The 144,179-nt window shown below is 39.7% G+C and overlaps 1 protein-coding gene across 4 annotated transcripts; it reads right to left on the bottom strand.

The window, feature by feature from the left end:
- Positions 1–27,463: 27,463 nt before the first annotated feature.
- LOC104143907 (transducin-like enhancer protein 4) lies at positions 27,464–130,472 on the bottom strand. 4 transcript variants are annotated; one of them, XM_068928013.1, is made up of 21 exons: positions 130,334–130,472; positions 129,946–130,043; positions 128,914–128,977; positions 127,515–127,559; positions 95,998–96,060; positions 85,591–85,665; positions 71,467–71,671; positions 71,015–71,031; positions 41,888–42,007; positions 41,277–41,330; positions 40,490–40,642; positions 39,104–39,236; positions 38,665–38,858; positions 38,399–38,475; positions 34,457–34,706; positions 33,125–33,372; positions 32,070–32,217; positions 31,356–31,506; positions 30,962–31,038; positions 28,727–29,168; positions 27,464–28,275 (listed from the first exon to the last, which is right to left on the bottom strand). In XM_068928013.1, exons 1-20 carry the CDS (start codon positions 130,376–130,378, stop codon positions 29,061–29,063), a joined length of 2,325 nt encoding a protein of 774 aa, XP_068784114.1. In that variant the 5' UTR covers positions 130,379–130,472; the 3' UTR covers positions 27,464–28,275; positions 28,727–29,060. The 4 variants fall into 4 exon arrangements, with proteins under 4 accessions (XP_068784114.1, XP_068784115.1, XP_068784116.1 ...); XM_068928014.1 differs by having other exon boundaries at positions 71,467–71,668; XM_068928015.1 differs by lacking the exon at positions 85,591–85,665.
- Positions 130,473–144,179: the final 13,707 nt, after the last annotated feature.

The raw sequence follows: 144,179 nt of genomic DNA, 5'->3' as shown, positions 1-144,179 counted from the left end.
GGTTGGACCCATGAAAAATAACAGAAAATACTTTCACTTATACTAACTATAATGAAAAGGAATTTTAAAAGATTGTCACTTAGTTCTTTTCCTTACCGCTCTGCTCTGTTCTTGATTTCTGAAAACTGACATATCTTCAGTTTTCATTTTGCTTTTCCATCATATTCTTAAAATGCATTTTGGAGAAAAAAGCTTTAAAACTAACATCACCAGAATATCTGGAACAATGTATTTTCTGCAGCTTGGCTCCTATTTATTCATAAGTAGAAAGCTGAATACTTCTGTTTAATTTATCTATTTTCATAAAGGTGGATCCTCAACACTGTAGTTTAAATGATATAACAGATAGCAATTCTGTGTCTCTTTCCTCAATTATTTAAAATCTTTTAGTGATTTCATTGAGGACTTAACATTTCCCTGAGAGAACGCCAATCTAGTTTCAACTATTTTATCGTAAATCACTTAATTTGCTAGCTTAACAAAATCACATGTATAAATTAATCTACAAAACAAGCTTATACACCTGTCACTCCATTCTTTAAGGCTTCACAATTTTTGACAGAAATTGTAACATTCTGCCAAAACATTTATCAAAGAATTTTTTTTTTTTTTGGATAGGTCAAAGAATTCATCAAGTTCAAAAATTGCTTGGTCCATAGACCCAGATTCCATTATGACAGGTGAGCTATAAATATCTTTTGTCTTTCAGATCCTAAACTATGAAGAATCACTCTCTTGTCATCATGCAGAAAAGCCAACACTGTCAGTTGTCCACAAGCGATTCAAAAAATTCAACTTCCAAAGTTGGAGAGGTAAAGGGAACACTCCAGGATACAGCCAGAAAGGCGACTGCAGTGATAGTCATGCTTCAGGTATGTTATGTTTCAGTACAAAAGCTTCCAAGATAGTTTACAAAAGCAGAAAATCCTGTTGTATTTAGATGCAAATAAGAACTTGGGCAAGCAATTATGGGTTTTATTTACATTGCATATCCACGCAGTGGGATTTTGGTATATACATGAGTGGTGTTTTACTTGAAATCACACAATGGAGTTTATTCAATCTGCTAATTTTATTTGGGATTACATGAAACTCCATATCCTAATTTTGCAACGGTCTTATACCCAAAGGTATACTACATTTTTATCTGTTTTAACTAAAGATATAGAAAATGATCTTTACATGTAGACATACATCACACAGAGCCACACTGATACTTCAAGATTCTTTTTTCACTTTTCATTAATAGATATTTGCCTCCCAGAAAGAAATAGTACTTCTATAGTTTTTATAGTATTGCTGTCAGGAAAGCAGGACTTCATATTTGTTTGCTGGAAATTCAGGGTTTTTTTAATTATTTTATGAGAAGCAATTGTACCTCTATATATTTTTTTAAAATTTAACAGCTGAATATGATGCTTTCCCTTAGTAGCATTAATATTTACAGTAAAACCACACAAGCCAATATTTTGCTTCGTGTTTTCATTTATTTACAGTCTGGAAGAGGCCACCTGAAAGCTTACAAATACAAGAACTTTCTCATAAACATGTAGGAACTTTAATGGAAGGACCTACAGGGCATATAAAAGTAGTTTATACAAGCGAGCATTCAAACAGAGATTATTGTTCTGAGCTGGTGTGAAATAATAAGCCAATTGAAAACTAGGACCCAGGTGGGCCACTATGGAGGCCTGCAATCCCACGTCCTGCTTATCATCCTGTATCGCGCATCTCTCCTGATCCTGTAACACAAATAGCAGCAGTGCCCTGCACTAACCTCGTCTAATATCCATACCAGGTCCATCATCCAGAGGATGATGAGCCGCTAAGAATTTGCTTATAAGGGGAATTTCTGTACAAATATTGTCATATTGGTGAAATATATTCACATGGCTATTGTAGCATTGATAGCCTGTTATGAGACAGTCTACACTGATGTAATTTATCCCTATTCAAAAATTGGATTATTAATTCCAAACCAAAACACTCTCTTACTGTGGGGCACCTCGCCTACTATGTGATGCGGACAATCATCATATTTAGAATTATTACTTATCTTCTACTTCAGCATCGTCTTTATTTTATTTTAAGTGGACTTACCAATAAAGTCAGCTTTTACTGAAGAAAAGTTGAAATGGTAAGACTGAAAATATGGCAACCGACACTGGAAATTCTCAAAGATTTTACTATATTGGAAGCTGAGTTCTCACAATCAAAGTCACAGGATGAAAAGAAGCACTATCCTTCCTGAAACAAAGCTGTTGTGAAAAGGGCAAATGTTTAATAGCGGGAACTAAAATAAACAAGGCTTGGTTAACTGTGGAAAGGAAAATATGCATTAAGCAAGAATATTCATTAAACAAACACACTGATACATGTGTACCATGAACCCAACTCATCAAACACTAGAGTACATGTTTAAATTTAAGCATTGACTGCAAAGCACCCTAGGTGCATGCTTAAGTGCTAGGCCGAACAGAGATTTTGTAAGTTGAAGTCATGTTTGCCCACTTCCCTGACTGACAGCTGTGACATTTGCTGCAAAAAATAAGAATATCTTACTAATGTTTTACATGCAGATACAGTTCTCTTTGCCATCTCTTACCTTTATAACAGTGGAAATGAATTATTATAAAGAAAACATTGTTGAAATTAGACAAAATATTGAGCGCATGCAATTTTTAAAAGTGGCATGTCACGCTGTTTGGAAAATCACAGAATCACAGAATGGTTTAGGTTGGAAGGGACCTCGGGAGATCAGCTAGTCCAACCTCCCTGCTCAAGCAGGGACCTCTAGAGCACGTTGCGCAGGGTCCTCTAAACCCCGTCCACGCGGGTTTTGAATATCTCCAGAGAAGGAGACTCCACTACCTCTCCGGGCAACCTGTCCCAGGGCTCTGTCACCCTCACAGGAAAGAAGCTTTTCCTCAGGTTCAGACGAAACTTCCTGTGGTTCAGTTTCTGCCTGCTGCCTCTTGTCCTGTCACTGGGCACCACGGAGAAGAGTCTGGCCCCATCCTCTCCACACCCCCCCTTCAGATACTTGTACACGTTGATCAAGTCACCTCTCAGTCTTCTCTTCTCCAGGCTCAACAGGCCCAGCTCTCGCAGCCTTTCCTCCTAGCAGAGATGCTCCAGGCCCCTCATCAGCTTCGTAGCCCTCCGCTGGACTCTCTCCAGTAGCGCCACGTCTCTCTTGCACTGGGGAGCCCAGAACTGGACACCCTACTCCAGGTGAGGCCTCACCAGGGCTCAGTAGAGGGGCAGGATCACCTCCCTCCACCTGCTGGCAACACCCTGCCTAATGCAGCCCAGCATACCACTGGCCTTCTTGGCCACAAGGGCACATTGCTGCCTCATGGTCAACTTGTTGCCCACCAGCACTCCCAGGTCCTTCTCTGCAGAGCTGCTTTCCAGCAGGTCAACCCCCAGCCTGTACTGCTGCATGGGGTTATTCCCCCCTAGGTGCAGGACCCTGCACTTGCCTGTCTTGAACCTCAGGAGGTTCCTCTCCGCCCAGCTCTCCAGCCTGGCCAGGTCCCTCTGAATGGCAGCACAGCCTTCTGGCGTGTCAGCCACTCCCCCCGGTTTAGTATCATCAGCAAACTTGCTGAGGGTGCACCCTGTGCCTTCCTCCAGGTCATTGATGAATACATTGAAAAAGATTGGACCCAGGACTGACCCCTGGGGGACACCACTAGCTATAGGACTGAATGAGGACTGTAACACTAGCACTTTACAACTCTGCAACGATTAACAAGGCTAAAAGAACTCGCATTCATTATTTATTTTATGAAGGGGACAGTGGAATTGTGACAGCTCGCATAGAGTCTTTATTATGCACATTTGCATAAAAATTTGAATATTTCAAAGAACGAAGGTTTCTGTTAGCAATATTTCTAATTTCAGAACATATGGCTGCTGGCAACCACTGAAAAATGACATCATCCTTGACCTCAGCAATATGGGTGATAAATGTAAGAGGATTATAAACCATTTTCCATAGTACTTTAATGCTACTTCCTAGCTTGTCAGAAATGATTGCCTTAGAAGCAAAGTAGTAAATATTTAAAAGTCTTTGTTGTTGGCAGGTTTAGCTTGTTAACTATGAAGGCAACATTAGAATAAATATCTTCTACATAGTACCGTTATAACTCTCTGTGTGTCCATATGACCAGGCTGGAGCTGAGCTGAGCTGAGCTGAGCAACTCATGCTCGTCATCAGCCACCATCTGGAAGAAAAATGCTGGATGTCTCTGAAAAATCTGCCTTACTGCACTCCTCTACATGCTTTGCACCACACTGGCTTGCCATTGCAAAGTGCCCTAGCTCTGCAGGTGACAAGCATTAAGGGAGAGCTAAAAGTCCATTATCCATCCCTAAGCATTGCAAGGGGGTGAGTGGTGCTTTTTATCCCACCGTCCAGAAACCCTCGTCCTTTCTGCATCTCCTTAGGGCTGCCAAAGGCAAATGACAGAAGCGTTAGAAGGTGGCAGTTGTCTACTGTAATTAGATTTACCAACTTGCAGCATTAGTGTCGTCCCATAAGCTGTTATGCTGAACTATCAGGTGCATAAGAAATACATGAATAAAAAACAGTGCACTTTTTATATTTTTAAAAACTTTCACTTATTTTCTGCTTTACAGGCTGTCAAAAAAACAGCAAAGATATTTTAAAAATTTAGAAGCAAGATATTTACATTAAGGCATATTTTCTCGTGCAGAAGAGAGGACTAGAAAGACTAGTACATTATTTCATTCTTATGTAACCCCATTCTATTTATTTTATTTCACACGTCTGATCAAGCAAACTAGTATCTGGCTATTACAGTGTTGAGGATGAAAAATATTAAATATATAATACGTTTTGATGTAGTCCTATAAGCAGGGGAAGGGCTGCAGAATCCAATCTTATGGCTTATTTACTGTACTTCGCTATAGTACATCACATCAGCTATATGGCCACCGTGCACCATGAATATGATTGAAACCAGGATACTTGTTACGCACTCCAAGTGCGGAGTCCTGGAAGCACTCATTTTTACAAGCAGTGCTCACTGATTTGAAGTTTAAAGAGACTCTTATAACATCAGCAGCTCTCATGAAAGCAGCAGATTGTGGGATTAAGCCTCATATTGGGGCAAATATGTAAGCAAAGTATGCTAGCATGCACTCAGGTATGCAAAAGGTGCCACTAAATTTAAAAAGTAATATAGATGCATATAGATCTTTGCAGAACTGGAGCTGAGTGGGGTGGATTCTCAAAGAGCTAAAAAAGTCTGCCCTATGTTTGATGGAACCACTCCTTTTTCGAGCATAACTTGCATAAATAAGGTTGCACGAGACTCTGAATGGTTATAAAACCAAGCCAGGAAGATACCTACCAAAACTCTCCAGAAGATGCAGCGGAGAGATGGATAACCTTCATATTTCCACAGAATCAGTACAAAATAAAGGAAAGACTTTCGAATGTATTGAACAAAAAGAGCTTCCACAAAGATTAATTTTAAATAGGAAACATACTACTCAAAATTCAATTTCAGGTGATGGTGATTTGAAAATAATTATTTTTCTCACATTTCCTGTTTGAAACTGATAAAGTATTGCAGGTTTTCATAGAAGTATGTTAAATAATTGATGACTGTTTACCAGTGTCAGTTTTCCCTTTGATGTCTGTCATATTTTCTCTTTTAGAAAGCACTTACAGGTGCATAGTAGGATTGTTTTATCATCAGTAAACTGACATACCATATAATATTATTGCTTATATACACAGAGCTCCAATTTTGATTTTACCAGATCAACAGGAAACCTCACATTAAATTTAATTACACCATGATGAACAATTTCTTTTCCTTTCAACTTTCCGGCCAGAAACCATACAGGATCCACATATACACACGTACACATCCGTGCGAAAGTCTAACACCAAATTCTGTCTGATGCGATAAAAGATGTGTGTCCCCTACCAACTTAGAAGAAGACTCTTGCCCTGATGTAACCACTATTCCTACATGCTATTAATTATGCCTGTACCCAAAGAACTGGAGACTCAGATGTCAAGATATGGAAGAAATCATTCTATGTTTTCACCTTTTCTACCAGAGAAGTACAGGACACAAACTGCTTTTATTATAACTCCTCTGATATTTTTTTTTTTAACTCAACTTGTCTAAACATCAGTCACTGGATAAAAACTCAGCTCCCACTTAAGAGAAATATAAATTTCTAACCATAATTCTACACGGCCCAGGAGTATCCTAAAGAAAAAATGAAATTAAAAAAAATCCCCAAGCCCCACTACCAAAACCCAGAAATCAGAGAACAAATAAAAACAAGTCAGCATCAATTACTCACTACCTATCACATGATACTTTGAGGCTTCACTTTTCCATTTCTTTAATTTTTGAGAATCTCAGTGCACTATTTTTCACCTAAAACATTCTTCAAGTCTTTCGACAATATAAGGGAATTTGTAGAAATGACAAAAACAATAATATTGTTTGAATAAACCCGTCTTTTCCTAGATAAGAGATGAATAAGTTACTGTGAAAGCCCTAGACCCACCCATGTTGGAGAAAGAAGTTATTACGCTCAGCTTCCTGGCTGATCCTCACCTCCTTGTCCTGAAAGTTATAATTCTTTCAAATTTTCCAACATCTCATTTTCCAAATGAATCAAATTAGCTCCTCTTGAGCTACTCTTTATATTGTTTCAGCTAACTTGACTCATTTGAACTGAAGCAGTTTACAGAACACTCATATAAACAGCTTTGCTAACAATACAAAGGAGACACTAAGCTCTAAAAGGTTGTCAAGGATGCAAGGTTGAGTAATGGCAGGGAGACAACAATACTTTCCTCTGCTAGAACTGCTTATGGACCCCTCATATTTGTCCTCCTCTGTCCTTTATTCATATCCAGCTCTATACACAGCCTCTCAGAAAGATAAAGTAGTGATTTTATTTGGAATAACCAGTTTTGTAGATAGGAAGAATAACTAAAAAATAAAGAAAAATGAGAAATGTTTTGTTTGAAGGGCCTGAAATAATATTTGAAATGAAAATAACTTCCATTAATAGCTGTCATATTAGTTTCTGATCTGAAAAAGAAATATATAGTCCTTTTGATCATTGAAGACGTCCCATTAGAGACTGTGGACTGGAGTGGATCTGTCTTCAGGTCAGTGTGCGTAATGTACACACGCAAGCTCACACACTTGAATGTATGTTTGAGTCTCCATGATCAGCCACTGCGATAGGGAGAAATTGCAGAGTAGTATGCACACCAATCAACCAGATGAAGAGGAATAGTTAAAGGATCTGTAATTTGCATAAGCTATATCTTGTAATGGTTTGGAAACTTTACAAAGAATGACAGATGATGCAAAATATAGTACACATTTGAAGGAATTAAAATAAAAAGTTATTCTCTCAGAGCTAAGAAAAGGAGTGTCGGTACATGTCTGTACATAAGTGGATAATTGTAAAAAAAAGAAAAAAAAAGCCAAAAATTGTGAAAGGGAATAAGCTAAGAATAAGACCAACTGTCAGAAAAATCTAAACAAAACTCAACACCAACAGCAAAGAATTCATTGAGACAAGTGCGAAAGATCTAATGCGGCTGCCTCATCGAAACTAAAAACTAAATTGAAAACGTGCAACAGCAATGCCTTGTCAACACTAAAACAGAATACGGAGCAAAATGCACAGAGATAATTAGAGGTTTTCAACACCTCTTGCTTGAAGATGATTTTTAGTTGGCAATATCAGAAAGGCTCCAGTGATAGCCAACCAAGCCTATGTATAGAACGCCATCTGGAATGCTGCGGCTGGTGGAAAACTCAAGAGCAGACAACGACTTTCAGATCATCTTGCTTTTATGGCATCTTTATAAGCAACAAGCAAGAACGTTACAGATCTTACCTACCAAGAAGTCAAAAAATATCAGCAGTCTTCAAACCCAGGCTTCTAAATAACTTCAGCTAGCAAATGAGGTGAGGGGCCTGGCTGCAGACAGATGGAATGAATGAAAGACCAAAGAAGCAGGAGTGACCTCTCTTTTCTCCATTCTTCCTAGAAATCCATCATTTAGTTTAATTTCCCATTTCAAAGGCTGATGCTGCAAAAAAGAATGCAAACGAGATTCACACACAGAGCAGATCCTAAATTATTACATTTAGGGCATAAATACAGCAAGGGAAGTTTATGGGGTCATGTCTCTAGCATGTTGCATTTGGTTCTCCTGGCTTTTCAAAACATAATCATACAATCTTACACTGCTCTTAAATATATGTATGAAATTACACTTTTTAAATGGTAAAATAGAAAGCTAGTAAAACTGAAATGTAATATTACTGTCTTGGAAGAGGGATTGGCAGTTTCAATCATGAAAATAAAATTCTAGCATTTCTGACATTTTTATTTTGATTGACTGACAAATAACTTCTTATGGCTTTAAGGAAGAAAATTATGTGTATATTTTTGGGATATAAAATACTCTGGCTAAACATTTAGAAATAACAAACACACAGCTCTTCCAAAATCTTGTGTGTCCAAGTTTAAAACACACCATAAAGAAAAACAAAAAACATGCAAATGTAAAAAAAAAATTTAAGATATCATAAATGGAACAAGTAAAATTAAGCTCACTAGCCTAATGGCAGAGCAACTGTTAGAAAAGCAAGACAAATAGTTCTAGAGCAGTACAATTTGAGTCTGGCTTTACAAATAGCTGCACTGCATTTAGCAGGAGAGCCCTGGAGCCGTGAATTCTTCTGACTGTGGCTGTACCAGTAGAAGAGTGAACCCTGCTTCTCAGTACTACCTACTGTCAGATAACATTGCTGCTTCCAGATGAGCATTTTATCTGAGCCTAAATTACCCAAATTAGCTGCAAAAAGCAGTTTCAATAGTATGTATTTCAGTCATTTGACTGAAACTGGTTACAAAAGATTCATGTAAACAGCTGTGCCAGGAAATCTCAGGGAGAAGTACCCTCTTTGATAGGGAGCTGGTAATGACAGCTGATAGCATGAACCAAATCACCTGGTAAGAGATGCCTCATGAAGAGGATGCGTTTCTACAGCAAAGAGAAAACCTTGTTTTGGAAAGCTGACAACGTAAGTGAGCCAGATAGAAAAAAGGTAGATGGAAAAGTGTTTGGTATTGTTCTTCATTTTTCAAGTGAGAAACAAAGCATCGGTGGAATTATTGTGTCTGTTACTCAAGAAACATGCTTTGTGATCACCAGGACATAAATCTGTGCTCAAGTCTTCTGCTCACCTGTGACCTGAGTGATTTGCTTAGGGTCACTCACAATGTAAGTAAGAATCTAGTTCAGCTTCATGAGTTTTAGTCCAGTGTTTTATTGGAAATACAAACATCCTCTCACCAAAAAAAAAAAAAAAAAACAAGAAGAAGAAGAAGAAGAACAGGGCTTTGGACTGCAAATTAACTTGGCTATCCATACTCACGCTCCTGTTAGCTGCTAACAAAGGCAGTGTTGGGCTTTATCACTCTTTAGATAATTTCCACTTTCACAAAATACATTAATTACTCTGGGATATAGAGTCCTCACAGGGAGCTATTTTACAAAAGCTACTCTGGTAGCTTGCGGTACTTTGAGGGTGCACTAAACAAATAGACTGCATAACAAAAAGGAACATGGACTATTCAAAGAACATGCCCATTTAAACCTATATGAAGAATTGCAAAGCCCAATTACACATCTGAATATTTAAGACTCTTTTCTTTTTCAAGATCCAATCCACACCCTTTTCATTTAGAAATACTGCATTATCTGAGGGAACTAGACAGAGTTATACTCAGTGTTAGCCAATTCTTGGTCTGGCAGGCAAAAGTAACATCTGTTTCATGCCCATATTTTTCATTCTTGTTTTAACAGTCATAAACACTTTCTCAAGCCGAAAAAGAACAGAGCTGCAATTCAGATAAGTTAAGATTTCTGAAATCTGAAAGCTACACTTATTCACCAGATCAAAAGAGAACTGATTTTATTCCCAGAATGTCACATTCTATATAGCACTAGACATGGTTTCAACAGTTTTGCTCGTCACTTTGCTTTTGAATTTTGAAGCCCCAAGAACACCAGTGAAAATAAGCTTCATGATCATACAGTTTAAACACCTCCGCCACAAATATGCAAATAAGTACTCCGAAGTGTGGTTAGAAACCAAGAATTCTTCAGCAGAAGAAAGTTAGTAATAGTAAGCTGATCCTCGATGTCTTGAAATTAGATGATCTTTGGGAAACTAACCAAATTCTGAACATATCTTCTGTTAATGCTCACATTGATGAATATTATCAATTAAGGTATTCATCTAAAGATAAAGGAGCAAGGTAAAATCTCTCTTTTGAATTTCAGGAGATCTGTATATCTCACATTCTTCCACTCTGATGAAAAAATCACATGAAGACATACATGCTGAATACAGGCACTGCAATACCTCTTATGAGGAACAAATACACTTGTCAGCAAAATATTATATTGCATAAAAGGACAAGCTCTATAGAATATACAGACACCTCCCTTCATAGATGAATATGCATTTTGCCCCAGGCAGAAAAGGATCAAAATATATGCTTGAGTGATTTCATGAAACTAGGTCTTAGATGATTCTAATTCAAAAAAAAATAAAGTATGTGTCCTCTTCTATGGTAAAACTTTGAATTTTACAGGCTGCGGAGCTTTCACCATTACGAGAGATAAAACACCAAAAATACTTTTTTTTCCAAGAGGAAGAACACTTCCCCTCTCCTTTTCCTACAATAACGCAAAAGTCCTGCGACCTAACTATTCTTTCTCATTAAGACTAGACTTTTGTTTTGAGAATTGGAATCACTTCAGTCTTACCTGCATTTCAAATGCCACCGTGGTGTTACAGAATTCAGATAAGATACTGTTCTCTGAAGTATTTGACTTACCATTTCATTTTGCAACAGAAAGAGCACAAGGATTGTACCAGCCTAAATCTAAACAGATTTAGAAGTCTAAACTTAAAAGAAAGAACCAAAAAAAAAACCATATATATGTGTGTGTATATATATATATATACACACACACACACACACACACACACACACATATAAAATATGTATTTAGTCAACAGTACTATAAATACATGCTTTCACATGAATTATAGCAATACAAACAAGAGTGAGTTAAAAGGGAAGGGTAACATCTGCTGACTAAAACTGCTTTAAATTGGATCCCAACCAGTCTAGACATACAATCTGTAATGGACCCTTTAATCAGTTGCAGGATTCTGGTTTGAACCAGGTTGAAAATGCCAATTTAGCAGAGTGACAAAAAAATCTGCCATTGGCCCTCTTTCCTTCTTCACGTGGCTATATCTTTGCTACTATAAAGAGGACTAACATGAGTTGCAACCTTGGAGTCTGATCTATCACTTCAGAACTGCAACTACCACCAGCATTCCCTCTTCTATTTACTTAAAGAGTTTCATTAACAGGTTTTCTAAAGCTTTAAAACAACCCTATTCATCAGGGAGCTGGGACCATCTGCTTTTCTCATATTGCTAAATGAGAAAAGGGTTTTCAAAGTTTCCAAAGATTAAGAGGGAGAAGTGGGATGGAAGGAGTCAAAAATAACTAGTTTCATAAACTTGGTATATGATAATTTGCATGATATACAGCTCTCAGAAGATGACAAAACTACATCATTGCCTACGTGAGCTGGATGAACCAAGGCTAGGTAGTAGTGATGAATCATATCAGCAAGTTAATATCTACAAAGCTTTCGCCAATAGCCGAAAGAAAAAGACAGCCATGAGAGAGGTTGAAAAAGATGTTGATCTTTCTCAGTTAAAACTGACACTTAAAAAAATCAAAATCCTACAAGGCAATCACAGCAGACTGGTGAGGTGGCTGGCAGCAGTTGCCCCCAGAGCACATACATCCTGTTATGATGTGAGACATTCACGCCATCTAACCTATTCCATCCCTTCGAGATCACAACTAAAAGGTGTATCACTGCCATCAAGATTTGCACGCTGCTCTGTTTTCTTATGCAAAGCCCATATTTGTAATGCATCCTGTTTGACAGCCCCTGTTAAACATCTCAAGGCATTTACTAACTTCCAACGAAAACAGATTTGAACTACATAGCTGGGCTGATGCAGTTCAGCTCTCCAAAGGAAGCGAGCATGGGAAGTCAGCAGCTACTCACGTGAGGCAAATGTCTAGTAATTCTCTTCTAGACTGCAAGAAAAGTTCAACAATGCAATGTTGCATACAGCCTTGAAAATATAGTAAAATAAATACATTCAGTAAAGAAACCTATCTATTGCCCTGGGTAAAATCAGCATCCATCTCTTTACTAGCAAGGGTAGCCTCCAAGGCATCCTGGAAGTCTTTGCAACTAAGCATGTTTCGGATCTCTAAGGAAGCAAGCTCCAAAACGCTCACATGAAACCGCTCACCCCTTCACTTTTATCCTAATATTAGAAAGGGAGTAAGGGAGAGATTGTCAAAGCACAATTGAGTTAGGTACTCCAGTTGCCAAATTTCCCATCTTAAGCTGATGGGAATTTGCTGGCCAGGGCCTTTGAAAGCCTCCTGTCTAACTGTTTTCCTCTAACTGAAATCTTGTTGTAACTAATACTTGTTATAAAACTAATAAGCATCAAAGGTCAGCTAAAGGACTGTTTTCTTGATTTTATTTCCAGGGTATATTGTACATATTTTTATACAGTGTGAACAGCATAAAATAAAAGACCTTAAAATACAGACCATATAATACAGACCATATATATAGACTAAAACATAGACCATAAAATAGACTGTAGAATCTCATTAATTCACACAGGTGAAAATACTATTTTTACACTTTGAAATGTTGTTAATGTACTCCATGCAAATGAAGGCAGGACGGAGAAATAAAAGGGATTAGTGATTGCATTTAATTGGTTATCCACAAACCAGGATATGTTTCCAGAAGCAAGTGTTAGTCTTTCTTGTGGTAACAGACTTTCTTTTGCGGATCCTTTTCCTGAGCTGCCAAAAACATTTGCCCCTTGGCAGGCAGCCAGCACTGATATTAGGCCCATAGCAGTAGTTGTTCTCTAATGTGGCTGTTTTCTGCTGAGAGGAGATTTCTCAGCGTTGTATTGGTGGCTATTGCAACAGGCAGAGTTTCTAGCATTCCTGGAAACATGCTATAGTTAGCTCTAAATTAGGGATGAGATACTGAAATATAGAGCTCTAAATTTTACATACCTTTCTTCGATAGCTTTTGAAGCTTTGAAAATGTTGCAAAATGATCCTCCTTCTCTGTTGCCTTCCTGCAATTAAAGATCTCCTTGAAAGCAGCAGCGAATGGCACCAGGACCAAGTAGTCCTGCTCACTGAACCCATTGCCCTGGTCTTCCTCGGTGTGACATCTCTTCCTTTTGGTCTCATTAGATTTCCCCTCAGTCTCCGCCAGGCAGCAGTACTGGCTGAAAATGAAAACACAGGCTGAGATGTCAGCACAAAACACACACAATTAGTAAGGAACAGCCCTTAGAATATATTTTTCTTAATGCAGAAAAAGGTGTGAGATGGTAGGAGTTAGAGCAGGGAAAAGAGATTCTTTTCCCACCGATTAAGAGCAAATTTAGATAGAAAATACCTTCCACACTTGCCTATTGCTCTGTCAGCAGGCAAATTGCTGCTGCAACACATGGCATGGTGCTTGGTAGGAAGAGTCTTATATGCTCAGAACTTTTGTGGTTTTGAGAGAATAGGTTACCGGGACCCCAGAGCTTGAGTGACTTCCAAAGCATGAGTCCATATTTTGGGAGGATTGCTCAGCATTTCTTCACCACCCATGCAAGCTCATCCCACACACACAGTAGGGTCCCTATCATCCTCACACAAGAAAAGGACAAGAAATTTTATAAACCCCTCATTTGTTAATAAGCATAGTTGTAGCCAAATCCCATTCTCTTTAGCTACACCTACTTGTACCACAAGTGTGGTTTTGAATGGCTTAGCTCTTGATCTTCTGCTATTTCAGTGAATTACTTTATTTGACCTGAAAGCATTTCAGGCTGAGTTCACTGGTGAGTGTACACAACAAAACACCATATCATAATCGATAAGTAGATGTCTGAATGTTGAAAAAACCTCAAATCGCCCTCTTTAAGACCTTTGGCAAGAATTCTCAGGGAACAAGATCAGATAAGTGGCATTTATCCTCTCTCTTTTTGTCGAAGAAAAAATACTTCTGCTAAATCAGTTAGGGAAGTTATTCGCATTCCTCTGCTCCCATCACCACAAAAAATAAAAATAAAAAACCTATTAAAAAATGACTGTTTACAATACTGCAAGAAGAACTATCTGTCGCCCGAATGAGGTCTTCATCCGTTTAGGATTGTCTGCAGTATTTCTTTAAAGAAATGAACATTGAGGAGAGAAAGTCAGCTTCATAACCATATTCAGTTGGAAGTTTTCTCTGGACATTAGAAAAAAAAGATCAGATAGCCGGAATAATCTTATTCCAGTTTTGTCTGTCTTAAATAAGGACCATCTTGTTTAATTGTGAGCTTTATCTGTCTTAAGTGTTTCCTGACAATTAGTTTTAGATATTGAACTATCTTGAAGATTGCTGATGTCCTTACCAACTGGTGCAATTACCATAATAACTATTTTTAACATCATGAATCTATCCTTGCTCATGATTGCAATTAAATATTCACCTATATTCTGGAGAGTGCAGACTAAGCTATCTGTATGTAGGTATAGTCCATATAAACAAAAACTTTCTCTGCATTTGTATCTTTGCATTTGCAGATACATATTTACATAACACATATTATATTTTTGAACATTCTTTTCAGCAACATATTGTTTTTATGAGAAAAAGCTTTTTCAGCATCATTTTTTCCCACTTGCATAGCATTTCACATTTGATTTGTTTCTAAAGCAAATAAACCAAAGTTTGGTGTCAGTTTTCTACCCTTTTTTTCTGCTGTGAAGATGAAAACAGTTTTTTTTTCTTCGACGATTCTTTTTAGAATTCCAAGAGAGCACCTCTTAAAAGCCATTTTCATAACCTCAGTATTAGTTGCAGAACCATATGAGCAAAGTTGTTTAAAAGTACAACTACAAAGCCTAACTATATACCTTACTCTCAGCTCTAAACCTGAGGCTTCTTGTCCTAGGCAAAAATATATGGAGATAAAAAGTAATTTGCCCAAGTGAAACTAGGTGGAAATTAAAGGACTGTCCCTTTAAGAAAAATATAACATTCTATATCATGCTTAATGGTTGCATTACAGCTCTGCTACTTTTGTGCTTCAATTGAGCAAGTTATAGATATTAAACAGAACGGCACATCACAATAGGACATGAAATGAATTATAGCATAATGAGTGAACACATCTACTGTATTATTATACACAGTCACCTTTCACGTATTATGTAAAAGAACCCAACTTGAGAGATCTAGTTCATTTTTAATTTCAAAATAATTTAGTAGAGAACAGTTATAGTGTCATTTACTTCAGCAATAAATAGCAGATTTTTTCTGGAAAAAGGAGAGGCAGAGGAGGGGCAAGGAAAGGCAAGTACATCACCAGTCACTTGGGCAGCACTGATCCAAACATGCAGCTGCTAAAAGCAGTAGCAACAAATTTCAACCCTGTTTTTGCTATCCAGCAGCATAACCACACTGCGTGGGATAAATTCACTCTGCAGGGTAAGGACTCTGACAGGCTACACAGAGGTCTCCCTGGTGTCAGGGCAGGAGCTTCATAGTTACACCCACTATCCTATTTTACAGGTAGCTCCCCACACTGAGGGGGATTTTTACGCAGTAAAACCAATGCCCTGTGGAAAATAAGGCAGAACAAAGCAAAGTGGAACAAAATATTCCTTTCCAGAAGGAAATACCATTCCTAGAAGTAGTTTGCAAGAAATAAGGTTGCCTGCTGTAAAGAGTGAGGCAGATTACAACTGACTGAATCTTTAAAAACAGACTAACAGCATTCTGAGGATTTCATAACTTCTGCTCAGAACAAAACGGAGCATCGATTTCTTCGACTATTAGTTATACATCCGTGCTAACACCTAAGCCACCCAGAGACAATACTGCACAAGCTAAAACTCATGCCCATCAACATTTACATTTACTTATATAGAAAATTATGTTTTACTTTGACTTCTTAGATTATAAAGGCCCACATGACCTTGTGCTGAGTGAGATGCTAATAAAGTGATGCTTCACTTATTTAAAAAAAAAAAAAAACAAGAATTCAGACATAAATAAACCATCAGAAGAATGTAACAGACAACTGAAACTATAAGCTACACATGATGCCTCGAAACAAAATTAATAGCTTTTTGTGCAAGATAAAATGCTTGGTTTGTACGTGTCATTCATTTTTAGTTTATCTGCATACAACTGAAAGGACTATTGGATAGGTGAAACACTTAAATAATAGGCTAACAATCTTTATACAGCTATTAGCAGCTTAACCGCTGCAAGAAATATGGCTCTCTTTAGAGAAATAACTTGTCATCAACTTTTATCTATTGAAAACCAAATACATTCTAAGAAAATTATAATATTCCTTTTATCTTACCATGATAAAGAATTTTACTGTAAACATTAACACAGCTACTCACCACACAAAATTTGTAACAGAAAAAGAGTTTGAATTCTTTTATGTAAACAATCACAGTTTCCTATAGTTACTAAAAGGCTGTTTAAAACTCTTTGCAAGTGGTAGAGGATCTCAGAGAACACCATTTCTGGCAAATCTCAGCATGTCCTTTACCTTTTTGCACAATATTTACCTAATGACACTATTTTTGCCTCCTATCCTCACATAAACATTGTCAGTAATAAAAACAAATATATTTTACCAGTTTCTTATAAAGCAGGACTTGGGATAGAAATGCAGCCAAGTATGCCAACAGCTTACATAAATGGAAGCATCTTCCAACTCCCATCATCTCCACCCACAGAAAATGGCACTTTTACACTAACTCATTAAATAGAAAATATGCTGGACTCCTAATACTATATAATCACCAAATGACCATAACTAAACCACTTGTTATTTTAACTGATGAGCAAAGATGCACTCAAAAAAATTAAAAAAAAAGAGAGAGAAACAGTAAAACACTCGTTATTAAACCTTTTATTTACATAGTAATGACTAGTGAAGGTTTTCAACTACAGTACAAAAATCTAGCAAAAATCCTGCATCTGGAATCTGGGTTCAGAAAAGGAGAAATGAACTCCAGTTGTGATCATTATTAGAGACCTAATAGTCTAGAGACCTAAACAGAGACTCTGGGTCTCTGCTTAGAAACCCGGAGTAGGTTTCATCTTCTAAGTTTCTGGTCTGCCTGGGAAACTCCTCCAAGCCTCCACGTTACATTAAGTCCTCCTAAGAGACTAGTACATCTGAGAATAACATCACAGTGCAAGGCAAATGCCAACTGACAGACATTATGACATCCCTCAGGGAAATACCTTATTTTACACATGATACTGCATAATGAGACACAATGTGCAAGCTTTCTGGGTTCTAGAATCTCTACAGATGTGTCAGATTTTCACATTAGCCTGTCTTTTGGTCTCAAATTTCCTGAAGCAGAGACGTTAAAAACATGTTTCTGTTCTTTATGTAATCATCCACTGAAACGCTATGTTATGTAGCATACGGATGAACCCCTCAGTAAAAGATAATAGTCAAACTCCCCACTTTTAATGCATAGATATTGAAGTATCTCATAAAGAAACATATTTAACAATTAAACTTCAATAATGGATAAAAGCTAAGTTAAAATAAAGTAGCTTCATAGAAAAATTTTTATAAATTTTAATGGAGGGCATTATCAGAATATGTGACCACTGTGGAATAATTGATGTGCTATGACCATTACAGAAGAAAGGAACATGATTAACAACAGTCTAATATTCCCTGCTCTGACTGAAATCACAGCTGTGGGCACACATAAGGTAACAGAAAGCAGAGTCAAACATGCTTTTAAGATCATCTAGACTGGTCATAATAGGATTAACAGGGATTGATATCAGGTCTACTAACCCCCAAGACAGCAAAAGGAGTCCTAAACCCAAAATATTCAATTGATAAGAAAGTTTATTATCACAAATCAGCACAATAACAGATTAAAAATTGGCTGATGATTTAGAGAGCTAGATTGAACCGTGGGCCTCCTAAAGGTCCCCCTGGATACCTGCAACACAGTATGACTTTTATTTAGCTCTAGTAAAGTGTGAAGATCTCCAAGAGGCCCAGGCACTGCACAAACACATCAGAAGTCCCCAGGTCCAATGGGGCTACAATCTAGGAAGTGAGACAGCAAGAAGGTGGACCTGCAGATGTATAGTCTAATGGCTAGGGTCAATAGCCTGCCATGTTGGCAATAGCAGAAGTTCAAACTCCTGCTCTGTATTCAGAAGAGCAGGGAACTGAACCTGGGCTTCCTATATCACTTTGGGGCTTGCCCAACCATATGGGTACTCATGCGGGATTGGAGCTCTTCATTTCAGCAGAAATTCAATTTGGAGTCATGAGAAAGGTTCCAGATGAAAATTTGTTTAAAATATAAATTTTGATTTAAAAAACAAATTAGTTTCAGTTACCTGAGGCTGTCTGAGAGGGGAGAAACATAACATTCTTCTAGTTTTTTCTTTTTTTGTTGTTCTGTTTTCTTTTTAACATTGTAACGGTCTGTAATTTGATGCACCAAGTCCTAGAGATAACTGAACATAAGGATGACCACCAACTTTATCAAGGACATGTTTCAAAACCAAGGAGAAGACTCTGATAATAGAAAGATAAATGTTCATCCAGATGGGATGGACAGCAGAAGTATGCAGTGTACACCCTGTGACTGAGGCATACCACTGAGAGGCTTAAACAGTTAACCTGGAACAAGAACTCTTCTTTTTTTTTTTCCTAAGGAATATGTTCCCATAATCCTATAGTGGGCTAGAGCACCACATAGATATGGGGTAAAAGGTGAAAAATAAAATATTTCTCTTCACTTCCAATTGTAGAAAGATTGCTACAGGTTTTGAATAAATTCAGTGAAATTCTTGAAGACATTAACTTTCTTACCCTCTCTTGTTCAATGATGACAGTCCTTACAGAAGGAAAAAACAATAATGAAAGCATTTGTACTTTTTGTTGAACTGCAAGTACTGCAAAACTAGAAGCTGACAAACTACTGATATGTTTCAGAGGGACGCAATAGAAATCTGTACCAAGAAGCTGAAATGTCTTCATCACATTTATTCATTAATAGAAGAAGATTATCAGAACAGGCTAGAAAAGAAGAGATAAAGATCCTTCCATGAAAGACCTGCCATGATTGTAACCCAGAGGAAGGGCATATTGCAGACAAGGTGGAGATGACTGAGAAAAGACCTTATAAGGATTCAAAATACTACCATTTTACAAGAAATACAGTCTACAACAGTTTCAGGTCCTTTAGGGAAGGTAAAGATCTTGACTCTCATACCATTACCATATGCATGGTAACACCAATCAAAATGGAAGTCATAGAGCTGCCAGTGAATGCAGTGGGTGTAGATTACACTTTAGTAATGAAGATTACAGCAGGGTGAAAGCCCCCCAGTATTTATGCCTCAGAAGTAGAAGTACCTCTGTACCCAGTCATGTAACAGCAAGTAAGGACAAAAGAATGATGGCATGGTCTTTAAGTTTCAGATATTTTAGTACCATCAAAATGGATCAATACTTCAGTAAGAGATCAGCAAGAGAAACCTAAATGCTCCGCTATCACTTCCTGTCCTTTCTTCTCATGAAATCTTACTCACACAGTGGAAAAGAGTGGGTTCAGAAATAGAGATGACAGTCATGAAGGATTATCTAAACCTGCTCACACGAGCAAGTGTATTATGGATCACATCCCTACTAATGACAAAACATAGCTCTCCCGCATTTTCAAAAGAATATGGAGTTATTTAGTCTTTAATGTGCATGCTTCCTCTCTTAAATAGCTGCTTCCTGCCAATTCAGCAAAGGCTAGAGCTCAGCAATGAATAACTTTTTCCCTAGACTGTGCCTGTGGTTTATGAAGTGCACTGAACAAAGGTGCTATATAAATGTCACTAGTTATTTCAGGTGATTCCCTAAAGAGAAGCTGCTATAAAGTATGTTAGGAAAAAGTGTTACCACATATCTAGCAGCATTTACATTATCCTTTTAGACACCCCAGAACAGTCTTCAGCAAGTCTCCCTCATAAGCCATGGCAACAGAGTGATAAAAAGTTACACAGGAGGTAGCAAATGCAGGTGCATGTTGTCTCTCATATTCAAGGTGCAGGAGAGCAGAGAGGTTTTGTTTTGGAGTATGCTAACTGCTTTCAGTCCCTTGGCTATTTTCTGCATAAGCAAATTCATCCATCTGCTTGTGTGTGTCCTTCTGGGTGCCCCCCTACGCAGCTGTTATATTTCAGTTTCAAAGCAGTCATGTACCTGAATTCAATGGCATCAAACTTTTTTTCATTTATACCTAAAATTGGTGTGAGGCCACCCAAAACTCAGCTCACAATGTTCTTGTGTCGATATTGTTGCACATTTATACATTAAGCAAGTTCTTTGGAAAGCTATGCAGGATGATGGGATAATGATTTCTCCAGTGGACTGATGATCAGCTTAAGAAAATACTAATGTCTGAAAAAAAGAAAAAAAAAGAAGTTTGAAGATATAAAACAACTCTCAAGGTGATCCATCAAGCCTTTATATCCATGTTCCCATTTGTCTAGCTGCAGCCTGGCCTAGCCCAGAGTGTATGAAGACTTCTAGGAGGGTATCAGAAATTTTTCTTTTGCTGACGTTAAGAAAATTCCCTAGAATCTAGAGGACAAGGCTCGTGAGATTTAGGCTGATGTGGGAAGACTACTTGTGTCTCCCTTAGAACAATTTGGCTGGTAATACCGTTTTCCCCTACTCTTCCTGATGTGGTAAGTGACGGGATCCTTAGCAATACTTGTCCTCAAGCCACCTCTCTCACAGCAGTGCACACCAGGAGCCAGGACAACTGACTACCCGGAGCTGTAACCATCCTGCCTCCCCACCGTGTGGCAAAAAAAAAATCTTCCCTCTCTTCGCTTGCTCTTGTTCTGAGCAGCTTCCAGGTATCAGCCTGCGTAGCGGCAGCTGAGCGTACTTGCTGAGCCCGAGTGCTACGGACGCGGCTGGCGACAGCGCGGAGGGGCAGCATCTGCAGCCTCTCCAAGCACAAAAACATCCAAATGCTTTGGCTCATAAAAGAAACTTGTCTGAGCTGATGAAGTTCAAATCTAGCAAGTTTAAGTAGGTTAAAACAGGTACATTAGAGCTTGAATAATGTGCAGCTTTCTTTATAACTATTGTTTTTAGATGAGCAGTGTCACAATAAATAGAGCTAGGTAGAAGCACTCATTCTTCAGCTGCAGAGAAATACTATGAATGAATGTTTTCTGTCTGACAGCCCTTCTCTCCCACCCAGTTCTCCCACCTTCCTCCATTCCCTCCCTCACACCACACTCTTTTGCAAAATAAACGCTGCTTCATTCCATTACCATTATACACCCTTTATTTATGCAATTCAAACACATAGCAAGGACTGGAGAGAGCTACAAAGCCTATACTGGGGACTCCAGTGCCCTACTACCACACACGCTCCTTCGTAAATGTATCGTGCTCCATCCTAAAAGCGGTTGACTTTTTTTCTCCCCCATATTTGGATTGGAAAGCTGCTGTAACCTCCCCCTGCTCCAATAGGATCTTCTAATTCCAGGCCACACCTTTTGCCCCTACTTGTTTTTTGTGCTGGCATTATTGTTAAGTACCTTTTCATCCTCAATGATTAGACACACAAAGCATTTTTATACAGCATCCGTATCTACTCTCAGACTTCCTTTGTTAGATTAAAATAAAGTAAGTTCTTCTTATACGAAGTGCTCTCCATTCCCTCGATTTTCCAGTCTTCCTAGCAGGCCCTTTTACCAGTCTCATTTTCGATTAAGTATTTTGAACATGGGTGACTAGATTTGTACTCACTATTCCAGATGAGGTCTCACCAGTGTCTTGTATAATAGCAGTAATATTTCCCTATCTCTGGTGCAAATGCCTCTCCTGACACCTCCGAGATCACATTTGTCTTTTTCATGGCTGCATCATGCTGGCATGCTGCAGTCAGCTAGGCCTCCCAGGTCCTTCTCCTCCTCTGTCATTTCCAACTGATGAGCACCTGTGAAACTTGGTAAAGCAGAAGGGTCAGTAAGTCAGAGGATGGCTTGGATCACATCTCTTTATTTAAGACTGCTCAAAGGAAGAAAGAGGCATAAATGAGCCTGTAACAGCTGTCACAGCAGTAACGGTCTTCCAGATCCTGCAAACGCTTTCCAATCTCCTTCCTCAAGCGACCCAGGACATCAGGACCCAGCTACAAGCAGCAGCACCTCTTGAGTGCTGAGCATCAACTTCAGCAAATTTCTCAATGGGGGAGAAAGGAGTGGAAAAATCGCAGCCTCGTCATGGAAGAAAGTCATTAAAAATGCTGTGATATAGAGAAGCTATGCTGATTATTTGTGAAAGGTCTGAGAGAAAATGATGCAAATGAAACAAGCTAGTCTGTAAGGGAGGTGTGAACTTTTTAAATCAAACAAAGAAGCATACCTAGCGAAACAGGAGGATGAGAGTAATGTTGCTTTGGACAACTATTTTCACTGAAAATGTTAACATTGCAGTCCATACCCGGGAGGTCATACTACAAAATGAGCGCAATTTTTTTGTACAATATTACTTCATGTATTGTAGGGGAGAAAGCCTGGTAAATTCCTTTGTTCTTTCAACTTCACTATACTTTGTCAGATGAAAACATTTTGAATAGCCAGCCATGCCATAGTTAAAATCACATAAGCATTCATGTTTGCTTATTTTAGAAGGAATGTGGATTCGACTTTGCACCCGATGCCTTAAAGCCATGCTGGAACACAAGAAAGTCTATTATCTTTATATCATGTATTTTAGGACTTTTCCCCACCCCATTAGCAGCTTCCAGCTATTGGGCAGAAGACTGACGGTTTATAAAACAGCTGTGCAACTGCCTCATTTGCACACTTATCTTGTTTGACAAGGGGTTGAAATGCTCAATTTCCCAGAGGTCTTCCTTTTTCTTTCCCCAGCAGAAAATGTCTCTCTAGATTTCAATTCAGCTGTGACAAATTTTTATAAATAAAGAATATCTAGCATTCAGATTTCATCCAGAAGAACGCAGAAACACTTTACACAGGACACACACAAATCATTTCACTACATGCAGAGCAGCAGAAAGCACAGCCTGGAAATGAAAATGGGGCAGCCACACTGTACCCTGCATCTCCTTCCTCCAACCTTGGGCCCCCCATTAATCACTAAAGCACCATTCTCTGGCTCAAACAAATCTTAAATTACAGTAAAACTTTGAGATATAATTGTTGAAATCCATGAAAACTTGAATTCCTTCACTTTGCAGCATAATCATTCTGTCCCATAGGATACTAACAAACAACAGAGCAAATTTTCAAAACCCATACTGGACAGACAACAAAATACATTCAAAATATATCACCAAAAAAATCCAGATTGTTTTTGCTCATGAAATAAGGTGACACCTATGATCACCAAATGACATCAACTTTTTAATGTCAATAGCACTGTTAGAAGTTTAATTTTGTTACCAACTAGATCATCCATCCCCATTTATGGCATTACTGTGCCATAGCACATTTGTTCTAAAATTCTTAAGGAATGATGATAATACAGCCAAGGCAATTACTCCTCCAAGAACTAACGTTGGGGTATTTTTTTAAAGATCAGATTTGATTGAAAGATAAAGATTAGCTTTAAATTCCTCCACCCCTTCTTTTATTTGCATATGAAAAGAAGGTGTAATACTGATGCTTACCTTGATATGACATTAAAAGACAGTTTGGGTCAATATAATTACAACAGAACAGAGGATTTTTTTTTTTAAATCCTTAAATATTTGTACTTACTGATTTTACCCTTCAGATGCATTCTAGGATACTGAGGTAATTAGCTAAGTCCAAACCACAGATACAGAAGCAGATACCACAGCTACTAGATACTTCCTTTAATTTGTATATTATGCATGCAATACCATAGGTTAATCCCCTCAAAACAGGAAAAAACATATATTTATGCAACAATACTTTAGAATAGATTCATGTGAGTCTACGTGGCCCCCAGAAGAGCTTTCTTGCACTTGATGGCAGGTTTATGGACATGTCGTAAATGTCAGACTATGTCTTTTAATAATAAAGAAAGACACTATAATACTGTTTCCTTGTAACCTGGACAGAAAATCATTTGGTAAGAGTAAGAACATTTATTGGTTTTGACATAAAAATTTCTAGCTGTGAGGTGGAAACGCTGTACTCCAAATACCGGAAGAAACATGAAATCTCAAGGGTTATGTTCACTAATTCTTGGTTCAAAAGCAGACGCTTCAGGTGCATTATTTAAGAGCTTGTCAAAGAAGATCTTCTGTAGCACACTACTTCAGGACTTATCTCCTGCTCTTCCCGGAAAGAGGATTCTCATATAAATATATGGCAGAACTAGCTAGTTGCAGATCAAGCCCACACTGCCCACGCTACTCCAATACCATTGTGGTCACTATAAAATGTTCAGAGTAGAAAAGCTCTTCAACACTGAATGTAACCACTCCTCCCACACATCCCATGTAAGTGCAGTTCTATGGCCAAGCTTTTCAACATGTACTTGCTTTGAAAAATTCAACGCGACAGTTCTCACAGTAGCCATACTCAATGTTCTTATGCATATTTTGTATTGCTGTATTCAGGGTTAATTTGGTGCCATAGAGATGTAGCATATTCAATGCAAATGAGAAACAGTTGAAGTCCAAGCTAATGCTTTGACTTTCCTAACTCCTGTACACACAAAAACTTTAGTGTGTTTTATTTAACAATTATTTTGCTTTTCATTTTTTCATTCTTTCAGAGCATAAATCCTCGACCAGAAGCTAGCCAAATCAGAATTTTCAGTTAGGATGATCACATATAAACATGCTAGAAGAAAATCAGAAAAGGCTCAAAGGACCAAACTGTCAGAAAAATCAAATGGATTGATTGGGTCCCATATGCAGTAAGACAGTGAGCTAGATTTTCAGCTGCCTAAGTCATGGGAGCATCGTTGCCTTCAATACAGGTATGTGCATTTGCATCAACTATCTGACCTGTGCTTCTGTAGAAGATACTCCAGATATACACAGATCTGCTGCCATAGATAGCTACCTTCATGTTTCTCTCATAGATCAAAATCTATCAACATTTCAGGGAGCAGAAAGAATTTTATATGTTTCAGATGCCAGAGTAAAAACAAATACACAATCTGGCTTGAACTACTCATATACAGGCCAAAAAATCCCTCATACAGAAAAATCACAGCTGGTAAAATCATCCTTTTCATACTTAACTAAGTAGCTTAAAAAGAAACAGGAGAGAGAAATCATCTTGGGCTGAGAGCAAGCAAGAGAAATATAATTTAAAATTGCATATTTTTAGAAAACATCATTTTGATGGAAAGTGCTTCTCCTAAACATGTCTATACTGGACAGTCAGAAAGGTTGGAAAGATTAGAAAGATAGGGCCTTCTTAATGCATCATTGCATTAAAACAACATCACGTGGGGAAAAAGAATACAGAGAGCAATGGTTACCTCTTAAAGATGGAGAATGCCAGTCACAGATGTGTGGTGCAGAAAACATTTATAAAAACACATTTTTGCACAACAGAAAAAAAAAAAGAGTGCTCTACAGTGGCTAGAGAAATTAAAGAACAAAAAAGGGAAGGTGACCTGATGGGTGCTTAAATGGAAAAAAAGAAAGTAACTCTGTACCACTTCTCATCTGCACTGAACCCTGAAGGGAGAAAATTAGGATGATTACACTCTCAACCACAGTAATCCTGGATTAAGGCATTTAATTTCCTAGGCTGTTTACAAACCATCAATACAAACAATAGGAAGCAGATATAGGGCATGCTGCTTAAAAAATATATCACTTTGCTGTCAAAACTGGCGTTAGTACAAATTCAGGGGTATGCAATGTTTTGTTCTTTTTAAAGGAGAGTTTGATTTTAGGAGTTTGAAGTAACCTCTTAAGCCTGAACTACCCTACAAAAATACAGTATCTTCTGCAAACATTAAGGAGGTGGTCGCTCTTTTGTTAGCAAATGGAGTACACCTTAGCCTTTTAAATTTGTGAATGGCTTTGAAAATAGAAGGTATCTCCAATATAATCTGTTTATAACAGGTAAACCATATCTGTTCATGCAAGAGTAGCAATTAACAGAAAACATCTGTACCATGTTTACCTTTATGAAGTATTATTGTCCTAAATAGCAGAGAATCTCCATATAAGGGAAAATTTATTATTTATTTTGGTAGACACCTGGAAAATTCCTCTTCACCATAATTCTAAGAAATCTGACAGCTCTGAGGGAAAAAAAATTCAATATTTTCCTCTATGCTCTTCTGTGTCAACAAGTGTTACCCAAACATTCACACTACAGGTAAATAAATGACCTAATTAGCCAAACACAGTCTGCTTTTGGTATTTTAGAAATACAAAATTTCTCAGTGTGAGGTTCACGTACCAGGTGTCACCATGGGCTGGCACTTCACAGGACAGGATGATATGCCTGAGAACTTCCAACATGGACAATCTCGCTTTTCAGATATGCGTTATATGAAAAAGATTTAATTCCAATTCCACCCTGTTTTTTTTGATTTCCATTTCTCCCATTACATAGAACACAACTTTCTCCCCTTTGAATAGGGAACTAAATTCACTTTCCCTAGATCATTTTAACCTGTGCCTTAACAAAATGGAAGCTGGGTTAAGTTCTTAATCTAAAACCTACTGTAGTCAAGAGAAATCTTTCTACTGACATTAAAAGTTTTTATACCAAGTTGATGAAGAAATGTGTGTGTTATATTCCAGTGCAACATCTCTCCCTATATCCCATACGGCTCCATGTACTTCAGCAGGCTGTGGAGCAGGAATTATCTCAATTTTTACTCTCAGTGAGGTATGAGATAACACAAGCATTGTATCAGATGAGAAATATACAACCAGGAGGTGGCAACTCTTAGGTAGTATGGCTGAAGTCTTATGGCTGATGCCTCTAAGAGCTGAGAATCACTGTAGTCAAGTAAATTGAGAAATTCTAAATTCATTGATTTTGCTGGGAAAATTTTTGTAAAAACACACATTGCCTCTCAATGATAAAATCTCAAAACATCCACAGTGATATGCTGTATGACTGAATGGCAGTTCACCTTATAATGAACTGGACTGCACACATTAGCACAAGCAAAAGGGATGGGTAGTGGCGGTGGGGAAAAAAACTTAGAAAAATACATCTTAGAAGTTACTTATGTTTAATGCTTAAAAGTCTGAATGCACAAACAATAATCTACCATTATAGAAGTACTGGTGGTCAATACACTGCATTAGAACTATGTACAATGACACAGTTTAGTATCAAAATCTTTCTACACTGTAGAGTATTACGAAACTGTTAATGACATCAAACACTAAGCACTTAAGACACCATTTTTTGCTACCACATTTGGAACTTCAATGAACAGTCCATTTTAACTTGCAGCATCAATCCATTTCTAGTATGAAATTTAGTAATTTTCTACTTATACAATAAGATTTATCTACACGGGTCTTTTGATTTTGATCCATAGCAGCAAAGGCACTGTACATCAGCAGATCCACAGACTTAAAGATTTTTTTAAAGCATTCAAAAAAAAAAGTCACAGATCATAGTTTAACAGCAACAACAACAACATAAAAAGATAACACAATGTCTCTGGCACAATGGCTCAGCCTGCGTCCATTTTGAGGACATCCAATCACAACTTGGATTGAACTGATGGCAAAAAAGAAAGTCCTTTCCGAAGTAAGAATCCATTCCTTTTCTGTACTTCGGAATGAGTGCTCTTGTAAATCCTACCTCAGAGGTCCTTGCTTTTGTAGTTTGTACACTGGTAGGAATTCATCCTTATTTCAGTGCTGTTTCCAATGAATATATCAAATATTTTTCGTAATCTCTTGTAATTGAAAAACTGCCTAAAGACATGTATCTCCCATTTCAAAGAAACGTGGCAAAAATGTCCAGAAGCAATAAAGGTGATTCTTTGAGGCAACTTATTGTACTTCTCTCTACAATATAACAGAGAGAGGTGTTATATTAAAGAAAGCTATGTTGACACCAAAATGCTTTATGTTCATCAACAGAAAAGCACTGAAAACAAATCTGTTCACAAGATGCTAGACTGACACTGGAAATAGATTGGCACATTCTCATAAAAGGTATTTAATTTAGATGTGAATTGAACTTGCCATTCATCACAGTCATGTAAATCACTGGCTATAGGTTGCAAATACCTAAACTTCTGAGGCTCTCTAAATTGTTAAACTACATCACCTCCCCAACAAATAATTATACTGTAATAATACTTTGAGGCCTCATCCAAGAATAGGACTACAAAATCCCAGTTTTTAAAATGAGAAGCTATGAGTCTATTAGGTGTAGCTTTTACTATCTCCACAACATCCTTCTCCTCCCCAGTCCCTGTGATCCACCAGCAAAACCACAAAACATGTAACGCACCTTTCAAATCAAAGCCGGGCCAGACAGCTTTATTTAGTCAGTTCATTGTTAGAAAGCCTTCTTTAAACAAAATAAATACATTAGAGCTATAATACATAACTAAAGAGTCAAGTTCACTGTTAAGTATGCTTATTCCACCTTCTTCCAAGTGGGTATCTGATGATTTGGTATCACAAGTTCTTAATCAGCATTCACAATTCAACAGCAAGTTAAAAGGGGGACAGTAAATTCCACAACTGTGATGAGCATTTAAAGTTCTCAGTGTGGGAAAGAAAAAAAAGGAATATACAGCAAAGTGCTACGAGAAGAGTCCTGTTCGCATTCAGATTTGTCTCTAATAAATAACTTCGTAGACTGTAGCCTTCTTGTCCCCAGAGCCAGTGACAATGTATTTGTCATCCACAGAGATATCACAGCTAAGCACAGATGAGGATTCTTTGGACTACAAGAAAAAAAAAAGAAATATAAATGAATTCTTTTCAATCCATTTCAATCCATAAAAGGACTCGAAGATTAATTAGAAGAGTTTACAGAGAGGGAATGCAAGGGAAAATTCATTTAAATATCACCACTGTAGATTCAAAGCAAAAGTAAAAGGATGGCAGCTTTTGTTACAAGACTGTTTCTCCAAATTTGTCTCACCTAAAGCTCTATGACAACAAAAAAGGGCAGCAGAAAGGGAAGTGAATGTTTTATTTAACGCTACGGAACTAGAGATAACCTATCAATCAAACAAAAACAAGCAGTCCCTTCTATATACTTTACAAGCAATGAGTACTTATTAAAATTTTATGAGCTAGTCTTCGCATAAAAATGAATCAAAAGTCATCTCCTCCTTTCTCGTTCTCATCTCTGTTTTAAACCAGAAATCCTTACGGAGAAGCACTACAAAGCCCTACCTACCCACAGGCATGAAACAAAGATTCCACAGAAATAACTACATCTCCTATTAGTATTTCTCCAACACAGAGGACAAAAACCTTGCACAAAGGAATTTACATTACCAGGAGGACGCAAATATGAAGACATACCACTGTAGCATAAGTAACAGCATATGGCAGGTGAATGGAAGACAGGCTACAGTAGCTTTATCTCCCCCAGCTTTTCTATCAGCATGGAGATGAATCTTTCCTGAGATGATGTATATGTATGCACGCTGTCACATTTTTCTTGCAGTTTTAGTTTATTTTTTCTCTATATAACATATATGCCCACATTTTCTTTTCTGCCCTTCACTGCAAGAGCTAAATACTTCCCGATCATGCTCAGTTCCTGCAAAGAAACCTCCTCTGCACTGCACAACAGTGTCTTTCTCTATCCCTCATTAAGCAAGTTGCAATGAGGAATTACATAGTTTTAAGGAAGATGTTTTTGGAAGGGTTATTTGGGCATTCTGTGGGAGGTTGTCCCAGAATACTCTCCACTAAGAAAGTTCAGACTTCAGATTTCTCATGCCAAAGCAAAGTGCACTGTCCCAAAAGGCAGAGACATTACAGTTTTAAGTATAGTGGAGACCTGACCTTTTAACCTGCAACAGCAGGATTAACATAGTAGAAAAAATTCCCAACATAAAGGTATCTGTATGAAGAAGAGGGGGATATCCCAAAAATCTCACTCTTCTTTAATGGCACTGAAGTTCTAATAAGAGTGGACCTAGGGATTAAAGATTAGACAAAGCTTACGACTTCCAGTTACATTTGATAGGACTCCTCTGTAAGGATCAAGTCCAGCTCAAGAGTCTACCTGTTTAATCTACTGATTTTTCAGTGTTAATACAAGGTATGACACCTTAATGTTATTTATCCACATACGTCAAACATACAAGCTGTGAGAAAGCACTCATTAGCCTTAATTTGTCTCCTCCACGAAAAACACATATGTTGAATATGACTTTCATTATTTTAGATATATTTTGGACCTTCAATGAATGCTAAGCTAATCACATGACTTGGATGCTGTATTTCAGCAATATATACAAGAAGGTGAGAAAGATACAGAATGAGAAAGAAGGGTATTAAAAACAATGTCAGAGTAGAGGGTTACTTTATGGTAAGAGCTAAATTACTAAAATGCTAGTAAGGACAAAAGTATATGCCTCTAATTACAGACAAAGTCTTAAAGGAACACAATAATTACCCAAGAATTTCTACTTAAGAACTCCTTAAACTAATGGCAGACCCTGAGAAGTGTATCTCTATTGCACTGTGATGTGGAAAATAGCTTTTAGATTATTACCTGGAATATACTGGCTCCATAAGGTGTTCTCCAGGCATTAAGAAGGTTATCTTTTCCAGTGCTTACAAACCATTTGCCTGCAACAGATTGTTTAAATGCTATGGTTGTGTTTTGTTTTCAATGAATGCACCCCAAGAAAAAGATTAGCCATAAAAACAACTCATCCACACATTAATGGAAACTACATCCATAAAACAGTCACATCTTCATCTGGTTACACTAAGATGTTCAATGACAACATAAGTAGTTTGTGCTAAAAAGCAGTCATGGATTCTTTTTTTTAATTTTGATATTTAAACTTCAGGTAGTTTTAAAATTTCTCTGTTTTTATCTAAACGTGATATTGAATAAATTTCTCAGGAGAGAAAATATTGGCAAAGAAAGCTTTGCTTACCACAGTGAGCAAATTTGAGTGACAACACACAGCTTTCATGAAGATGCAGCTGATACTTGTCCGGTTTAGTAACATGCAGCACCTCGACGTTACTGTTCTCCATTCCTACTGCCAACCATTCACCAGTTGGACAATAGCCCAGTGAGAAGATCTGGAATTAGCACAGCACATGCTTCAATCAGTATGGAACGAGCCTGAGATAGTCAAACCCAACTCCTGCTACACTGTTAACACTATGCAAAAACACATTTTGGTCTGCTACACAGTTTTAAAAACATGCTAATCCAATTACTATAGTAATCAAGATAAATTGGCTCATGTAAACAAAGCTCAATTAAAACTGTAATAGCAAAGCACTGAATCAAGCTATAAAAGTTAATGTCCTAGCTTATCTGACAGCATTTAGAAATATTTTTGTAAAATATTTTTGAACAAGGATCTACAGAAATGGTAACAGATTGTGCACAGGAACACTTTAATCTGGCAATTCTTTTACAACAACGCTTCTCCACTGCTCTCATGGGAGAAGTACTAATCTGTCAAACAGAGTCATAATCCAGAAAGATGTTTAGCTGCCATATTAAAAAAAAAGAGTGTGAGACTAAGTGAAAAATTCTTTTGGAGTTCTCTTGTAAGTCTGCTTTTTAAAAAAACCTGTGTTTTAGAAAACCACGGCAGATATTTCTTAACATGCCAAAGCTTCTGAGATTGAACCTGTGATGTAAAGTCATGTTGTTGTAGCTGTCTCCCTTCTCTGAGGTCCCAGGATCTGACTGTATTGTCCAAGCCTCCTGTCCAGAGTTTAGTTCCATCATTAGAAATGTCAATACAGCTGGCTCCATCTGTGTGGCCCTGAAATTGCCTGAAAATACCACAAGAAGATACATTCTTGCATTAGAAACACTCAGTTCCCAGTATATACTCAAAATACCTCATTTTTGTTTCAGCCTTGTACACACATCCATTAAAGACAAATGTAACATAGATTCTAACAGTAATTTCAGAGTAAATTCCTGAGAATTTAACCATGTGAATTTTGTGATGACTCTCTGAAGCAACCAGGCCAGAGAGCTGAGCACTAATTTGGTTTTGAGAAGCACACATTAAGAGTCAGATATCCTGGGGATCTTTGCTGCTGACTGTGTGATACCCATCACTTGGTAAGAAATATCACATTCCCCATGAGGAAACGCAGCATGACAGTTAAAATTCACTTGCTTTAAGATGGCAAGGTTAAAATGGGAGGATCAGCTAGCAAAAACCCACCTTTACATGTAATATTAAAATACTCTACTATACAGCGCAGTAGTGTATACAAAAGCGCTGTACTACTGGCTCATAGCTATCTGTATATTGGTGTAGAGCAGCAACTCATATTCCCAAGACACTGAAGTGTACAATGCAGCGATCTACACATTTACCCAAGACACACTTGCCAGAGCACTGATTAAAGAAAACGGTGTGCAAGCACAGTGTACCACATGGAAACAAAGGAAACCATCTGTTAAACCCCCAGCGATGTCAATACCAGCTGATCTTAGGCAATTATAGTTCTGGGGCTGCTCGATGGGCCTGGAATTATGAAATTCTCAAATCCTATAAACAATGACATAGGACCTTATCAAGATATTATCATGGTTATTGCCTAGCAAAAACTGAAAGCAGTTATGTTGACAACACTAAGACAAGAGCATAGTTAAGCAGAAGAGCATGTAATGCTACATCTAATTAATTCTTCACAACCTGATGATCCAGTTCTGTTGACCTACCTTACTAAAGTCTGGTTATGCAGATCCCACACTGCAATGTTCCCATCACTACAGCAAGAGAAGCAGACCTTGGAATCGGGGCTGATAGCTAGGGCATAGCAAGCTGGAGCAGAAGATGTCAGCTCTGCCTTAATCCGTGGAGTTGGAGCTGCCAGGTCCCAAATGGATAACGTGCTGGCTTCCCCACCAACAATCAGGGTGCGGCCATCTGGGAGCAATCTGCAGGAACGGATGTAGTTATCTCTGTTCTGTGGAGACAGAAGCCATCAAGAGATTACTCATGAGGAAAGGAAAACAGCATTAACATGAAAGCAGAAATCCATAAAAGCATTGTATTCCCTCCTGGTTTTAATGAGCCATTTATACTTATGACAATGATAAAGTGTATTAATGCCAGAAAATTACATGACATTAGGGAAGTACTTAAACTTGATCTAAAAAATTCAGTAGTGAGAGATATTTAATCTTAATTAGCATCACAATGCAAAGACCTGAACCCAACCCAAAACAATTCAAGATAGCTGCATTTGACAGCTTGTGCAGAAAGTTACATTTTCATACTCTGTTTATTTCTGCACATTAACCTCATGGCATGGGGGAGTATCAAATTCCCTGCACACTTCCCCCTCTGTCGCAATGAGACTCGCTGCCACCATCTAGGAGACATCAGAAAAAAATATTTGGGCAATTTTCTTCATTTGTGTAGCAATTTGTGTAGCAATTCATTATATTTCTACACGTTCTGCATAGTTCTCCTTTAACAGCCTCTGTAACAAGAAGCAACATCTTACCAAGAACTGGTAAATGACAGGAAAAAGGCTGCTAACAATGGTTCATCTTGTTAGCACATTCAAATAATTTGCAAATAACACTCAGGGATATTTTTAATTGTCACGTTAAGACAGGGCAAGGCATTCACACATTCACACAAACGCACAAAATATGTGACACAGGCTTCAAATATTCTCTGAGAATGCAGCTGCAAGACGGCAGTTTTTAACGTGATTAGGATATCGAGCTTTAAGATTGCTAACAAATGTCACAGTTTATAAACAGTATCTACTGTGGTGTCTTTGATCTTTCCCCCTAACAATACAATTTTAGGATACTAAGGATGCTTTGACTCATTGCAGGAAGAAAAGCACAAGTACTACAAAGAACATAGTTCAAACTCAGTTCTAGAAAAAACAACAAAATTACAAATGGAAGATCAGGCTTTGATACCAATGACAGCACTCAGATAGCCACTGCTTTTTGTACCTTAACAATACCGTTTCAAACTTAACACCACCTCCCACCTTCTTCCACCATCCTATGTAGCCGTTCACTTACCAGGCAGTCCAGCTGAGAGACAGGGCTCTTGTTGCCTGGGTGGCTGATATCCCAGACTTTGACACACCCCTTCCCACCCGTGTACACATGTCTCGTGGGGTTACTGATGGTCACTGCACACACAACTTCCCCATGGTTCAGAGTGTTGATCTGACGGGCATGGCGAGGGATCCCTGGACCGATGAGGGCATCAGGAGGGAAAGGTACAGGCTGCATCTGACCATCTGCGCTTACATGAAATGAATATGCTCTGAAGACAAAAAACAGAAGGTGAGAGAGGAAGGACAGTGATTTAAGTTGTTCTTCAAGCTTCTTTAAGAAAAGAGACCGAGAAGTGTGTTTGGTATGTGTGTATCCACATCAACGGTCTATTATTTTCTGCTATGGGAATGGACATTGTGCACCTACCTCCTTTTGCAATTTCTACACTAATTTGAAGAACAAAATTACTTAGTTACCTGAACTGTTGATCTCAGAGGATACATCAGGGTATTCTTCTTTTCCTTCTGATGTGGCATGTCAAGGACCATCTACCAATCAAATGAGCTTTTACAGCTCACCCAGCTACGATTTCTGGCATGACTGAGGCTACATGACACTATTCTCATACTCCAGTGCAAGGCGAGAGAACATCGTATACAGAGAAGGGAAGGAAGACCAGATCAGGGCCACCCGGGAAGACAGAAAATAGTAAGCTGGCTGCTGAAGTACATTGGGGGTGCCTAGTGCCTGCGGACATTTGGTTGTTCCCTTATTGATTCTAAGGTGTGAACTTCAGCAAGCATGAGAGAGCTGGAGGGCTGTCAAGCTGCCCTGAAGAGTATCAAGGGTCCCACATGGCTTAAGGGAAACTACCCAGCACAGTATGTAAGGGTGCACCGAAACCACTGCCATCAAGGAGTTAAGTCCTCAAGGCACACTCACTGACGTCTGATACAACACACTACCAAAAATACATGGGGATTTTTTTCCTTCTTCTGGGATTTAAAATTTTTATTTGTTTATTTTTTTTAGAACTGACACAATAACCACAAATCCCAATTTCTCTTCCTACAATCAGGACTCTCACTGAGAAAGAATGTGTTGTGTGACTGCCAGTTATGCCACCTGTGAATAACCTATCAACAGCTTCATCTCAAAATATTTTCCAGAGATATTTTCCAGAGAGAACACTTAAGCTGTGAAATTGTCTTGTTCTTAGATGCTCCCTGACACATCCCATCTATTATAGAGCACAAACTTTATAGGAGGGTTCACCTACACATACAAATGTGTGCTTAATGGAAGGCTTTAATTTCCTCAGACATTAAAAAAAAAAAAAATACAGCAGCACCGACAAAAAATCCATTGTCATAACGGTGAGGATGAGAACAGCTCACAAAAATATTTTATCAGAATACTTAGAAAGATTGTTTCCATAATTGTTGCTTGAAAGTCACTGAAGATAGACTTCAGAATTCATTTGTTCTTTAAGAATCACATTGCATTAATATTAGAATAATAATTTTCAGTAGATTAAAGTACAACTGCATTTTCACCTTTCTGCCCTATTCCCAGAGCTTTTCACTCTCTCCTAATCCTGCCCTTTGTTTCTTGTTCTGGCAGGTCTGAGTGACAGATCGTATCATCATTCTCCATTTTTTGACATTAAATTCATTCAGGAAAGGGTAGGACAGACTTCTGCTGTTATCAGAAGCAGAAAACTGTCTATATTGACTGGAATTTTTAGTTCAGTTATCACTACAGAGATCTGAAAGATCTTCTTCATTATCTCCTTAATTCCTTTTCCTGAAGTAAAGGAACTAAAAGAAAAAGCAGATGGTGACCCCAAACCTAAAACAAAACAAATGAAATTTTTTTTATCATCCTTTCCAACTTCTGTAGAAAGTTTCAGTCACACTCTGCAGAGCCATGCTGAGCACTTAATATATGGTGTTTTCATTAGCCACAGGGAATTTACAATGCTTATAAGGTACCCAGGGAACATATCTGAACAACTACAAAAAAGAAAGGGAAGTTCTGGAGTGATCTATGACTATATTATTCTCACCTTATTCATCATTCCATACCAGCACCTGTGATTAAATTGTTACTTCCACTTGTTACTTATTTGAAGTACTCTAAATATCTTACAAATATCTAACACTATAAACACCTGATGTACATTTTTTTCCTTCTTTTTGTATTAACTTTCTCTTCTATTTATATATTGTACTAAGCTCAACTTTTTGATGCATCTCAAAACTAGAGAGAGAGTTATTAGGCAGGTAGATGCCTGATGTGCCACACACTCGTTCCATTTCAGAAAACATTCAACAGTGTGGAGAATTTACACAACTTTTATTTTATGGAAAAAGGAAGGGTACATGAGAGAGCAACAATCCCAAATGATATTTGTGAAAAATACTGCACGTAAGAAATCAACGTGATCATGACAAAATGACCACAGATTTCAAAGGCTGCGATCCCCACAGCTGACAAACATTCAGTTGCAACTGTCCTTTAAAGCAGTTATCAATACGTCAGAAGCCTTTGAGATGCAACAGCTCTTTGACTGGTTTGGTTTCAATTTGCATCAACTCATCTTATTTTTTCCCCTCTCCAACTCGAGGACGATGCGAGTAGGATGGTCTCCACATCTGTGGAATTTTCCATTCTAAGGTCACAACAAGGAAAGCCTAGCAGTGTAGGTCACCTTTTTTGGGCCACTATATCTACCAAAGATGAGCTTGATTATTAACACAATTTGAACATTATGTCAGGAAATTTCTATGTGCCCACTGCATGTGTAGGATGAAGATCTCTGTCCTGCAGAATTTTTACTCCAAACATCTGATCCTAGAAACTACTGTACACCAAGTTCCAAAACCATCTTATGCAGCCATATGCCAGGGCAGAGAAACTAGCAGAAAAGCAACTGAGGTGATATCCAATGTGTGAAGTCTGGAAGAGTGGGATGCAGGTTATGATTTGTATGATACATTTGTGTAAGAAAACTTACAGGAACTAGCATTGATCACTTGCCCCATTACATGCTATTTAACTTGTGCGTCTGTAAGCACGCAGGCAGGCAAGCGTTTGCATTTATACACATGCATGTATGCACGTTCCCCCATCCCCTGCAAACACACTCATACATAAGACAGAGAGAGAAGGAATGGCACAATCTACATCCCCTGCCCTTCAAGCCCTCCAATATTAGCTGGTCACAGGTTCTTGTGAGCGTGACAGAGAAAGTGGAACGTGAGGACCCTTACATAAAATCTGGATCAATGTGGTTTTGCATCACTGTTTTATTTTTTTATTTTTTGCCTTCTCTAACTCAAGAGGGATGCAAGTAGAGAGTTCTTCATATCTGTGAAATTCTTTTCCCTAGGCTAACAACAAGCGAAGCCCGGTAGAGTAGGTCACCTTTACCGGTCAGTTCCATCAGGAATGAATTTGAACATTATGATACCATAATTCTTTCCAGTATTTTCAATCAAACAAAACATCTCAGTGTTCCTTTCTCTGCAAACTGCTGTTTATAGCAGCTGATAAGTTTGCAAGTGATTGCAAGGCTTTTGTGAACAAAGAAATTATTTCTTAACCTGAGAGGCAATGTATGGCAGACACGGAAAGCCAAGATCCCACTCCACTTTGCATTTCTGTATTAAACTAACCAGTCAAATTCAGCATGCAACACCTGGAAGTTCAGCTCTCTTTTCGATTTATCACTGTCTCCTGTTATTCTATACCAGCTAGAATTTGTCAGCTGCAATTAGTCTTCAAAACAAATTTACAAATACAATTTTAAGACTGAACAGTGTTTTTCCTTCCCTTGCTAAATGGTTGTATTTATTCTTACAATAATTTTCAATGGCAAAAGGGAATTTCAACTGGCAAGGGAACACAGCTTCAATATAGATGATTAACTTTTAACGTTGAATGTCTGATACTCACGGTTTTCCTCCTGGGATGCCTGTGAGATTGGGAGGGATGCCTGGGACTCGCATGTGATGATGGGGATCAAAACCAACCTGCAGTTTTCCCCAAGCAAAACAAAAAGCTATATTAAAAACAGAGTTATGCAAAATAAGATAGTTTAGTCCATAACCTCCAAAGCATACTCCCCAACTTACGAACAGACCGTACCAGATTTAACTCTGCAGGTCAAACATTTAAGTAAACTGCTCTCATCCCCAAATGCATTAGTGGCAAATGCTTACCACTGGAGATCTCCCGTAAGCTGCGGCTGCTGCTGCTGCTGCGGCTGCTGCACTCATTTGAGGGGAAATGTTGTGTAGACCAGCATAGGCAGCTCCTGGGCTGGTCAGCTCACCGTTCATACCAGCATGTGGCACAATCCCAAATGGAGTAGGGTAAGGACATGGCACTGCCATAGGCGTCCTTAAACCTGAAGCTATAGAGGGCAAAAAAAGAGAGAAGTTACACAGCCAGCCCAACACACAGATCAAATATAAATTCGGCAATATAAAAAAAAAAAAAAATGCTGTATTGAAATGCTGTGCTAAAATGCTGAAGAACCAGCGCAGCATTCAGTTTAGGCAGCTGTAATATACAGCTTTGTCACTGCAGATTTAAAGGGAAACTGTTTAGGGATGAATGGCTACAGTTTCATACAGTTTTGAATTTACTGGTACTAACCTAGTGGGTCAACACCTGGGGGCTTGCCAGGCACAGGCCTCAATCCGGGAGTGGAATTGCTGCCTGGAGTTGGAGCGTCAGTCCGTGGAGTTGGGGTATTTGATTTAGATACAGGTGTGGTAGATTTCTCATTCTAATAATCAAAAAAAGATAATGAAAGATAGTTGATCAGTTATTTTACTTTTTGGCTTCTTAACTTGTGGCTGGAAAGAGAGCAGATGACAACTGGGGTGTGGTGCGACTAGTGAAACCTGGGTTTTGGCTTTAATAGTCTGTGGCAGTGAAGAGAAGCACGCAGAGACACTTAAAGGGATGGAATGGCTTTGGGAATTAACTACAGCCTTCAATAGCTTTCCTCATTTGGGTCAACAGTATGATTCAGAGTAAGGTCAATGACTGAAAATCATTACCATCTGACAATCATATTGGCAGCATATGCAAAATCTGTTGGTGGTCTCAGTCCGCTCATAGTGGACCTGTTCACATTATGAGTTTCTGATAGAAGCCACTGGCTGGTGGACAAAAAGAGCAAAAGAAAACCCACCGCCAACCGAGAACTTATCCCCAAATGTGCTGTTCATAACACAGATTGGAGGCAGCGATGGGTATAAAGTTAGGAACCGCACAGTGCCACTCTTGTGAGAAGCTTGTTCATCCAACAAACAGCTGACTACTGGGTCTGGACCTGTCATTGCATCACCTTTCCTGAGCACTACCATCACTTTAGGTTTTTATTATTATTATTTTATTTCTTTTAAATAATCATGTACCCCGATCTGCAAAGAACTACGAGAGGAGTTACAGTACAGCTCAGAAATATGATCAACTACAGGCACAAACAGGACAGACAAGTACACCCCTCACTTGCAGACAGCTCTTTTTTGCATTGTGATTTGTGATGCAAGTCAAGGAAGACTCTTGTAAATGACAGATTACTTTTTAGATAGAAAATAAAAATTATTGTTGTTGTATATAGCCTGGTAATTCAAACAAAGCTAACAACCAAATCACATCCAAGCAGGGAACTGAATTTACTATAAACCGCAGCACAAGAAAACAGCTCAAGGAACCCCTGTGTACTCTTATTTATTCACAGAATGACAGTTTTTCATATGGGGGAGGAGAAAAACATCTCTCAGCACAGAACATCCATCATCTATTCACACTAGCAGTTAAAGTAACTCCTTCCCATCTCAAAAAAGGCTGTGGATTTTCTCCTTAGTATTTCATTAAATTCCCTTAAAAATAGAAATGAAAGGAATTTTATACTGATTTTGCATAGCTGATAGCGATAGCTTTAGAAATCCATATTGTGCCCAGATACAAATCTGGTTAACAGGCGTTTCATTATATTATCACAGATCAGCAGCATTCAGAGGCACTTACAAGGCTAAGTTCTTTGGATTTGGAGGAAGGAGTACTGCTGGAAGATGCAATAGATGCTGGACTAATTGGTGCATCTTTCTTCAGCAGTCGAGTCTTGTCCAAGCCGTTCTCCCGCGGAGAGTGTGCTGGGCTTCCCCGGGGAGAGGAAGGATCCTAAACATCAACAATATTGGTTAGTACAAAAAAAGCCTCATAAGTAGCCACTGACGCTTGTCTTTAGCAATTCTCACTTTGGCCTGAAGATCTGCTCTAAAGTGTGGCATGTTCCTTCAATCTTTAAGTGATTTAGCTGATAAAATTTGTAAAATCAAGATGGATAATCCAAGAAAACTGTTTCTTAAAGAATGTCTTGAATGTTATTAACCATGAAAAATAATGTTTAAAACCTTCAGATATTGAAATAGGCTAGTAATTCCCATTTTTCAGGTGGCAAACTGAGGTACCTGTCTGTCCTGATTAAGACAAAAGAAGTCAAGGCCAGAGTGAAAGAAAACAGATACCACTCACTACAAGCAGCTTCCTATCTGCTGTGCTTGGCTGGCTTCAAATATCGCAAAGCAGACTTTTGGTTTGTACAAGAAACAAAAGCTCCCATGTAGAAAAACGTGCTACAGATCTGATTTGCTTTCTACTGAAAGGACTGTATCCTGACTGGATTCCTTCAGGAATTTCAAGCTCCTTTGTGAAGGCAGAAGACTGTAATCTTATTCACTTATCTAATACGCATGGAAACCACTGAAGAGCCCCCCCTTGCTATTATAAGGTACCAAAATAGCATTATGAGTACCTCATTGGAAACATCAACTACCAAGTTGTCATCACTCTTTTCACCATCACTGTCCTGCAATGACAAATCACAGTGTGTAAAAATTAAATATATAACGCGTTACATAATATATGAAGTCGCTTAAGTACAAAGAAAAAATCTGATGAAATACAAAGCTGCTCACCGCTATGAAGTATAGCCTTTACTTTTACCTAGCTTTATGTGGTAACAAAATTATAACATTTAGGTCGCCTATAGTGCTTCTTCTCAAAAGGTGTCACAGCTGTAGCATTCTTCTCAATTTTCACGTAAGTAAATGAAGACGGAGGATGAAAATACTTGTCCAAAGTTGCACAGCACTGAGAAGCAGACCCATGCCACACTCCAGAGCTACTGAGTTCAAGCTGAAGGCTCAATCCTCGTCACCTGCCACCAGGCATTCTGTATTTATATGGTCAAAAATACTATAAATCCCGAGCACCTAAGTCCTCCACCCAGCATAATGACAGATGCAGACAGTAAGTACCTGTTAAAATTTGACCTGAACATTTAAAATTAGGTATGCAGTAGGAAATTGGTAGAGTTACGGAGGACACAAGCTCAACAATGCAAAACGTAAATGCTTTACTCACATAACGAGCTGCTATTTCCTTCTCTTCTGTTTTCTGCTTTTTACTGTCTGAAGAGTAATCTGTTGAGTTTCTGTGCTTTTCTGCTGTTCTGAAACTGGCTGATGGAGATACAGAAGAGCTCTGCAGTTAGAAGAGGGAGAGAGCGAGACAGGAAGAGAAAGCATCATCAGAGACACATTCAGAATAGCAGTTCATTTGTCACTATCCCTCAATACAACTTAACCCAATACGTCTTTAAAGTTTTTCTGATGGACAGCACTTTACGTTTTAATCAGTGATAGTCTACCCACCAAATTTTTTATGCTCAGAATGTTCAATGTGTTGCAAGAGACACAGACAAAGAAGATCAATTAATGGCTCCCTGAATTGGTGTTATCTGCAGTGTTAATAGGATGAAAGTAGAGCTACCTTCGAGCATTTTATGAATACTATATGTCGGTCTGGCTTTGGCTTGTTTACCCGATAAATATACAGGGTCAATTCAATACTGACCTCGGGGAGCAGAGGGTGGGAAATCAAGAAGAACAACAAAGATAGTTCAAGGTTAAGTCACACTCCGGCAAACACTTGCGAGAAGATTTCTAGCAAGGAGAGGAGCAAAATCCTAAATAGTCTTGCAACAGGAGAAAGCAGTGGAGGTAAACACCTAACTCAATCTGACGCCTTACACAATTGCAAGCGGTCTGGTGCCTGCAGTAGGCAGGAACACAGCAGCTCCAGCAGGCTCTCCTTGTTCTGCAGTAATGGTTTTTACGGAGCGTACTGAAGAGACAGGTGAGAAAGGAAGACCATGTGTACTTTGTGCACTGCCCTACAATTCCACTCCTTTAAATCAGAAAGGCAACATTTATCAACTCCTGCCCTATTTCCAGAGCTTGGTTCAGTCTGTATCTTGATACACAAATTAGAAAGAAATGAAAGATCCTAAGTTTCCTCTAGAATTGACTACCAGCAACATCAGGTTTTGGCCCTAACTCAAGAAAGCATTTAAGTACATGCTTAACTTTATCTCACACTGAGGTCAATGGTCGAACATACAGAAGGATGTGTTCAGGCATTGTGCAGAATTGGAACCAACAGGAATGAAGACAAAAGTACTTCTCAATTGAAACCCTTCTGACTGTTTCCCTCTCTCTATCCTCCTTACATAAGGGGGGAAAAAACAAGTAATGCATTTGTCCTTACTGCTGGATTTCATCCTCTCCTCCTCATCCAGAAACACTGGTTCCGAGGTTCTCTTCCATGCATGTAGCAGGCTGTTGTTTGCATAAAACTGTACAATACTCCACATTGATTTGTTTTTTTTTTGATTCAAGTACACAACTAAACTTATTTCATATCTACTATCAGGAACACAAACCAAGAAATTAACATTTATGTTAGGGAACTTCTGGTCCATCGCTATTGCTGAATTACTTATTTCCTACTACACCACATACTTCTGGTAAGGATCAAAAATACTCAGCCGTGCAGTTGTCACTGTAGTCACATAAGAGAACAGCTTCTCCATGCTGGAGGACCAAGGTCCTAGTCTCCATGTCACTTCTCTAAAATTTCCAACTGTTGCTAACATCAGTTCAGATTAATGAGCGGTGGAATTTGCAAAAATCTATTTTCGACTGTCAAACATTAACAGCACTGAGGGGAATGGAAATTTTAAAACAAAGCTAGTGCTGAATACAGCCTGTGTCTTTCCTATTTTCCTCCAGCCTTCTCTCCTCCGACACTGCAAAACAGTAGACGAGGATTTCCTATCCTGCACAAACACATCTTAAAATGTGTTCGCTGATTTAGACTTGAAGTGGGCCATTATAATCAATTATTATGCTACAAAAAAAAAAGTGCTATTGTTTGCTCTGAGTAGACAACACATATTAAGGTATTTGGAAACAGTGGTGACAGTAGGCTCAGAAGCCCTTAAAATAAGGACCAAGCAGAAATATGACATTAAATGAACTGATAACTGATGGCTTAGAAACGTATTTGTTTACTGTAATGAAACAGCAGAGCCTTTTGCAAGACATTTTAACAGTATCTTCCTATTACATTTATAATCATTTACAATTTGGGAGGCAGTAGCTTGTAATGTGAATTCAATTCATTATTTCTCAACTTCACCATACAGAAAGTAATTCGCCTTAAAACAAAGAAAAATAATCATTAGTAAACTACAAATTAGAGTGGTGTCTGAAGAATTAAACTACTGCACTTATTTAAATAGAAATATTTATTTTCATAAATATGAAACATACAGTTTCATTTTTCACAGTCTAGTTAGCTATGTGCTACAGATACCACTTTAATCTTTCATTTTACTGCTTAATAAAGTAATAAATTAAAGCCTTCTACTAGAATGATAAAGTAGTTAATTATCACCAGCACATAAAGAACGAGCACTACACTGGGCACTGGGGCAATGCGTACTGCTTAACAGTTTTTTTTGTTTCAAAGGCTGATCAGACTTGGTATCAATATGAAAAAAATCTTGCTATGGTATCCCACCTACATCAGCAGAAAAATACAGACAACTAGACTATTGATTGCTGGTGGGGAGAGAGATAAAATTAGTGGAGTGGGGAAAGCAGGCAGAATTTCATTTCTCAAACTGGAATTTGGCTAGTGTACTAGGACTAATATTATTTTGCCTAAAGCATTAATTACTACAGGACAAATTAAGCATTCTCACTTTAACTGTCTTCTCCCTTTTCTTGCATGGGAGCCACAGTTACCCAGCAACACTCCTGCAATAATGGCTTTTTTTCTGTCCAATATGTAATGCATCTGCCATATAAAAATCTCTGACTTCATCAGATCTCTGGGACTGGTGCTGACAGATCTAAAATTATCTCTTATACTAAGTAACAATGATATGTCATGTACTGCTCAGCCAAAAAGCTATGGTCTAGATCTTCTAATGTACCTAACCCCTACTGATTTCAGCAGGCAAGAGACATTATTACTTGCGTCGACTTCCTGCTACGGTTTACAACAGCAGTTCAGCCTGTAAGCAACTGTAAGGATGTATTTTCAAGTGAGAAATACCTGGACATTACAATGTTTTCGTGGTTTAACTGACATCAGATTCCTGCATATAATCCTGCACCCACATAAATCTCTCCCTGAACATTTAAGTCTACATATTCCAAGAGAGATCCTTACGTTCCCAGACTTCACACAAAAGCCTCCACCAAAGCACAGCATTTATCTGTCAGACTCTGCCCTGCTCCTCAATTAAAACATCAGTCGTCTCCTAAGAGCTGCTTTTAAGAAGCTGGAATAGGATAGCTGCTTAGAGAAATTAAGTGATTCAGCATTACGTCTTGAAAGGCTATAACTTAATGGGCCAGAATACCCATTTTAGTAACTATTACAATTTATAGAGAAATAAAGTCTTTTCACGCTGTTATTTTCTTCAATAAAATGTTTTAATCTTCTAGAGAGAGTAGCATTTTCCTACTAACCAACATCAACTTTGTTCACATATAACAATTAGATAAAACACAGGGAGTAAAAATACTCTTTGGCGAAAGTGGGTTACATTTAGTTTCTATTCTAGTAGAATGTCCCAGGTTTTCATCTTCTGCTTAGGCAGAATATTTTTATTCATGTCAAATACACCATAAAATGCTGACAAAAACTTATTCAATAGATATATTTATAGAAAGGCTGAACATGTTGCCTTGTTCATATAATTTGTGTAAGAGGTGAAACAGTTTCTAGTGCTGGATCCACAGGATCTTTTACAGCAGACTGTAAAGCATGAAGCATGATGCTTCACTCTGTATTTTGTACAGTGTTGAGCACTCCCACATGATGAAGCTGGTAACTCTTTAAAGCTTTCACAAACATGACCATTCCCTAGCATAACTTTACAACTCTGCCACAATGATGTATTTGGAGTATAGTAATTAAAACAACAGTTCCCAGCAAAGCGGGAATTATGAGATAATTGACTATACTGAAGTATTAAGCAAACTGCAGTAAAAGCCAAGGATGCTCAATGCTAAGGCCAATTACAATATAATTATCTGAATGACATTACTGCTGTTATAAAGTCTGTTGAAAGTATAAAAGAAACTATAAAAATGGATACAATATGCATCACAGGGAAATGACCTGAGAGTAATCCTGCTTGGTTGATTGGTGCCAACGTTATACGTGAAGTATAAAAGCCAAAGTTAGGATTCAGGCACTGCTCTAGAATTTGGCTTGGCGCTCTTAACTCTTTGAGATAAAACCTTATGCTTAAATCAGAAACACATAAAAAATGAAGTGCTGTGACTTCTGACAGTCAGGGTGAGACTGAAATTGCTTTGATGAATAACTAAGGGTATGAGGTGGGAAAGCTCCCACTTGGCACGTAGCAGAAAAGAACATAAGAAACATGGTCCTGGGTTAGCTCAGCAGTCCGTCTGGGCTCATATGCTGTATATGAAAGGGGCAGCAGTAGCAGCGGCAGCAATAGTGATGGCTTGTATGCAGTGCGCGCCGGGACAGCCACTTGCCGCAGCCCATGTCCTTCCAGTCTCTCTCTCACCCACAACTGCGGGATCAAGGCTACTAGAGGCACACACTGCCTTTTTCCTTTAGGACTGCCTGTAGACCTCTTGCTTTTGGTTTGTCTCATCCCTCTCTGAAGCTGCTGGGAACTGCCTTGCCTCCACAACCTCTTATGGCAGCAAGTTTCAGAAGATCTGTGTGAAAAGTAATTTTCTTTTTTACCTGTTTTAAACCCCATATTCCTACCAGTTTCATCAAGTCTCCTCTAGATCTAGCACTGCAGGATTTAGTGAATACAGTGCTGCATTTACCTTATCAACCACCTTAAAATTTTGTAGACTTCAGGCAAATCCTCCCTCAACCTTCTCCTCCCCAAATTGAAGAGATTCAACCTTTTCAGTCTCTCCGCATAAGGTAACTGCTCCATTCCCTCCACCGCTTTAGTCACCTTTCTACGTACCTTTTCCAGCTCCATTTGTGAGACACGGAGACCAGAACGGTGCACAGTACACAAGAGGTAGGTCATCACACACAGAGCAATGACGTACTTTCCCTTTGGCTCTGGCCTTACACCATATCAAGTGAAGTAAGGAACAGATTCGCTTTCCCACAGCTCTCGGAAGACAGATGCTTGCGCCGCAGGGTTTGGGCAATGCAAAAGCTTGCCCGAATCCTATACCATCACTGTGAGTTTAGGAGAGGTGTGAAACAGTCAAATGACTCCAAGAGACTCTTCTTGCCTAATCTGTAAAATGATGGAATTTACTGCTTCACCTTCAGTCCAGCTTCTCTTTTTAGTCAGGTGAAAATATTCTAAAACAATCTGCTGTGCCCACATTACATACTCAGGAAAAAAAAAAAGTTCCTACATAATAAATCTTCAGTATGGATATAAGGGAATACCCTTCTGTTTAAGAAAATATACTTGTTTACATACACACATATGTACATGTATATTACATTTATTAAATTGAGAGAGTGTGTGTGAAATTTTGTGGGCTGGGCTATAGATACTGCATGGAGTATTGCTACAGTCATCCTGAGGTCAACCATACCTCCATTAACACTCCTGCTTTTTCCCTGTATCCACTCTGTGATTTTGTGATATTTGCTTTCATTTACTAACATTTCCCCTTTGCTCTCCTCGTTAAGACAATCAGATTTTCCTTATCATGTCTTTCCTTTCAGATACGTACAGTAGGTCATCAGCATACTGACGGACACAGTACCATCTGGAGCTTCAGAAATGGCTCACAGAATCAGCTAAGGGGGGTAGCCAAGTTTTGTCACCACATATATCCATTGGTCACAGTGAACTTTTTCTGTATTTTCACCTCTCCTTTGCAACTTGTTTCTCTGTGTACTCGTGTACCCAAACAGAAACCCAGCTCCCACTGAGCTGTACTAAAATCACATTATTTGTCTCATTCATTGCCTTTTCCCTGTAGCTGCATTTTCAGACACCAGAAAGTCTCAGTAATTGCTGGTGAAAAATGCTACCAACTAGCTAGAAAAGATACAGAATAAAGCTACTTTTAATATCACATGACCCTGTCTGAGCTAATTGGATCGAGTTTAGTACTCAAGGCTGTGATAATTATTTTTAATACAAACTATGATTAAAATGCAAACTTTGAAGTTTTATATAGCATTTTTACCCACTAATTAATTTCACTAATTGCAAAATTAATAAAGTTAATTATTGGATAAGAATGTCATATAAAACATCAAAGTCTAGATGTGCAATGCTGCTGCCAGAACAACGAAACAGCCATTAAAAAAAAAAATCTGGAAAAATGCATCCAGAAAGTGTATGCTCAGCAGTTAGCATTCCAAACACAGTCCTCAAAACTTCTACCTAAATAAAAGTATATATATTTATGTGCATATATAATGTATATGTTTGCAATTTATTTCAAACTATGAATATAAAATATTTACACTGGTGATCTGCTTGCCCTGGTGGTACCACTATGACGTTTAGTCTAAGCCTCAGAGTCTACATGTTACAAAATGACTGATAAAATGAACAATAACCCACTTCAGCTTGCATGTTAATTCCAGTCATGTAGTTCAACATACACTCATCAATTTGCTACAAGCTAAGGAGCATACCTAGCAATTTTGACGTATAATTCTGCCAGCATATGCTATTATTTCTCTGGCCCCTCCTGGTGTACAGGTGCACGGTGGCAAGAAAAGTAGGTGGTTAAAGCAATGGTGAGGGTTGCTGGCTAGCCCTTCATAGACGGTTTTTTTACAACAAATCCTTTAAAATACAGCTTCTCCAGTAATCACTTACTGAGGGACACAGCACACAGAAGGCCTAATCACTACTGATCACTACCATGAGGGTCAGAGGATGGAGAGCAGAGCCTATGCTGCTTAAGTACAGGCAGTAAAGTTGTAGAGGAGCGCAGGTGTGAGGCAGAAAGCAAAGACAGGTTTAGGTTAAAGGACATCTTAGCACAAGCACACGGAGGTAGTGAAATCAAGAAGTGCATCCTTGATAACAAGCATCCTTAGGTAAGTAAGATAGTCTTAACAAAGGACCTCGTTGCAGGAAGAAACAAAAGAGAGAGAAACAGAGGGGGCAGGAAAAGGAGTAAAACGCTCCTAATAGCGTTCAAAGCTCACAGATTACATTTACCATCAAGTCTGCTCTCGTCCACATCTGCCAACTCATAAATATTAAATTTAGTTGATAGTAACAGCCTAGGCATCATCAAACATCCTGCCTTTTAATCTATAAAGCAATTCACCTGATCTGTTCCCCATTCACGCCCCTCACTCCAATCTCCCATTTGAACAGCCCCCAAACTGAGCCCCGCATGCTTCAGCACACAAAAGAGCAGGCAACGGGTAATTTGGACAGAATAAAAAGATTTAAAAGAAGGTGCTAACACACAAATTACAGCTGGTATAGGCAATACAGGGAGCGAGCCCCAGGGCATAGCCGAACTGCAAAGGAATCCTGTCCCTAAGGATGCCAAAAGAGATAAGCATTCTGTGATAACAAAGGAGTGGAAGTGCTACCAGACACAAAACTGCTGCTGGCATTTGAGAAAATAAATGCCAAAATCCAGGACAAACCTGCATAATCACAGCATGCAAAATCCTATATGTTACTTTAACCTAAATCAGACGTGCTGAAACAGGGAGGTCAAAGGCTGCCAAGTTATGGAGATGCAGAAGGATGGAGGGTAAACGTAATCATCTTTGTAAATCTGAAGAACAGAACCGTGCCAAGGAAATGCTGAACTGCACCCCTCCACTCCTCAAATATTTATTTGGGGTTCCAATTACTGATCTTTCACGCTATTTCCTTCAGTACAGACCTGAGACAATTCAAGCAGCTCCAGCAAAACAGAAACAAAAAAGGCGAGCAGAGTATTAGAAGTTACCTACGGAGAGAGAGCGCGCATGCCAGAACGTGCAATCACAGGGTAAGAGAAAAAGCTCAACTAGCCGGAGCATTCAATGTAGCAATTTAATTGTGGGCTCAACTACCATGAAAGATGGATAGAATGATAACCACCAGCCTGCACTATGGGCTTTGATTCAGCAGTGCTCCACAACGCAAGGAAAAGCACTTGCTGTCTGCAAGCGCTCTTGAAAAGCTATAGACCAACATGCACAAAGAATTTCCAATGTTCAGCGCATCTCCAGAATATTAACACTAATTGCGTTTGCACAGCAACTGAATTTAAGCAAAACATACAGGGTACTTTGGGTACCTTTAGACTAGTAAGAAAATACCAAAGAGGCAATGTTTTATGCTGCCCATTAAAGGCATACGTTAGTATGCTATACTTTGTTAAAAAATATCTGTAGGAATCAAATCCCGCTGAAGAATAAACAGCTGTTGCTTAGAGCCCTCTTTTCAGAGTGAGCATCACAGTAAAACTGTTATCCTTTCACCTTGCAGAGTGATTAAAACGGACTGTACGGCACTGAGCTAAGCTGAACGTGAACACTTTCCCGCAGCCACTCAAGGCACAGGGGTTATAAAAATCTCCTCAGTACCAGCAGCAGAGGTTAGGAGGTAAAAAACACACACACCTACACCTAGCCCCATAATTTCCGTATTAAAGGTTTCAAAGTAATAATGACCAAGTTTTAAGCTTCACCTTGTCCAGGGATGGCTAAATGGATTCACTTTCCAAGTGATAGGTCTTAACAACTTTCTCCTGGGATTTATGCTCCCTATCTAATTCTTCACTTTGACCAGAAGGATATATAACCTAGCACTAATTAGCCTTTTTTGTTGCTTTAAAACCACACAGATCATTTCTGAAGACAGCCTCGTGAGAAATTCCATTTAGCTTCTTTCAACAGACGTTCACATCAGCTACTTTGCCCCAGTGCCCCACATTTTTAGTCCTGGTTAGATCTAACATAGATTATATCCATGGCAAAGCTATCAGTTTAAGTTGTCACATTTGTTTTATCTTCCACTCCATATGCACCTATTAAAACTTTGGGGAGGAAAAACACTTTAATAAATGATTGTTTTTACTGAATACTTCAAGCTAATGATCCCTTTTCACACTGACTCGTTTCTGCTCCCCCTTTTAAAATCCTATTTTTTCCTGACTTGATCAGTGGAGAAGTGGTAGAAGAACTTCAAAAGCTCCCATGATTACGACAAACACCCTGAATTTGAACAGAAATAGTCATTTCATTTCCAGATTGCTTCAATCAGAAGACACACGTTCACATTTATCCTAGGTATTAACTAAAAGGCTGGCCATTCGCTCATTTCTTCCCATTCCTGATCTTGTACGACTTCTAAAGACCCAACATATTTTAGGCTTTTCCTGTACTTTAGATGATTCAGGAAGCCAGAGTCATCTTTAGGCACCCAGTGAAAACAGAATTCATTATCCAACTAATCTATTATATTAACTGGGCAGGTAGATAAAACATGGCTGGGTGCTATTAAGCATTACCAAATTCCAGTTCATGCTGATCCTGACCCAAAACATTCTCTCAACTGCCTAAAAATATTTTCCAGAAAGTAATCTTTGAGCACTACTGTTTGCATCTCTACTCAAATAGCACTCAAGCCCATCACATCTGTCTCACTTCATCTACACTTGCTCACCTGTGTTCCCAAGACCCTTGTTCAGGAAATCATCTTGTTTCCTATTCAGGAAAGCAGATGCCAGATTTGAGGTACACACTTTGATCTCGGAGAAGTCACACGGTAGATAAAGAAACCAGAGGAATGTATGGGTGTGCTGATCTCTAGGCACCTACTACCTGCTATCCCTGATTAGGATCTTAGCTTGTTGCAAAAATAGTTGTCCTCAAACCAGCTCTTTAAATCAAGGATTGTGGTAAGTGCAATGCATGAAGGAGTGGTGGTAACACAGATTTTTCTATCAGCCTTAAAGCATTTACATCAGTATATAATAGTACATTATACATACAACTCCTACTTTGAAGACTGACAAAGTAAAACACACAGTCCTTCTGCCAGATTTTTAGATGCATTACAAATTCCCAAACATCTTAGAGCTTTGCCAAGAGAAGGAGCAGTAGCTTTTATTTTGCTGGGCCTTTCATTATTTATATTAGACAGGTCATGCTGTTAATTTTTTAAATGTTAAAAGCACAATCAAATACTAACTTCAAGCTAGTTGGAAATGTTTCATGTTAGCAATGAGCAGCCAATACATTTTTAATTCAGGCTAGAGGAGAGGAAAAGCAAAAATCTCTCATTTGTACTCCCCCCTACACTCTGCCAAGTAGTTAAGTGTGATAACTAGCATGCACACACATGACCTTCTGTTCTATTCCAATGAGTTATCTTAGATACTTTGTGAAGACTGCTCTCTCTCTCATTTAAGCACTTCATAAAACACTCCATCTTTCCCTTTGCTTTTGTTAAGGGAAGACTACAGTAATCCCCGTAAAGCAGCATTCTGGCAAATGCTCCTAAATTATGTAATTCACTAGGTTCAATTCTACAGTTACAATCATTTTCAAGGAAGACGGGTATAATACATTATCATTACAGCTACACAATCCTGAGTTGAATTTTCCTTGGCTGAATTCCTAACATTTTAATGCTGAAATTGATCTGTTTTAAAAACATCATGTGAAAGGTTTTTTAAATACCATACATGTTCAAGCTCTTTATTTTAAATGGTTTAGAAATGAGCTTGTAGAAACAGGAAAAAAAAAAAAAAAGTCTTATGTTCCCTAATCTAGCATTAAGCACGTTTTAAAGAACAACAGGCATGTTTCCAAACAAACTTGCAGTGTACAAATTACCCAGCAGGGATGGAGATAACAATACCTATGGTGTGGGTTTACATCTGAGAAGCTGACATTTCATCAAGGTTGTCTAGGAAACCATTTTTAAAATTTATTTATAAAGCAAAATGAAAGGTGTTTATTTCCAGTTTGGGATGCCTCTAGAGAAGCTGACACGTAACAAGTTTATTAAAATGACAAGTTCAAGGTACTTTCCTTGTTGGCTGCAAAGTCATAACCACATTGGGAGCCAATTAAGAACATGGAGATCAAAGGCCCAAGCAACACAGTAACCCAGGAGTTACAGAGCTAAGCGAACGCCTTCTCAAGTCACCACAATTCAGAAAATCTCCTCCACCTATGATGCCCTCTGGTTAATGCAACAGCAGAGATGAACATTTTTCAGCTCAGTGTGGAGCAGGTTAAAACACCAACCCCCATATTTATGGGCACCTAAACAAATGACTTGATTTTATGTGCTGGCAAGAACTATTGGAGTTGCAAAAGTCTAAATAAATATTAGCAGCTTGACAGGACTGATACAGATGAGACTGATTAAGCTAGATGGTGAGAAGGCAAGCAGAAAAGAGTTGGGGACATACATAAGGATGCACAGCTCTAATTTGTAAAATGAATTTATCAGTTAAGAAACTTTTATTAAAATCCAGATTGCAGCAGTTTGTTAGCACATTTCTTCCCCTCAAAAGCTGGTAAGACCACGGCTTTTCAAGGCAGAATTCCCAATAGCCAGCCACATTTGCTAATACAAGACTCGACTGTTGTTATGATCTCTGCACATGCCAGTTTGGACTCTGACATCAGCAGAGGACACAAAGCACTGCCAGTGGGTTTCTAGCTGAAATGTAAGAGGCCGAGTTGTAAGTCACAACACTGTTTACTGCTTAAGATTCTGGCTGCTTGAGCACGATACTGGCTTCCTTGCAAAACAACTTGGTTGCCCTCAATAAGAGCTAAAAACTGCCCAAATCACTAAATCGGAGAAAATCTTTAATCTTGAAGTGAGCCTTCATTACTGCTTCCTACCACTAGAAGTTAGATTTGTTACTTTCTGAACATGACCTGTCCACCCCCCCCCCCCATTTCACTATCTTCTATATTATGGGGGAGGTGCTGAAGGAAGGGCTTACAGAATTTATTGGGACTGATGAGGTCCACCACTCTACACATTGTGTGTAGACTTCAGGTTTGACAGTAAATGTAAATTCCCATTTAAAGACACGTAGAGCACCAGATGGAGCTCTTATAGTGAAAAAGTATAACAAGCTCTTTCACAGCCAGTGCAATTGTATCCAGAGCTCCAGCCCGCAAATGGAAATCCTTTTTCTGTGCCTACCTGCTCTGCCCTCAGGGCAATTTCGCTGGTAGCAAAATCACATTCACACATCCATCTATGGGGCTGCTCCGTCTGCAACAGCACAAGAGGAAAACGGGAGAGCCTTCAAGCCAGGCACCAGCCTGCATCAGGCACACTGCCCCAGAGGTGAAAGCAGCACAGCCCTGCGAGCCAGGCAATGCGATGAGCAACAGCTCAGGCATGAGTGCCAAGACAGGTTAGCATCAGCCCTGGGGTGCCTGCGGAGCGGGAGTTGGGGTATATTCCATGTGTGCTCCCCTTGCCACAACTCTTCTAACACCACAGGGGGTTTGCGCGAGTTCTGCTACATTGGCAGCCCTGTGCTGTACCAAAGGATTTGTACTACACAAAGAGCAGAGTAATAACCAAAACTTCTCTTCTCAAAAACATACAGAGATCAGGCAGCTGGCTGAAACACAAATTAGTCCAAAAGGATACAGATGGGAAACTAACCCCACCATGAGCTACTAGGAAAAAAGCATGGATTCACCTGCCACGAACAGGACTCACATCCACGGAGAGATTTTAAATGGAAGAATTAGACAAAAATGCATCAGAAGGTTATGTGAGCAAGTAACTAAAATTCGGAAGCATGAAAAACTGCCTATATTTGGGAAATCTAGGCTCAGTAGTCTGCTCTTTTTTGTCTGATCTTGTGAAGTCAATTAAGCCTCTTCATGCCTCAGTTCGTTATCTGTAAAACAGGGATAATTTCACTTGCCTAGAGAGTATTTCCCTCCCTTAAAGGGTTGTTGTGATGATTAACGTGTCAAAGATTTGGAGGTACTCCAGTATTATGAGGACGCATCCGTTAAACACTGTTAAATACCTCAGACTGAAATGAACAAAAATAGCAGGAAAAAGAAAGAAAATCAGTGATCCTTATATCAGCAAAAAAAAAACAACTAGAGCAATCCAACTACTGCAATAGTGTGCCTATATTAAACTCGAGCAACTAATACTGTCTGCAGGTAATAATCTTAGTCCATTCTTAGTTTGTATAAATCTATAGTACACAAAGATAGGATATGTAAAAGAGAGAACAATTCTGCATTGTATGCAAAATTGTCATTGGAGAAACCCAGAAAAGCTAAAACCACTGTATCTGAGATGTGACTTACTTAAGACCCCAAAGATCCCAAACAAAATTTCAAGAATACTGTTTTTAATTAACCACAGGTAAAAGAGTTAGGCAGGAAAGCTGTTATCTGGAAATTTGTCTTTGGAATGATTTCTTTTTCTCAAACTAACCTTATGTATTTGAAATGTGAACAAAGGCAAACCTGCAGCTGCCTAATAAACTAAAACTTGTACTTCAGCATGCATAAAGCCACCTTAAAGACAGTCAGATGTGAGATATAACCAGATTTCAAAAACATAGATCCAGTTGTCCCCTTACCACTCCTCTTACTATGGCCTACAAAGCACATATTGTCTTTCACTGTTTTGTTTTATGCAGTTTTTGCGCTTAAGTGTTTGCTACAGTACTCCATAAACAAAAAAAGACAAACAGGGTGTGTGCTTATCTGATTAAAATCCAATGTAAATTACGTGCAAAACAGGTGTAGCCCACTGGCTCATGGCAAGTTGCCAGCAAAGACCTTCTGTGCTGAAGGTTGCACATCACTGATTTAGGGTATCATCTCTCTATCACTTTTCTGCTTCTATCTCATTACTTTCCAGCATCACATTATTTAATGCCCTTTCCCATCTCTGCTCTTATTTCTACCTGGCCAGTTTAGCATTCCATTTTCTTACTGTCTCACACCAGACTACGTAAGAAATCTTGCACCGTGATACATAATCACTTTGTGATTTGAATGAGTCCAAATCCAATCTCAGTCTATGTAATACAGCACTTATCTCTCTCCTCCTTACTCCTGTAACCATTCACAACTGTTGTTACTCTAGTGTAAATTCTTTCCAGAAGCACTTTCATGCTTCCAGGTCCCAGCTGCCTGAAACTTTTGCCTTCTCCTAGTAAAGTACAGCTTGCACCCTTCCTACAGGTCTGTGAACAAAACAGATTAACCTAAAGAGCTAACTCTGTGTGACCAAGTACAGGGGAAAGTGCATTTCACATGAAAACAGAAAACTCCCCAAGCTTGATTAAAAAAAACACTCAGGCAATGCCATAGAATATTCACCAGTTATTTTTTTGTGAATTCTCTCACAATCTGAATGATCCAAAGCAGGATTTCCCAAATGCTGTGCAGACATGATTACGGGATACATTTGTTTTCACTGGGCTTTAAGTCTCTACCTTTCAGAGATTTCTCATCTTTCTTTCACTCAAGGTTGAAATTTGCTATGAGAATTTCTTGAGCTCCCTGTAGAATTGTTTAGGGTATTCCCTAAAGAGATAGAGGAAAAGAATTGGGGATTCATCATGCACAAGCTGATATTTACAGTAACACCACTTCCAGGACATGTTTGCTGGAAATAGCTTGATATTTCTTCACTTTCTTTTAATATTTGTAGGATTAATAACAAATTCAGGCCCTGATCCCACAGTATTTAACATCTGGGCAGAACGTCCCCTGCTGACGTCCAAAGGGCTCTGAGTTGGCCCAATATATATATATATATATATATACTGCACCTTACGAGAAACCACAGTAATGGCAGCAGCAAAAGGTAATTTCTTCCTTATCTCTCTTTGTGCTGCCCTTCTTTCATTATTATTGTGAAGAGACTAGGAACAACGTGGCAACCACAGCAATGGGGAACAAAAAGCATTCATGGGTGACTGGCGTAAGTAGGACCCATAAATGCCACAACTACCCTGCTACAGTGGAAAACTTGCAACTGCGTGAAGGCCGGCAGCAAAAATTCCTGCATGAGACAACTCTGGTGCTTTGAACCCCTATTGGCATCTCAGCACCAGACACATAGAGTACAGCAGAGGCAAGAAATACCTTTGTATACCTGCAGATAGGCATGTAAAAATCATAGCTTCTCCTTTCATAGTAGTGGTGACTTCAACCCTGTAAACTATATTTGCTACTTTCCAGTTGACCTGCATCGCACTCTGAGATTGACTGCTACAAGAAAACTCTAGCTGGAATAGCAAATATGAAGCACCTTTCCTGCTAAGAGATAGGACCCTTCCAGATCATTTACTAACTTCCTCCATGACCAGACAACATAACCATATTTCACAATGCATTACATGCATTAGGGGTCCCAAGCAAACAACATTCAAGGACAAACCTGAGAGCTCGAGAAGGCTAGAACAAGCTTGCAGCTCATCCAGGGCCAAACCTACCTTTTCAACAAAGATTTCCTAAGCATACTCTATTCTTCTCCCTCTATTCTCTGACACCCCTCAAGACTGACATAAGATGAAAGGACAGCTGGCAAAAGAGGAGTGACAAAACAATGAGTCAGACAGAGGTAAAAAGGTTAGACCCCAGCAGTCAGAAACCGCCTGGATAGGCATCTTAGACGCGTGTTTTTAAATGCTTCCTTTCTCTCTCCCCGCTCTCCTCCTGAAAGACTAAATGCAAAATGAAATCATCTTACAGAAGGACAGCCGCTTCCCCCTGTGCTCAATCATTGCAGTCACACTATGTTGTCCAGTAACCTGCATTGATAATTCCTCATGAATAAAATGCCAACATTATCATCCACAGCTATGTTGTTGACATGCTTTTGCTATTTCTCTAAAAATACCATTAATTTTCTGGCTTCACAACAGCTGAGCTACTCCCCATTTGAATATACAAAAGAGTATTTTGTTTAAACCAAATTAAAAGCGTTCCAGTAAATGACTTCAATTTTGCTGGCTATACTAGTTCAGTGTCTACTGTTCTATTTAATCCTCCCTTCTCCCAACTCTACCCCTCCTGCCTCCCCTTCTTTCTTTTCCTTTCTTTCTCCTTTTCTCTTTTTATACTTAATCCTTTCATGCCAGGAACTGGATTTGCCCAGTAAGACATCCACAGTCAGAAAGAGCTTCAAAAAATATAGTGCCAAAGAGTTAAGGCAATGGTGATACTGCCTCCGCTCTGTTTTCAGTCGCATGTGTTGGCTAAAAACATCTTTAACATATTTACATGGAAACGAGGAGAAAGGGGAGGGGGAAGCACATAAACACTAAACACACCTTCCCTTTCCCATTCAGATAAGTGTCCACATTCCCCATTTAAGTCGGATTGAAAATCACCATTACTGCCAAGCGCTCCTGGCACCTCAACACTTTATTTGTTCCCATTTGTATCTAATGCTTTTGTCAACAGTTCAACAAAAGTCAAAGCAAACAACCCACTACAAACACTGGGGGTAACAGGAACAAGCATGAATCCTTTGCAATTATCCAGCCCAGCTGCTCAGTGCCTGTCCAGGCTGCTTTCATTTACAATAGTGTCAACAAAAGGCTGAAACCCAATAACTAGGTGGGTCAATACTACCACTGTAAACCCTCTAGGGAAGGAAATGCTGTTCTCCTGCTTTACTGCTTCAACAAACAGGCAGAATAATTCAGTTAGATAGACAAGTACTTGTCTAATCATTTGTTGTGTGAATTATTCAAGGCTTTCCACGTAAACTACTAAATGATGGGCTCTTCAAATATTTCCAAGGAACTGCCAGATGTCCCACTGGAGAAAAGGAAATAGGCAAATTCTGACATAAAAGAGGGCAGTGGTAACCTGTAATCTTTAAAAGCTTAATGTTTGGAGGATTAATTTTTTTGGTTTGGCGTTTTGTTTTGTTTTGTTTTTTTTAAACACAAAGCTTCTGGTGTTACTGTATAGAGACTTTTTTTTTTTTTTTTTAAATAAGAGCGCACACTGGTCTATCAGTTGCCTGATCTTTATACAGCACAAACAAGGTTGACGCCTATGAATTTTCTTCCTCTTTTTTTCATGTAAGTTGTAAAATAGACTGATCTCCAGGGAACATGTAAAAAGTAGATGAAACTTGGCACAGCAATTAGTAAGGTGGACACAAAGAGGAAACATGCATTTATCCCTACATCTGCCTCTGGGACTTCTCATGTGATCTCTTACTAATCACCCACCTTAGCAGCTCTTTCTCCTCACCTATAAGTTGAATATTCACAAGCTTTTCTGTAGAGGTTTTATGAGGGTTGATGTTTACATTTTCAAAGAGCAGCATAAACCAGCCACAGGTGGCAGAATGTAGGTGCTAAACATTACATTTTTCACCTCAATTTTCTCTTTAGTGGGGGAAGCACCTACCTTCTGATGTCAATTTCCTTGTTTTCATTGGCTTCGGTCCATCATTATACAATTACATTAACAGATCATTTCTAAACTTTAGGAAAAAGGATAAGGTACTTTACACGTGGTGCTTGCTTTGATTTAATCCTACTATTGCCAAGAACAACTCTGGATGTGAACAACTGTTTTTTTCTAAGACCAGTTTACATATACATCACAGCTCAGTGTTGGACAGATACATATTTTGCGCTAGAACACAGTATCAAATACACTTATAGATATAGGTATTTTATTATTGACATCCATAGTAGCAGTTGTGCATGCTGAATACATACTATTCCAAAGAGAATTCCTGGCAGGTTTAAGATTTAGCAAAAGAGTAAGACAAATTCTGTCTATATGTCAAATTAAAACACATGTATTTGTCATAATTAAACAAATTGTTTGGGGTAGATATTCCTACGTATTTCAGACCTGCTGCACTTGGTGAACAACTTCATTTACATTTACTATTATAAATTAAGTTATCGATGCATGCAACACTAAGTTTGTTCATCAGCATTAGTAAGACCAGTGCCTTCACTGGCATAGTCAGTTAGCCATATCTGTAAAATGGTTTAGGGACCACAGGGATCAAAAACACAGCAAAGAGGAATTACAGCACAAAAAGCATTCAGTATCAAAAAGGCTGCAACAGGTACAAGTTGCCTGGGAAAAACTGTACAGTCCTATGCTAAATATTCTAAAAAGAATAGGGAAGAGAGACAACGCCACACAAAAACATCTCCTATTCCTCATCGCATGGAGCAGTAATAAGGGTGGAAAATGGCATTTCCAGCCTTTTCCACGGCTGGAGAAAATACAGCCACCAGAAAGCCTTCACGAAGCTTGCAAGAGTCCTACAGAAGGCCTACTAAATACTTAATTGCTTTCAAACACCCTGCGGTGTGATATAAAGCTTTTAGGCTACCTTGGTGGTGAACATACGGTGCTTTTTATAAAGGCACCAAACTGACCCTGGACAGGCTGTCTTTATGTTGAAAGCAGGGTGCCTTTGCTACTGTAATACCAATTATGTACACTGACAGGGCACTTGGAATGATACCTTACTTCAAGGGAACAGCAGAAAAATGGTACCTCTCTCCCCACAAGGTTGGTTGGTAACTGATTTTCAAGGGCTTACTTTTAAACTAGTCAGATGCAGAATTCCTCTTGCATTTTGCAGTATGAGACAGCAAAGCTCCTTTATAAAGTTGTATTTGCAGGTTAGCGGTAAGAAACTACTTTCTCAAAGCAGGAAAGGAAAAGTTTGCAAAAACATTTGCTTCCTCTAGGTCAAAATATAATTGCAGTTTGATATTTTAAAAGAAAACCTGAAAAACAGAGGTGGGATAGAAATATAGCATCAACAGGTATGAATTCAGCAAAAGCACAGCAAGGAGAGACAAGAAATATAACCACATAGTCAAATTACACCAAGCCATTCACAATGATTTGCTAACTGCTGGGCACATCATAAGGCATGTGATGTTCATGTTACTTAGATCAACACTTGCTTTTTAATTTAATGCAAGTAATGATTTCTCTGTAGTCCGGCCATTCATGTTATTATGAAAATAGCATGAGCAAAGGACTAAGCAGTGTGTTGCTGTAGCCACTAAGTTTTGTACTGTTTGCAGTCTGAGCTGGACTCCTACCACTCACCCCTATGAACAACCCTTTTTTTGGGGGTAACTGCAAGCAAAAGACACACTCCTGGCTCCTGTTCTTTACACCTGCGCTGCACCCCTGCATCACACACCACTCTGATAAAACAGGACACCATCAATAAAACCTGGCTTCTAAATTATTTTGACCTAACAAGATTAATATTGCAAAGAAAATACTTTCCATACCATTTTAAAAATACAGTGGCTTGTAATACTTCAGCTTCGCTGCACTCTTCGGCCTTGCAGACAAGCCACAACAGACAACTTACCTCATAAACAAAAAGGAACAAATAGTGTTGAAATTTTTCCCTTCTCCCTCCTCTCAGCCCCACTTACTCATAAGTGTGCATTAAGGAAACTCCCACAGCTGCACTCACTGCCTCTCAAGAGACAGAAAAACAGAGGTACAGCTGTGCCTGTTAATATTCGTAGGCAAACAAGTTGAGTCCGACTCGCTGTAATACCTCACTTAAAAGCACCTTGGTATTCTTTGATAAGCTCACAGCTCAAAAGGAAGCGATATAGAGCAATCTGTTGTCCTCTTAATGCAATTAGCAGATTAAAGCAGCATTTCACTTTCAATACCTCATTAAAATACTGATTGTATCCAGCACTAGCTGATTATATGACATACACAGTGTTCCCCCTACAGTCCTCTCGGAGATACGGTGGAAAACAGTGGCATGGGTGAGCTAAGCTGTTTGCAAGTGAGCAGCTGGTATTGACATTAGGGGCAGAAAACAAAACCTGCAGCATAACGTGCGCAAGGGGCGGAGGAGGATAGCAGGGAGGTGAAGGGAAACCCTTGCTTCCAGACAAGGGACAGTTGGATGCTAGCTACCTCCATGCTGACGCGCTGGTTGGTTACTCGGGGAGGCACCCTCCAAGCTCATCACCGTCTCTTACAGAAATCACCTCTCAAGTTTTGAATCTCTGTAATATAGCTATGCTTGGGCCTCTCGTTGAGTCAGTTATCAGCGCTGATTTTGGTTATGCATCTCCATTTTGTGGCTTCCCCGAGACAAACTAGCCTTCAATTTTTATTCTCTTATTTTCGCTCTAATCCAATGAGAGCAAAGCATAGGAGTGCTAAAGTCCAGTAAATTGCAGTATAAATACAAGTGATTATTTCAATTTTCTCCTCAGATTATTTTTTCATGGCAGACCAATAAACCCAATAATGCCTAGATTTACTAGAAAATTTTTATTCATTTCCCTGCGCAGCCGAAAGTAAGCTAATAACATCCCACCGAGAGTGCTGTCAGGCTAAATCCCTCAACTACTGAAAGCACTGCCTGGATAAATCTCACTTCACTTTCCATTCTGCCAACCACTTAGGGCAGGGCCCAGGGGGACTCTTCAGCTTATCCCTCCTCACGCAATGTCACAAGCACAAGCCGGAGTGGCCCAATCAGTGCCAAGAAAAGAACAAACTAAAAAAGATTAATTCACAGATGTTCATGCATTTCACATACACTGTGCCCTATGGTCTGTTGCTAGGGCAACGGGAGACCACCAGTGTGTGCTTTATTGGCTTTATGAAGTGCGTCTCGGGGACTATAGTCCGAGAAATGCTGCATGATAATAGTGAGGCTTTTCAGAAGCCTTGTTTTGTGTTTATCCACATTTAACCCTCTGAGTATTATTAAGAGTATCACTATGCACACCTTACACACAAAAAAAATAAAAATAAAAAAAAAGCAGAGATGAGGAGGAGGCAATATGGTCTCAGTTTCCACCCTAGAAACATTGGAAAACATGTCCTAAGTGTTTGTTCCTGAAAGGCCTCTGTTAAAGTTTTCACCTGTGGGCCTTAAGTAAATAAAAGCTAGCGTTGTGTTTGGACAGTGCTTAGAATAATGGGGTTTGGGTCCAAAATCGATGCTATGAAGTACAAATGCAGCACAAGTGATAAATTAGAATTACAAGTGATTAACTGCAGACACAACATATTTTCCCAATAACTTCAAAAGACAGGAAAAAGAAAAAGCACACAGACTTCCTAGACACATTATGAAAAAAACCTGTAATCTCATTTTGCATCCCAAAGAGTATCATATCAGTAATCAAGCAAAGCTTGAACCTTTATCGAAACCCTTCCAAAGTTGTGGTCCCTTAAAAGGGAAAGAAAAATTCTTTGTTCAAGCAACACTCTATGTTACCATGTCAAGGACTACAACATAATCTATAAATTCACACAAACAAGCAGGAGCAATAAGCCATCTCAGACGTTGCTGCTCCGCCTCCCCCATCACCGATTTTCTGTCCTCGCCTTAATCCAAGCTTGTTCTCTCTCAACAGGCCTGCGACACCGCAGCCCAAGTTGTGTTTTGTCCTGTTTCCTTTTTCGCTTGTTGCTTTGTCAGAGGAGGTAGGAAGATGGAGGGTTGGGGGTTAAAATCACAAATGTCACAACTCTCAGAGCAGCAGCACATATCAAGTGTTAATCCAAAAGAGAGCAGGAGAAAGCGAGGGCTGGCAGAATAGATCAATAGACGAAACAGCTTACATTCAGATTCACAGGAGAAAGAACACGCAGAGACAATCATTTCCTGGGAAAAGCTAAAGCCTAATGAGAATTTACTCTGTCTCTTTTATTCAGACAACCAACCCTTTTGTGGCAGGGGCTTCCTGAGTGACAGGAACCCAGGGCCCCTTAATAGGATTTCCATATTATTTCCAACACCTGCCTAGAAGTTATTTGTTTACATTGAAGGAGGCAAGATTCTCAAATCAGACATCTGCTTCTAGTTCGGGCATATCTTAGGAAACCATCTAGAAAGAAGCTTTGTTGCTATGGAGACATTTTTATTTTCTTCCCTCAGTTGGATGAAAAACATTAGCCATTTCCCATTTTTTACTCTTCAAAAGGCCAAACGTCGCTTAAGAAAACACAAAACTTTTCAAATTGCTATGTAAAATAGGCTAATCAACCTGCAGATATTTAATTAATTATTTGACTTAATTAGCACTGTATTGGAGAGATATGGTGCAACTTTCCTGCAAATTCCTCTCAATGACTGATTCCTTCTGGCTGGCATAATTATTTTGTCCCTCAAAAATACGTTTAAAACTTTGTAATTCACAGTGCACTTATCAGTCTCTCATAATAACTTATGAATCAGTCAGACCATTCACTTGCTCCAACTTCTCCTAAAATCGACCTAAGAAATCGACAACACTCCAGCTGGAAATGTACTTCTTTTCTAGCATGGGGAAAAGGCACTAAAAGCAACTTAACACAAATGTTAACCTACGATTAGCTTTCAGTGACTTGTAGTCAGGAGAAAGAATGTTGCAACACGTTTCAATCATCCTTTGGTTCTAGAAGGTAATATTTTCTCACTGTAATACATAATTAGAATACTCAATAAATTCATTAATTTGCATTAAAATAAGGGATGATTCAAATTACTTTGGACTTAAAAGTTTAAAAGAATTTAAAATTAAAATAGCACTTGCTCTGTATAGGGAAAAAAATGTATCACTGAGCCAAGAGAAATCTATAAAGCAGAAAGCAGCTGTCTAGTTTGTGTCCTGCTTTGATAAAATTTGATCAATATTGCCTATTTTCTCATTACTTAGATTGAAAGATATTTAACCCCAGCTGCAAGCACGTGCTTCACTCCGGATACATTCACCGTGAGTAAATTGTTGCAAACCACAAAAGCCACCATCCAAGGGACGATTATAATTGCCCCCTTACATTACAACAAGGAGAACATCAAGAAAGGCCAAAAAACAGATTTATTCCCTCCGCCAGCTCTTTTCTCACAGCTATTACTTTCCTGAAGACTTTGTGCTGGAGAAGACCTTTCCACCCATCCCCTCACCCCAGCAAACTTCCTCTTCCTACTCTACAAGGTGAAGTCATAAGCCTGTATTATCAACATCACTGCCTGTTGCCACGGAAATAATTGGACATGACTGCTCACGCTAGAAATTACAACCCGTGTAAGTGTTTGCCTCCTGGTGAGGAGAGCATCTGGAGAGAGAATATTTGAGTTACTCTAAATCACCACGTGGCAAAATAAAGTTTGATAGGGAGAAGCATTGATAGGGAGAAGCACTGCAGGAGTCTGCCCAAATGTGGGTACGCCGCTGAAGAAGAGTCATCCCGTGACAACAGGCAAAAGGGTGCAAGGTAAGACGCTAGTGTATAGCTTATATATAGAAACAGGAAAAAAGTTATTGCATAAGGGAGGTGAAGCCATCAAAAATGGCAGAAGCAGCTAATTCTTTGAAATTGGAGTACATGCTGTTACTTTCATAGAAATAGTCTACACTAAATTAAAATTCCCAAATGACCTCATTAAAAAGGCAAATGATGTGACACTGAAGGAAAGAAAAACAAAAAGTAAAATTGAAATTAAAAAAAAAAGGGGGGGGGGGTGAGTGTGGGGGAAGTACCAAGGAGATATTAACTAAGGTTCAGTTCTATATTTTAAAACTCTGTTAAAAACAGAGATTTGAATAACTTGCTACACATCCAACCATGAAAAGATTATTTAAAAAAAGCAAAAAAATCATCTCTGTAAGACAGACCAAGACAACAAACAGGACCCTGCTAATGAATACTTGTTCTGCTTCAGCTGACGGGTACTGGACAAGACTGCAACAAGCAAACATGTCTCACCCAATCACATCATCAATCCACTCACGTTCACCACCTGAGGATCAGCTATGCCCCAAAGATATTTATTCATCTGTTCCACAAACAAACAATTACAACACATTTTCTGGAATTAGGGCACTTGTAACATTCTGCACAGTTTACATGCCCAGAGGCAGATATCAATTAATACCAAGCAAATTACTGCATCACAAGCCAAGAGAAATTACTCATTATATTTTGATAATGCTACCCCCCCAAACACCTATGCAGGTCTAAACAGAACTCTTGCAGAGCAAAGTTTAGTTCAAACACGCTCAACTTAAAACAATCACTATAGAAAGCTAAACACATGTACTGCCTTGTTTTCTGTATGGAGAAATACACACACAATCTGTGATGTGAATGTAAAACATTTTAATTTTAACAAATACACAAACTGATTTTCAACTGGGTGGTATTAACTAGCAAAAGAATAAAATCGTCAGAAATAAATCCTCTAACTTTTTTTGGACGTGTAACAGATAACTATGAACTATGTTTCTTTAACTTGTTGAATACCTACTGAATGTAGCAACATTTTGAGAGAGACTCACACCACTAGAGGAAGTCTCACTTTAAAGAAACATGACTATTTCGATAAAGTCTATGGTGACGTATCACGTCTGCTCAGGTGGTGTTCCTCTACCAGCAGAGAAAAGATGTCACAGCAATGTAATTACATTTGGTAATACCAAAAGTACAACAACATATTTTGGACTTTTTGATTTTAAACTACCTTGCTCTCTCCAGAAGCATTATATTCATACAACTTAAAAAAAAAAAAAAAAAAAAAAGGCATCACATTGTAACTGCAAGAGTGAGCAGCTTACTCACGTATTAATGAACAGAGGCCTAAACTTTCAATACTGGCTAACAACTCAAGGAGCTAAATTGAGACAGGCTCAGTTGTAACAAGCACTGGGGTACCTGCCAACAGAAATCCAAATGGAACATGAGAATCACACCCAGTCCACTTTCTCTGTATTTGCCCCATCTATGTAACTATCGCCCTTCACACAGGTTAAGGCAAAAGTAATCTTACTGCTAAAGGCACTTGAATTTGTCCTAATAGACTTCTCCTAGTTCACTAACATGCTAAACAGAAATTCCACTAAAATATACATGGATACAGTTAATGCATCATATCAGAAGCAAAATTATCTTTTCCATTGAGCCTTTTTTCCAGAGGGGTCTCAGACAGGCTACTTTATTCCTGCAATGAGACTGCAGCTTTTAATTATGGGTTCTCTTTGCTGCGGAAACAGTAACCCCCCAATACCCAGATGAACACAGTCTCCACTGTGTTGGAATGCCTTCCTACAGACATGATTTGTCCCACATAATTCACAATGCAAGTGAAAAAAGGTGACGTGACAAATAAGTATAACAAACAATAGAACTAGCTTAACAATAGCAGTGGAGAAAGTTACACTAGTTCAACCTGATTCAGAAGACTGACATTTTTGAATAAACTGTAAAAGATACCATTAGCTACCTCTGACTGACCCACAACTCAAGTAGCACCAGGGGGATGCCTTACTCCAGGTGTCCCTGCAGACAGCAAGAGTCACAGGAAGGAACTGCTAGCGCTAAATCACTTTCTGCCAGAATATACCTATTTCTGCAAAATGCTTCTTTAGTTTCTTCAGAGGACAAGTTTTTTACAGAAGGGACTTTGTTAGGGACCAGATAAACTTTTGTCAAACTTGTCCCAGAGAGGACAGGTGAGGACCAGGGCTGGGACAAACACGTCTCTTCCACCAGCAGGTCTTATAGGAGGTGGAAAAATCCTTGAGGGGCATGATTCGCAAGCAAGAATCCACAGCATAATAATCTAAAAATAAACAAATAATTAAGGTTTAACTGCTTATGACAAGGGGTTACATAACCTTTTGTGAAAAGCTGCACATTTGACTGCAGAGTTGTTTGTCTGTCTGTCTAAACACACTGTATTCCCTCACAGCCCTTAAGACACTTCAGAAAAGCCCTCATGTTTGTCATCCCTTCCCCTCCTTTTGTCCGACGTGCCCCCCTACCAGCTGTACAATGAGCAGTGACGTGACCCAGTTTACGGGGCGTAGAGCTTTCGCACACTTCAAACTTTGCAAAGGATTCAGAGGAATAAATCCAACATAAAAATCAAAAAGCCCCCAAAGCCGCTTTCCTCCGCAGAGCTTGCTGTGCTGATGCTGATCTATTACTTAGGAGTAGCTTCTGGACATTTTGTGGTATCAGGAAGGTCCCTACTCAGTTTCAGCAGCAAACTGCTCACTCCAGAGAGGTGTCTGGAAGGAACTGAACCTGGTTTGTTTCATCAGGCAGAAAAAGTTGCCTTTAGAAGGGTGATATAAACTGGAATAGGACCATGCCTGAAGAACTGGCTTTTGATGTCAGTCTGTCTTACTTCATGGCTCCAACCCCTGGCTCCTGGCTTCAGGGCTCAGCATTGACACAGATGAGTTTTCTACCACGCTTGCCAAAGAGCCTGTAAAACCATGCGCACAAGAAGTGCAATATAGCCCTTCCCATCACCTGCACTCCCTGCTCATCCAAAGGGACGCATCTCATACCGCAGGTCCCCCTTTGTTTGGCTGGAAGTCTTAGGTTTCCAGTGCTGGTGAATCAGCATAACTAAAAGGAGAGTCAAGAAAAGCCTAATTAGAGACACCAAGTTTAATGAAGAAAACTGCCTGACAAGCCAAAAGCACTGGAACGATTGTCAAGAGATTTCCAAAAGGAGGGGAACAGGACACTTCAGTTGAGCTCCTTTCTTTGTACCAATGGGCAGGATACTATAACTACCCAAATCCTATGGTAAAGCCTAAATTTACACTTCATGAGCTATTCTAAAATCTGCCCTGCTTAATAATCCGTATTGGTAAGAAAAGATTTTAAAGTGCCTCTCACAATTAAACCCAGCCACAACCCTGTATAAATCAAAATTTTGCTACCATATCAAAACGTTACACTGGGACTGTATAACGTTGCCCATATCCTCATTACATGCTACACTAATTACTACCAGCAGATTCAGAATTTTCTGCACATTAGAGGCTTTTAGAGGAGCTATAAAAAATTTCAGGCACCATTAATTTAAATTTGTATTGAAATTTCCTTTTGACAGATGGCCAAAAATTACTTATTATTTAGAGTACCAGAGCTGCCTGTTTGCACATTAGAAGAGAAAAGGGAAAAATTAAAAGCAAGAAGGAAATTTATGTCACATTCATTACCTGTTAAATGTTAAGGAGCATTATCCTGCATGAATAAATTATTTCATACATGCACACAGACTCCAGCTGCTGGCAACTGGCACGTTCTGGTTGACAAAAAACATCTCAAGTCACACAGCAGACAACCATAAAAACCGTCTCTTAACCAGGAGCCACTTAAGGGAGCACATATCGATAGAACAAGCAACTAACTGCTACTCTGGGCATCACTGAAAACATTTAAGGAAATTAGCAAACTATTTCACCTTGCAAAGCTGGCTGCAAGTCCCATATGCTGATACACAATCCAACTCACAACCCGAACACTGAACAAGACAAACATCTATTTATAGTTACCATTTCAAAATAAATTGGTACAAAGCAGTCACATCTTCCTCTCAATCTCCAAAGCTGTATGCATAATTGTGCATTTGAGTCATTCTAAATAATTGCAGATGAACTAAACAAAATCAGTCTTTTGGTATAAATATTCCCCATAATATGCATGCCAGCATAAATACCTCAGCATCCCACAGAGATTATAGGAACAGGCTAACATCTTTTCTTTGAAAACAGTGATTAGTATACCCTACATATTAATAGTCCTTTTCATTCACTTTATTGAGTGAAATGTTTGTGTTTCCAGCTACACAGGTATGCAGACTCACTAAGGAAACCAAGTACTTTCATATTCTCAGATTTAGAAACCTGCCCTACCTTTATTTATTTGTTCGGGTGCAAGGGGTGGGAAAATCTACTGACCTATTCATCCATAGCGAACAGGGGATGTTCTAAGGAAATCATCATTAAGTTGCGCAAAACTGGCATAAAGCAAGAATCCCAATGCCAAGCCCTTGTGACAAAGAAGTTGAAGTGAAATGTTGTCTTATGTCTGCAGATAGACAGCTTCGGTGCCTTTGCAGCTCGCAGTAAAAACTGACAGTTCCTGTCAGGTCCTGGTTGTTATGCAGAGCCACGTGGGTAACAGTAAAACTGACAACAATCGGCTCAATTTCATTCTGCTGGGACCCAGCAAAGGTGCCAGTGGCAGGACAGACACGCTGGGGAAGGGTACAGGACGTGTCCCCAGCACAGCTGCTAGGAAAGCAAAGGAACATCTCATCATACCAGAGCCCGCACGACGGCAGATCCTTGGTCTGGGCAAGGCTGAACAGCACGCTGGGCAGCGTGCTTCTGCTCAATCTACCTTGGACACATACGTAACATCATCCGGGCAACTATCTGGTAATCTTGTCAAAAACAGCTAAAATTTTGTTTAATTAACACCTCTTCTGCCATTTGGCCAACCCTAAGTTGGAATTACTTATTTCTAAAAAAATACCATTGAAAAGCCAAGAAATTACTTCCAAGTGTTCAGTCAGTTGGAAAGTGTTCAGTCTTACTTTTTGTGAGATAAGCACCTCTTATTTGACACTCACCATCACCTAAAAAGACTTATTTGTATGCTCCTAAAAATTATATGATTTGTTCAAGCTCTGACCCGTAAATATATCTAATTACTCAGAAATATGTAGGTAACTGTGTAACTGGCAACAAATGGATCTGCTGTGACTTGGTAAACTGCCAGTGGCAGCTAGGAAAGCAGAATGAGCTACGAAAGGGCAGAGAGAAGATGTCTTTCCACTTGCAGCATTAAAACCACAGGAGCCTCTATCACAGGAGCCTCTATCAGACAGAATTTGATAGCTGTCAAGTGTGGACCAGCATCCAGGCACATATGTTGAATCACAAAAGGATATATGACAGAATATTCAAAATTATATAAGTCACAGTTACGTATCTTCTTTCCTGGAAGTAACTGATCTTACTATATCTGCATTAAGAGTGTATCATTAGGATGTATCAAAATTATAGTTTTACAGTCTCTGAAGTTTTAAAACTACTGGCTAATTCTTTCTGATTCATAACCTCACATAAGCACACATAGCTTTCTCTTCCCATGCACAGCAACAGGCTCAATTCTGAAGAGTCAGCCTAGAAGCAAAGATGCGATCATCAAACTCAATGGACAGCAGGTCACATGCAATCCTAGTTATGCTATAAATACATTTTCTGAATGTATTCCGTAGTCTACATTTCCGCTAAGTAACACGTCACTATTCAGTTTCAGTTTATGACATTTTCCACAACTCCAGTTCATACTTCAATAAAATGTAGTGTGCAGCTATTTTAAGTCCCTCCTTCCACCTATGAAATGGAGTCCTACCTTGATTGAGTCTCTGTCTGCAAGCAGAACAGCCACAACAGGCAAGGAGGGGAGGAGGAAGCGGTGGCAGCAGCAGCAGGGGATAGGGAGGTGGGGGGAGAGAGAAAGAGAAAAGTGCTAGTTAGTTTACATAAAATTATACATTTATCGTACTAGGAAGAAAGAATTCTGATGTCTGTTAAATAATAAATTGCACAGATGTTAACTTTTCTGTACAGTTAATTATTAATACTGTACAGCCAGATTTACAAATCCTGATTTCTACCATTTGAATGCACTTTCTGACTACAATTGGGTAATACTGAAGCATTTAGCTAGGAGTTCCTGTGAAAACTGTTGTGTGTGGCTGTTTGTTTGTTTGCTTGCTTGTTTTCAGACGTGAGTTTAAAAGAAAAGAAAAAGAGAAGTACAGAAAAATGAAGAAAGCCACGCACACATCTAGCAGCGCCTACCTCTTTGGTGATCGTTTTCATGGTGCTTCTTTTCGTCTTTAATCGGTAGGTGGGACTGCCCGCCAAGCGCACTGGACAGTGCCAGAAGGCCAGCACTGCTGCCAATGGGTGGGATGGCTGGAGGCTGCAAGCCTGAGGGGTGCGGGGTGAGAGGCACGGGGAGACCATGGCCATGCGACAAATGCTGAGCCTGGAGTTGTTGCTGCTGTGAAAAACGAAATATAGATATTGAATTTGTTCAGGAAACAGGGAGTTGTCCAATTGATCGCATGCATCAGATGTAATTGATCTGATCAGTCAATACACCTGATTGATCCATACAGATATAAGGTCACACAAACAACCTGGCATTTTAAAAATGTCCACAACACAATCTGTGAACCTCATGCTGAATTAAACATCAGCAAAAATAAGAGACTAAAGTAAAGGAATTTTCCAGTTTTGGTGAAATTCTTATTCTTCTGGCAGAGCTATTAGATTTTATTCTTTCTAGCAGAAACACACCACGTACATGTCTAATCAAAACATATATAACTATAAAAGCAGTTGTATAATGCAAAAAAAAAAAAAAAGGCTGAAAATTGAGAAAATTAGTGTTAAACAGTTCTCCCAGCGCTACTGCACAGCATGCAGTGAGAGTTAATTTGAAAGAGAAAACCTGAATTAACAATCCAGAAAAGGAAACTGGTTGCAGCGACCGTTTTAAGCCCTTTAAGTGTCCTCAGCGGTACTTGAGCAAATTACTAAAGAAAATCTAATGTAGCAAGGCTTGGGTCCTCCTGTAGGCTTGCTCAATAATGCTGAAATAATTGGGCACTCTGTGCACGTTTAGTGATGCTCGAATGAAAAGCTAGAGGCCTGCCCTTGTACTCTTTTCTAGCTGCTGACTCTGTGTTGTGACAGGTTTATTTGAGTGGGACTGTGATGCATGCACCAGTAACTGCGCTGACAAGAGTTTAAAGTCATTTTTACCAGTACTCTGGCAACACATAGAGAAAGCCCTTGAGAGGTTCGAATTGGAGTGCTTGACCTCAACCAAGGCTGCATCAAGCTCTATGCTATACTAACCATTGTGGGGTAGTTGGCTTGTTTGTTGCTGTTGAATGGGAAGGCAGAAAAAAATATATAAGAAAGAGAAAAAGTTATGTTAAATACATCCCGAGAGAGACCTGTTCAGGTCTAAGGCTTGCCCACTAACCGTCCAGCTAACTTCTGTTCATAGTTACTAGCTTTGAAATTTGCTTTTAGTTTTTAAGCTGTCACTTCTCAGGACTCATGGTAAATCAAACCAAGAGTCTTCTAGGATTTTACTAGGCTGTGCATGTTTTCATAAAGCGCTTCGGGGGATGAAGAAATAAAAACTTATTTTACATAAAAATATTCCATTTTAATTTCCTAATAGTGAAGATTCAAGTCCTACTTTTATTTGTTTTTCACTTGAATCCAAATTCATTTCCTACCTCACATCCTAGCTCTTTAATCAACAAACAATATGCTATTCACTTGTTTTTTCCCTCCTCTCCCTAGCGAGGATTTTTTTTAAGGGTGAGTTGAAAGTAAAAGAACGTTAAGTAACACACAGCACGATACATAGCTCATGCAAAACATTACACACCATCTCTCAATAGCTTCCTATGAACGTGTAGATCCTTTTCTCACTTTTCAAAATACAATCCATACTTTAGAATCTGAATGGCAGTGTCAAGTATGTGTCATCCAGCTTAGCCCAGAGTCAAGGAAAGGAGGGAAAGGAACATGAAGGAAGGAAAAACCACCACCACCACCACCAAGAAACAAAAACGAGATTCTTCTAGGTGGAAAAGGATCAGTCTTTTCCCTGCTTGCGAACCCATGTCATCCTAGTAGTTTCCCTTCTTTGTACAATGTATCAAACACATTTTGTTTGTTTGAAATGCTCTTATGGAAGGATGCTTCATTGCTCAGAATTTAAAATTAACTACAACAAAATGGAACAAGAGCCAACTGTGTATTGTTTAGCTTCAAAGGCTAAATGGGGCTGCCTTACAGACACAGAACAAGCTGGCAAGCGGGATTTGGGGGAGGGGGCACGGAAGAAACAGAGAAGAGGGAACAAGCGAAGAAAAGAAATGGATCAAACATCCAATGTTCTGGAGTCTCAATCTTCTTTTTAAATAAGGAATTTCCAGTATCCATTTGCAAATGTGCTATAAACCAAAGCAAGAAGATGTTTGCCTGAATCTGCCAGTGCCTTGAATTACTGGCTTTGAGAAGAGCCTGAGAATATTAGCAGTGACAGACTGCTCCCATCATTAACTGTACCACCAGTGATCCAAGGATGCAAGATAAGGAACACTCATGGCACTGTACTGTACAAGCTACACAGATCTGCCCAATAAACTACACAATCTGCGTTTTTTGACCTTCTCTGTGGATCTAGGATGGTTTGCAAAGAGCTCTAAAAAAACCTGCATTGCCAATGCAATCGTTTGACTGCTGTGTGTTGTGTGTAACTTTGATGTACCAGACAATGTTAACGTTTTCCAGAAACAATATGGATGCTAAGAGTACTGCGTGTGATGACACCTAGGGTTGACAGCACCTAGTAGCTTGAGATTACTCATAATATCATGTTTGACCTAAACCCTCTTGGCCAGGAACTGACCCATTTTCCCTGCAAGTTGAATTGCAGAATACTGAAAATAAGTGAAGAGTGGGAAAAACAAAACAAAACAAAACCCCAAAACACAAACCCACAGCCTTCCTGCTATGGAAAACCATATGCACATACTTTTTTGAAGAGATCAGGCTCTTCTGTGCAAGGCGATGGGAACTTGAAATTTGGAAAGAACATGAGTGGTCCCCACAGCCACAAAATTGTCGTTCACTCGGATAGTAGAAATTTTGTTAAGATTTAACCATACAAAAAGAAAACACTCCGGTATGAAAACTAAATTGTTAAATAAATTTAAATAACATGCAAAATTCCATTATTGCCTAAGACGCCTGTATACAAAACCAGAGAGAGACAGGGACAAAATGATGGGACTCCTGAAAGTCATGCATTTTATTAGACTGGAATGGGAGGATTGTGAATGATGATTGCACTGGTCCAAGAAAGCACCATAACCTCCTCTAACGTGATACACAAGGTTGTATGGCAAAAGTGAGACATTGGTCCAAAAATAGAAACGAAAACAATCCAAATGAAATACTGGGCAGACTCTTGCCCTCAGAATACAACCTACTGTGGGAACAAAGCTGGCAGTAATCATGAGAAGAGACAGAAAAAAAAATAGTACGGTCACATAATTAAGCATTGTTTGCTAACACACATATTCAGGAAGGCAGAGGCAGAAAGTGACATTGCATCTCTTTGAAATCCATTACTGCATTCTAATGCCCACAACATTGACGACTTGGTTTTGCTCTTTCACTGCCTAGACATGTCATCAGTGAATGTCATCTTGCAGGGAGACCTGTACACAGCTGCTTGGTTACCAGGAAAGTTAGAAAAATACAGGGCACTACCTTATCCACTGGGCCTCAGGTTAGTGCTACAAAGTGCTAGAAAATGCAGTACCCTCTGTAGTTCTCAAAATTGCCAGAGATACGGAGCAGTAAGACAGCCGGTTTTACACTGTTAGATATTTATTTATTCTCTCCAAACAGAAATACTCCATTATGGAAGAAAATCTACACCCATTTCTGCCTATATAATGAATGCAGGAGATCATAAAATCAATTTAAAAACTTGTAAAGGAAAGCCTAAAAGTGAGCCAACTGAGCAACCGTGAAATTTTTTGATTTTGCTGTAATGTCTTTGTTTTTTTCTCCTCCATCCCTGCTTTTTAATGTGTTATCCTTACTCATGTCATTTATGAACACTTAGCATGTGGTTAACTTTAGACTATAGCAGAGTCGGCTACAGTATGCTTAAAGTCAAGCATGCATGTGTTTTCAGGATCAGTGCATCACTTGTGAAGGCAGTACACCAGGCTTAATTATGCTATAAATTTCTTAAACTATTGAAAAATGAAAACAGCAACAGTTAGCTGTCAAGAAATATGTTCTACAGAACACTCCTGGACTGCAATGTTTTTAAGAAATGTCCAAGCTGCAAAAATATAAAAACATGGGTAATCCCAGGAATCAGAAAGAAGTCAAAAAATAAAACTGTATTTTTTTGTAATAAGTTTACAAAAATGCTTGTTTAAATCAGCGCATTGTCAAAACTGAAAGTAAAACTTCCAAAATTTATTGACATATATATCAAATAAGAGATAACATCTGTTTGCTATTAATCCGTTCTTTAATTTTCTCAGTACTCTTCTATATATTCTACAGCAACAAAGGGTAATCTACAGTAACACAGCGTAAAACAACTAACTCCCAATGCCACATCTAAACAAATGGGTAAAAATGCTTTGCAAAAGGTTCTTCTCCGAGTTATCACTACTTTTCACAACTGCAATTCTAAATATGGATGCTTGGTTTAATTCTTTTCCTCACACATCTTAAGAGATCAAATGTAAAGTAAAATGTGACAATAAATCCACTAAAAATTAGCTTCTAATGCTCTCTTTGAGTCAGCACATGCAAAGACTATTTTCCTGGAAAAGACTCAAGTTTTTACTGGATACTATCCAAGCAGCTCTATGTCACAGTAATCTACTCCTTTTCCCCTTATAGATCCTAAAAGCTCACAGCCATTATCCAAACAACCCGAAAATATTCCTCTAACCTGAAGACATTTCTGATGTTAACAAACTAATCTTTCAAAAACACGTTTTAGTTCTATAAGCATGTGCATACTACAAGTACCTGCACTATTGCTGCAGGGGGAATACCCAAAATATCTAAATGAAATTGCTCCATGACATTTTTTAGGTGATTTGATTACTTAGAGTGAATCACTTGTAAGGTAGGACACACAAAACAGCAACCATGAGGAAAAGGAAAGAAAGAGATAAAAACATTGACTGGCTCAAGTGCGCACAATGTCAATGCATGGTTCAAAGGTCAGCACAAAAACCGGAAATGAAAGTACTTTGGCACACACAGTTAAGGGAGTGTTTAGGACCATATGCATTTTTGCCTATCATGCCTCTTGGACCACCTGACAAAATAAGCACTATTTCTTCCTCACACAGTTCTCTCTCTACTGGCATAACGCCACAAAACAAATTTTTATGATGTTAAGACAGAGTAAAAGAGTCTACAAAGAGAGTCATCCCATAGCTCCTCCAGTTAAATGGTCCCAGAGCTACATGCCTATATAGCACAGGAAGAGACTGCAGTACCTACTTAGGGTGGAGTAGCCTACTACCCTTTGGGCCATCATTATGCAAATGAATTGCTTGGTGTGAAAGGAAGGTATTAGAGATTGGTTGGCACGCTAAACACTCATATGCAGCTAATCTACCGGAAAGCACAGATTTCATTTCTGTTCACAAAGGGCAATGATTGCACGGTAAGAGAAAATCTGCAAAAAAAGAGTTAAAAACAATAAACAAAGGAGAGAAAGAATAAAGACCAAATTAAAAAAAAAAAAAGGAAAAAAGAAAAAAAAAAGCAAATGTCAAGGTTCCTATTCTCTGCAAAACAGGAATTTCTGTCTTTGAGGATGTCGATTCCACAGGAGGAAAGCAAGCTTGGTCTAGAAAGCTATGGGGGGAAGGGAAAATCAATGGCTGTCATTAATCAGAAGGGGAGCATTCAGAACTCCTACATAAATAGCAAAGAAACTATCAGAATCATATCTCTACAAACTGCCTCAAAGATCTTTTAAATGATCCAGGCACAAAAATCAACTACAGAATCACACTGTGGGTTGAAAGGCAATATATGCAGAGAATATTTCCGCTCTTCATCATATATATATATATATATATATATATATATATATATATGCTGAATATCTGTCAGTATACACGTTTCACCATTTGTCCTCCCTTCCCCCCACCCCCACCCCTTACAAGTATTTTTCACTCAGTGAAATAGCATGCAGAGGATAAAAAAGAGAGGAAAGAAAAAAAAATAAAAAAAGCATCACAATATAAAAAACCTGGTAAGAGATGCCAGCATTTTACTAAAGAAGAAGAAAATAGTCACTTGCAAAAGGCCAAGTACTTTTTTTTCCCCCCAGAATCTGGAAGTTCAGTAGTTTATTGTTCTCCTCCTCTCTGTTTCAAACTTCTCACCCTGGGGGTGGAGGGAGGAAGAATTAGGCTCTTTAGAATCACTTTCTATTATCACTTAATAAAGGGTAGAAATTCTTGCATAAATCATGCCACTTAAGCTTTCCCCCCAACCCCCCAACCAACCTGCTAGCTAACAACAAGAAAATTCACTTCTTCTGCAAGAAAAAGCAGAAAGCACCACATGTAGCTGCACTCAAAGTCCTACCATGCAGAGCACTGGTGGCCTCACAACCACTGCTCACACATCAAACCTGCACTTCAAGACATTTTTACATAGACCAATACAGACAAAAGAAGAATGACGGCAGCAATGGGGCATCTACAGTTACATACAGACAGACTGATGGCAAAAAATGCCTCTAGACATGTGCACATTTGTTGAAATGCCTAATTTACCCAACTGCTCCACTTATGTCCCACCCCTGGACATTGGGAAGAATTGTCTCTCATCTGGACTGGGAGCAGGATAACATTGTTCACTGTGACTTTGTGAATCTTGGGCCTTTTCTTTATGATTAGACAAGGAGAGAAATCCCTGCACTTTGCAGGGTGCAGTCCTAAACCACCTCCTTCTAAGGTCCTCATGTGAAACATTTTCTGATCCCCTGGGCTATATAAACATGACCAAAAGGTGATAAAAAAAATCTGAGTCAAATAGTAAAACTGTCAAAAGCTAGAAAAAGTGTTCAGTAATGCCACTGGTCTCACAGACCTGAATTGTAAAATCGTGGGCAATTCTATCACCCGAGTTTTTATTTTGCAGATCCATTCCACTGAACAAAATCTGGTGCTAGGATATGTATATCCAAATACCTCTCACCAATTGCATTTGATTGAGAGCATTTTTTTCCTTATCACTAAGAGCACCAATGTTTAATCTCTTTAATGTAATACCCATTTGCCAAATAATCAAAACTTAAAAGATTTTTTTTTGTCCTTAGAGCAGTTTCCCTGTTACAGCAACTTTGATGAAGCAAGGTCTTAAATAGTCACAGCTCTCTGATTGTGGATGGAGCGCTTGTTCTGTGTGTCTCACCCTCTCCAATTGTAAAATGGGGAAAGCAGTACTCCGTTGTTTCAGAAATACATTGCTGGAACAAATTCATCAATGCTTACAATGCATTTATATACTAAGGCAATGTCTACGAAAAGTCCTTCAAACAATATGCAAGGAATTGTCTCACTAACACAAATCAAACATTTAAAATTTTCAGACAACTTAAAGACTAAAGATTTCTTAAATTCCTTCTCCTCAGACTACCTTAACATCCGGAAATATTTTCCTTATGCAATATTTTAGATTTTATTCCAGTAAAACACTGATTTTTACCTTATGCGTAAGACTGAAGACACCAAAAGCACTACCCATGTACCTGAAGATAAGCAAAAGCTTAACCGATTGCTCCACTGCAAGGAGATGTGATCTACATTCATGCCTGTAAGCAAAAGCCTACAAAATGTGACAAACATAAAACGCTGTTTAGGGGTGATTTCAGAACTCTGTGGTATGAAACCATGACATAACAACTTCCTTTAGTCTGTACTGTACGGTAAGGATATTTAAATAAAACGGACTGCATTTTCACTAAAGATATAGACACTGCTAACTTTTCAAAGAAGCATTTGCAGGAAACCCCTAGATTTCATAATACTTCACAGTCAAAGAGGGCCTTCATAGACTTTTTCTTTTCTTCCAAAGCGCACTAAAAGGTCACTGTTGAAGGGAATATATAATACATAATAGACCAAGAGTCTGCTGGGGTATGGCAAATCTGTATTTCATTGGAGATAGCTTCCATATGCTGGAGTACAAACCACCTTGGCAACAGTGTTTTCTCCTCTTTCTCTCCTGTACACAAAGTGAGAGCGTGCAAAAAGTCAGAAAATACTGCAGCATGTGTTGATGCTATAGAATGAAGGAAATTCTCCACAGGACTCCTCATATCTGCAGTGACTAATCTTAATTCAAGAAAAAAACACGGTGGTCACATAGCTGTGGTGCCATGCCTTGGAGAACCTTAGAAACATGGAAGCAGAAACCAGGTCTCCTGAACCTGGGCTCTAACCCTCATGTCATGTGAACTGACTTAAGCATAATGAGCAAGGCCTCTGGCATCCGTATATTGGCAGTGGGATGTAGTAAGTGCTCTGTGCTTTGCGCTGCAACATGTTACTGACTGCTCCTATAGTGATAGACCAATATCAATTCAGTAACTAAAACAGCTTGCGTAAGGAGGAAAATAGTTGCAACTCATTCCAGATGTAGCAAGAACATTCAAAATCCATACCCAGAGCAGTCTTCCAGGAAATATGGAACCCCAAATTACTTACATTCTAATTACTTTGCTCAAAACTATATAAAAAGACCTTGTGTGCCTCATTTCAGCTTTTCTGAGTTCAGGATAATACTGCATATGGAAGGGACTTATTAAAATCAGGCCTCAGTTGTAAGGATCTCTCTAAAGCTGAAACCTGGAAATGAGGGGAGAAGAAAAACCCACAAAACATCTCTTTCCCCCCAGTAAATGTAAAGTTTAACAGAGACAGACTTCAGATGAATAACTGAGAACAAAGTGTTCCTCCAAAAGTCTTTTACATCCACAATTCCTTCTACAATTCAATTTCAGGGATTAGACAGCGTCAAAAAAAAAAAAATTTACAGGATCATGTCATCACCCACTTGCAATATACAAACAATAAATAAGAGTAATTAAACAAGGAGGAATACATTTCAGTATTTCTTTAGGCACACACAGTGCAAATAAACACAACACAAAGCACAGACCCATTAAGTCAACCCCCTCTGCCACCTTCCCACTGTAACAATCTGTGTACAATATACAGCAGGTGGCCAATTTGTTTTACAGCCTTTAAGCTCCAACCAACGCTTCATAGAAGTACAGCCTTTGATCAAACAATACAAAAGAGCTTGAGAGATAAGTGACTGCTGCACCCATGCTACAACATTTTCAGTAATTTTACTGCACCTCCCCATCCTCTCTGAAGTTCCCATTTTCAAATGCTGCACATATTTGGCAGGAATGACTTTATTATACAAAGTGGAATTAAAACATTCACAATTAAAACAGGAAAAACTTTTCCTATGCCTCCCTCTATTAAATAGACTGTCTATACACTTGGCATCAGATGGGAAAGTGCATCCCCTCTCCTTGTGAAGCTTCAGGGCCAGATCCTCAGGTTTCCTCTAACCAGCAGCTGACCAGCAATATCAGCTATAAATCTGTCCCCCTCAGCTACTGTGGTTTAACCAAAAAAATCCTCTCTTCCTCACACTGTAAAGACATAGGAAAGGCAGACAGCATCCCTCTGCACGAGAAGGCACAAATTCTACATATTAAGTACCAATGCAAAAAACTGCCTTAGCATTTAGTGGCAGGAGCTCTGGGCCGCTGGCACCATGAGAATAGTAGCATGCATTGATGGTAAGTTTTTATTACAATTTGTGTGCACTTATCTGCACCACACTGCTTTCTAAGGTTCACACATCTGTGAATGTGTAAAAGATGATATATTGTTTTTTTTAAGGCTCATTCTTCTCTGCATCTGTAGAAATGGACTACTCGCTTAAAAATATAAAAAAAAAACCCACATCTTCCAAGATGGGGCAAACAGGTGCTTCAGCCTCAAACACAGAATAGAAATTTTGACACCAGTGTATTAAAGAAGGAACTTTATAGGTTGATAATTATATGTCACAATACAGAAGGAGTCCTTTCTTCCAGTAACTGCCATTTGCTTATTTTTAAAGAAGATAATAAACTGATATAATAAAACAAAATGCTTAAAAATTAAACCAAAGCCCTTTTTTCACTCAAACGTATAGAATAGTAAAGGCAAAATCATTTAAATCATTTCCTTAGTAATACAAGTAATATTTAAATAGATTTAATAGTGCTGCTCCAAACCAATGAATTATGAGTTTAAAACCTATTAAAATGTAATGTTTTTTTCCTGAGCTGAGGGGAGAGAGATTTAAATCCACTGAATTTTAATATTTCAGCTTGAGCTGCAGGAGGTAGAGAAAGTCCAAATGAACTATTCCATCAGCACCATTCAAGCATGAACATTTTAATCAGTTTTACTTCCTTGGAGTTCTCTAACACAGTTTACGCTGTCATTCTGAAAGCACTTAACACAGAGAGTGTGAAAAACCACCAAGGCTTGTTATTGCCTTCACAATTGATGGCAAATAATTTTGCAGACTTCCTATCATTAAAATGTCACTGCTAAAAATTGAGGTTCAGCATTTCTTGTGCTAAATGGCATTTTCTTTGAACACCATCACATACCTGTTCTTAAGTTTTTGGTACATTTATCTCTATGTGATAAACAGGCACACAAGCAGTAGCCTTCATTTCTGTCTTCCTACCTAAATGTAGTTGAAAACTGATTATTTTAAATGGGGGAAAAACCACTACCAACGAAAAACAACAGATAGATAAAATTCTTGTAAAGTTTTAAGTTAATTCCCTGGTTCCCTTATTAAAATGTAACCACATTAACACAGCATGTTTCAATTGCTCCGATTATATAGTATAACGGAATAAAAAAAAAATTTAAGAGAGTTAGACAACTTAATTTAATAATACAGGAAATGAAAACATCATTCCTAATTAGATCATATTACTGATTTAAGGCTACAATTTGCGTGTTCTTCCAACAGTGTGATCTTGCAGTTTCTAATTTAAAAACACTGCGGCTCTAACACATGACAAGATCAGCGGGATACATAATATTCGTCATCCCCCTCAAGCCAACCTGGAAAGGAGCACCCAGAACCTGCACTACAAATTATGCAGAGCAAGAATCCTGTACAACGCAGTCTAGGGCAAATATCGGATGCGAAGTCTGAATGCCTGCACGTTTACAATCCTCTTGCAGTATATGCTTATAGTTTTGCTTTAGTTTTTCTCCCTGTATCTCTCAAGAAGATGATAGATGATATTTAACTTGTTTCAGTCTGTCAACAGTTTTAAACTGAACATGACCTGTGAAAGAAGTCATTATAACTGTGTTTCATTCCATTAAACACAACTAGTTTATAGTCAAGAGAACAAGCAGTCTCTCCAGGTTCCAGGCTCACTTCAGTATTTTGCATTTAAACTGCATGGATCAGTGATTTGGTTCATTTACCAATGAAGATAGAATAATACTGCAAAGTTAAAAAGGTGCTTCATCAGATTTCATTAAATCAGAGAACACTGATATAAAAATATATATGTGAGACATAGAGACATGATTTGTGCACATTCTATTTTTTCTTGTGCCATATTCTCCTCTGATAAAACCCATTTTAAATTCAAAGTGAGGACTCCTCCATTCGAACCAAAGTTTAGCACGACTGAGGCAAACTGAACAGGCCTCCCCAAAACCACAGAGAAATTTAAGCTACAGTTGTTCTAAAAACCTCAAACTACAGTATTGCTTCTGTTTTGTTCTGATATAGAGCTCAATTATTAAAAGACATATTTTTAAAAAACTGTAAAGAGCAAATCAATTAAAGGAAGCTTTTAAAATATCACAGTGTTACAAGAACACAAACTGTCAGACTTAGCAAATTGCAAAATAATGCAAGACAATGAATATGATTAGAGATATAAAAAAGCAGTAATTTCTAATTATCTTCTTTATTTTCTTTATTGCTACTCATTTTGCAAAGTATGACAAGCTTTTTCCAGGTCCATGCCACGTTTTCTGTCTCTAAATTCTCTCTTCAAGTGCAGACATAAAACTATTGTGGGTATCCATGCAACTAGAACTTAAGCTCTTTTGATAACTTGCTATCCAATTTATTCAGTTTTTCCAATAAATCTCTTAAAGATTGAATTAGATTACCTCTCTTACATAATAATTTCAACTTGTTGAAAATGATTTTTTCAGTCAGTATTGCTCTTGTTTGTCCAAAACTGAAGAGGGAGACCTGTACAGCATTTCCCAAGCCAGTACGGAACAGGAGAGCAAAAACAGGAAGCAAAGCAAGTTAAAATCACTCTTGTGAGGGAGGTGAGAGCTATCCTTTTTAAATGTACACGCACAAAAAATCAGATATTATGAAAGTCTGAATCAACAAAATCTCAATTGACTTGAAAAGATAAATTCAGAGAGCAACAGATAAAACAGAAAATTTACTTGTTAGGTGGGGGAGGACCAACCAAAGGATATGCCAGTCTCCCAGACAAGTGTCTAGTCTGTTTTTATTTATTCAGTGTAGTTTAGTGGTTCATGAAAGCACAATAAACTTTAAATAACAAGCACAATATGCAGTGTCTGTAACATCACACGTTTCACATCAATAAGGTGTGTGTTTCTTTACTAGAAAGCAAATGACTTTTTGCAGTCCCTCTAACATAAGTAATGGTGAACGACAAAAATGTACACAAACATACTGTAAAGTATTTGTACTCATGCCTGTGCACACACACACGCACACTTATGTATATGGTACGTGCATATATACACAAACACTACATACACACATGCAGCACATATACAGAAAAACTTCTTTACCAAAGAAGCCAACCTTTAGCAACCTACTTTATGCAAAGAATTTTAATAGCAGGCAATATTTTTGGTTAGGTAATGAAAACTAATTGGGAAATTATTCATCTCCCACTCTCCCCACTGGAGCGTAAAAGACATACAACAAATGTTATTCAGGATTCTACATGACTCGCTCTGATTCACCCCCTTCTTTCTAACGGGCACTTCAGAGGAAATAAAGGTTACTCTTTTCCATTTATATCTTCTAATTGACTACCAGTGTTTTCTTGTGGTCAGAGGGATACAAAATAGAGTTAGAAAGAGTCTATTAAAAACAAGCTGCAATCAGAGTATGGCTCTACGCTACCGTCAGCGATGATCAGAGAGTCCTGATTTCCTTGTTAAAAGACAGAGGCATAATTGAAGCAATATCTTCACTTCAGATTGATTATTCAGCGACCCTTATCCACATCTTCAGTCAGCAATTTGAATTTTAATGAAAGTAAATGGAATAATTAGCATTTCAAAGTGTGTTTGATATACTGAATATTAAAAAAAAAAAAAAAGGAAAAGTCTTTTATGTATAATCTATACACAAAAGAAAAAGCATTTGGGAGGGGGAAGAACATGCGAAGTACAGTTGCAGCATCTTCATTAGAATAACTTAAACTAACTGTACCAGCTGCACAATTATACATGTGAATAATGTGCTATTAAGCTATGACTTCTCACCTTTATTTTATGTAGTGTGAACAGCCAAGGCTTCCTTGTTTTTCCTTTCCTCTCCAGTCATAAAATGTAAACAGTAGGGCTGCCCACACTCATAAACCTGGCAGGACTTCCACACTGAGCCAACATGACTGCTAGCAAAGCTTTCACAAGAGGGGCTTAATACACCTGTATTTTTAGATGACTGGGAGCAGGGCACCTATGATCATGCTGCTGAAGGGTAGTTTTACCATTTTTTTTAAAGCAACTAAAGATGTTTTTTTTTTAATTGTAACAAGAAAAAACATTGTAGCCTTCCGCAGTCCCTAGCCACCACACAGAAAACCTCACAAGCAACAGCGAGGGGAAAAAACCCTCATTATCATGCAGCATCGTTTGAAGGCTACTTGTTAAAGAGGCTGCAGAAGCAGGCTGGCACACAGTATGCAAAGGATGCAATGTCACTTAAAGAGCACAACAAAAACAACAACAAAACAGATATCCGCTCAGCCTGGGGGAACGGACACAGCACAGACATGACCTTGTTCGTCTTCTCAGCACAGTGCAAGCAAAACTTTCCAGGCAGTAGCCAGTGCTCATGAAGATCAAGCTACTGAACTTCACCACTGCCACCAGATTTTGCCCACCAGATGGAAATGAGTTCACAAAGGAATGAAAGGAAAAGAAAGCTAATTACAAACACTACTATAGCTAAAACAGAAAGACCACATACCCCAATGATTGCGTTCAGTTCTGCCATGGTCACTTGCTTGGCACGTTCCACAGCCTGCACCACTTGTTGCTGGTGCTATAAATGAAGATCAGAAACAGAATAAAATTATTTGTTTTCTAAATTATTAAGCACAGATTTTTTTCCCCTTCTTTATTTTATTTTTTGCTTTTCAATCACATGTAGAGCTTGAAATAACTGTTCTCTAACAGACAGTCAAATTCTGTGCTGATATGCAAGGGTAGCAGGTAAGGGACAGATTTTATTTATGCCATTATTTGCCTGGAATTTCACCCTGTTCCCAAAATGAGCTATTTTACAACCTGGCTGTAAGGGAGAACTGCCTTCCTTTTGTTCATCAGCACAGTGTGTGCTTGTATTTATATGTCATCTTAAAATGCAAGCTACTCTTCTTACAGTTACAGAAACTTTTTGAGGAAAAAAAAAGGCATACTGAAAAAGAAAGATATGGTGCCCACATTACTGAAACATATGTAGATTCTCCCTGATACATTTCAAAGCAGCTCAATCATAGGAAGGAAATTTAAAATTCCATCTACAATTCTGTCAAACATGTGAAAGAGAATTAATTATTTCAATCCCTAACATGTAAATTTTAAGAGCTTAAAAAAAGTCCATCAAAAACACATGGTCTAATCGACAACACAGTTTACAAGCTTCAATGGTTATATTATCTCAGTTTGAGTGATACTATATTCCTGTACTCAATTCAAAATTGCCGCACGCTGAAAACCGATTGGTATTTAGTTGAAAACATCAACTACAAATCAAGTAAATTCCTAACCTTGCAACCACATCTGTGCTTGAGGATCTGTGCCTGTTTGGAGCTCCACTGGTGGGAAGTTCATCTGTACATATAGCCTTGACGAATTTGGATTACAGATGACAAGTTGGTGCAAAAGGCCAAGGGGGGTGTCAGGGAGAACTGCAGTAGCTTGTACAATCTATATTAGGAGTGAATCATCTCTGTCTGTCGCCACAGCCTGAACAAAGCAAAGCATGAGCTTTTGCCTATAGGAAGAGGTGCTGAAACTACATTGGGGCCTTCTTGCTCCAGCGGAAAGGGAAATGGTGAAATGCTGGCTATGTATCGCATTTGGAAACTTGTCCACATTTTTTTCAGTGCAGAGTTAAGGAAAGGCTTGAGAGCTCTTCTTAAGGCCTCCTAAATATGAAGTCCAGTTTTCTGGGCCCATGTTTGCTGGTTCAAATGGGGCAGATGGACCCAGCACCCCTGGGGACAGCCTTCAGCTCACAGGACACAGCCACCCCCCGCTTTGCCCTCCTCAGAGGCAGCACTGTGTGCACAGGCTCTGCCTCTACTGCTCGATGCCACAAGTTAAAAGACTCACATTTAAACAGCAAATAAACAAAATTACTGTTTTATTACACAAATATGTCTCCGGATAAAAGAAAACTTCCCCTTTCTCCTATTCACAGCTAGCTGATGACCAGCTCATATTATCATACAATAACTAATGGCATAATCTATGCTAACTGTGCAGCTCAAAGTTATGCTTTCAGTTTCTGACAAGCAAACACGTCCATGGTTACATATCAGTCCCATACATGTTGACTATTATCAGTGGGTTTTTTTTTTTTTTGTGTGTGTGATTGGCATATAGAGCACGGAGGAAGCAGAAAACTTCTGATTTGCTGTAAGAGACCTCAGAGAGGCCCTGCTATAGGAATCTGTGGGCAGATCATACAAGGACAACATAAAATAAGGATAGAACCCAAATCCTTGAAAAAGCTCCAATCCTCTACCTTCAAGGCAGAGTATCTAAAGAGCAGCAGAAATGCTTTCTAAGTAACAGCAAACTGGGAGAGCAGGGTCATAAGGAAGGGCTCTGCGATCTCTGGGGTCTGGCATTCTCAGATATATCAGTTCTTAGTGCCTCCCCCTGCTCTGTACTAAAAGAGCCCAGAACCTGCAACACACAGACAAAAATGGCATTTTCACTTATAAAGTCTCTCCCATAAAAGCTCTCAGGGTGAGGAGAAGCAAGTCTAAAAATTCATCTTTAATTAAAAGAATTGCTGACCTGAACTACAAAAGAAAAGGATAAGTAAAAAACAGTGAAGGAGGTAATTCAGAAACACTGCCGGAAGGAAGAAAACCTTTGTTTGTTTTTAAGCAAAGAAAAATTAAATGAAGGAGATGCCAGGAGAGCAAATAGCATACTGTTGCAAATAGAATCACAGCAGTCCCGTTTAGAGTTTTCTAAGGCAACACTGCTAACGTAAACCAAGTCTGTCACTTACAAGCAGCCAATGTAAAGAATAAAATGCAGGCTGAATATGAGCAAATGTGTTCTTGGCATTTGGAAAAAAAAATGCAGTGGTTTGTCACCATCACGGTTAACCAATAAAAAGGAAATTACAATACTCAAGCCTCAAGTTCCTGATCACGCGTTACCATCTCCAGGTCATCACATGATAAGGACAGGTCCAGCTTACATCAATTATATAGCTGAAAGCCCTATCTGTGACACACTGCTTTAAACAGCAAGAAGGAGATCAAAAAGTTACACCATTATTTTCTCACTAACCCAGAGGTTTAGTCATTTTTGTATTCCCTATTATTTCCTAGGTAATGCTTTCTGCACTGAGGTAAAGAAAAGAATCTATTTCTTGATATTTCTTCATGAGCATTCTGTTTTCCAATTCCAATACTTATTTGTTTAAATACCAAGGGCAGGACAAGAAGGAAAAAAAAGAAAGAAAGAAAAAAAAAACTTAGAAACCTACAGAAGGTTGACCTGAAAGTTCCTGTAGAAATAACTCTAATTTTCATTAATTTTCATCCAAGTTTCAGAAAAATAGGCCAGCTCCACAACAGTTTAAATGATTTTTTTCCTTTTCAGCAAGCACACAAAGGATAGCTCCAAGGAGCATTTGGGAAAAATATTTCCTTCTTAAGTGAGGGGAACAAAAGGTGGAAGGGTAAAGTAAAAAAAAAAATTTCACTTTAAGTTTTTTTATATAGCTTATAAATAAAGTCTGAAAAGGCGTAATAAGACATAAACTCCCTAAGCAGTCACATGAGGCATCTTTCATTCAGTCTAACAGGTTTGGGATCAAGCCTTTGCAGAGAGAAAAACTTGTACACCTTATGACAGAGAACCTTCGTTAGGTACGGTAGAGACAATTAAAACTCCTATTGCCAGCTGCTTTAACATCAGTTTAATCTTCAGGGGCATAGTATGCAAAATACCTAAAATAAATGGTCTGTAATTAGCCTCTCCACCATTTCTACCTCAGCACTGCAACAGAATCTGGGCAGGCTCTGTCTGAGCTCTCCTGAAACCCCACTGAGGGTCTGCCCTGTGTGACACAGAAGCTACTTCCAGTCACACATGCAAACAACACACATCAGTGCATTGAAATAAATGAAAACAGAATAATTGCACTGCACAGCAGGGTACTGCCTCCTCCTCCCTCTCCAATTGTGAAGGACAGAGCGTGGTACAGTTTGAAAAAATGCACCTTTTTGGCAGTGAGGGCCGCAGGACTCATTTGAACCTTTTTAAATACAAGAGGGCTCCATTTTATTGATCACAACTCCAATAATGTGTGGAGAGCCCTATACGTAGGGCAATCGAGAAGGAGCATGACATAGCCCTGGGTCCAAAATAACCAACCAACCAAACAAACAAAAAACCCCAAACAGAAGGAAACATAGACCTTGAATAGGATGCCAGCTGACTAGCCCAAACCACATGTATATTAAAGAATTGATTTCTTCTTAGTCTGTGCTTAAATGTCTTCTCTCCTGCAGATGCCCTAACAACAGCGTTATGTGAAAAGCCAAATAGCATCAAACGGCCTGCCCATCAAGTGATCAAGTAAAGATTTATAGTGAAGTGAAAACTAGGAAAAAAAAATACTTTTTTTTCCATCGAAGTGAAAGGATGGAAACACAGGTTTGCTGCCTCCACACACATTTTACTACTAGCCTTTCTCCTACGCACAAGGGAAAGATAAATCAATTTTCTTCATATACAAGAAAATAGCATTTTGCATAGCATTACATGGGCTGGGGCAATGAACTCAACGCCCTGCCCGGCCTGTCACGCAGACTAGTATCATTTCTCCTTTTTAACTTCTTCCCTGTGTCTTCCCTTCAGTCCTTTTTGTTTTCTCTAATGAGTGGTGTCTGCACTAGCCTTCCACTGGAAATCTCTTCCTTTCAGTCCCAAGGTGGGTAGCTACAGCAGAGACCACAAGAAGGATGTAGGCATTTTCATCATCATATTGTCTATCATCTAGCCCTGACCCTAGCACATACGTTGAAGAATGGTGGAAAATACCTTGGCTTTTTATACCGTTTTCAGAGCTCCCTGCTGTTTCCAGTTACAGGAGAGCTGATGGCAACTGAGCAGTGGAAATTATCCCCAACACACACACGCACAAAAGCTAGTGTTAAAAAAATCTAATTTCAGCCCTTCTCCAGCACCACTAATGAGATCCAAAGCAAAACTTACTGAACAATTCACATCGCAGAAGCAAGGAGATTTTGTTATGTTTTATTCATACTATTTTGTTGTTCCATTATCTGTTTAGAGGGAGCACAGACCAGGTCTTACTTAGGAACTGCAGTCGTGTCACTGTGAAAAGAAGGTCAAGGGTGTGCTGGGGTGCATGAGGAACAGTGTTGCCAGCAGGTGGAGGGAGGTGATCCTCCCCCCCTACTCAGCCCTCCCGAGGCCACACCTGGAGTACTGTGTCCAGTCCTGGGCTCCCCAGTACAAGAGAGACATGGCACTACCGGAGAGAGTCCAGCGGAGGGCTACCAAGATGATGAGGGGACAAGGGGACTTTCATAGCAGGAAAGGCTGAGAGAGCTGGGCCTGTTGAGCCTGGAAGATTGAAGGGGGATCTCATCAATGTGTACAAGTATCTGAAGGGACGATATCAAGAGGATGAGGCCAGACTCTTCTCCGTGGTGCCCAGTGACAGGACAAGAGGCAACGGGCAGAAACTGAACCACAGGAAGTTTCGTCTGACCCTGAGGCAAAACTTCTTTCCTGTGAGGGTGACAGAGCCCTGGGACAGGTTGCCCGGAGAGGTAGTGGAGTCTCCTTCTCTGGAGATATTCAAAACCCGCCTGGACACAATCCTTTACAAGGTGCTGTAGGTGAGCCTGCTTAAGCAGAGGAGTTAGACTAGCTGATCTCCCGAGGTCCCTTTCAAACTCAACCACTCTGGGATTCCGTGTGATTCTGTGAAAAGCCTGATCTAGCGACAGCATAATGAAATGAAGCAGTGCCAAAAACAGTAGTGAAAATCAGAGAGCAAAAACACACTTACAGTGGAGTACAGCACACACTTAGAAAACGAAAAGGCACCAGCAGGGTCACTGAATCCAGGCACTGTAACCCAGACAACATACAACAACCACTTCATAAAGAACAATAAGAAAACTACTAGCAACATATGCTTACATTGCTAAACAAGATGCCTTCCACGGTAGAAGGACTACAGATCTCTGACGGCTTCTTTATGTATGTACTGCTTCGGACCCAGTCTTAGGAAAAATCAAAGATGGAGGAAAAGTTTTCGGCGGGGGGGGGGGGGGGGGGGCTTTTCTGCCTCTCACATATTAGACCAATAAATGCTTCCTTTGAACAATGTGGAATGATTTGTGCTCTGCTTCTATATAACAGATCTCATATCCTTCATCCAAAGTCACTGAACTTTACAAGCATGTTTAGGGAACGCATATACACAGAAGAGAAAATGCGTTATGGTCCATATTTATCTTGCACAAGGGAAACCATCCACTAATATTAGGTGTTTTGCAGGAAAAGCCTGAACTGTTAATGGTAACAGAAGTATTTCCTTTTGTGGCGGGGAGGGGGCACGTGCACATGTGCATGTGTTAGACATCTTATGGTACTTCTAAGTACATTTTGACCACCTTATTTTGCATGAGGACCTGAAGTTCCCTCTTAAAGAGCAAGCTTTCTAGCTTGTTTTTTGATGGTGCACTGGCAGCTGAAGGGGACCATGCACCTTCAGAAGTTTCTTGTAGACTCCTCTGGCCTGCCAAATACTGCTGACAGTGGGCCATGAAAGTTGACGGGGAATGACCCCACATTTATCTGGCTTCTTGAGCAGCTTCTGCAGTTTGTGCTGAGCTCTGCGTTGCCACAACTACGTTGTTAGTTGTAAATCAGCCAGCTTGTGTGTGTCTGCATGAGTATAAATACAGTCAATATTTACCAAAATGAAGGTAATCGTGATATATGAACATCTCTGGTCACACTAAACAAACATGACCGCCCAGCACATGAGGTACCTAAGGTCTTTTGGCACTCAAAGCACACCAGGAGGGTCAAACAATGATAGCCAAAGGTTGCACCCACTCACGCATATCACATTGGCCAGGCAGGGTTAAGCCTCACTCAAACACTGCAGGGTTGTAAGACTACCACATTGTGCTGCAGCTGATAAACTCAGCTGAGATTAGAAAAATTAGCAGAAGCATAATCTACAGCATTAGACCCAGACTGAATTATGTCTCACTGCCTAGATCATTAGACAGTGTGAACCCTCTGTATCTATACCAGTTGTATATGTTATTATGCTATCTATACCAGTTGCAGTAGACCAAAACTAAGTTAACTGAGTGCTAACAACCTCCAAGTATTTACCCACACACCTGTAGACTCCCCCCACCCCCCTTACACAATAGGAAGTACCTCAAGCACACTGATACCTCAAAACATCGCACAGAGGGGGAAAGCAACTGTTGCAACACAGGAAGTCTGTAAAAGTGGCAGAAATCAAACACAGGTTGACCCCAAGGTCCATTTCATGCCTTGACCACAAAGTCATTCCTTCGTATCAAAATAGGAAGCTTGTATAGAAATACAAGTGGTGCCCATTCCTCAACAAGGTATTGTTTAAGTGTGCATTTGGACAGGTTAGAAACTTTATTTTCAACGTAAACTTTGGTAATGGAGAGCACAATAATATTGACTGAAACCTTGCATGTAGAGAACTTTATGAATACTTTATTGAACTGCCCCTGAAACAAAGCATGTAGTATATGGTGACAGATTATAATTGCATCCTTTTCATGAGATCTCAAGTGATTTTGGCCACAATTTCTTACTTCTGAGTGAGTTATCACAAGCTATTGATTTCTTACAAAGATAACAAGCAATAAGACAAGCTAACCTGGTGCTATTATGAGGCAATAATGTTGCCATCAGTGCATGTAACCACTGGATTTTGTTCATTTTTTCCCTCAGGCACAATACAAAGCAGTCTGATCACATTTTTCAGCCGCTATTCCACAATTAGACTGTATGCAAAATGCATAAACAGTAAAAGCACACCGCAATTACAAGAGCACACTGCAACTTTGTTAATCTAGATGATGAAATAAAGAGGCTTCCATTAAGACTTTTTAAAGACAGAAATTAAACAGAAACCAAGTCTAGCAGAATAGTCAAAACTGGAGATAAGTTCTCTTTTGCCTCATCAGCATATACCAATATAACCTGATTTAAATAAATGTAACTACTAATAGAGGCCATACAATTACCACAATTTTCTTAACCTCAATATGAAAACTACCATAATCAGCGGCACTGCTAAGACATTTCAAAAGGTTTTTTTGTGTTTCCTCTTTCAAACTCTCTTTCCCATCTACCCCCTTTCCCCTCTTGCTAGATGAGCTGAAAAACACACTTGCCTCCAAGCAAGACAAATGCGTACACTTATTTTTTGGAAATGTTCCCTTTTCTCTTTGAAAATGTATGTAAAAATGCTGAAGATATGAACTTTTTCTCAGTTCTCCATTTCCTTTGTAGCCTGAGGAGCTCTGACGCTATGAGATCATGCACACAGAAGAAGCTGTAACGCTTGGTAAATGTAAAAGAATGAGATGTGTGAACAGGTGAAGGAAACTTCGGGGGCCAAGGTTTTAGAAAGCAGAGACCCAGTAGCACAGAAATCATACAAGAGCTTGTTTTCAGATCTAAAACTGCTTAACTCAAAGGTCTGATCTAAAAACCTAACAAAGTAAACAGCAGCCATAAAGCGGGCTGACTTCAGTGTGCCTAAGCCCTCCCTGGGTAGTACTGTACCCGCAACAGAAGCGGGGCATCATCATTTTGTAAATTTACCATCTGGACCATCTCAGCTGTCTACCTACGCAGTTCTTAAAATAAGCATATTAATGAAGATCTACTGCAAAGGTTAAGTTCATAATTATTTTTAAATTGCTCCCCATGGCTAGCTTCATGGCTAGGAGGCTGTTAAACAACAATCAGGGCCCTTGGCTCATAGTTCACTAGTTTTTGTATGTGAACCCCACAAGAGAGATTCTCCCTGACTGAAGAAATATTAAGAAATAAAAGTGCAGCCTTCACAATGCCTCCTGCCTTCAGTGCAGGCACTTAAAATGTACCAATATTAGCTTTCAAAACGACTCCAGGGTCATTTAGCTCCAGGGAGAGGAGAGCACAATGCATATGGAGTAGAGAAAAAGGAGAGAATCTGTGCTCATCTGAGTCAGACACTACTAAAAGTAAAACCCCCAAAACCTACTGCCTTCTCTTTTGTAATTCCACATGAGCACCTAGAGAGGGTGGAGGTTAAGATTTTCAAAATCAAAGACCAAAACTGCCAGGCATTGTAACCAAAACATTTTTCCTTCAAATGTATCCTAAGCTCATGTACCCCCCGCCCCCCTTTTGCTTGTCTAACTGGCAAGAGACATACCTACCTTAAGAGAAAACATGGGCTAGGTTTGTGGAAGTACAAAAAACAGAATAATTTGATTTGTGTATTGAAATGAAGACTTCTGTAGGATTTCAGCTAAAAATAGTAATATCACTATGAGAACTAGCAAACTGGTGCAAAGTTTCTAAATACTGCACCACATACTCTAGAGAAGATGTCACTGTCACGGAAGTGCCAATGCTATGCCTTTGCTAAGATCATAGCTTTTCCTGCCAAGTATTCACCTCTGCCTTTGTTTCAAAACTGTGTCCTTTAGTGCTCATTTTAGCATGAGTATGAATCAGTTTACACCTCATTTTTATATGCTGTGTTATTCCCGAACAACAACAAAAACCACCACTGACTAGAGGTATTATGTTTCTGTAGCAGTTAAAGTACAAAAGCAACACATTTTCATTTTAGACTCGGGCAGGACTTGAATTCCAGTCCTCCAGCAAGGTAGCTGGAGATGCATGGAAAAGATCGTTACACACCATTTAGCTTACACAAGTTCATCCTTGTAACTAAGAGTGCCACAGCATTTGCGAACAATGTCAAGTTCTAGCTTTGGTAGCGTTATCCTCATTGCTTCACACATAGACACACACATATGCACATCCAGAGCATTAGCTGAATGGTGATATCACACGTGACCTCTGGTACAGAGCAGGATGAACAGCTCTATTGCAAAGCAATGACACTTTACGGAATAAATGAAAAGGTAGGAGGAGGAGTCCTGGCATATTCTCAGCCACGGACACAATGTTTTACGGATGCACTACAAAGAAATACAGCTTAGATTTCTTGACTACTGATTCTACTGAAATGAAAATACACGGTACATAGGTGCATGCCAGCATGGCATCAACAGCCCCCACTTTCCAAACCCTTCCTTCCAGTGAGGTAGGGAAGCTGCTGCGCCCCTCAAGCCTCCTTTCATGACCACGCTGTCATTTTACTTCGCACATGCCTGTGCAAAGGCTCCCTCACTAGCACAAACTAACTTTCCCAAATCCCAGTTCCCCTCAAAATATCTACAATGAACTGAAGATAATAACTGAAAATCATAATTTTGAGAAAATTAGTGGTTTGAGAAGTTAGCTCACAGAGAGTTTTAATCTTCTGTCTGTATTCCCCAAACGCACCGGAAATACAAAAGGATTTAAAGTAATAAGTAAGCTGGGAGAGGGAGAAGAAAAAAAGGCCAAAAAAAAGGCTGCATTAGTATGTCTATTGTGTTGAGCATCACTACTCAACAGACCAACATAAAAGTTTCTGCTGAACTTTAAAGCCCACTGACAAGGATGTAGCACAAATCATGCCCTTCTAGCCTTTTTGCAAGCTGTCTCTTATGCCAGATTGACAACATCACAATTCTGAGCAACACCACATTTACACATGAGAGCAAAATATTTAAACAACTAAAATTGTTTTGCACGTTACAACACACTCCATTACAGAAATATATTTAAATGATATTATAATGGATTTGGAGAAGATAATGAAGTTACAATGAGAACAGCACAGTGGAAGTCATCTACAAGCACCAAGAGATTCATAACGAAACAGTCTCAACACATAGTCCCACTTTTGTAGCAGATATGATAAGGCAATTGCTTAGATCAGTACCAGCACAAACCACTACCTTACCTCTTGGGATAGGAAAGGAATGACTTGTGCACATATAGCATTCAGTCTTTTGACGATTTCTGCCTGCAAGTGACAAGAAGAAAAAAAGTGTAATTATGTAAGTTCTCAAATGTGGTTGTCACCTATGAACATAGAACACACATTTGTTTGTTTTCGTCTCTAGTCATTCACTAGCCAGGACAGTTTATAAAAATAACAGAAGCATTTGGAGACCAATTCAACAAAACATAACAGCTACTATTAATCATTTCCGGCTAAAAAGATTCTTCTTATAAAAACAGTTCAGATTTTCCATGTGACACAAAGAAAAGTTCATTTTCCTTATGAAATCAAGACATTTATGCTCCTCTAAATCTTCAGGAGATGTAACAAAAACAACAAAAAAATGCTGTGCACCACACTAAACTTCCTCCTATGAGGCAAAAAAAAGGACCATTTCAAATTACAGCAACATAAGTTAAAGTGAATAGAACAAATAAATAATAATTTCCATATAATTCCCTTACTAACGTGTATCACGAGACCATTAGCAACACAATTTGCAACATCACCGACAATCATTTTACCACATAATTTAGAAAAAATATTGTACTCCTGTATAATATTTTTGCTATTATCAAACCCAAGCTTAATACTAGTTACTTTCACACTGCAAGTGTGACAAGGAATGGCTCATATACCACTTATTTTCATGCTGCAGATCAATTCCTATTCTGTGTATCCAATCTGCAAATCTCAATAGGGACAGAAGAGATTTGGAGAGATGACACAAGAATTACAGCTCCAGAGACAAAATATTTACATATAATAAATAATATAATAAATTATATAATAAATTATAATAAATTATAACCAGAGTCAGTTCCTCATTATATGGAGGACAGTACACTCTTCTTGCAAAGTCACTAACTGTATGACAAAGATGTACACACTTGTGGAATTTAGGCTTCCTTCTTTTATCAGTTACCTTTCTAGCATTTTTGCTACGTAGTCTTTTATATGATAGCCCCCTAGAAACATACCTATACAACAGAAAGGCTCAGAACTAGCAGTAAAAAGGCAAGAACTACGTACAAAATAAATCTGTGTTCAAGAAATATTACAGTTATGCAGCTATGTAACCAGAAGACACGGTACACTAGAGCTAATTGTACATGCGAAACTAACTCTGCCCCCTTGTGCGTGCCGTGATACACTTGAGTAAACACACACACGCTTTCTCAAACAATACAATGTCTTGATTTCTTTAAAATTCATTTAAACCCCTGTAGGTTATTTATATAGCAATTTCAATGGTACACTGTCCCAGTACTTCCTCACCGGTCTTGACTCTTTATGCAAGTTCTTGTCTTATTAAAGTTATGCATTTTAATACATTGTCAACATTCATCTACTATATACTTTCTGTTTATTCAGCAGCACAGGCATCTTAAATGTCACTTGGGAATAGATTCAGTTCACTACAAAGCTAAATTACCTGCTAATTTCAAAGATCTACAAATGCCTATATTAGATATTCTACAGTGTGACACTTATATACCCCTTTAAAAAAAAAAGCATGTACTAGACTTTTATATTGAGATTTATGAACCGCTTCTTATATAGAGCGGTACAGAGACCTACAAGATACGTGTCTAAGCTTCAGCAAGAGAGGCTGCACGTTCTAATATTGCATTATTTGAGAAACAATATTTGATTATGGAATTGTAGACTATAATACAATCCAAAGCTCCAAAGAACCTGTACCACTGTTGTTCAAGCAACATTAACTTAAACGCTTCCAAACTTTGGGTCTCAGCCACGCTATTGTTTTTTAAAAGGAATCTCTCCCGAGGGCCTTAAAACCAAAGAGAAAACTACATATCCTACTTTTCAAGGCTTTTCTGTATGAAGAGAAAGCTCCAAAGAGCCCTCCTGATTTGAGCAGAGCCCCTTTGGCCTACCAGTTAACACATCATTTATCCATCTTCTGTCCTGGATAAATCATTTGAAGACATGTTCTGGATAACACCCTTAGTAATAAAAGGCATATTATGTTTTCCTCTGCTACAAAACAACTCCTCCTACACATCTTTAAAACATATGTAGCAACCTGACCCAACTGCTATATAGATGCTGAAGTCAGCTTATGTGGTAACGAAGGGTTTCTGGCATGCCTTTGCCTCAGCCCATGCTCAGCAGAAGACCACTTTTCACCACGACTATGTTAGTTTGGATACCTTTACTGCACTATCGAGGAATTAAGAACAAAACTTGCATAAAGTGCAGCACAAATGCCTTAGCATGCAATTTTTAAAAGCTTGCAGATTCATACACTTTAAGGCCAGAAGGAACTATTACAACTGTCTTATCTGACCTCTTGAGTAACACAAGCTGTAAAATTTCACCTATTTCTGTATCCAGTCAATTTCCAGTTCAGCTAGAAAACAGCTTAGTCGACAAAACAATTTTATCCAAAATACTTTAAGGCATTTCTCCTCAATTAAGGTTCATGTTCATGTTCAATTTCAACATTCAGCTCCATATTTCAGCTATGATAATGGTGCGAGTTTTTTAAAAATCATCCCCCTATCCTCTCAAAGAATTACATTTCTCTCCTGCTCTTCTTATGGCAAAAAAAACGTTGTCAAAACATTTTTACTTAATGTTTATACAGAATGTACCTCAGGCAGATTCTGAGCCTGGGAAACGTCAGGCTAAAAAGTGGCTTCCAAAAAATTACAAGCAACTGAAAACAGGTGATCGAATATGAACAGTAATACAACTTTAATACACCTTTTGGTACTAATCCCACTGGAATACAAAACAGTGTATTTTTTTTCACGTTGTATGCAGAAAAACGAACCAATCGAAATAGCACCCAGCTCTTATGCAGTGTAGAGAGAAGAAAAGGAGCTCACTAATGGCTTCACGAGATGCCGAGACATCCCTCAGCAGCATCTTAACTAGCTGAAAGAGGCCCCACTAAGCCAGTCAGAAGAGAGCTAAGAAGCCCTTGCTATTCAGAGCTATGTGTTAACACTACTTCTTTTTTAAAATTGTCTTTATCTCCCTGAACAAGCGTCCATTCTTAGTTTGGTGGCTGTCTGTACAGTTCTGTTTTGTTAACCTCCGGCAGCACTATACTTTGATAAAATTTACAGTAATTTCAGGGACTGCAGTCACTTTGCAGAGCAAAAAGATGACTACAAGGCCTGGGTAAGAAAAGCATAAGGAAACAGGAAGTGGCAAGAAGTGTTCCACACACCATTCCAGGTTGCAGCTGCCTGAGCAGTCATGAGAGACTCTTCTGATGAACAGTGAACCAAAATACCAGCACTGACCAGGGCTTTTCACCTTCCATCAAGCAGTTCTCTTTCCTGCACCAATGCTGGGCTGCAGCTGCGCTCTGCCACAGCTAACAAGTGGTCAGGAAGAAGAAAACTGTCCGACTGAGTGGCTGTACTTTGCTAACAGACTGTAGAGGTTCAACATGACTGAGACAGGTACTACATAATGCTGGAGACTACAGTCAATAGGGGGGAAAGAAGGAAATTCTTCATGTAGATGCACAAATGGCTAGAAGGGACATTAACAGCTCTGCATTCTGAAACCTCAAAATAGGTAATCTCCATTGGTCTGCCAGAGTTGAAGACACTTATGAAAGGATACACTATCCACTACTTTACTAATCTACCAGGCCACTATGCCCTGGCCTGGCAATTGCAGTTGAACATCCTTGGAACATCATCTTAGGGGCCTCTCTGTATTGCCAGAACAGATTTTGAAAACTAAAAGCAACACACTGAGCTACTCTTAAATAATCAAGCCTAAAAGCTTTAATAATTCCAATCTTGCAAATATTCCAGAAAGGATTAGCTCCTTATCTTCAGCCCTCTAATGCCTGAGGTTATTCGGGTAACACTTTTAATTTTACTTAAATCAGGAAAAAAAAAAATCAAAGTCAGGTATGGTTTGTAGACCAAAGTTCACATAGATTCCAGGTTTATATCAAGGCTACCTCACGTTCTTATGAGTGGTTGTTAAATGCACTGAAAACACTGCAATGTCAACCCTTCCTACAGGCAGTAACCATTCTGATACCCCAGAGAGATGCTGACCCCACAGAAAACTCAAGCAGCAGAAGGAAGACCAGTATTGGGGTTTGAAATGAGCTGTCCAAAGAAGCTTACAAAATGTTAAGGGGGATTCGCTTCTTTCATGTAAGTTTTCATACAAATATTCTCTCTGAATAATAATTTCATGCCAAGGAATTTGTTTCTTTAACCATCAAAAGGAATTTGGAGTAAGTAGCCTGGCCAAGCTATAGGTTCACACAATACATGTGTCAACCTATAAGACTGAGCAGATTATCAGAGGAAGGAGGAAAAAAGACTAACTTGATTTGAGAATTCAGAATCCCTTTCTACACAGCAGAAAACAGCTGGCAAATAAAGTCATGCAACTAAAATACAAAAGTCTTCTGATGCTCCCTATGAAAATGAATAGCTAAACATAAAAGGTAAAAGGTAGATTTAAGTGAATGTTTATTATTTTAAGTGTTTTATTACATGATAAATTGTTTGACAGTGGGACTGCCTGAGGATACTGCCAATTTTGCACTGAGAATACTGTCTGCTGTTAGTGGCACAGAATTCAACAGTTAAAATTCTGCGATATTAGAATGTTTCTCTCACAACTTTGCTCAGTATTAGGTACTAAATTAATGATCCCAAAACATAACAGCTCAGGAAGTAAAATACACCTTTTGTGTATTTTTGCTGATTATGATAAAACAATCAAATGCAAAAAATCTTAAACTAGATATTTTCACGAGGTAAATACAAAGTATTCTCTGTCTTGATATTGCAACACCTTCTGCAATGAACTTATATGGAATTATATAACAGGAACATGCTTAATTGTTTATTACCAAATATCACTGAATTATCTGACACTAGCTTAGCATGGGTTTCCTACTAGGCCGTCCTAAAGCATGAAGGTGGAGACTCTCATAACGTGCGTTAGTATTTCAGGAGGCCTCTTCTTACTGCCATTAGCTCAAGCCTGAAAACTCCTACTGCATTCTTCTCTGCATAACATGCAAAATAAAAATTCGCATCAATGTAGATGCATATTTTATTTTGTGTTTTAAAACCTACATTCAAAAACTAGTTTCAGAACTTTACTTTTCTTTCAGATGTCATGCCAATGGGATTTTCACGATCAACCTAACTGGCAGGAGAAGGAAAAAGTATGATTTCATAAAATCAGGCAGCCAATTCCTCACATTGAAAGCTAAAGTTGCCTCAGAAACACTGCAGCTTCCACGGTCATCTAATTTTGCCTCTTTTGTCCCATAGGACCAAGCTTTTGAGAGGCATCATTTATTTACAGGCCTTTCCACTGGGCTTCAGTTATCGGCCAATAATACTGTGGGCACACACTTCTCACAGCCTATGTTTTGAAACCGAGTCTAATCTAATGGCACAGTGCCCAAACTCCTTTTCCAGCATAGCCATTAAAGGATGTAGGTTATTGCTGTTGTCACCATTGATATTTGTCATTGTAATGTAATTAGGGCCCTAAAATGATGCATTACAGCCCTTGGCACAGCTTCTATTAAAATCTTTTCTTCTGCTCACTGAACTGCGACCTGCTTTCTGATGAATAACAGACAGACAGCTTTAGGGTGAGGAGCAGATTCATCAAAGAAGTATTTTTCAGCTTTGGAAATAAAATAAATAAATAAATAACAGAGGACAACCTAAGAAGAAAAGCAAAGGAAAAAAGAAGGAAAAAAAAGCACACAGCACATTTGAATTTCATCTGACCACTTGAAATTCTGATTGCATCTGATGAATCTTTCTTAGGACAATATATTCCCAGCTTGCGAATCACATGGTTAATCAGGGCTCTAATCTGCTATCCATCAGCCTATGCCAGCACTGTAACTTCCAATCAAATTTATAGGTTATGTGGGTCACGCATCCCTGAACAACTACATTCATGGATATCCCATTTAAATCAGCACAGATTCTGAAATGCTGTTGTGAGGGTTACTGAATGTTATAATACTATTCAAAGCTTTATGAAAGCTCCTGATAAACAGCTGCTAAATTATTGTCTGTGGATGCAGCTTGATGCTCTGAAATAGCATTAATGGCCCAATAAAAGGGCAATCGTTCATGCCAAAATATAAAAAACATAGCTTTTGCTGCCATAGTTTGTCAAATATGTTAACAAACACCGACACTTCTATTACTTTCCTTTCTCTAAACACAAAAGAAGTTTGGTTTTGCATAAAAACTTATCAACATTCAACCAAAAAAGATGAGGGAGAGGCAGGCAGCGAAGGCTTGAGCTGGATTATTTATCTTATCAAACATAAGCTTGTATTGTCTGCATCCTTTGAGAGACACCTACAAAAGATGCTATCTTAATATTAAGCTCTTTCCGTAACAATTTACTTTTTTTATGATTTAATATTTATCAACTACAATGTTAATAACTTTTCTGTTATGTTTTGTTATGCATATAACAATAAAATTATTGTACCAGAATCTGATCCTGTTAAAGGAATGAAGATTTCTATCAATGGTCCCTCACCATTATTGATGGAAAATAATACAAAGAGTGACTGTCCAAGTCCATGATTCAGCTAACAAAATCTTATTGACTAAAGCAATTAGGGAGCGATTTTTAAATGGTACTTAATTACCTAAATATGCAGATAAGTATCTTTAAACATTTTACCTTTAAATATTTAAGTGCCTATAAAAACTTAGGCATTTTTGAAACATTTTCAGAAGACAAGCATGAGGGCAAGGCTACACAGAAGTTCGCATGAGATAACCCAGCCCCCGAACGCACTCTCAGCACAGCATGGTCCTTGGGGTCAGAGGCAACCCATGAGGCAACTACTGCAGAGCAACTACTATACGGTATATATGAGAGCATGTGGACAAACTATTAGACTCCTAAATTCCTTTGAAGATGGCACTTAGCAGTTTAATTCAATTTACCCTTGCTGCACGCAGCTAAAATTGGAGTTTAGCACATAGTAAAATATGAGAACACGTTTAAGCGCTTTAATAAGTGTTTCAGCAGATGTCTGAATTCTTAGCACAACTGCGGGCTAAAACAGAAGCAAAAAGTCAAATAAACTTCAGATATTAAAATACTCAGAAATGTTATCATTTATACAGAGTTGAGAATCACTTTCTTGCTTAAAAATCTCCATTTGCACTCCCCTTTAGTAGAGAAAAAACAAAATTGGGATTTTATTTATAGTGCATAAACTTTAGGAAAATATTTCCATCCTATTTCATAAAGTTACATCGTCATTACAATTATAAAAAATTGCTGGCAAAGAATTACCACTGGAGGCTGTAGGTCTGTCAGTGGAATGGAAATAAAACTACTATGTATGTATTGTTGAAATCAAACAGAATAATAAAACACTATTGGGAAACCCATTTCAGCAGCCAGTAGGAAAAAATATATGCAATTACACTTTCAGAAAAATAATCTGAAACAACTGTTATTCAGGTTTAATTTGTTTTACACAATGTAGCCTTTACCAAAAAGATCAATCTAGTTTATTAAGTGCTTACCAAGAACACATGCACACACCCCATAATATCTAAACAAGCATTTCACATATTAGTGAGAACAAAAAAGATTATTACACTGTAGGAGACATACTACAATTCTGAACAAAACACGCAAAAAAGCTAATCTTAGTATTCACAGAAAATTAACTCTTCTTTCATAAAGAAGAATGTGTTTTGTTTTAATCACAGACTGTTGTGGCGAAGTGCTCACTCCATTTCTACAGAACTGGAAAAAATATTGCAAACCCTGAATATAAAATTTCTGTTTAGGCATAGAGGAATGCTGCTTGGAAACCGAGCCAGAAAGAATCTACTCTTACAGTCACATGGAAGCAGAGAAAGTTCTCTAGTGAGAAAACAGTTTCTTCAATAAATCAATTGCTCAAGTTGAGGAGTTTGAATTTTTAATTCTATTCAATGAGCAATGCACAGGAGAGCTGAATGAAATGTGACCATCAGACTGTCAAATAAACCCAGGTGCCTTCTCCACCTCACTTTTCCATCAACCTTCTCTATAAACATCCCAGTTAAGTTCATGAAGTACTGTAAACTTGATACTCATCCTTTTATATATTAATTTAGATGCTTATTTAGTGCAAAATGCTGCAGATAGCAACATAAGCAATCAGCTGGAGTGGCAGAATTTTCAGAATCAATTTGCTGATATACATCCCTATCTGTGGGCTGCTGAAGACAATCAGTAACATAAGGCTTTTATTTAAAATCTCAAGAACCACATGAAGATCAATTGAGTATGAAAAGATACCTATTCAATCACCAATATTATTCATGATTATGACAATAAAAAGCAAATCAAGTAAGGTGACATATAAGTACATTTCAGGCTTGTCACTTGAGGAAGTCAATACTTGTTAATATTTACTCCTCCCAGCAAGCAGGAACATAGAAATGCATGGCCTGAATTTTCACATAGACCCTCAGTTCTTCTGGCTGCCACCAGAGCTATATTCTGCCTTACACTACTTTCTTATGCACTGACAGATCACCCAGAAGAAGGGCTGCAAATGGAATTTAAAATGGCAGAAACTGTCTTCAATTTGCCTTTCAGTAATACAGCAGGAAACACTTGCTCAAAAAGCAGACAAAAATGAGGAAAAAGGGGACATCGCCAAGGGATGTCACGTTTCAGGGGAGCCATAGGAACAGCTCTGTAGTCCTCCAAAGTACTACCTGTCACTTACCAGTAATCCTCAGTACATTTTATAGCAAAACATATTTTGTGAAATATGGCCTCATAGGGATGAGTAGTTTCCATCTCTCTCTACGAACTGGAGAAACCTGGCTCCACAGATCAAAAAAAAAAAGGGGGGGGAGGGGAAGCATACAAAATTGTGGCATAACACTAAGACAGCTTCTGCTTTGAGCTCAGTTTTTTTTGCTTGTGTCTCATAATTGTACTTAGGCCAGAATTTTCCATCTTTGCCCGTAAAAACTCATATGCAGCTACACATGCACAATCACTGCTCTCTTACTAGATTCTTCCCTTCACATATCCCTCTGAAGCCTCTGACCACAGTTCTTCTATGCCTCCTGGAAATGACACAATGAGTCATCCTTACAACTATATGTACATAGTGTTTTTACTGTATGGTAAACGTGCCATAAAACATATAGCTTAAATTTAATTGGATGCAATAAGTCCCTTATTTATTTACACCAGAAATTCACACTCCAGTTTTTGGTGACAGAAGTAACAGCAGTCAAAAAGAAAGACTGTAGATGAGTAGTTTCAATCCATGCATTGTAAAGAACTCAAAAAAGGTGACAGAGAGTCAGAAATTACTCTCAGTAGACTTGCATATACCTTGAGGTGTCTAAGTGCCTTGGAAAAAAGTAGGGAGCCTGCATTTCATCAAAAGCTGAAAATCTCTCACAGCTGAAATCTAGAAGAGACCATACTTAGAACACACATAGAGCACATACATAGTGCTTTGCATACCGGGTGCTGATGCTGTTCTTAAATGTTACCACAAAAGAAATACTAAAATCATTTTCCCTACAAAATATGGATGGTAGCACCAAACTGTCACTCTTGGTTCCCACTGGCACTTAAGTTTTCATTTACAAATACATAAAAAGTAAGATTCAAAGGTGGCCACAGGCCCATTATCCTAACATCCATTCTCTGTACTATGGTTACAGTGCTTACATACTGCTCCAAATGTTAATCACTGAGGAGGTGATATTTCATCAAGGTTGAAACTACGAAGATTGTGCCAGACTTCCAATTACATGTACAAGGTCAAATTATTTCAATCCTGAAGCTTGCAAAAAACATTACAACCAATACTATCATATTGTACTCTGCTCTTCTGCAGACAAAAAAGAAGAAATTGCACTGTCTCCAGCAAGTGTCATTCCAGCTTCCAGTAAGCTAGGTAAAGCCAGTCAATAAACTTATATAAAGGGCAACCAAAAGTCACTCATAAAAACAGAAAAAACAATGTGAATAGTGAACTCAATTTATTTCCTTCTAGATTGATCTAGAGGCCAGGAATCAGCCTTTCTGCATCAGGAATGATGCTACTATTTCTCTTCTACTTCTGGTTTAGTTAGCTCATAAGCCTCAACCCTGTGAGTCTTAAGAGGTGGAACCCTTAGCCTGTTTGATCCATTGATAATCACATTTGATTATGTTTGCTTCTGAGAAAGATAACACACTGATCTATTCAATGAATTTGTTAGGTTTACTGACAAGAATTCTTGCCCTGTTTGAAAACTATGTTATCTTTCTCTTTCAAAACATCACAATCTCTCCTCTCTGCTTCCCAATAAGGCATTTCATATCATGTGGTAGCTAGCTATCAATTTACTAAGTCATCCAGCAAAACATACATATTTAGACCATTTTGCCTTGAAATATGCAAGGAAAACAAAACAACTCCTTTCTGTTGCTTTTTCCTCTTGTATTATGAAAATAAACAATATGCAGATGTGAGTCCCATGATAACACCTCTCTGTATATCATATAATTTGATAAGTAAAAACCTACACATTTTAACCTGGCACATAACAGAATAATTAAAAAAAAAAAAAAGCCACACAGAAAAAGAGGAAAGAATAGCGCAGTGCATTTTATAGTATTGCTATAATTAAGCCTTAACTTCAGATGCTTGCAGTGACACAAATTCAAATAAAGTACTTTACCATCTCAAGATTTTAACGAAGTAAAAGTACCTATTTATTTTCAAGGAAGAATTAACAAGTGCTTCATACCTTTTTTTAAAGTAAAATCTTAGTTTCTGGAAACAAGAAACTATCTGAGAGTCGGATTTCATTTAAAACACATTATCACATTACCCCTTTCCCACGTAGAGAACTTTGTTGTTGTTTTTCAACACATACAAGAAAACTGGAAATTCAAAAAAAATTTGAAAGTTCTCCAAAATCCTACAAGTGTATGAGTAGGGGACATTTTATTTAAATTTAAATGCAAGTTTAAACTTGAGGTGGTGACTGACGACTTCTTCATATTTTCAGATGACAATACCAGATTTCTACAGAAGTACCACCTGTGAGCTTCCACTGTAGCACCCTAAGGTTCGGTGAGCTAGACTGAACTGTAACAGGCCTTACACAGTATCTTTTATGACAACAGGATCTCAATTTCTTTTCTCTAGCACACGGTTAACCTCAGAATTAGTGGGACAATACCCTGGAGGTGACACACCGAGCATATTTATCTAAAAATAAAATACAAAGTCCCAGCATTTCACACATCCCTATCATCACAAAGATAATACTGATTCATATTCAAATGTCTCAAGTAAAACATGCTCCCTGACTATTAGCTCAATAGAAAAGGAGTCCTCCTGTAGCAGAATGCTGCTTGTCAGAGACTAACAACAAAATAACAGTATATAGCTCTGAATCCTATTCAGGAGAAAATCACAGAATCACAGAATAGTTTAGGTTGGAAGGGACCTCGGGAGATCAGCTAGTCCAACTCCTCTGCTTAAGCAGGCTCACCTACAGCACCTTGTAAAGGATTGTGTCCAGGCGGGTTTTGAATATCTCCAGAGAAGGAGACTCCACTACCTCTCCGGGCAACCTGTCCCAGGGCTCTGTCACCCTCACAGGAAAGAAGTTTTGCCTCAGGGTCAGACGAAACTTCCTGTGGTTCAGTTTCTGCCCGTTGCCTCTTGTCCTGTCACTGGGCACCACGGAGAAGAGTCTGGCCTCATCCTCTCCACACCCCCCCTTCAGATACTTGTACACATTGATCAAGTCACCTCTCAGTCTTCTCTTCTCCAGGCTCAACAGGCCCAGCTCTCGCAGCCTTTCCTCCTAGCAGAGATGCTCCAGGCCCCTCATCAGCTTCGTAGCCCTCCGCTGGACTCTCTCCAGTAGCGCCACGTCTCTCTTGCACTGGGGAGCCCAGAACTGGACACCCTACTCCAGGTGAGGCCTCACCAGGGCTCAGCAGAGGGGCAGGATCACCTCCCTCCACCTGCTGGCAACACCCTGCCTAATGCAGCCCAGCATACCACTGGCCTTCTTGGCCACAAGGGCACATTGCTGCCTCATGGTCAACTTGTTGCCCACCAGCACTCCCAGGTCCTTCTCTGCAGAGCTGCTTTCCAGCAGGTCAACCCCCAGCCTGTACTGCTGCATGGGGTTATTCCCCCCTAGGTGCAGGACCCTGCACTTGCCTGTCTTGAACCTCAGGAGGTTCCTCTCCGCCCAGCTCTCCAGCCTGGCCAGGTACCTCTGAATGGCAGCACAGCCTTCTGGCGTGTCAGCCACTCCCCCCGGTTTAGTATCATCAGCAAACTTGCTGAGGGTGCACTCTGTCCCTTCCTCCAGGTCATCGATGAATACGCTGAACAAGACTGGACCCAGGACTGACCCTTGGGGGACACTGCTAGCTACAGGTCTCCCACTAGACTCCGCACCACTGACCACAACCCTCTGAGCTCTGCTATTAAATATAAATTGTCATGACTTGTAATCTCAATCATTGTGGATCATAACTACCTCTGCTGAAAATAACTCTAGTTGGATTTCAGCATTTCTGCAACTTGTTTTCCTGCAACATTCACCATTTTTGCCTTTTAGTGGAAAAGGACAAGGAAAGAATCAGGTAACTTTATCTTTTAAAATGCAAGTATTTAACAAGTGGTAGTTTCACTAGTGAAGTATATCTAAAATAATCAAGACAGTTTACGTTTCTCTTTTTGACCTTCTTAAGAAGACACAGTTGCAAAGCAAATGTTAAGACATTTATAAGACATGAATGCTGAAACATATTCAGGAAATTCGCTTGTTCAAGATAGCTGGATATACTAAGCACCTCTTGATGTTCAATTGATTTGAATGGCGTTCCCTCAGTAAAACTCCTGCCAACATAGATTCCAAGTCAAGCAACACTACATGATGCTTTCCTTTAATTCACATCAGCATTACTGAAGTTTTCAAATAATCTTCATCCAAGAGGGATTTCAACTTAAAATAAACTTTTTAAAGAAATCACATACAAAGTTCAAGAAAATGCTATAAAAAGTAGAACAGGAGGTATGGAGCAAAGGAGAATTCTCTCTGTGAGAAATACGTATCACATACATTTCATGAAACCATTATCAGTGCTATAACTCTCTGCAAGATCACACTTTGTGTGGAGAGATACTATGAACTCCATTAATTTCAGACAAAAGCTCAAGATGCACCACCATACGCTAAGTGTGTTCTTCATTGTACTGCACATCAATAAACAGATCAAATGGAAAGGTATTAATAATAATTCTGTATAAACTGATTAACCACCTGTCATCATGTGAGAATAAAATCAACACAACCCTCCAATGACATGTATTGTGACATGCATTGTTATCACACAATGCATCACTCAAAACAGGATGCCTTAGTAAGCTTTGTCCAATTCAGTGACCATGATTCTGCTATAAAGCCAGTTGGATCAGGAAGTAAGGACTGCGCTACCAGCAATCATACTATCTCTATTCTAGAGACAGAGAAAAGGCTCTCACTGTAGTTTCACATGCAGTTTGAACTGGCAGCTGGCACTGCCACTGAGGAGACTGCCCCCTTCTCCAGCTACTGCTCTTCATCCAACCCATATACCACCAGCATTTCTGTGGCTATGTAGTGAACCATGCAAGGGACTAAGCCAAATTAAAACTGCCCCTTCCACCTGCCAAGTTATTTTTAATATAAATGCCATTCCCAGACCTAATTCACCATTAGGTCAACAGAGAGGATGTAAAAAGGTGAAGGCAGGATCACCCCTTTCAGCATCGAGGCCTTTTTTTTCAGCTTGAACTGTACAGAAAGCTACAGTCTCAGGCACCCAAAACTGCTATATCGAGAGTTTTTGTGAACACTCAGCACCTTCCGCCTCTAAGTTAGAGAACAAGAACAGAGTTAAACAGAGTTAAAACAGAACCGCACAGCAGCACTCTTGGCAAGTTACTCATTTTGTGACATATACTGATAGTTTTCTCAGCATGGGAAGGTACTCTGTTTCACCTCTTCCACTACCCCGCAACCAAGCCATACTGCGATCAACCACATAATAACCTTTTCACCTCTCAGGCTAGCACCAAGATCTGTTTAGTTGCAAGTTTTTGACTTGTCTTTGCAGCCAGGCATTAGATCATCTGATAAACCAAATCATCAGTACACAACTGCATAGCGAATTTGAAATAATAAATGAATAACAACTGGTGTAAATTAGGGGTGAGTGTACAGGCTTGGTAGTAGTCTGATGAAGAAACTAAATGCTGTGGTCAAAACGGTGAGTGAAAAAACCACTCATAAAACAGTATATGCTTTTTCAGTTATAGCAGACAGCGTGACAGACAGTAAAACCACATTTCTGTGCCTTTTTTTTTTTTTAATGGATCTGTGGCCTGTTGCCACGGAGTAATGCTATGGTTTACCAAAATACAGTCTCTTCGCTTGTTAATTTCATATTTAGTTACCCAGGTCTGTAATCTTGCCACCCTTTTAAGCAGATAGGTTTGAGGCAAGCACTCATATGAAAAATATTCATTCAAATCGTAATATTTTTACCCACAAAGATACACAAAGGCTGCATCTATTTTTGTTTATGAGTGTCTGTTTTGCACAAAGTATTACCATTATTCCTTTTCATAAACAGTAGCTTCCCATGACAATTAGAGACTTCGTTGTGCTACAGTTTGCATTAGAAATTTGCCAGAACATAAAAACAGAAACATGAAAAATCACTGAACTACCCACAGACTGTTTGCAAACCTGTTTGTGAATAATCACTATCTGTTATTCACAAAGACAACAGGAAAAGCTGGGTGGTGGGGGGAGTAGGTTTGATGAGTAGTGGATAGCTCAGACAGCATTTCCTTTGTGCGAGCTTCAGTGAAGACAAAAGAGCCAGTTGGAAAAGATTAATCTTTAATATAAAGGAAAGTCAGTTTAAAATGACTGATTTTTTTATTAATAAATTCAGTTTTCACTGCCATAACATACCACATTGCGTAGGTGAAGCCAAAGGAAAGAGATGTGAGAAAAAGTTAATTTTTTAACAGACACCCAGAAAGGGCCTATCAACTTTACCATCACAGGTATAACCTCGGCTCACATACAGATGTGAGTTGCCTTAAACTAGCTGCAAAATAGCCCAAGAAGCTGGAGAAATACGCAACACAGTGAAACCCTGCCAACCTCCAGGCTCCTGAGCAGCTCAGATAGCAGGACCTGAGCAGCTCTGTTCAAAGGTGGTTAGAAAAAGCCTGCGAGTACCTTGGTCACACTCCTGAATACATGCACCTCAACTTTCTACCTGTAAATAAAGTTTTAAAAGCAGATGCCATTTTCAACCAAGGTAGTCTAACCCTATACAAAATTACTCTCAATATCCATTGCAGAGCCTTGGTAAAGTTCATTAGATCTAGTTGTAAATTAGGCTTTCTTCACCTCTACAGACTAGGCTAGACTATAAATTGAGAGATATTACAGTCTTACTAAGTTCACAGCTGCTCTGCCTCCAAAATTAAGTGTCCTTCTCAGGAAAGGTAACTGAGAAAGGCAAAGCGATGATGAGGTCGCGGAACTAACCTACTTTACTTTGTAAATCCCACTGCTTCACCCAAGTGGAAAAGTATAGCAGTGTTCCAACAGAGAATACTTGACTTCAAACCAGCACATTTCATAACCTATCAATCTATTTAAAAAACACATGCATGTGGGTAAATAAATGTCATCAAGTTTTTCTGAAAAGACCAGTTATAATATTTACATGCCAAACAATTAATAAGAAAACCTGGCTCCTTTCTCCAACATTATACTGAAAACAGCTCTCAGACTAGTATTTCTTTTCCAAAATCCAACTTCTGCTTATCCTCAAAACTACACTTACAGTTTCTTACATGTGTGGGTGCTCACATGCGCATGAGTGAAGACCCAACTAAAGCTGTAATCCTCACTGTTTAATACTAAGCAGGTTTGCCTAATCTTTTCACAAGTCATATTGCCATTATCCCCTTCGAACTTCTGCAACAAATAAATCAAGAGCCTGTTACAGTTTCACATTCTAATGAGCAGGTAGAAATTAAGATAAGATTAAAAAAAGGGACGGGGAAACTAGGTCCTTGAGATTGACAACAACAGTTTATCCCAGACTAATTGTGCTTAAATCAGGAGGTTCAGAAGGGTTAAATCAGGAGGTTCAGCAGCCACTGAGTATTCATAGCAACAAGCCCCATTTCTGGCATTTCCTAAAGTCTGGGCATGCCTCCTTCCAGGCCAGGCTGGAGGCACACGGAAGAAAGTTGGAGATATACTACCACAAGGTAAGAAAAGTTCTTTTTTTCAAAAAATCCTGTCAAGGTAAGAAAGTAATATTATCCCATTTGCCAGATGGAAAACAGAGCCTGAGAAGACAGATTACACCAAGGACAAATCTTAACACAAATTAAAGCACTGACTGCTTTACCATTATAAGAGACATCCCTGAAGAATGCTAATTGCCAGCTGGGATGGAAAACACAGCAGAATTGACATAGGAGGCAAAATCAGGACAAAACCATCTTGGGAAATACCATCCTGCCCCAAGCATCTTACAATCTACAAAGATAAACACAGCCACTTTTAAGCAGCTCTCATGTAATAATATCTCTCTGACAGAGAACTGAGGCAGTGAAGGCCAGAGGCGAAGTCTCAAGAAGGCATGTAATGGGATTTTTAAAGATGCATACGCAGACTACACACCTCAGTCATGCAGAAAGTCAGTAACAGACAAATGCTAAAGATCTTCAAGAACGCCTAAGTACAGGAGGCACCTACCCACACCCCTGTAAATACTTAAAATACTTTTGCACCTTAAAAGACATGGCATTCCAAACACAAGGCTAGAGTACCAAAAGGATGTAATCATTAAAATCCAACATTGCAATCTTCTCCCTCTTTTCTCCACACTTGAGGAATCACATAATGCTCAAGTCACCAAAAGCACAGAAGAGTCTCCACCTCTTGCACTGAAGCTCCCTATTGAGTTCCCTTTCTAGAAGTGTTCAAAAGTGTCTTTTGACTTGACAAAACCAAGCACTTTGGCATCCAACTAAGCCTGGGCAAACATCCTCATTCAACTCAATGCTCTTCCACCCATCTCTGCCAGAATTATCCCCAAGCAAAACACAACAGCAGTCACACTAAAAAAAGAAATGGGTGGAGAACAGAGACACTTTCATAGAACAATGGTTAAAGAGTTTAATTGGAGCATTTATATGCATAACTTTAATTCTTGCTTTACTCCTCCTTTTCACCTCCCAGTAGAACACCCTACCTTCTAGGCTTCTGTGAACTCCAGGAAGGAAATACTCCCAATTCTTCCCCTGCAGCAAAAATGTCCTGTTCCAGTCCCCACTCAGACTCATTCTACATGAAAAAACAACAATAGGCTAAAATGCACAGACAGGTTTGGGACAAGGACTGGAACACAGCACAAATTCTTTCAGCTGGCCACAGTCTTCCCAAGAGCATGCATCTCTCTTGCCTCTAACGAATCAGTAAAAGTATCCCATGAAAACTGAACAGCTTTCTGTTGGATATTCTCAGTCATTACATCACTCTCCTAGGATAAGGGGAATGTGAGTCTTGCTAGCAGATAGGATGCTGTCTACTCTAGTTTTGTTTTGAAAGAAAAACATGCACCATGCTGAGATGGTGAAAGAAAGTTTATCTGTCAATCTTCAAAAAGTGATTCTGGGCTGAAACTCTCAAGCAAAGGCAGTGTTTCCTGGCAGCATTGAGTTAGGTGGCTTATTTCTCAAGCAGTGTTAGATTTAAGACACACCCCTGACCTCAACATTTCCCTATTCACTCCCTCAGTACGTGCTGTATTTCTTTGGCTCCATCCTGAATCACTTGACTCTCCCTGCAAATTGTAAGCTTCATTTTGTTAGGCGCAAAGGTAAGTGGTGCAAAAGTTTCCACAGTGTCACTTCAATCTCTTTGTGGATAGCCGCCAAAGTAGGTTGCCCAAGGTCTCAGAGAAGTCTTTGGCAGAAAAGAAACTCGCACCTGGATCTCCCAAAGTACCAGACCCGGACGGCTGAATCTCACCTACCTGGAAGCTTTCAGCTTTGCTTCACATTAATAGTGAGAGGTGTTTGTTGTGTGTCTACAGATTTTCAAGTTCTCCAGGTTCTGCCACAGGCTTAAACAAACCTCATGACCCTTAATACAGTGCACACTTACAGCAGTATTTTTCTTTGAAAATTTTGCTCTGATTATCCCATGATTCTTCTCACCCACACAAAAAGACCTGTTAAAATTAATGCTGTAGAAGAAACACACACCTGAATTCCAGACAGAAAACAGAGCTGCATAAATTGCATCTAGATAAAGAACAAAATATTGCCTTTTATATATCCGTAAGGAACATATGTCCATTCTACTGAAGGTACATTTGAAAAAACAAAATGTTTGCACATGCAAAGAAGCTAGGCCATTTGTATCTTCAAAGGAAAGTCTTATGCAACAGAGGTAGGGTTTGAAAGTGAGAGATAACGAAGCTGCTACTGTTAGTGTGAAAAGCATCTTGTATACACATTCAAAACGTGTCTTAAAACACAAACCCACCACCTTAGGAAAAACTCATTCCGCATGTATCCTCATGGGGACTCTATTCTTGTGCAATATTGTGGTGCTGGTGTCCTTTACATCTCTAGGTATATGATTAAAGCTCAGAATGAGAACAATTGTTCTCTTCAGTCAAACATGATTTTAGAAAAAGCTTCAGTAACAAACTATTCCTTGGAAATTTTCAGGATGCCACAGGCATAGAATTGTAACATTTCCCTTACGGAGCCAACTGAAACAGGAAATATATTTTGGTGCCACCATTTGGTAAAGACTAACTAGAAAAATTTGTGAGGGAAAGAGAATTAAACGTTTTCTAGAGGTGCATGGAAAATGTCTTTCTCCTCATGTTGGCCACTTTAAAGACATACTATTAGCTCTGTCTCCCCTTACAGCCATCTCTAGAAGAGCATGGGGAAATGCAAAGGAAAAAGGATGTCATTCTTGACTGAATTAAAACAAGAGTTTGTATGCTACTTACTTTCTAAGAGTAACACCTTCCTATTTATACATGGACAAATATATGGCAAGCACCTCCCACAGTAAGAAAAAAAAAAAAAAAAGACATTTAGAGAGGTCAGCATCTCTTCCACAAGTGCTGTTTTAGAGCAACAAATAAGCAAGAGTCTCATATCAATGCCTGAATTTTTCATTTGTTTTGCAGAAGACTGAGAAAAGAAATAGAGAGCCCAGAAATGAAGAAGTACTAACAGAAATTGTAAATAAGCTACCTTCTCAGACTGCAACAGGTTTTTGCAATTAGGATAGAAAGCTTACTGGTTAAACCAGGTATAAGAATACACAATCTCTCCTTTGTTAATACACTAATACAAGTGTATGGGGTGTAATTTATGCACAAAGTCTGTCCAATCTTTTTGTGCTATTCAAACACTATGGACTGATATTTTAAGAAGAGGTATCTACTTTTTATCAACTCACATGTTTTATTAAATTTAAAAAAGCAGACAGTAGTGGTGTTGTATTTGACTCTCTCACACATCAGCACAGTGCCATCTTTCAAAGGGGCTACTGTGAAGCTGGATGGTTGTCATACAGAGTGAATGGTACTGCAGGGAAATATGAGACGTGAGGAGAAAGCTAATTGAGCGGTTTCCTTCAATTGCTTCTTGTTCTTCGCCTCCTCCCTTAAACCAAAAGTCTAGCACACACTTTTTGGTCAATGTAGGCCTTAAATTTCTTTGCCTTCCTTCTCCAAATGTTATCAGAGAACCAGTCCCCCATCTTCAACGTTTATCTCCAAATACAACTAACAGAGTAACAGGAACTCAAGTACTTTTAGTGTTATCTACCGGTAGCCTCTGACATGCAAGGATAGATAAAATTTCATAACAGTTAATGCACTGCTAGACCCTGTTACAAAGCTGACACTGATTTGGAACACATCCTCTTCTTTTCACATCAAATATACATTCATTCAGTATTTTGTGATTCTCTGGGGCCTCTTATCTCATGACGGACATCAACAAATTAAATCTACATCACATCTGTCATGTAAATATCAATACCAAGAAATGTTAAGAGACTTTGAAATATGTTTTGCCGCACTTTGAGAGAGTCAGATTAACCACAACTGCTAATTTTTCCAGTCACGTGGTTTAAATTAAATAACCATTTCCCTAGATTCAAGAAAGCACAAAGGCAGACATTTGTAAATATGCAGAGCACATCTGTAAGTATCCATCAGCACAAATATCAACACTGATTTTTCCTTTCAGATCCTCAGTGCCTCACAAAGGATGAGTACTGAATTCACATCTCATCCAGCAGCTTTCAAAAAAACAGCAGAACCTGGTTACCTCTAAAAGCTGAAACTACTACATATCTTTCCATTTTGGCCTAACTACTGAAATTAAAAGATCTAGTGGAGTTCACATTGCCACTGACTTCTTGGCTGTCAAGCAGCTGCACAGTGGCTTATCCACCTCTAATCCCACTTGGAATCTCCCAAGTCAGAAAGGAAGCTGGTTGGAGAAACCTCTCAGGCTATTTACAGAAACCTGACCTGGCAATGCCCTTGGTGAAGTTGCTTTCATGAAAACATATGGACAAACATGGGACAGTCCCATGTTTGCTCCCTTCCACAACCCTTAGCCAAACTGTACTGCAGTTATGTTGCATGTATTAACGGGAGAGGGAATTCCACTGCACTTTCAAAATGAAATCTAGAAATGTTTCGGCCGTAAAGCATTGCTGAAAATTTCTTATTCATCCTTGGGAAAGGTTACAAATGAGAAAAAGTGGTTGCCAGATTAAACTTTTCTCAGTGGCAGCATGTTTGGATTGCTTCACTTTCTCACTCTTTTTAGAGGTTAAAATTGAATCAAGCGCTAAATATGAGTAATTCCCTGATCATCAGACAATAGTTACAGAGATAGATGGGTTAAATGGATGTCCAGATTTAAAAACCGAGAAGTCCACACTTACCTATCCGTTTTATGAAGAATGAGCAAAAAAAAAGTTTCACCTCTACTGCTATGAAGCAGAGATACATGAGGAAAGAAAACGAGTGATCAAAACACCTTCTCCCTCAACTCAAGGCTATAAACGCACTCCAGTATGCCTTCTGATTCGTTTTAAATGATGCTGTCATGTTAACATGATAAAATATGGCTTCAGCCATCAACTGGCTGTCCAGAAGAACATTTTGCAACTCAGATTTTCCAAACACTGAAATCAGTGCACCATCATCCAAGTTCCCTTCCAGTTTCTGCAACAAAATCTGAAGAACACACTGTTGTGCTGTATTAGTGGACTCCAAGTTACCTCCTTTGTCCTCATCTCCCACCATATCTGTCACTCTAAGCTCAAGGTCATCCATAATCACCTTCTACAAAGCTGTCAATCTAGAAGCCATAATGGACCTAGGCCAGAGCTTCGCTGTTGTTGTTTTTCAAACCTTACTTTTCCATCCCTTGCCAGTATTAAATTTCAGCAGCTTTTGCTGTCACTACCTACAAGTACCAGAATGTTTTATTAAGTATTTGCAGGGAGTTGGCCCTGTTGTCTTTTGATTTGTAATTTTGGGTTCAAACCTCTGAAAAGACAGGAGGAAAGGGGTCCCTTTGCTGTCAAAAGTCTCCTTCTGAAATAATAAATCTGTATCACTGGCTATGCACGTAATTGAAACCCAGCTGATGGATTAACCACGGTTCTACCCTACTCCTCATACGGTAATTGCAGGGGGTGCTAGTATATTACTGGCTACTCAGTTCTATGGCTTTTATTGCTCTTACTGAGGTAAGTGAGGATTCAGCTAGTAGGGGCTTTTTGCATTTTCAAACTCTCCAAACAGCCAAAGAGACACTAAAAGAATCCCGCCACATGAGTAGACAATAAATAAATCAGGTTTATTGTATTTAAGATGGATGAAAGCACCTTTTTAAAAAATGAAATGCTTTCAGTGAATGTACACAATGCGCATACAGCACATGACACAATGCAAACCAAAAAATGTAGTGGCAGGGCCTATTATTATGCAGACTCTTTACAGCATGAATGGGACAGTTTTTGACTTCTGCTCAACTGTGAGATGCTCTGCTAAGGTTTTTAAGTAAACATAAGAAAAAAGAAAAGCACACATTTTCATTGCCAATGTTCCACATCCCAAATATAATAGTGAAGGGTTTTTCTCCTTTGAAGAAGTTGAACTTCCACCAGCAAATATCAGAAACCTCTGGCAGCATAAGACCCTGCAGATAAACCATTTAAGCAGACCAAAAGAAAGAGGTTAAGTTAGAAGACCTCCACTCAAAACTTCATCCTGTGTTGCCTTTCTACCACATAAAGAAGAATGGATCACCACCAGCATGGCTGTACCATCATATGATATATAAATCCACGAAAACTTAACAAGCAATTACAGAAATAATATATATTTTTTAATTTGGTATTATTTTTTCTGAGTATGCCTCATACATTTTCAGAGGACAAGAAAATATAACAAAAGGTGCCAACTATACATGTATTCTTAACATCACCTACCCAGCTCCCCTTGATTTTATTGCAAATCTCTTTACTAGCGACAAGTGATTATAGGAGAATGCTGGAGGAAAAAATAAGAAGCGTGAGCCAAGTGCATTTTGACAGCTTAAAATTAGAAGGAAAATAAAAAGAACCCCCCACATTTATTATTTCTATCTCATGATTAATTTTAAGCCAATCTCATGCTTTTCTGGGGACTAGAATGATTTAACATTTAGAATTGGCAATACAGCATACCATACAAATACATAACCATAAAGAGACCAATTCAAGTTTACTGCGGGGACTATAACTTTGACTTGCCTGACATCTGTGCATTTAAACATCTCAGCCCTAACACCACAGTGTTCAATATCAGAACACTACATACCTATCCTGAGCTAGGAAAGATGATCCATATGTCTAAATCCTATGTCCTCAGTCCAGAAAATACTACTTAGAGTTCTGCTTACGATTTGTGACATATTTCAATTATATTTTAAAAATATTAAAAAAAAAGTTACAGGCACTTGCTCTTGATAATGTGCCAAAATGCTTCCCCACTGCACTTAACTAAAGAAAACCAGGGAAATATTTTACCTCAGAAGTACTTGAAGCTAACAGTGAAACTGTAAAAAACATCTTGAACCAAAACAAAACCTGTAAAAATATACAGACTGACAGAGACACAAATAGATATTCTTAAAAATCTTCATATTTTTACATTTTAAATAAAGACCACTGTTTCATTCAAACATTCCATTTCTTTTCTAGAATAGGATTACTTGAAGCCCAACTTATTAACATTGTGATCAATTAGTTAATGCAAGTATCCATTTATACTTCCTACGTTTCATGTTATCATCTTTGTTCTGCTCCCTCTGTGCCTTGTGGCCAAGTTGATTTTCTGAAAGTCAGTGGCAACAGATGTGTTCAATCTGTAGACAGCGAAAGAATCTACTTCTACAGCAATTATAATCACTCTGTTCACAAACTGACCCATGTCTGTGACATAACCAATTCTCTAGTATGTCCACAAATAGCACATCATAGCTTCTTATTTAAAATGATTAAATAAGACCAAACTGACAACACTGAATTCTCGGTGTTTTACGGCCTTAGTATTTGAATCACAGAATCTACTTCCTTGCTTAAACGAACCAATGGCATGCTATACTCATCAACTGACCAGCGAGAGCATCCTTCGTTATGTACAACACAAAAAGTAAAACGGAATCCCTGTCTTGAGGAACATATACTGTCAATTATTTCACATCTGAATTCTCACATTAAAAGTTGTTTCAGTTGCAGAATCAAGCAGCCAAACATTTTAAAGCTAGATTTATAGTCATCTCTGTAGCCTTAATTCTACCTTCATAATGTCTATTCTGTGCCCAGAGAGAAGACTGCTAGGAAAACTGGTAATGAGATCAGTGAGTGTAAAAACTGCATCATAACACACATATACAACAGGGGAGGACCAAGCTTACACAAACCACTGTAAACCTGAGTACCTCACTTTGAAACCTATCTGCTAACTGATGTTTTTCCCACATTGAGTGTTGCAGACACTTTTTTTTTTTGCCCCCAAAGGGAAAGTGTTATTACAGGAAGTGGTGCAAATGTTATTATATATAAAGGTGACACAGTTTCCCTCTTTTCCTCTGTCAGATACATTGCAGGTGGTAAGTTTTGACTCTCAGCGCAAATCTTACGCTAGAGCTACATTTCCAATCATATTAGCCGACAGAAAGACAGAATCACAGAATGGTTTAGGTTGGAAGGGACCTCGGGAGATCAGCTAGTCCAACCTCCCTGCTCAAGCAGGGACCTCTAGAGCACGTTGCGCACGATCATGTCCACGCGGGTTTTGAATATCTCCAGAGAAGGAGACTCCACTACCTCTCCGGGCAACCTGTCCCAGGGCTCTGTCACCCTCTCAGGGAAGAAGTTTTGCCTCAGGGTCAGACGAAACTTCCTGTGGTTCAGTTTCTGCCCGTTGCCTCTTGTCCTGTCACTGGGCACCACGGAGAAGAGTCTGGCCTCATCCTCTCCACACCCCCCCTTCAGATACTTGTACACATTGATCAAGTCACCTCTCAGTCTTCTCTTCTCCAGGCTCAACAGGCCCAGCTCTCGCAGCCTTTCCTCCTAGCAGAGATGCTCCAGGCCCCTCATCAGCTTCGTAGCCCTCCGCTGGACTCTCTCCAGTAGCGCCACGTCTCTCTTGCACTGGGGAGCCCAGAACTGGACACCCTACTCCAGGTGAGGCCTCACCAGGGCTCAGCAGAGGGGCAGGATCACCTCCCTCCACCTGCTGGCAACACCCTGCCTAATGCAGCCCAGCATACCACTGGCCTTCTTGGCCACAAGGGCACATTGCTGCCTCATGGTCAACTTGTTGCCCACCAGCACTCCCAGGTCCTTCTCTGCAGAGCTGCTTTCCAGCAGGTCAACCCCCAGCCTGTACTGCTGCATGGGGTTATTCCCCCCTAGGTGCAGGACCCTGCACTTGCCTGTCTTGAACCTCAGGAGGTTCCTCTCCGCCCAGCTCTCCAGCCTGGCCAGGTACCTCTGAATGGCAGCACAGCCTTCTGGCGTGTCAGCCACTCCCCCCGGTTTAGTATCATCAGCAAACTTGCTGAGGGTGCACTCTGTCCCTTCCTCCAGGTCATCGATGAATACGCTGAACAAGACTGGACCCAGGACTGACCCTTGGGGGACACTGCTAGCTACAGGTCTCCCACTAGACTCCGCACCACTGACCACAACCCTCTGAGCTCTGCCACCCAGCCAGCTCTCAATCCACCTCACTGTCCACTCATCCAACCCACACTTCCTCAGTTTACCTAGGAGGATGTGATGGGAGACAGCTGACTAATGGCAGTGTCAGACCTCTTGGTGTTGAGGTGCTGGGTGAAGGAAAGTCAGGCCCAGGTCAGATGATCTCTTTCTCTCCCTTCTCTCCCCTCTCCCACCATTTATCAAAGGAAGTTGAGGACTCCTGCCAGGACAATGTCCCTTATTGTAAACAATAGAAGAGACAGTTTCTTGCAAGAAAAGTTTGCAGTAACTTTTTCTATAAAGGAAAGTGTTGGGCAACTCTAACCACAGGGTCACCATCGGTTCCCTCTGTAATCACAAGTACGATCAAAAACTAACATAGTCTGTGAGGCAGCATCATGGCACTTAGCATCCTTCAAAGACAGAAAAGTGCTTTTATGTTTAAACATTGTAGGGTACAGCCCTTTGCCAGTAAAAACAGAGCATGTGTCTTAATTTAAAAGTTTGCTCAGCATGTTTTGTGCTATTTCCTATGTCTTAAGCATCTGTCTGAACTGCCAAAACAAGTGGGGGAAAAATGACATTTTCCTTTGCTTAGGCATGGTAAAATCAGAATGAAATGGAAGTTCTTGTCCTAATACATGCTCTTCTGCAGTTGTGGGGGGACAGGTTATTTCAACAGTATCTTGCAGACAAGTGGAAACAGCAAACTTCTCAGTAATTAACAAGTTCTCCCCACAAAAAGGTTGTCTAACATCTATACCATGAAAAAAGAGCACAGAATCTCACTTCAGAACTTAGCAGTTATTACAAAGCAAAAGGCTTCTAGTTTAACTGCAGAATAATACATCTTCCAACTTTTCATAAGCTTCTAAGCTATTCAGCTGGCTTCAGAGGCTAAATAACTTAAAACTGTGACAAACAAGCCTCAGTTGTCAAACTGATTTGACAACCTATTTTTCGTATGTTGTGACTTTGATAGAAAAGCCACTTGTTTTTCTCTCCTTCCTTAACAGTCCTGTGCGAGCTGCAGTCTTCAAAATTTCACTTCTAATCTCTCTCATTTTGAAGCTTACCAGTTCAGTTCTGACTACCCATATCTCCATTAAATCTTTCTCCACTGTTTACAGTGGAGAACAAATTCAGCCAGTATAATTTTAGCTGGGTCTCCAGCTATTCTTCAAATGGAAGACAATATACATTCAGCTACAGATTGCTTTAAAAAAAAAAGTGCATATACACATACATGCATTCATACACAGCCCAGTTTCCTGCCGTAAGAGTACTTTTCTGTTACATATTTAGCACATACACAGACCAATTCTCTGTGATATATGGCTCTTACGGCCATGAAGATGAAAAATGGTCAAAACTCATCCCTAAATTAAACAAATTGATTCCCATCTTTACCCTTTTACCAAAATAATTTACTAAGGCTTAAGAAGCAAGCAGACTCAAGGCTGGCATGTCATACAACCCATATATTAACTCAGTCAGCAATAAATCTCCCCTTACTTTCCCAGCTCTATACTACTTTCTTAAATAGCTCACTATAAAGCCCCAACCTAATTAAAAACAGCTTTCTCGGCAACAGTGGCCTTGATTTCACTTATTTACACATTAACTGCAGCCTCCGTTTGGCCAATCGAGTCTATCCCCTGCACCACGCAGGGCCTTTTATCTGCCCTGGACAGCATTTTCTCCAGCAGATGAAGTAGATGCCGATTGATTTGCTGTCGAGCATGGTAAATTAATAGCAACAAATTGCTGAGGGCCCCATCTCGCTGCTCCACCATGCTTCGGCAGTTTTGCTTTATTTGCTCCATGATGGGCAGCAGTCAGGCCTCTTCAAGTCAATTTCTTCTTAACAACCTGCAATACTTTTCAATGGCGAAAATAGAGCCGTTCCTTGTAAGTCAGAAATCAATATCCTATTGCCCTTAGAAAATGCTAAACAAGCAGTATTGGCAATCCACTTGGTACTAGAGGGTATCAGATATAATGCAAATCCATACCGCTTCCCTCCTCGTAGTTATTACAGTTTGCTAAAAGGTTCCTAATGCCATTTATCATCATTTACCATCGACTACTGCAGCTATGATTATGATATCCTATCAGCTAGTAGAGCCCTTTCATTTCTATCCAATTAATATTTTAGCAGCACTCAAATGGTTCTTGCCCAAGCCTCGTAATAAAATTTACATGGATTGGACTGAAACAGGGAGTTTTCTTACTGTGATTAAAAAAGCGCTGTTCATTTATTTTTTAATATCCAGTTTCCTGAAGATCTGGACCTTCTATTAAAAATGCTAAAATTCTACATTTTTTCCTCTCACAATTAGTTCAAAGACAGCGTTTTAACCAAAAAGAACCCGAATTTATGGTCTGCCACCTTCAAAAACAAAATTAAAAAGTGAATGCTGTATCCTATGTATGTTCTCCATCACTCTCATTCACAAGTGTCTGTCGTCTCTAGCCAAAGACAGACACTTGCTTTAAGTGATAATTACAGTACTGAATTAAAACCTTCAGAAAGCGTGTTTGATTACAGCAATTAAAATAAACTGTTTACCATAACATTAAAACTGCCTAATTTCAGAAATTAAATTGAATGACCAACAATAGCAAGTAGCAGCACCGTATTAGAAACATAGAGCAGCACATCAACTATTCATTCATAAACTATCCACTGAGCCTCTTAAAAACAAATGTTAAAAAAGCAGCTTAGTAAGAAATGAGCATTTCCAGGCCCATTCAAATGCTCACATTTATTCTAATGCTGCAATTTAAAACTGGAGGGAATGATCTGTTCATACTGCAACCCACAACGTCTAACTTTTCAGCTTTTCTGTGGAATGTGTCTGTCTTGAAGCTTTATTGATCCTACTACAGAATATCAAGAATTAGGTTAATATTTTAGACTGTAACACCACATGTCACAACACACCCCACACATGTCTTTAAAAAAAAAACACAAATGACTAATTCTACCAGTCTAATGCTATTTACTCAGTTACCAAAATTTAAATTAATTATGTTCTCAAACATAATTGTTAAAAATTGGCAACATTATGCAGGCTTAATTAAGATTAAATCCAATTTACTAAATGTACTTTAATTGGTACTAATTACATTAGCTTTCCTTTCAGAATGACAAATTCCCCATAGGTTTCACTTTAATAGTCTTCTATCAAAATCAACACAGGATGACTGATGAAGAGCATCACATGAGGGGTGGGAAAATAAATGTTCTTCCTCCCTCCTCCTTCTCCCCCCAATACACACGTGCACACACACCATCACTGCTCTATGCATTTATTCTTTTATCAGTTTGCTAAGTCACAGAGTCATGACTCCATCACAGCCATCATTTTCTGTTCCAGTGAAAAATTTATCTAAAAATAAATACTCTGTGGCTGGGAGCAGCCAAGAAGAACAGAAGCTTTAACAGAAAAATACACAAAGGTTTCAAATATCAGGGCCACCAATTACTAGGGTACTTCCAAGGACTCCAGGGAGTCCTGCTCTTGAACCCTTTGAGACACAAATCTAATAAGTGAATAAGCCTAACCTGATCTTAAGAACTAGGCGCAATTACGCCGAAGGGCAACTTCACTGCATTATTGCCTGCTTTCCATTACAAGGGCATCCAGTGAGTACATCTGGAAAAGAACCTAAGAGGAACCAAGGCTATCTGCCCAGCAAAACAAATAAAGACAGATATGCCTCTGTGCTAAAGTGAAAAAAAGAAAGAAAATATAATAAGTAGGTGGTTTGCAGGGCTGTCTGTATTTCATAATGTGATAAACTGCCCTCAGGATTTCTGATATGATTGAATTTAGAAAGCTTTAAAAAAAAAAAAAAAAGTGAATCGCTCAATTTCAACTGGGCACAATTCAAAGACAGAGGAGGAAGAAAAGGGAATTTAAGGTGGAAGGCTAAGAAAGCTTCACACACATCCAATGAAACAATTGACACTACGTATACAAACACTCGGCCTTAACAGTGTGATCCTAAAGTAAAATGGCAAATATTTTGTGCTTGCCGAACAAAAGGAGAAAGGAAAAAAAATCTGTAGCAACAGAAGGGAAAACATGAAAGATAAAATTAACATCAAATATAAGAATGATAGTGAAAAAGTTTCTTACCCGCAATTAATTTGTCAACATCTGACAAAAATATTTAAGTGTTTTGCATGAGAGTAAAATATTTAAGTTACTAATTTGAATAGAAGCAACAGTAATGAAAATGGTGTTTAATTCAAACCCTGTCCTTTGTAATCCTCACATTTATTTGTAATTAACTATTTAATTTCTCCAGAATTTTGTTAAAGTCTCCACTACCATTCTACAGTTTCTGAACTATTTTTTATTATTTAAAAATTAAGAGGGCTTTGGTTTTCCCTCAAAAGAAATATAACTTCATATCTCACATGCAAACAGATTTTGTCCTACATACAGAATTTTGTGGAGTCAGTTTAAGTCTACATACAACTAATTGCTGTAAGAATACAGTATCTAGATATATAAACAAGTTTGACTGCAACGGTGGTCTTCAAACGCCTATGAGAATTTGCTGCGTAGGTTGCCTGTAAGAACTCGGATTTATGAATTGTTTTTGCCCTTTTAACAGTACCTGAAATAATCTAGCTATTCATTTGAGAACAGCTCCAAAACGTCTGAGAGTTAATAAGAGTCTTTCCACTACTACCAGTGACGTGAATGAGGTCCACAGAGTAACCATATAATTAGAATCTGATCAGCTAGAGGTACAGTCTTTTACTCTTGATCGCTTGTTAAATATACTTGTTAAGTCTTTATGGGTAGGTATCACATTCACGAACAGCACATTTGACCTCAACAGGGCTACGTATGTCTGCAAAATAATGTATATGGATATATTGGATAATAATGTATAAGGTTCCATAGATTTGGAGCTGCAGATCAAAATGTTTTAAGGCAGGAAATCCCACTGTCTTCTTACCTGCATGCCATCTAGCACAAATGGTCCTAATCAGTATTGTGGCATTGGGATGCTAATGGGATACAAAATATAACAAATAACACAAAAAAATTGACTTATATGTTTGCACTCGACCAGATAAAAAAATCCTATTTCCACAACCCAGAAAAGTTCAAAATCCCTTACTTTGAACAGAAACAACGTACAAACCAATTTTAAGATGGTCTTTCCTCTCCCATCCAACCATTTCTTTATTTCTGCAGTTTACACTACTTAGCAACACAGCTGAATTGCTCAACCATTTGCTAAAATGAGTTGTCAGTATTAAAGTCTCCCATATAAAAAGTTCCGTCACTGGAAAAGAGGTCAGATGTTTAATTCATTCTCCTGCAGAGAAGGTTAAAAACATACGTTACTGAATAACAAATTCTGATTTACACTACCATGCTTCATCCGACTAACCTCCTGCTAATCATGGCGTTAAGTGTTAGACTTCAAGGCACAAAACTGAGCATGCTAACATCCTCATAGGAAGCTCATTTACTCCTTAGAGCTTGAGTAAATAACACCCTATTTTTGGACAAAGGTCCAAATAAGTAGCTTTTGGGAAATAAGAACATATCTGTACATCAATTTCCGTTGTAGTTCCTGCTCAAATCTGTCCAAGTTAATTGAAGATAACAGTATTTTTCTATATATAAACAGAAAACCCTTTACATCTCATACACATTTATGATGTAGCTATTGTTCCAAAAAGTAAACCTCAAAAGTTGGAGGTTAGATAAAGCCGAAGCTACAACCCACGTTCCCCTCGCTATTTTCGTGGGTACTCTCTCTGTAGAAAGACCACTTGCATTTGCAGAGGTTACATGTGGAAAGTCAATATAGTAACACACAACTGTGAGCTAATACAGTAACCTATACAGAGCCATGTATCATACACAAGACGGAAGTTTCAGGGCTCCGTGGAGCACAAAAAAATATCCAATGCGCTTAGGCATGCAATTAAATCAACTCTCAAAGAGTACACATCTGTTTTAAGACTGGTGAGAGAAATTAATACAGTACATTCTTACACAAAACAAAATATTTGCCTACCTGTTTATGCATCTCTATATTCAATCCATAGGACATCTCATAATACTAAAAAAGAAGAAAACGGCTCTGTTAGAACTTGCAGTCATGAAAGTCATTCCAAAATTCACTTCGAATCAAACATCATTTGTATAAAGACATACAGACCTACAAAATATTTACTAGCCTTGAAAAGCTTCTGGAATTTGAAAGTACATTTCATAGCAACCTTTTTTTCTTTTTTGCTTTATCTACGTTGCTTCTTGTCAAATTTACAAAGAACAGGCATAAAATAAGCAAAAACCAGACAACAACCACCAAAAAAGAAAATTAATCACAACCAGAGTTAAAGATCAGAAGCAGAGAAAAGTCACAGAAAATGCTCAAGATTTTATTCCCTAGCACACATTAAAGATGTCAAAAAATGTCCGAACTGCTTGAAACCTGACACACGCATAAATCAGCAATGTCTAACAGACTGGTTATTCAATACTTTAAATTAAAAACAAAACAAAGATACAATTAAATTGCAGAGATGCAAAAAAATGAAAAAGCATTGAAATTCAGAGCCAAAGCAGCTATTCTCCTGTCACTGCCTCAGTATCGGAGGGAACTCAGGTCCGTGTGCAATATTAGCATCAAACAATCTCCAAGACTTAAGCACATCAGAAAAAGACAAATGTGAGCCTTAACATCTGCTTGTGCTCTTGAACAGTTTTTTTCAAGGTTTTTTACTGTTTTTGTAAACATAAGAATGATATTTGTCACACACACACGGAAAACAGCTAATCCTTCATAGACACACAAGATAGATAGTAAGAGCTTATTTGGAGTCATTACGATCCATCATGCAATTATGTATTTAGAGACTTCTTCCTATGCAAGTTATTTAACCAGACAGGCCACAACCATCTAGGAAATCCCTTTCACAGCTTAGATCCCTGGTATTCTGAACTTAGTAATACAACAAGCCAGCAGCCCAGAAGAAACAATTCTTCTAGAAAACAGGTTTCATTTTTACATACGGAAGATTTTGATTCAACCTCTTCATAGAAAAAAGATCATCCTGAACTGCTTTACAGAAGTACGATAGTTGGCAGAAGTCATCAAAAGTGAAAACGTCATTCCCCAGATATACTTTAGAAGTTGTGCATGCCTTTAAAGGGCTGACCAAGAAATCTGCTGGCTTTTTGAAGAAATATCCCCAGTTGCTTAAAACATGAAAAACTAGATTTTACATAGAAACTAATTGCTACAAAAAAGTTATAAACCCCTGAAACTAAGGATTTGTAATGGAAACGCTGAAGCAACCTCAACAGCAGCACTACTATAATCTTTCTGTTTGCCTCCAGCAATTCAAATATATTTCAGCTCTGTACACCAAGTTGATAGATATTTCGAATTTGTTATGCAGTTTGCTTACCATGACATAATGTCGCTGCATCTCTGTCTTCTCACTGGCCAGTTTTTCACATTCTAGCTTTAAACTGTTCAAGATTAAAAAAAAAAAAAGAAAAAAGAAAAAAGAAAAAAGCATGCATACTTCGTAATGCAAAACTGAACATTCTTCTGAGCACAGGTTTGCTCCCCTTTCCAAGCATTTCTCCAACACACACATAAAAATCTACATGCTAGCTCCTGCTTCGGAGTTAAGGGTGGGGTTGGCTCTTTCCCTCTCTCAAGAGATATTGCAACATCCTCATCTCCCGAGTGAGCGGTACATAGCACGTAGGAGAGTATTTTTCTCGGACAAAAAAAGCCCACTGGTTCGCAGAAAACGTAAACATGTCGGTGTGCACCTATAACACCAAAGCTTCAGAAGCCACTTACAAATCCGTACTTTAGTTCTCAGAGTTTTTACCTAAATGAGTTTTAGAAACACCTCTTGCTTTCATTCAAACCACAGGGGAATCAAATGCATATCGCGACTTAAAGGAGCAAGAAGTTATCGGCCTTTTTTTGTTTTTTGGTGATAGCGATGACAGACGCGCAAGGCAAACCTTGCGGGCGGTTCAAAGGGATGCCGGGGCAAACACCAGCTCCCCGCCCTGCGAGAGCGCGCTCGAAGCCCTGCGACAGCCGCTGGTCGCGGCGGGGCCACCGGCAGCTGCGGGTACCGCCGCCCCCCGCGCCGTCGTTTGGGACACGAGCGGGGCCTGACCGCGGCGGGCCGCCCCAAAACGGGGGCCAAAAAAACACCCCCCCAAACGCGTTCGCATCGCCGGGCACCTGAGCGGGGCGAGCGGCCGCCCCGCAGCGCTGCTCCCGGGACGGGACGCAGCGCGGCCCCCGGCCCGGCAGCGGGGCGGCCCGTCCCGCGCGGACCGTTACGGCCCTGGGGGGACCGTTACGCGCCGCCGCCCCTCCGCGGTGACCGGGGTGGGGGGGGAGGGGGGAAGGAGCGCCGGGCGCGGGGCGGCCACGCGGCCCGGCGAAAGTAAACACGGGCCGTTACCTGTGGTACTGCGCCTGCAAGAACTGGAACTCCTCCTTAATCCGGTCGCAGGACTCGGAAATGGTGAATTTAAAGGGCTGCGCTGGCTGATGAGGAGCCTACAAGCGGTCGACAGCGGTCGGTTAATCGCCCCCCTCTCGCCCGCCCGCTCCCCCCGGCCGGGGCTCCGCCGGCTCCCCGCCGGCCGGGCCGGGCCGGGCCGGGCCGAGGCGTCGCCCCCGGCCCCAACGGCCGTACCCTTCGCGTGGGGACCGAGCCCGCGCCGCGCCAGAGCGGGGCGAGGGCAACTCGGAGGCGGCAAAGGCCGCCGCGGAGCCGGGGACAACAATAAGAAAATGGCTACAAGCCGGCGGTGTCCCCGTCCGCCCCCCGGGCCCGCCGCACTCACCGGGTGCCGGGTCTGGGGGTACATCTTGCTCAGGTCGCGAATCATCCAAGCCGGTCAGCGGGCGCGGGCGGCCGGAGCAGCGGGGCTCATGGGCTGCGGCCGCAGCGGCGCGGCGGCGGCGGGCAGGGGCGCCCCGGCCCCCGCCGCCCCGGGGCTGGCGGGGCACCCCCCGCGGCGTCGAGGGGCGGCGGCGGCGTCCCCGGCTTGCGGGGGCCGCTGCCACATCCCCCGGGGGCGCTCAGCGGGCCGGGCAGGGCCGCGCCGGGCCGGCCGGGCCGGCGGCGCGTCCCCGCGGCGGCGGGTCGCTGCGGGCGGCGGCGGAGCGGGACGAGGAGGAGGAGGAGGAAGAGGAGGAGGAGGAGAAGGCGGGCAGGGACTCCCCTCCGCCGGCACCGGCGCGCGGCTCACCCAGAGGATCCCCTCTCGCAGTTTTTTCCCTTCTGCAAACTTTTATTGGTCTCGGCTGTTATCCTTCCTACACGCGTTCGGGGAGGGGAAAAAAAAGAGCGAAAAAAAGAAACAAAAATCTCCTTTCTTTACTAGGAAGAGAGCACCTCCTGGGCTGAAGAGGTTTTGCTGTCGGTTTTGCGCTCGTCTCTTCCCCCTGCGCGATATTCGCGTCTTCGGAGGTTTAAGTGCAGTAACCCTTTGTTGTGATGGGTTTTTTTCCTCTTCCCTATCAGCCAGATTTCATTTCCCCTCTTTTTAGTTTTTTTTTTTAAGAAAAGAATGAAAAAAAAAAAAGGTCCGGGTTGCTTTATTTATTTTTTTTCTTTTTTTTTCCCTTCCTCCTCGCCTTTCAGAAACTCCGGGAGATGGAAGCAGCAGCACCAGCAGCGCCGCGCAGATCTGAACGGATGGGCTCAGTTCGGATCAGCGCGGCGCGGCTCGGCTCGGCCCGGCCCGGCCCGGCCCAGCCCGGCCCGCCCGCCGCTGCCGCCGCCGCCGCTCCGCGCCGCTCCCACAGCACGCTCTGGCGAACTGACTTCTTTGACCAAATTTAGCAGCGGCAGATCATTAACATTCTGATACATATTCACAGCAGCCGGAAGGCCGCCGGCCGCGGGGCAGCCTGGGAGCTGCAGTTCTCTCCGGCCGCCTCTCCTCGCCGTTCGGCCGCGCCGAGGACTACTTCTTCCACAAGGCACTGCGGCGCCGCCCGTCCCCCGCGTGCCGATCCTCCAGTGCTCCGCCCGTGAAGGGCGTAGCCAACGACCAATCAGCGGCGGCTGCTCATTAACCGCTGTTCTGTATTAATGCCCATCATTTCGCCGCTGACAAATGGGCACACACATCCGAAGGAGGGGGGGGTGGCCCAGGCATGAGCCCCCACGTGGGGACCAGACGTTTCTCGGGGCCGCAGCCAATCAGACAGCTTCCTCGGCGGAGGCACAGCACCCCCCGTGCCTCTCCCCTCCTATTTCCCCGCCGCCCGAGGTGGAGCTTTGAGATCGCTGACGTTCCATAGCGCCGGCGTTCGAACAGGGGAAACATTTGTTCAGCTGTCAATCAAAGTAACGTGGGGTGGTGTCGGCTGTCGCCGCCGCTGCCGCCGCGGCAGCCCGAGCGCTGGGTGGCGGCACGGCGAGAGCAGGGCGCGGTGGCGGCGGCGGCGGCGGGGGGGGAGGGGGGTGCGCTCGGCCCCCCGCCCCGCCCGGTGCCGCCGTATCGCCCTCGCCGGGAGGGACGCGCGCTAATTAGAGGGCAATGTCTCCTTAAAGAGACAAGCGCGGCCTTGTGTAACGTGCCGAAACCCCTGTTGAGACAAGAGAGGGAGGATCGCGCTGATCTCTCTCCCTTCAGCTCACATCAATTTTACGCGCCACTGGAGCTGGCATAATTTTCGCGTGAGCGGGGCCGAGCCCCGCGCTGCTGGGCGCGGGGGGGCGGGCGGCGGGGGCAGCGCCCCCCTCGGCCCGGCGGCCCCGGCCGGGGGGGGGTCTCAGAGAGAGGCGCTGCCCCGCCGGGCGACGCCGGGCTTGCGCTGCGCCGGGCGCGCAGCGGGGGCGGTGCGCGGCCCCCTCAGGGCGGCGGGGGGAGGGGCAGGGCCCGGCGCCGCTCAGCCGTTTGTGCCCGTTGGGAGCGGCAGGCGGCAGTGCCCTTCTCGGGCTGGGGGAGGCCCGTGCGGCGAGCGGGGAGGAAAGGCCGGGGCCGCCGCCGCCGCCGCCCCTCCTGCGGCCGCTGCCGCCGGGCCTGGGTCGGGCCGCCGCCGTGGCCGGCGGAGGGAGCGGCGGCCGGTGTCCCGCGGCGCGGCGTGGCGCGGCGCGGCGTGGGGCGGGAGGCAGCGGCCGAGCGGCCTCGTTCCCGTCCCGTGGAGGGATCCGGCGTTAAACTGCCTCTTCCGTCATCGGCCGCGGACGGGCTTTCGCCTGCTTTTGAGCCTTTTTTTGTTGGTGTTGATTAGCAGGTTGCGTTCGGAAGGGAACCAGTCGACCTGCCGCGTCTTAGCAAAAAAATACCCCGTCGTATTTTGCCTGATAAATTAGCAATACTTCAGAATCTTTTACCACGTTGGTTGGGAGGCTCCTCCACGCTGCAGAAAGCCAGACAGCTTTCTCCAGCGTCGTGTTAGCTCATCAATTGCCTTACCTCGCTGCAGTCTGCATTGCCAGAGATGGGCCTCGCTTTAGACCTTGTATCCTGTATTATTTTAAATTATTTACATCTGAAATGCAAAGCCACTGAAACTGAGGCTATAAAACAAATACTTACTGATGTCAGAGAAAGCAATCCCACATCATTTAAAGCTTCCTGCTCTGTTAGTTTTCTTCTGTGCCCAGTTACATGGTGTCCCACAATACGGCTTTGGCAGGTTGAGATGTATAATGTTTATAGTTACTGAATGCACTATAATTTAAGGCTTGTTCCTACTAGCTTTACTTATGGGACGAAATCTTCTCTCTTGGAAGTGGTTCCACTGAACGGATGTTATTCTCAGCTACGCACAAGAGTAAGGCTTAAAGATTTGACCTTTAAACAATATGTTCTAAAGATGCATTGACATACAACAGGACGTTTTCTATCAGCTTCAAAAGAGAGAAGGACTGCTCAGTCCCAAGGGCCAGATATTGGAAGGTGCAATAAAAGTATTTGGAAATTAGCCATGTAAAAGAACAGATACGACCAGTCCTACAGGCAGTCAGGCTTTGGCTGCAGTGGCTTCCGTGGTCTGCATGGACTCACCCATCTGTGTCCCGAGCCCTGCACTTAGCATGTCTACGTTGCTGCCACTTGGGCACCTAAAACTTTGAAAGCCTAAATGCCAGTAATAAAATTTGCACCTCCTGGTGCCGTGTCCTAAAAAGACCCCATAACAAATTTTCTGCCATACCCCGTTGCAGACAGTGCCTTGTGTTGGCACACCTGCAAAGGAAAGGCTCAGACTTTCTTCCTTTCTGTGCCTCTGAGGATGAGATATGCCATCAAGCAGTTTTTATGCCTGATGAGTTGCAGTTTAAACCTGCATTTAAAATATAATCTAGATGTGGTTTTAATCATTTAGTCATTTATGATGCCTGCGTTCCAAATTTATGATCTCAAGACTTTCACTCAGCAACAGTGCCCTAATAATGGTAGATAAATTATAAATATTTATATTTTAGTAGTAAAATTTCCTTACCACCTACCTTTCTCTGGCTAATGCCGGCAACTGCTAAGCCCTTTGAAGCTTTAATGGGACGTTCCCTCAAGGTTTCCTCTTCCTTACTTGACCTGCAAGGACCGGGTCAGTACCAGGAGCTCCGGACTCTAAACAGGGTAATGGTGGTACTGACGGAGGTGGTCATGGCATCCAGCTTCTGTCATTGCCTAGGGTTCAGAGATGCAGGTGGCCCAGGACAGATATCCTCTTCTCTTTGGTTTGAAATACGGTTTATAGGGAAACCAAAATCTGCTACCTACATGGTAAGGGCTATAACCACTACAATCTAGAGTGTTTTGTGGCAAGAGATTCTGAATTTCTCCCATTGAAGCCCTTTCTGCCTAAGCAAATAAAAGATAGTCACTGGGAAATGTACCAAAATGTGGCCTTCTCACCTTTTGTCTTTCTGTGACTAAAAAAAGGTCTAGAAGTTAAGCACCATTAGGCATTGCAATAGTGAGCCTTCATCCTACTTGCAGGTTTCATTTCCACTGGAATTTTCACATTTTCAGAATCAGTATTCCAGTAGGATTTAGGCCTCTAAATAACATCTGAAGATCTGGACATAAAGCACCTATTCCGATAATTCCGATAATACCACTTATCATGTGTCTGAATCTTCCAGAATCAAAAATGCTTTTAAAAACAGTGGTTGTGAGCGTCCTTTGTCGGGGAGTGGAGTACCTTCAACTCCTCTGAAAAAAGGATGTTCATCATATGCCAGGACCAAGTCTTGACATACAGAAATACAGCTGCCAAATCTGCAAATGCTTAAACGCCTGTCACCTGCATGCATGCAAGCTTTGTTGAGCAGTGTAAGAACAGAACAGTTCTGCAGTTCTGCAGAGTTATAAGTGCCTCTCCAAATGTGCTGGGCAGACTCGGCCTCTAATTTTAGGATCAAATCCTAAGCCTGGAGGAGGACTAGTCTTGTTACAAAATAAACACTATATCTGATGAAATTAAATTCCGAAATTAGCAACAGGGTTTTTTCTTCCTTGTAGGCCTGCATTAATTTGACATGCAGAGCTCCAAACTGGAATGTATTCAACACCTTAAAAGGCAAAGCACACAGCTTTTTAGTCAAAGCAGCCCCTCTTCTTCCTTTGGACGGTGATTCACCAGCGATGCTCATCCAAACTGTGTCCGCACAGCGCTATTCACTCTTGCTTGCCCATTGTCTTCCGTGAGTTTGTGTGGCTAGAAGCAAGGCAGTTTGCTTTGCTAAGTTTTAACAAGATGTGTATTTGCATATACTTAAGTTAATAGAGTAATCATTGTGCATAAGGTAAAGCAGGTACACTTTTTTTTTTTTTTTGGCAAGGTCATGGCCCAGTTTTGCAGCATTCTGGCAAGATCCGTAAATCTCAAAAGTTTAAGCAGAAACTGCGCCATAACTTGCTATTTTAAAATGATGTGAATTGAGATCAGAATGTCAGTGTCATTCTATTTTCCTGTCTTTTGTCACTTCTGACACAACCTTGATGGGTCTTTAAATATAGATTGTTTTGTATTTAAAGTTCCTTGTTTTTTCCTTCTTTTATGAAAAATCTTTTATGGTAGGTTATATAACCTGAGCTATTATCTAGCAAGTCGAGAAGGTAGTTCTTAAATGTTTTACACATCTTGCTAAAGATTTCTCAGAAGTGAATCGACTGCAAGAAATATTTAGGCAGTTTTATATGTACAGAAAGTGTATTGAGTTTGACTGGCACAGAAAAACCTTTATGAAATATCATAGAGGAGCCAGTGGTTGCTAGCTATCCCATCTATTTTTTTTTCTCCTTTTATCAAGAAAAGCAAATGGGCATTTCAGACCTATTACTTCTGAATTAGTCCATTTTTAATTACATTGAAGTTCTAAGGTCTAAAACGAACTGATGTGTTTATATACATATTTCATAGGGTAGGTAAAAAACAAATTATTTTCACACCAAGATTTTTGTAACCCACTCTCAGACTTTGTGATTTTTTTATAATTGAATCATAAACTGAGTATAGAAATTTACCAGGGCCAGAGGACCCTTAATAAAACACCCAATCCTGAGGCCTTTTTGTATGTAACCCCACAGATTCCCTGCCTGGAATGACTGTAGCTCAAGTCCAGTAGAGCTATGCCTAGCATTGCAACTTATTACAGTTTATTTTGGGACCAAGCTACTAGATTACCATGCTTTGCTCTGTTATGCACCGTCACCCCTCTCCTTCCCTCTCTCCTTCCCTCTCTCCTTCCCTTTCTCCCTCCCTCTCCCTCCCTCTCCCTCCCTCTCCCTCCCTCTCCCTCCCTCTCCCTCCCTCTCCCTCCCTCTCCCTCCCTCTCCCTCCCTCTCTCTCTCTCTCTCTCTCTCTCTCTCACACACACACACACACACACACACACACACAGAAAGGTGTTAAGTTTTTTGATTAATCTATCAGTTCAAAATGCCTCATAATAAATCTTACATTAGTCCACAAATTTAAGTGCACTGTGTAACCAGCTTACTAAAAGATAGACTCAGTGAGGTTTTCGGTTGAATCAGCACCAAATTTTCACTGTTTAAAACTTTAAATTATGGTGCTAAGCCAGGTTTTGCAGATAGAAGAATGTAGCAGCATGACACCTGGTTAGTGTTCTTATGTTTTACAAGTGCTATCAAGTAACCTCCCCTCAGGATGTTTTTAAAACACTCCTGATGTACAACTTTCTAAATGAGTCATTAGTGATCTGAGGGGTATGTGGTAGATAGTAAGTAAATTAAGATAATTTATGGTACTATGAATAATATGATGATTCATAAGTTAATTTATACGTAGCTCTCTCACAAAACAAAAAATCATTGCAAAGTAGTCTGAGAGTTCCAAAGTTTTGTCTGCAGAAAGGTTAGCAGTTTAGGGCCTATCACACACTAGAAGCTTGATTTCCAAACTCATGCAGTGCAAGAATGGCCTTGACGGATATTTGAAATTAAAGTCATTTTTCATAAGCCATGCTGCCCTTCTCATTGAAACCTATGAATCAGCAGTGAGGAACAGGTTTTTGTTTTTGTTATCTATGAAACCATGAAAAATCCTTTGGGAAGAAAACTTCCTTCCTTCCAGAAGTCCAGAAGCCCAGCAAAAAACCTATGCATCACTGAATTTGCACTTATGCCTAAATATCAGATTTAAGATACGGGTGCTCCTGATCACCCCCTAACTTTCCGTAGGACCTACCTAGACTATTATGGATGTAGCCATAAGGCTGTTTGTCCCTGATTTTGTAATAACATTCTTCTAGCTTGTCATATACGTGGGACTATTACAATATGTGAAGATCTGACAAAGCAGGGCTTAAATCCTGTTTTCACATGATTACATCTTATAGTCATTACCCAGCTACATAACATGTTGCAATTTTGATGAGGGTACAGGAATATTTCTCAATAAACTTTATTCATAGGACCCAAGCTAATCTCAGTAACATCAAGTAATCCAGTTCATTCGTAGTGTTGGATCCAAATCTATTCTCAGCTTCCAAAAAATTAATCATATTGTTTCACAAGAAAATGTATGTAATTGTTGAAAGCCGGAGTTGCAGCAAGGAAGAAGTCACTCACTCACATGATACAGCATCCCATGCATTTGCCCTCAGCATGACAAGAACAAGGATACCCCTCTAAGAAGTGATAACTTTCTGAAAACATGGGGCTTATTGTTTTACCTAGCCTTTAAAACAACAATAGGGCTTTAGTGCTCACTGCGATGTGATGGATCTGCAGGCCATATTGTAAGATAAAGAGAATGGGCTCAGCATGCCCTTTTGCTGCCCAAGGTGCAGTCCCATGCCCCCGCAATGCCATTAATGAAAGTCACAGTTTAGCCCTTAGCACATATTAATTACTGAATAAATCTAATGCTTGCAGTTACATTTTTGACTCGAGATTTCTTAGATGCAGTGAATAATATCCCACATTTTTCAAAACTTTAGGATTTTTTTAGGTAAATATTAAGATAAAAGGGGATTTTTGACATAAACTGTTGATAAAAGAGAACGTATCATTATTTTGGAAATTCACACTGTCAGCTGCTTTAAATTAGAACCGCTTAGTTTGTCATGCAAGGGAACACTCTATAAACCAATTGAATTATACAAGTTCAAGTAAGCATTAAGTAGCATAAAGAAAGCCATATGGGAAGGTAAGAGTTCAAAATAAAGAAAAATAATTGCAAATGAATGTAATATTTCCTTATTTTAATGTTTTTACATTGACCCTATTAATGTTTCTTTACTTTGGCAAAAGTGAGTGAAGTGAGAAGCGCAAAAATATTATCTAGGGCAAAAATTCAGAAAAGATTTTGAACTTATTTTCAGGGTATAAATAAGATTTGGAACTTCTCTTTTTCACATCATATACTGCAAATTTCCTGGTTGCTCTAAAAGGGTAAAGACACCATTTCTCTTTTAATCTTCAATTACATATTGAAGTCGACTTGCATGATATTATTGTATTGCAGACTCAGCAAGTACAGTAGTACAGGGAATCAGAAGTTTAGATTCAGTGCATTGTGAAACAGTTTTATTTTCCTTACTCCTTCCTTAGGAGCGACGTTCATGAGTGATGTGCACGCCTCTTTTTGCAGCTACAGAGTAGTTATATAAAAAGATTTACGTGCTTAGCAGAGACTGATTTCAGCAAGTAGCTGCTGTATATATGTTTACTCTTCTAAAGCAGGAGAAAACTACGCTGTGTTTTCGGCTGATGAACAACTAGGGTTGTTCTTTAAATACACTTTTCGTTCTTAAGGAATAGGAAGAATAATTTCTCTCCAATTACGATGCAGAATGAAAATAATAGGGAGGAATGTGCTTTATGTAAATATATTAGTTACAGTGTAAACTTCCTGCTGTCTTAGTGGAGTCCAGGCAATTTTGAACTTTTAGTATGTTTCAGCTTTGAAACTTTTAAACAGTAAATGGGTTTTGAGAACCACGAAATCTGCTATGCTTCTATTTCTGTGTTTAATGGATTAATATACACTGACTCTAACTATGGATGTAGAAATATCCATGGAGACAGTCATGTCTTCAGAAAATGGTCAACACTGAGCTTTTGTGGATTATATACATATTTTAGAGCGATATGAAAAATATTGCCACATCGTCAGATTATACACAAGCAATGTGTGAGGTTACTTTCTCCGTGTTCACCTGGCTCTAGAGAGCGGAGAGTTGAACTCTCCCGCTGTGAATTACATCATCATCTTCCCTTCTTGCCCTTGACGCGTTTTTCTCTCCTATCCCCCAATACCAGGGAGGAGCCCCATGGGGAGTCCAAAGTATCTTCCACGGGGTGGAGAGCTGCTATCGGTCTCCCAGAGTGGAGCAAAGTGGATTTGAGAAGAAGGGAGAATCGGTCCTATGTTCTAGATATGATTTGTAGTAAGGTTCATAGTTTAATCTTGTTGAAAACTGAGTGTAAACTGTGCAATTATCTTCCCTGGGGGCTGGAGAACGGACTTTACGAAGCCACAAAGAGGAAATGATTGTTATTTGAAGGAGTGTTTCTGTCTGTGCAGCTGGGTATAGCGTAATGATCCCCACTCCAGGTACTTTATCAGCGGTTCTTTAACCCACGCCTGTCTCAAAGGTAAACAGTGAGATTTTATTCCTGATAACTAATCCTTTTGATGAGCTAATCTCACAAATACTCTGCAAAACTGACTTAAGGAAGCAATGAGTGGGGATTTTCTCCCTAATTACTCACAGCTCAAGTGAAGTGACTCCATGGGGTTTTGAGATGAACACTGGTGTAACTGAGAAAAGAAAGACAGCCCAGAGGGTCCAACTGGTTGGGAAATAAACTTGAAGGGGCATGATTTGTTTTCCAAACAACTGGCGAGATAGATTGGGTTGAACTGGATGTGAGCTGGCTGAAAACAAAACAGGGAGTAGTTTACTAAACATACTTTTTTTTTTTTTTTTGGATGCATGCAAGAATTGAAACAGTGCTTGCCATAACACAATCTCTATCAGACAGAGGAGGGAGAGGGGAAAGCTTAAGACAGCCTGTGAAATAGTAGCCCCTTTAACAACAGTCAGTCACTTCCTGCAATCAAAACCATGCTAGCATGTGGCCTGTTCAAATAAAAATTACTGGACTGGAGCCAAACAAGAAAAAGTAATTGATAATGTGGTTTTTCAGAACCCACCCATCCATCAAATGTGTCACTCCTCCATAATACTTTATTTCCCTTTCTGAACAAAGATCTTTAAAATTCATTGTGCACACTTAAAAACAAAGTGTCCTTGTCCTGGTTCATAATGATTCTCTTTTAGTTTGGGTTTGTTTTGTTATTTAATTACATTCTCTTCTATCTTGCATTTTCGTCCAGATAGTTGCTGGAAATTTCTGCAGCTCTTAAACAAAGACTCTTTTGTGCTGTATCAGCTTGCATTTTCCTTGGATTGTGTTGTGCTGGTGTCTTTTCACTGACTTCAGCATCGGAGTATTGTAGTCATAGCTTCACTAAGTAGACTGTAACAAACAGATTCATTGGGCCTTTCTCTGTGCTGTATCTTATTAACTGGTCTGTGGGAAATGGTCTTTACATTGTTAAGGCATATGAGCTATTACAAACAATAAATTAATCTTAACTGGAGGAAGCTTTGAGGCTCCTAATACAGTAACCTAGCAGAAACCACAGTTTATAAAAGCTTTCTACCAACCAAGTTTCAGAGGTATTTCATTAAAATACACTGTCCCTATTTTCTACATCAACCTTTTGCCTTTACCAAACAGATAATATGAATAACATTCTATAATTTCTCAATATCAGCTAGCAAGGGAGAGATTCATACTGAAACTATTCAATACAATTGATACATTTCTCTTTCCCCACAGCTAAAAACAAGCAATAAGCACAATTTAAACAACAATATTGCTCTGAATTAGAGGGCAGTGCTCACAGATTGATTATACCAGTTTTGTAGGGGTTGCTAATGATAACCCTCAAATTACAGACCGCACGCTTGTTAAGAGGTCAAATGCTGTGCAGCTAATTATTTCATAAAGAAATGCTTTGGATTCTAATGTTTAGACTACTCTTTTGTATTATAAAATATTAGGGCTTCCAACTTGTGTACTGAGAAAACTGTAAGCACTTGTGACCACACAGGATTAATAGTATCTCAAGCAGGCAGAAATCAGGGGGTGCATGTGCAGTTCTGGTAAGAGAAGAAAACTAGGGGCATATTTAAACTGAGGGAGTTGCCCCCCACAAGTAAGATGTGCGTGACTGATCACTAGCTCTGGATGTGGGAGGAATGAGTTTTTATGCAGTTTCTGCATAAAAATGATGATACTAAACTGGGAGGAGAAGCTAACACACCAGAAGGCTGTGCTGCCATTCAGAGGACCTGGCCAGGCTGGAGAGCTGGGCGGAGAGGAACCTCCTGAGGTTCAAGACAGGCAAGTGCAGGGTCTTGCACCTAGGGAGGAATAATCCCATGCAGCAGTACAGGCTGGGGGTTGACCTGCTGGAAAGCAGCTCTGCAGAGAAGGACCTGGGAGTGCTGGTGGGCAACAAGTTGACCATGAGGCAGCAATGTGCCCTTGTGGCCAAGAAGGCCAATGGTATCCTGGGCTGCATTAGGCAGAGTGTTGCCAGCAGGTGGAGGGAGGTGATCCTGCCCCTCTGCTGAGCCCTGGTGAGGCCTCACCTGGAGTAGGGTGTCCAGTTCTGGGCTCCCCAGTACAAGAGAGACGTGGCGCTACTGGAGAGAGTCCAGCGGAGGGCTACGAAGATGGTGAGGGGACTGGAGCATCTCTGCTAGGAGGAAAGGCTGCGAGAGCTGGGCCTGTTGAGCCTGGAGAAGAGAAGACTGAGAGGTCTTCTCAGAGATATCAATGTGTACAAGTATCTGAAGGGGGGGTGTCGAGAGGATGAGGCCAGACTCTTCTCAGGGGTGCCCAGTGACAGGACAAGAGGCAACGGGCAGAAACTGAACCACAGGCAGTTCCGTCAGAACCTGAGGCAAAACTTCTTTCCTGTGAGGGTGACAGAGCCCTGGGACAGGTTGCCCAGAGAGGTAGTGGAGTCTCCTTCTCTGGAGATATTCAAAACCCGCGTGGACATGATTGTGTGCAACGTGCTCTAGAGGTCCCTGCTTGAGCAGGGAGGTTGGACTAGATGATCTCCAGAGGTCCCTTCCAAGCTAAACGATTCTGTGATTCTGTGATTCTAACCCAGCTATTCACCTTTAGGGAATTCCGTAAGTTTAAATTTGCAGAGAGTATTTTTTTAAGCTTACTTTCCTCCTCAGCGAGTAAAGACAGCTCATCCCACCCCCAGCCCCCCCAAAAAAGAATTTTGCGATTAGGTGCAATTAGCTAAATGCAGTACCCCCAGCCCAAAGCCTGATTTGGTCCTTGAATTTAGACACCAAATCAAAGCAGGGAGTAGGAATGGGTATTAGAAGTGTGATACCAACTCCGCCACTGATTCACTGCCTGACTTTGGACAATTTATTTTCAGTTTTGCTGTAAGGAAGTGTGATAAGACTTTCTGCAATTAATATTTGTACAAGGCTGTGAAATCTGTACATTATTTATTATATTTCAGTAAGAGGCTCCGTGGTTAGTGCACACAAATCCAGGAACCCCTGCAAAGCCATGAAATTGGTGTGCCCCCTGGCTTTTATGGAATTGCTGGGGTTTCCCCGACATCAAAACTTCTAGATGCACACTAGCTACAGATTTAGCAGCCTCTGGGAAGCAGCCCCAAGAAGCTCTAATCTAATAGTCTTAACTGAGTCACCAAAATGCTTTAAACATTTGCTTAACTTGGAGCCCATGAGTTGTACTATTAATTCAATGGAGCTAGTTGCTAGATTAAAATAAGGTTTATGCCTAAATGCCTCAATGCCTTGTAGGACTTTTATCAGATTGTTAGGTTTATGATTTAGGTATCTGTCTAAAACTCACTGAGATCATCTCCTGATTTCAGAATTTATTGTCCCACTGAAAGTGGAGGTGAACTTGGATTTCTGTGGAAGTCAGTCTTAGGCAAAAGATCTCTCAATATCCACATATACTTTTACTTACCTAAAGATTAACTAATTCTGTTTAGTTTAGATCTAAACATTCAAAATACTAACATGTATGACTCATACTCTCGTAGTTCATATTTATTTTATTTCTCCGAATAACGCAAGGCTAAATCCTATAGTGGCATAAATCATCATGCCTCAACCAACTGCAGTAAGGCTACTGTGATTTATGTCTTCTGAAGATCTGGCTCCTGCTCTATATTACTTTTAATGTCTATGTATTAGCATTTATGATGCGGTATATAACTAATGCACATAGAAACATATATTGTGTCTTCCATAGTTTGGATTAATTGCGAGTAGCCTATTGCAGATAATAGGCCTTGCTGAAGAGTGCACATTGACTTGAAGTATCAGGCTTGTAATCTGTATTTTAAAGCTGAAAAATAAGGCTTTTACTTTAAACTAGGGGTTTGGGGGTTGTCTCTATAAAAACAAATCTCTGCATAGCCATAAGAGTGCAAGGTGTAATTTAAAACAATATAAGGTAATACGTAGCAAGGAAGAGGTATTTTAGGTAAAAAAAACATTCCTTTGGTGTTTTACCTCGCACCATTCTAAACAGGGGTCTGAAATTTACTATCAAGGGTCAATATTCTAAAGTTGTGTGATTCATTTGCGCTATGGTTTGCTTAGTTTCCTACTGAATAGGTAAATACAGAGACCACTGAACATCTGTGATGTAGAAATATTTATATTTGAAAGGCACTGCTCTTTTTAATTACTGCATTAAAACATCGATCACTCAGTATGCTCTAGGCAATTTTTACTTCTTTCTGATTAGCTTATGGGAATGTGTTATTTACATTTGATATGACAATTTTGTTTTTAGGAAATGTGCAGTATGGCAACAATGAACAAAAATTTGTTTCATCAGCCTTTTGGGATATTGGGCTTTATTATTATCTTAAATAGAGAACTTCAGTTAAAAACAGAGTAGATTTTTTTCCAGTAACAATCTCATTTGAATGTTTTGATTTATCAAAGCATTTTATGTTTACTTAAAAAACACATTTTGTGCTCCCTGGAGAAGTCCATAATGCACTCAGTAAAAACTGAGCGTTAGAAAAAATGTACTCAAATGACAGAGTAAAATTCAGGAAAAACTATTCAGGCTTTGCTTTGAAAGATATGCA

The sequence above is a fragment of the Struthio camelus genome, chromosome Z (genome assembly GCF_040807025.1).
Source record: "Struthio camelus isolate bStrCam1 chromosome Z, bStrCam1.hap1, whole genome shotgun sequence".
NCBI lineage: Eukaryota > Metazoa > Chordata > Aves > Struthioniformes > Struthionidae > Struthio > Struthio camelus.
Note: the sequence above shows the minus strand (reverse complement) of the source record. Positions and strands in the feature narration are given on the sequence as shown.

What these genes read in the sequence shown, in the direction of transcription:
- LOC104143907 (XM_068928013.1), bottom strand. Translation starts at nt 130,378, where the DNA reads ATGATTCGCGACCTGAGCAAGATGTACCCCCAGACCCGGCACCCG. An exon ending in TTGCAGGCGCAGTACCACAG is followed by an intron (nt 128,978 to 129,945) that starts GTAACGGCCCGT and finishes AATCTTGAACAG; the next exon opens with TTTAAAGCTAGAATGTGAAA. An exon ending in AGGAAATAGCAGCTCGTTAT is followed by an intron (nt 41,331 to 41,887) that starts GTGAGTAAAGCA and finishes TTGTCATTGCAG; the next exon opens with GACAGTGATGGTGAAAAGAG.